The sequence below is a fragment of the Anabrus simplex genome, chromosome X (genome assembly GCF_040414725.1).
Source record: "Anabrus simplex isolate iqAnaSimp1 chromosome X, ASM4041472v1, whole genome shotgun sequence".
Classification (NCBI taxonomy): domain Eukaryota; kingdom Metazoa; phylum Arthropoda; class Insecta; order Orthoptera; family Tettigoniidae; genus Anabrus; species Anabrus simplex.
This window is the reverse complement of record NC_090279.1, coordinates 189,998,661-190,125,919: the sequence shown is the minus strand read 5'-3', so window position 1 is coordinate 190,125,919 and position 127,259 is coordinate 189,998,661. Positions and strand designations below refer to the sequence as shown.

The 127,259-nt window shown below is 40.5% G+C and overlaps 1 protein-coding gene across 1 annotated transcript; it reads right to left on the bottom strand.

Annotated features, from left to right (window-relative positions):
- Window positions 1-8,251: 8,251 nt before the first annotated feature.
- Window positions 8,252-106,732, bottom strand: LOC136886201 (phenoloxidase 2). The gene is made up of 13 exons (XM_067158934.2): window positions 106,577-106,732; window positions 60,808-60,927; window positions 57,928-58,129; window positions 57,294-57,517; window positions 47,816-48,018; window positions 42,006-42,156; window positions 39,248-39,349; window positions 34,979-35,143; window positions 31,320-31,448; window positions 26,656-26,844; window positions 18,552-18,687; window positions 15,554-15,780; window positions 8,252-9,622 (listed from the first exon to the last, which is right to left on the bottom strand). Exons 1-13 carry the CDS (start codon window positions 106,679-106,681, stop codon window positions 9,365-9,367), a joined length of 2,211 nt encoding a protein of 736 aa, XP_067015035.2. The 5' UTR covers window positions 106,682-106,732; the 3' UTR covers window positions 8,252-9,364.
- Window positions 106,733-127,259: the final 20,527 nt, after the last annotated feature.

Below are 127,259 nucleotides of genomic sequence, written 5' to 3'. Positions count from 1 at the left end.
CTACCAACTCAGCTTCAACTTGTCTTTCCATTCTTCTGTAAATAATACGTGTTAAAATTTTGCAGTCACGAGATACTAAACTAATGGTGCGGTAGTTTTCACACTTGTCAGCATCGGCTTTCTTGGGAATAGGCATAACAACATTCTGCCGAAAATCGGATGGCACTTCTCCTGTCTCAGACATCTTGCACACTAGATGGAATAACCTTGCCATGCTGGTTTCTCCTAAGGAAGTCAGTAATTCTCAGTTTATTTCACCAGTTCCAGGTACTTTGTTCCTATTTAAGTCTCTCACAGTTCTGCCAAACTCTGACCTCAAAATTGGGTCTCCCATTTCATCAGCATCAATAGCCGCTTTTTGTTCCAGAACCAAATTATCTACATCTTCACATTGATACAACTGTTGGATATGTTCTTCCCATCTTTCTGCTTTGTCTTCATTCCCTAGAAGTGGCTTTCCCTCTTAGCTCTTCATGTTCATACACCTAGATGTCCTTTCTCCAAAGGTTTCCTCGATTTTCCTGTATGCAGCATCTACCTTTCCTAGAACCATACAACCTTAAACATCCTTGCACTTCTCCATTAACCATTCTTCCTTAGATATCTTGCACCTTCTATCCACTTCATTCTTTAATCGCCTGTATTCTTTTCTGCCCTCTTCATTTCTTGCATTCTTGTATTTTCGTCGCTCATCAATCAGGTGTAGCATCTTCTGAGTTACCGTATCCCCTCATTCTTAGTTGATCCTTTCTTCCTTCCTAACATTTCTTCAGCAGCCTTACTGACCTCATTTCTTTTGACTATCCGTTCTCTCTCTTTTGTGTTTCCTTCAGCCTTTTCATTTAGTCCTTGTGCAACGTGTTCCTTGAAACAATCTCTCACACTCTTTTCTTTCAACTTGTCTAGATCCCATCTTCTCGCATTCCTTCTTTTCTTCAATTTCTTCAACTTCAGGTGGCATTTCTTCGCCAACACGTTGTGGTCAGAGTCCACGTCTACTCCTGGGAAAGTTTTGCAATCCAAAACCTGGTTTCTGAATCCCTGCCTGATCATAATGAAGTCTATTTGATACGTTCCAGCGTCTCCAGGTCTCGTCCGCGTATATAGACGTCAGTCTCGAAATTCTCTAGCGAGAGCTTTGCCCATCACTACCATTATGCAAGATAAACTACAGGTCTGGGTATTTGGGTCATCGTACGTATTCCACCGGTCACTTCCACTATGTCCAGAACGGGTCTGTGTTATCGATGAATAGTACCACTTAATGAGAAAAACCATGGGTCTAGGTTAGTGCCACTAAGTGAGAAACACCACGGGTTTGGATGGCACCTGTGATTAGTACCACTATGTGAGGAACACCATGGGTTTGTGTTGGATCTGGGTGGTGCCATAATGTGTGATAAACCGTGGGTCTAGATTGCCTATGATTAGTACCACTATGCGAGCAATACCATGAGTATACGTGGCCTGTCATTAGTTCCATCAAGTGAGGAACACCATGACAATACCGGCGCCCGTGATTAGACCTAGTGATGGGCAGTCTGAGAGGAGGTCTCGAGATTTCTCGAGACTAGCGCAGGTAGTATTTCTTGCGAGAAATTTCGAGAGATCTCGAGAGCGTTGTCCCCGCATTGTGTGACGAGCAGCGTGTCGTAGGCCTACAGGTAGTCGGAACTGAATGTTGTTTGTGCCGGGTATGCGAATAGCAAACTACGTGCCTTCTCTATTCCGTAAATACGTGTCAACAAGCGACTCGGGCGTCCATTTCTACCGAGGTCTATTTTGACGTAGAATAACATAAAGGATACGCATTCTGGCATTGTATGCACTGGTAGGTACACGAATAAATAGGCTAAGTACAGAAACTTACGGCTACTGTATGTACACGTACCTGGATACAAGAGGCGTGCATAATTCGAGACGAGGCAAGATGCGCCTTGGTGTATATGCAACCACCATTACGCATGAGTGAAATGTGTAATCTAAAATGCTTGAGTTTGCTCCAATTCTTTCGACAGGCAGGTGTACATCTTTCGTTATCAGACCCCACATTCAATATCATATGACTGCTGCTTGTGTTTACCGATATTTTGGTGACAAAGGAAATAATTCCTTACAATGTTATAGAGTATTCATGTCATAATTAGATACTTCGATATATGACGGTGCAATGTGTAATTGTGTCTAGTTGTACGCGACAACTTGAAGACAACGTAAGTCGTGAATGTCTTATTTTGAAGAGATGTCACATAGCACAGCCCGCTGTGTTGCTTATTCAAAATAAGTAAAATACATCGGCAGAAATACTTCTGGGATGATCCGGCACTTGAAAATGCATAATATCAATGAACGGAAACGTCACAGAACACCTCCGGCCCGGTCTGCATCACAAGAAACAATCCTGTCGACAACGATTGCAAGGTATCCAGGTAGATGTACATCCTATCTACAGTTATTAACAAATTATACGGGTTATTCAGCTAAGAAGTCCACGTGAAGTAACTCGTGAACAATTTAAGATACTGACATTCTGTTTTCACTTTCGTTAATGGTATTTAGGAGCTCATAGTTCAACATGCAATGCTTTTGAAAAAAGTATCGTTACACACGTTTCCATATAATAATAATAATAATAATAATAATAATAATAATAATAATAATAATAATAATAATAATAATAATTTCGTGTGGCTATTTCTAGCTGAGTGCAGCCCTTGCAAGGCAGACCTTCTGATGAGGGTGGGCGGCATCTGCCTTGCGTAGGTAACTGCGTGTTATTGTGGTGGGGGATAGTGTTATGTGTGGTGTGTGAGTTGCAGGGATGTTGGGGACAACACAAACACCCAGCCCCCGGGCCATTGGAATTAAGCAATGAAGTTTAAAATCCGCGACCAGGCCGGGAATCGAACCCGGGGCCATCTGAACCGAAGGCCAGTACGCTGACCATTCAGCCATCGAGTCGGACTCGTTTCCATATGAGAATTGCTGATGATATACTATCAAGCTTACACTCGTAGTTACTGGGACGTTGCAAAGCTCGCGGCACGAGAATCGGTCTCGAGAGCGTTGCCCATCACACGTGTCAAAAGAATTGGAGCAAACTCGGGCATTTCAGATAACACGTTCCACTCATGTGTAATGGTGGTTGCATATGTAGCAATGCACATCTTCCCCGTCTCAAGTTCGAATAATGCACGCCTCTAGTATCCAAGTAGGTGCACATCCTATCTACAGTTATTCACAAATTATGCAGGGTTATTCAGCTAAGATATCCACGCCAAATAAGTCGTGAACAGTTTTAAATACTGCTGCGACTGTAAACTTGATAGTATATCATTGGCAGTTATTGCGTGAAATAACGTTCTCATATGAAAACGTGTGAGCCATATATATTATCAAAAGCCTGGAAAAGTACTGCATGTTCAACTGTGAACCCCTTAATACCATTAACGAAAGTGAAAACAGTATCTTAAACTGTTCAGGAATTATTTGGCGTGGACATCTTAGCTGACTAACCATGCATAATTTGTGAATAGCTGTAGATAGGATGTACACCTAGTTGGATGCTAGAGGCGTGCATTATTCGAACTTGAGACGGGGAAGATGTGCATTGCTACATATGCAACCACCATTACACATGAGTGGAACGTGTTATCTGAAATGCCCGAGTCTGCTCCAATTCTTTTGACACGAGTGATGGGCAACGCTCTCGAGACCGATTCCCATGTGTTGCGAGCTGTGCGACGTCCCAATAACTAAGCTTGATATTTATCATCAGCAGTTCTCATAAGGAAACGTGTGTGACGATAAATTTTGTCAAAAGCCTACGAAAGCATTGCATGTTGAACTATGAGTTCCTTAATATCATTAACGAAAGTGAAGACAGAATGCCAGTATGTAGTAATGGGCAGTCTGAGACGAGGTCTCGGGATTTCCCGAGACTAGCGCAGGCACTATTTCTCGCGAGAAATTTCGAGAGATCTCGAGAGCGTTGTCCCCGCATTGTGCGGCCAGCAGCGTGTCGTAGGAATACAGTTAGTCGGAGCTGAGTGTCATTTGTGCCAAGTATGCGAATAGCCAACCACGGGCCTTCTCAATTTCGTAAATACGTGTCAACAAGCGACTAGGGCGTTCATTTCTACCGAGGTCTATTTTGACGTAGTATAACATAATTATAAAGGATACGCATTTTGGCATTGTATGCACTGGTAGGTACACGAATGAGTGGTTAAGTACAGAACCTGACGGCTACTGCCGGTACATGTACGTGGATACTAGAGGCGTGCATTATTCGAACTCGAGACGAGGCAAGATGCGCCTTGCTGCATATGCAACCACCATTACGCATGAGTGGAACGTGTAATCTAAAATGCTTCAGTTTGCTTCAATATTCTTTCGACAGGTAGGGTTTTTTTTTCTTTTTTTTTTTTTTTTGCTAGGGGCTTTACGTCGCTCCGACAGATAGGTCTTATGGCGACGATGGGATAGGAAAGGCCTAGGAGTTGGAAGGAAGCGGCCGTGGCCTTAATTAAGGTACAGCCCCAGCATTTGCCTAGTGTGAAAATGGGGAACCACGGAAAACCATCTTCAGGGCTGCCGATAGTGGGATTCGAACCTACTATCTCCCGGATGCAAGCTCACAGCCGCGCGCCTCAACGCGCACGGCCAACTCGCCCAGTGACAGGTAGGTGTACATCGTTATCAGACCTCGCATTCAATAACACATGACCACTGCTTGCGTTTACCGATATTTTGGTGACGAAGAAAGTAATTTTTTTACTATGTTATAGAGTATTCGCGTCATGATTAGGTACTTCGATATATGACGGTACAATGAGAAATTGTGTCTAGTTGTACGCGACAACTTGAAGACTATGTACGAAACGCAACGTAAGTCGTGAATGTCTTATTTTTTGATGTCGCATAGCTCAGCCCACTGTGTTGTTATTCAAAAGAAGTAAAATACATCGGCAGAAATACTTCTGGGATGATCCGGCACTTACAAACCGGAACGCATAATATCAATGAAAGGCATCGTCACAGAACACCTCCGGTCCGATCTAAATCACACGAAGCTACCCTGTCGACAACGATTGTCAGGCTTCCAGGTAGGTTTACATCCTAATAACAGTTATTAAATTATATTCGTTATTCAGCTAAGAAGTCCACCTGACATAACTCGTGAACAGTTTTAGATACTGGCATTCTGTTTTCTCTTTCGCTAATGGTATTAAGGAGCTCAAAGTTCAACATGCAGTGCTTTCCTAGGCTTTTGACAAAATTTATCGTCACACACGTTTCCATATGAGAACTGCTGATGATAACTATCAAGCTTACACTCTTAGTTACCGGGACGTCGCACAGCTCGCAGCACACGAGAATCGGTCTCTAGAGCGTTGCCAATCATCCCTGCTGAAAGAATTGGAGTAAAGTCGGGCATTTTAGATTACACGTTCCACTCATGTGTAATGGGGTTGCATAAGTAGCAAAGCACATCGTTCCCGTCTCAGGATCGAATAACGCACGCTCCTAGTATCCAAGTAGGTGTACATCATATCTACAGTTATTCACAAATTATGCATGGTTATTCAGCTAAGATGTCCACCCCAAAAAAATCGTGAACAGTTTAAGATACTGACATTCTGTTTTCTCTTTCGCTAATGGTATTAAGGGGTTCATAGTTGAATATGCAGTACTTTTCCTGGCTTTTGACAAAATGTATTGGCTCACACGTTATCATATGCGAACGTTATATCACGCAAAAACTGCCAATGATATACTAACAAGTTTACAGTCGTAGTTACTGGTACGTCGCACAGCTTGCACTACAGGAGGATTGGTCTCGAGATTCTCGCGAGAGTCTCGAGATCTGCGACGTCCGTCTTGAGAGTCTCGAGCGAGAGCGTTGCCCATCACTACCAGTATGTTCACGAGTTATGTCAGGTGGACTTCTTAGTTGAATAACCCGTATAATTTAATAACCGTTATGATGTAAACCTACCTGGATGCCTCACAATCGTTGTCGCCAGGGTAGCTTCTTGTGATTCAGGCCGGGCCGGAGGTGTTCTGTGACTATTCCTCTTCATTTATATTATGCGTTTGTAACTGTCCGATCATCCTAGTATTTCTGCAGACGTATTTTACTTCTTTTGAACAAACAACACAGCGGGCTGTGCTATGTGACATCTCTTCAAAATAACCGACATCCACGACTTACGTTGCATTTCGGACATCGTCTTCAAGTTGTCGCGTACAACTAGAGACAATTACACATTTCACTGTCATATACAGAAGTCCCTAATTATTATTATTATTATTATTAACAAATACATCGCAAATGGGAATTATCCTGGTGGCAGCGGTCACTTACAGTACTGTAATAATAACCAGTATACTGATGTGGGCAAGTTTTCCTTCTTAAACAGGACGATAAGGGATTGGAGTAAATTACCCGCAGCAGTCGCTGAAGGATTCTCTTCCGGTATCAAATCGTTTAGAATGATTATTAGTGCTAGTGAAAAGTAAAAGCTGTAAACAACCGACACTGAATTTGTGATTTTCTGCTTGATTTAGAATGTTAAACTAGTAGCATTTCTCTTAATATTTTCTCTCCATGGAATTGCTTGTTGCACTCTTGTAGTTGGGTAATTACGCTAACTTTACACATGACACGAATAGGCCTACTCTATAACATTGTAAGGAATTATTTCCTTAGTCACCAAAATATCGGTAAACACAAGCAGTGGTCATATGATAATGAATGTGGGGTCCGACAACGATGTACACCTACCTGTCGAAAGAAATTGAGCAAACTAAAGCATTGTAGATTACACATTCCACTCATGCGTAATGGTGGTTGCATATGCAGCGAGGAGCATCTTGCCTCGTCTCGAGTTCGAATAATGCAAGCCTCCAGTATCCAGGTGCGTGTACCTACAGTAGGCGTCGGGTTCTGTACTTAAACCACTCATTCCTGGTGCCTACAATGCCAGAATGCGTATCCTTTATAATTATGTTATACTGCGTAAAAATAGACCTCTGTAGAAATGAACGCCCTAATCGCTTGTTGACACGTATTTACGAAATGGAGAAGGCCCGTGGTTGGTTATTTGCATACTCGGCACAAACAACAATCACCTCCGACTACCTGTAGGCCTACGACACGCTGCTCTTCGCACAATGCGGGGACAACGCTGTCGAGATTTCTCAAAATGTATCGAGAAATGATGCCTGCACTAGTCTCCAGAAATCCCGAGAAATCTCTAGACCTCGTCTCAGATTGCCCATCACTACATAATGGTACTGCTCCTATGTAATGTAGGCTTATTGCTTTCCTCGCAAGGTGGTACTAGTCTGAAGTAACATCGACCCATGGGGTTCCACATGTAATGTTCATTTTAATGCTATTTGTTCGAAATTGAAATTCTAAATTCCCATGGAGGGAATTAGAATTTCCATTTGGAATTGTTAGGCGGGCATTAATTCCATTGTGGAGTTTTATCTCCCGTATGCAGTTATCAGACTGTGACTCATAAATAGGCTTCTGATAAGTTCACCTGCATACACCCCAGCATCAGTGGGTAGGATCTGACACATCCCACTCTGACGAGTCTAGTGTCAGACCTAAGACTAAATGCTGGTTAATAGAGCAAAACCTGAAAAGCCATACATCTAATATTTGTTCGAGGCGTTGACCCATGTGGATATCTTTCCCCTACTGGCACCATATTGTATGAACCTGCGTGTAATTGGAATAGCCGTAGTGTGGAATGTTTTGTGTGAGGAATGGAAGGTTAAGGAAGTCACAAACACCCAGTCCCCAGGGCAGGGATATTAATCATTACAATTAAAAACCCTCACCCAGCCGGGAATGGAACCCGGGGCCGCCAGCTGACGCATTGCACCATACACCATGGGGCCGGACACACATAATAATTATCACACGTATTCTCATGATTCTAATGTCATCATCCCCTGGTTGGCCCCTTGTGACAGGCAGAGTATATACCGTGGGTGTATTGTACATCTGTTTTACTCATATACAGGGTGGCTGTATTCCTCCACTCATTGGACGAGCAAGGTGCTAACTGGTGCGAGAGATTCTTTGTCCCATCTTCTGTCCAGTAAGGCTCAGCCGTTAGCAGAGCACTAAGCTTGTGCTAGTGAGAATCTTTCAACTTAGGTTAGTTACAGGATAGGTGATATATTCAAAGGAGAAATTAAAAATAACATTTTAATTAAAGAGCCTCTGTAAAAGAAAGGAATCCTTTAGTTTTTATTGGTTTATAATATTGCAAGATAACACTTGCATCCTCAAGAAAGTGGAATGTAACAGGTACATACGAGTCTGCTGCAAGATAACCGAGATAAATTTTAAACTATCTTAAAAATGTCAGTCAAACAATTATAATTCTTTATTACTTTAGCATACAAGATGATTTATTTGCAAGTAAAAAAATAAAATGGATTTCTATATACTTAATATTTCTTATTTTAGCAAGAGCCAAATACGTGCTCTTGTTTGATTCAAATGCTTATCTTTATTACCAGCCTCAGAATCAGAAAGATTCCTTCAATGCTTCTTTATTAAATCCAGAAGAGAACATCTAGGTAGGTTTTTGAAGAAATTGTGAAATACTCCATTATGCAGACTTTACAGAAAAAAATATAAATTCTGAATCAGAGTACTGTTAATACAGCATTAACATAAGTAATTCCAGAACACTAATGCTTCTTTAATGAGAACTTTGAAGGTCTAGAATTCAAAGTGCTCACTACCATCTTTGATGAGACTCAATTCTTTCAAAGAATGTACTTAAAGTATTGAATAGGTGGAACTGTTATCATAATGATTATATTTTAAATTCATGTTAAATTTCTAGGACATATTCCAGTCATCTTCAGCTACAATCAAGAGTGTTTAGTCTCTTAGAAAAGTGATAAGTTATGAATAAAATACACATTAAAGAGACAAATATTTTTAAAAATGAAATTAAGTGCCACTTAAGACTTAAATGTTTGTTGGCTTGAAAATATTCTAAAATAGTCTTCAGTGAAAAAAAAAAAATTCATGTAAAGACCAGTCAAAAGATGCTGGAAACTTGTCCTTTCCTTTGATGCATTCTGCCTCCTCTGAAAATATTTGAAGCTTTTTCAAGAACGCCTGTATTTTAGGTCCATGCATTTTCATACAAAAATGATTAATCATCGACTTTCACGCAGTATCATTCACTTATCAATGAACTTTTCTATTAGCTCCAAAATACATTATCTTAATATTTATTTGTTCAGGATATTCCTTAATGTTTGAGACTTAAGACAGTTGAAGAGAGCTTAAATGGAGTCACTGCTGATCTGAAGCTTTTCAGCCAACGTTGGAGCCTCGCCGGTTGGTAGTTTGAATTCTTGCCGTGCCATTGCGCACTTGAGTTCTGTCCGAGAAGCGGATCGTCATGTCTGCGACAAACATGTTCGGCGTTAAGAACTGACGAAGAGTCTCTGCACCTTGCCGAGGATTGCGGTCGAACGGAAAGCCCATCGGTTTGCGGTCGGGATACCTGCGGTTAAATAGACCGCAGTAGCTGTGACCAGCACGGCAGCCAGCTGGTTCTGGTTGATCCACCTGAAATTTTTAAAAAAATGTCACTAAGATGGTCCTGATGTCTGTCTTTGTGGTTTCTAAATACCTGCCCAAATGGCAGCACTTTACATTACCACTTGAGTGGGACATTTACGTCTTCTCTTAAATACTAGTACTCCTACAGTCTCTGCTACCATAAGCAGGCATTTTAATTTGGTGCCGTTTAGGTTGTCTGCATGTCAGTTATGTTTTTGCAACCTATGGCAGAGGTTTTAAAATAATTCTGTCTCTTAACCACTGAAGCGTCACTTTACACATCACAGCCCTTCAAAAATATGACTAACAGTCGAACAACTATGGTTCGAACCTATATTACTCGAATTTTCAGTATCTCTAAGTAACTTAATTTTTACAATTAATTTATTGAGAACCACCTATTCAATACTTTGAAGTCTATGGATATGATTCAGTCATCATATTAAGGTTTAAGCATTTATGTTAAGGTTTAAGCATATGATTGTATCCTAGTCGTAAAGACTTGGAAGAATTGAATAGGTGGTTCTCAATAAATTAATTGTAAACATTTTAATATATTGCATTTCAATACAGTAAAAATGAAAATAGTCACTTTTAACGTAAATTTCCCAGCAGTTTGCCCTATTCTTCATGTGTATTTATTTCTCTACTACTCAAAACTTGATGACAAATTTCTCAATTTCTTCAGGCAAACATTTCCTCCCCTAAGCAAAAAATATTCTTAACTCTAATTTTGTGCAACATTAACTGTGCAATATAGCATTTGTGGTTTGTGAGGAAGAGTTGTCAAGTAAAGAAAGGTTTACATGATGCCGGGAGCTAATATGATGGGAACCAAAAAACTAACTTCTAATTAACAGAAAATCGGCAAAGCCTCTCGTCTGCTCAGGTGTGAATTACTGGTCACATACGAAAGCAGCACCCGAAGTCGCGGATGAAAAGCTCCATTTACGAATCTCAGCTGTGTGGTATTGAGGAAAAGTTTCAACGTAAAGGAAGGAAAGCTTAACAGTAAAAAACAGAAGAGACTGATTTTTTCCAAAGGTGTTAACCGAGGTACCGGTATGTTTCACCACTGTATGTACTGTATCCTGGCTTCTAAAATGTTACTAAATTATGGGTTATAATTAAGGTGATGCCATAAAATAGAGTTGGTTTGTGTATTTTTAAATACTGTTAAACATAATGTATTCAGGATAAACCTGTAGACACTTATGATTCAATTATTTGTTATAAATGCTCAAAAACTATTTTCTATCTCGATATTTTGATAACTAAATAAAATTTATCTCCCAAGATGATTTGAGATATTGAGGTTCCACTGTACCTCTGCAGGGTTTATACCCACAATCTTGGGATACAGAAGCTAATTTTCTAGTTAAATGAGAGTTTTCATAAAAATGTGCAAATTACCTAAATTAAGACTACAATACAGTATGGCAATTATGTTTCTTGCAAGTACAGTACAATACGAAACTGCTTATAGTATCTTCATTTCTATTGAATAGCTTGACTCCTATTAGCTACTGTGTACTAGAAGTAAATTAACAATGGAAGTCAGCTCCCAGACAAAACTCTCTCTACATCAGTCTGTTTTCAGACCAACTTTGCTTCACGGGAGTGTAAGCTGGGTGGACTCAGGATATCTTATTTATAATTTGGAAGTAACAGACATGAAAGAGAGAATGATTGCTGGTACAGATGGGAACAATAGTAGAAGGGTACTCTGAATGAGGAGATAATGGCTAAATTAGGAATAAACTATGGATGAAGCTGTACGCATAAACCAGATTCAGTGATGGAGGTCATGTGAAGTGAATAGAGTTACCTAGGAGAATTATGGACTGTTATGGAGGGTAAGTAGAGGGAGACCAAGATGACTGGTTAGACTGTTCCTAACCATTTAAAAACAAGAGGTTTAGAAGTAAACGAGGCTGCAGAACTATTGTCGCGGCCACCAAATTAGGCGGGTCAGGAAAACTGCGCTGTCGTCAGATATGGGAACGGCAAAGCGACAGATGTAATGTAATAAACAAGAAAAATGTTCCACCGATCAATACATTTATTGTGAATGAATTATTGCACTAGTACCGGTTTTGACCTATCTTGGCCATCATCAGCTAGCACACAAATTTACAGACATAGGACAAAATTACGAAGATGTTACGTAAGAGCATCCGGATGTCTAATGAAAAATGGAGGTAAAATATATTGCAGTATGTTGCGGTAAAATATCTCTGATTAAAAGTGGTCATGGTTAGAATAAACTAAAACCTATTGATTGAGCATGGACTTGAGTACATAAACACATTAAAATATATATGCCACATCATAAGACACTAAAAAATATAGCACATTAAACGCATTAAAACATGGTATATTTTAAAAAAGTCTATTAAAATTTGAGTTCATGTTGCGTTGCATTCATTCTTCAATCCTCTTGTAGTTCTTGTGTTGATTAAGTTGAATATCGAGAATGTTCTATGGCTGATATACTTTGTATTGGTATGTTATAAGAACTCTTGTCATTAAAATTTGAAAATTGAGTACTGTGCAATTCAATGGTTGATGTAGTCAGGTAAGATTTATTACATTTTATTTATTACATTTATTACATCTATTACATTGAATCCAATCAATACGGAATATGAAACTTATAAATAATAAAATAGAAGCGACAGATGGTCGAGAGTCGCTTACTCCCGGCCACGGATTGGCAACACTGACCGTGCAGTGCTGTCAAACTGAAGCCCATCCGCTCCAGGCCACCTTACCCGTCATTCCCTGTCAAGCAGCTGTTGAGTTCAAATCGTAAGTGCAGTTAAAGATGGATAGTGAATGTGAATTGATTTGGGCTCAAGTCAAGAAAGAAGTGGCAGAGAGGAACAAGACATTCAAAATAAAGGACGTAGAAAAACTCACATCAGAAGCCATCGACCGTGTGACTGCTGCAGACTGGGGAAAGTGTTTCAATCGTGCGGAAAATGTTCAAACAGACGATCGGGCCAAGGAAATAGTAAGGAACGAAAGAATGGAGCCATTAATCATCATTGTAAAAGACGACTCGACAGATAGTGAGATGAACGATGACAGTGACTAAGACTGCCTTGAAGCCAAAAACAGATTCTTACTTCATTGTAAATTAATGTAAATCTATTCTTTAAAGTAGTTCTTTTTCTATATTACTCGGTACAATATACAGTATTCAAATATTTAAAGTTATAATGTAATAAAACTGATACGGATTAATATGTAATCCGAAAGTATTTACAGGGTCCTGCAGCCTGTGCTGGCGCGCGCGCTCCAAACTGCCTCAGCCAGCGACATTTACATGATCGCTTTCCGGGCCATTTTCCAGGAAAATTACAAGACTCACAGAAATATGTTTCAGACAAAAAATATAAGTCAGGCGATTTTTTACATTTTTCTCGCAGACAAAATTTTATTGGCTGAAGAAATAAAAACTTTGCCGCTTACTGAAATTTTCAATACATGATTCTACGGATTTAAACTTACTCGTTAAAGATTTTATTTTTCGTAATTATTTAAAGTGGTTAATATGGAAAATAGTTGTACCACTGGAATCAGCAGTCTTTTCTGAAGCTTGTAGTATAATGTGTTTCGAAACATTGTATGAAGTAACATCAGGAGCTTGAGAGAGAACAACTTGCCTCGTGCTCTGAAATGATGTGTTCAGTTAGACATTTCTTCACCAGTTGCTACATAACCTTGGCAACAGCGTAATTTCTCTGACCCGCCTAATTTCGTGGCCACGACAATGGTTAGAAATAGAGGGTTGTGGTGGCAGGAAATTCACAGAGGCTTGCAGACTGAATGCTGAAAGGCATAACAGTCTATAATGAAGATGTATGTATGTATGTATGTTATTTGGATTCTTATCCACTAAATACCGGCTTAAAGCATTTAAAGTACACTATTCTGGTTAAATCTTTTCTTTACATTAAAGGTGGGTTTTAACCCCTTAACTGGGGAATAGTTTCATAACATCAACCAGCCAGTGGTTAATTATTCAGCGCAACACGCACTTTTGGAATGGGTACTGTAGCATGCGGCAGATGTAAGTACAAAATACAAAAACAAAACCCATGCCACTACAGCCCTCGAAGGGCCTTGGCCTACCAAGCGACCGCTGCTCAGCCCGAAGGCCTGCAGATTACGAGGTGTCTTGTGGTCAGCACGACAAATCCTCTCAGCCGTTACTCTTGGCTTTTGAGACTGGGGCCGCTATCTGACCGTCAGATAGCTCCTCAATTCTAATCACGTAGGCTGAGTGGACCTTGAACCAGCCCTCAGGTCCAGGTAAAAATCCCTGACCTGGCCAGGAATCAAACCTGGGTCCTCCGGGTAAGAGGCAGGCACGCTACCCCTTTACCACGGGCCAGCGTAGATGTAAATACCAACAGAAAAATATATTTTACTTGATTTATTTAAATTATGAGTGATATAGCAGAAATTCAATAGCATTATATTATTACCGTTTTACTTGTAAACCCATAATTATATACATATATACACAGTGATTCATACAGAAGTGAATTTAAGAAGTGTTCCTTTCATTATTATGATGACATTTTTCAAGTTTTCAGATATCATCAATAGGTTCTACATACTTTCTGGTTCATAGGTCATTCAGAAATTGCGCACAGTGTGGTAAATACGGAAGCAAGGGCAAGCACAAAGAGCCACATCACATTCTTCACAGTAGTAAACAGTTTCCCGTCGCCTCTGGTTTGACAGGCACACAACACAACTTTTTCTTGAGTGATTCTTACATCCGGTCGGCGGATTCTCAGATAATTCAACGTCTTTCCTAACCATTATCATGTCACACGGAACAGCTTACCATCATATAGAGACCAATTTACAAAAAATTATCAGAACATCTGTATCGTAGTAACAACGACGACAACAACTTGCAAATTTAGTTATTTCAATTTACATACACACAAATAAATTATTTACGAAGAATTTGGCGCGAACCGTACAAGGCAACACGAGACAGCTCTTGAACTGCCGCCTACGCGCTCACTACCCGACTGGTGTAAGACCGGATAAAAATGAATAGGACAGCAATAATCACATCTAATATGAATGGAATTTGTTTTAAATTATGATAGTAGATGGCAGAAGTGATTAAGAATAGTCTGACGCCTATAGGAAGCTAACCCTACGTAAGAACACATTTAGAAGTACGAGAACGCCTAAAGACGTCAAACCCAATACTCTTGCGACAGCTGTTGACGCCTAACCCAGTTAAGGGGTTAACGTTTTCGTGCATCATGAATACCGTTTGGATTATTGGAAATTCAAGATTTGCACGGTTCAAATGAGCAGGCCTCTACTGTATTAGATATCACACACACACAGAGCTTTACATTGCATCGACAGGTATGTCTTATGGCAACAATGGGATAGGACAAAGCTAGGAATGGGAAGGAAGCGGCCATGGTCTTAAGGTACAGCACCAGCATTTGTCTGGTGTGACAACTGGGAAACCACGGAAAACCATCTTCAGGGCTGCTAACAGTGGGATTCAAACCCACAGCCGAGTACCTCTAACTGCACGTCCAACTCGCTCTGTGCACCAAAAAAATTTGCTTAGTCTTAACTTTTCTGGTTCTTACCTCAAAGAATAAAGCAAGGGTGCATTCTGCCCGAAGTCTGGTCCGAACCTCCGCAGAGGTGTGCGAGCTGGAGTTCACGTACGGTAGGGTGGCCAGTTCCTCTCTATTCCATTCTCTTACCCCTCACCAACATCGCATAGCAACCCATCCAAATCCTGACCACGCCCAATGTTTCTTAACTTCGGAGATCCCACGGGACCCAGTGTTTCAACATGGCCCAAAGAATAACCCCTTAAAAATCTTAGTATGATCAGGCAGGGGAAGAACTCTGAGAACTAAGTGTTGTACTAACCCTGTCGTCAGCATAGTTGGTCACCATGACGAAGAGCTCGACAGGAAATCCTTCAGATGATCCCTTTGGTACGAGGAGGTGCTGAGGCCATCCACAGCCACAGTAGTTGAACTGTTGGTCATCAGGGGTTTGCTTCGTGGCATCCAATCGCCGGAATGTACGCTCGTATGGGATGGTGATGGAAGATTCTGTGGATCGTCTCTCGATGGTGTTGGAACCCCGGCGCACTGAGAAACCAATACAAGAACATTAGGAACAGGATTTATTTAAAATACAATCTACTGCGATAATAAACAAGCAAATCTTCTGAACATTTACAGTTGTGATGTTTTATGTAAGTGATAACTTTGTGGTCAATATTGTGCATGGGTACATCATTATATTACAAGCCTCTATGGCTCAGGTGGCAGTGCGCCAGCCTCTCACCGCTGCGTTACGTGGTTCAAATCCCGGTCACTCCCTGTAAGATTTGTGCTGGACAAAGCTGAGGCAGGACAGGTTTTTCTCCAGGTACTCCCATTTTCCCTGTTGGATTTCATTCCAGCAACACACTCCAATATTTCATTTTATCTGTTATTCATTAATCATTACCCCAGAGGAATGCGACAGGCTTCGGCAGCTGGCACAATTCCTGTCCTCGCCACTAGAGAGGGGCTTCTTCCATTCCTGACTTTATTATTATTATTATTATTATTATTATTATTATTATTATTATTATTATTATTATTATTTTGAACCTGCTTAAAATGGCACCTTTATTCAGCAGACATCTACCTAAATGGAGATTTGTTTTCATGGAATCAATTGTGCATAAGGCATGATAAATAAGCCTCATTCAAGTGGACACTATGAACCTCTGACAATGGACATCTCCATTATCCTAGTACTCTTGACTTAAGTGGACACTTTACATGTCCACGGGCACTTTTTTACACCGGGTTATGTCATCCTTTCTTTTACAACCATTGTGCTTATATACAGGAATTCCTTTTAAATGCTTGCACTATTTCAAGTTTTCTGTTGCAACAATATTAGAGCATGCAAGTCTCCTTGTAAAGTTTAACTGAGCTACCTGACCTTGACCTTATCTGGGACAATCTGAGCTATGAATAGAACAATTCAAGATGGCTTGGAAAATCCCTTGGTAATTTGTGAATAAAGTTGCTGGCAGCATTCCTGGGCAGCTAAAATTCCACTGTTTTGTGGAGTGGTGCTGGAGGGCCTCCTGTGACATTGTTAATAATCTTAACCATGATAGGTTAATATTGTCTGGACCAGCTGAATTATAACAGCTGGCAATTTATTATTTTAACCATATTTGTTCAATCTTGTCCTTTTCCGCCTTGTCAATACTTGACATTTTATTATAATTATCTACCATACATGTTTTGAGAGCTACATAAGACATGATAAATAAGCCTCATTTAAAGCATACACTTTGAACCCCTAGACAATGGACATCATCTCTCGACTTTTCACTGGGTTATGTCATCCTGTCTTTTATAACCACTCATTTTAGGATTTCAAAATTATTTTATTTAAGTTTTTACTAAATGACATAGTAAGTGTATTACATAAAATCAGCTTCATGGTCCGTATCGCACTTCAATAGATTCACAATTAAGTATTTATTTTCCACGTAGTCGATACAATGATTGCTTAAGGCAATTTTTAATGGTCAAAAGTGGTACATGTTTGTTTTAATCTTGTCAATCTTATGTTAATTTTAAGGACACTTCCTCTAAAGCATTACTTTGTCAATTTTATACATTTTTCATCTAAACAGTGTTATGTGGCTGAAGATGTTGATAATATACGAAACATGTACCACTTTTGACCATTAAAAATTGCCTTAAGCAATCATTGTATCGACTAGGTGGAAAATAAATACTTAATTGTGAATCCATTATTATTATTATACAATCTTCCTGCAACAGCTGCAGGTTGCCCAAAGACAAAGAGTACCTTCACAACAATAATGGATGTGGATACAATAGATAATGTGTTCGTAAGTGTAAGCGAACAGTATAGACACAAGTAAATATTTTAATGATTTCAAGATTTATATATCTCTTGTTTTGTTGATGACTATTGTTCAAATGTATCAAGTCCAAGGATTGTGTGTGATGTTTTGGCACCGCTGAAGAAGAGAGCAGTAGCTCTCGAAACAGTCAATTAGAATGTTCAAACATAAAAAAAACATGATTACGTGTTTTTTCTAACTCAGCCATGATAAACACTCTTATACATTTTCACTCTTGTTTTTATGTTTGAACATTCTGATTGACTGACTGGTAACAATGATATCCTAATGATTTTAATTATTTCACTACCAGCTCTGTATTGTACTTTCTGTTCTTATCCTCTTTCTCAACTCGATTGTGTTTTTTTCTCTTGTAACATTCTATGTTTTTTCACACTAGTTTTAAGCCTATTTTCATTTTCTAAATATAAATGTTGATTCTTAGGGTGCCATATATGTTAAGGACACTAGGTTCATGGCCCTGACCTAACTTTAGGCTAAGATTTATTTTCGGCTGATTATGCTTACGACTGTTAAGCGAAACATGTCCCATCTTACAATGCATGTTGTAATGTTTATTTGCTAAATATAAACAAAGATAAGTATTAGAAAGATGGTGTTAACTATTATTCTTGTTTTAATGTTCATATCTGATGTCCAATACGGTCTACAATGAGATGTATTACTTGTAATTCCCGACCTTGCCGGGAATCTAACCCAGGACCCCTGTGGCCAAAGGCCAGCACGCTAACCATTTAGCCATGGAGCTGGACCACAAAACAGTGAACACACCACACAACATCCAGACTCAAAACCAAAGGAATTAACCACACACTTAAAATCTCTCTCCGACCAGGAATAGAACCTGGGGTCCTTCGAACCGAAGAACCCTACGCTGACCATTCAGCTAAGGAGCTGGACATTTATTCACCTTATGTGAAATTTATAAGCCCTATTTGTATAAGTTATACTTACACATGGTTTGGAATTTATCCATTTCAATGAAAAGAATTCTCTGCTGACGTAGCACGTATGGCACTCCACGTTCATCAAATTTAGGAGCCATGAAAATACGAACAGTCCCCATTCTCTGCTGACCGGTATTCTCCACCTATGGACAATAGAGGAAAATTAATCAAATGTTTCAGGGTTTGAGAACAAGTCTTGATGGAAGAAACAAAGAGGATATAAACTGTGTAACAGATAGGAAGAGTACAAGAAGAAAGTAATCTGGCTGAGTTAGTTACCTGAAATTTGTTTTATTCTATTACAAATTACTTTTTCAACAAGTAATCAGTAAAGTTACATTTTTTTTTTTAAACATAATGTGGGCAAGTCAATTTTGCTGTAATTGTCTAACTGTTAATAAACTTAACCATGATAGGTTAATATTGTGTTTGGTCCATATTGACTAGTCTGAATGTATAATGTAACTATTTAAAATAGTTTATTTGAATACGCCTTGATCAATACACTCATTAAATGAAAGAGGAACTATTTATTAAACCAAGCATGTTTCGAGAAATCTCAAGCATTCCCTTTCTCAGTGGTCAGATCAAAGAACAAAACATCACACAATCTTTTGTTTTACAATTTAAAGAAGACAACATACCAAATAGTAAAAAGAAATATTATAAAAATGATCAATACATAAAATTTTTGTTGAACTGAATGAGAGTACTATATAAATTTAGGATCTTCAAGTTTTTCTTCTTTTCTTCTTTTTGCTCCTTAAATGATCATATGCTAGTCTGTACAGTGGGTTATCTTCTGCACTTCATTTAAATTTGATTCAAAATTATTTTTTTCTGTAAGGTAAATTTCTAAATTTTCCAGAACATTCATTAATTTTCCCTTTTTGACTGAATGTAATAATTTCATGTCATTGGAAATGTCTGTAAATTTATGATTCATTTCAATCATATGTTCTCCCATTGCTGAATATCTTTTCTGTTTAACCGCATTAACATGTTCTTTGTACCTTATAGCCAAACTTCTACCGGACGGTCCTATGTATCCTTGTTTACATGTTTGGCATGTTAATTTGTAAATTCCTGATTTATTAAATATACATCTATTCTCTATCTTTTCTGAATTGAAAATTATCTTATTAGTATTATCATCCATTTTATGTGACATTGATGTTCTTTTTCCTGAAAATTTTGGCCAGTTGATAAGAATTATTATAATATTTCTTTTTACTCTTTGGTATGGTGTATTAGGACAATACTTCTTTAAACTGTAAAACAAAAGATTGTGTGATAATGTTTTGTTCTTTGATCTGACCACTGAGGAAGGGAATGGTTGAGGTTTCCTGAAACATGTTTGGTTTAATAAATAGTTTTTCTTTCATTTAATGAGTGTATTGATCAAGGCAGATTCAAATAAACTATTTTAAATAGTTACGTTATACATTAATTGTCTAAGTCGGCTTTATGGTGTTGTGTGCTCACCAGTCACTACACGGCACCGTTGTCTACGTCTGTGGTAGGTTTCAGCGTTATCAGATCAGTACAGCTAGTGCTGGCTGCACCATTCTCTGTTTGAACCAGAGAAGAACAACGCTCTGATGGCGTACCAGGAGGTGAAATTCATAGAAGACTTTCAGCACAATACGGGGACAATGTTTTGCCACAGTGGATTGAACAGTCCAAAAGAGGTAGCATGAGCATGAAGGATGAGGAAAGAACTCGGCATCCATCTGCGCAGCTGTAATCGATGCTAATATTGAACGAGTGTGTGATGTCATCCTGATTAACAGACTAGTGACTTGACTTGGCAAACCATATGCACATTAACCATGACTCTGCATAGTGAAATCATGCATAACAGGCTTAACTTTCATAAAGTCTGTTTGAGATGCGTTCCTAAACAACTCGAAGAGGAGAAGCTCTATCTTGTGAGAATCTGTCAGCACCTACTGGACCGTCATGCTGAAACATTTCGGAAACTGATCACTGGAAATAAAACACGGGTTCACCACTTCGAACCAGAGAGCAAACGTCACAGCATGGAATTTAAGCATCCGCTGTGGTAAAACATGGTCCCCGTATTGTGCCGAAAGTCTTCTATGAATTTCCGCTCCTGGTACACCCTCGGACCACAAAAAAACGGATTACGGAACACTGTTCTTCCTTGGTGCAAACAGAGTGGTGCAGCCATCCTCACATCGCAACAGCACGAGCTGTACAGATCTGACAACACAAACCTGCCGCAGACAAAGACAACGGTGTCATCTAGCAGCTGGTAAGCACAACTCCAGAGAGCCAACCTAAAGACAATTACAGCAAAATTGCAGATACTTACTGACTTGCCCCCGTACAAAGTTTGCAAGGAAAAGGTATTTCTTCATTTTGTGAAGGTGTTTTTTTTTTTTTGAACTTAGTGATGTTAAGTGGCCAACATCATTAGGCGTGACTAAACACTATACATTGGAACTTCCAAAAGATAGTTTTATAATTTTAATTTTAGATAATGACTTGGTGTTTCAAATAATTTGGCATTTACTCTGCAAATTAGTTTACTAATGTTTTCTTAAGATTGTCATCGCTAAGCCTCGGCATCTTTGGGGAAAAGCACATACTTTCTTTTACTGATAAGGTGACCTACAGGGGCACGTGAAGGAATTAGCCAACTTCGCTCCTAGGAGAGCCTATATGTTAGTCTTCCTCTTAAGTGTCTCCAGCCTAAAGTTTGCAACATTTTTGTAATCAGTACTCCTTTGTCAGAAATCAACCACAACAAATCCTGGTGCATTCCTTTGGAACTTTTCCAGTTCTTGTAGTATCAAGAATTCCTGGTGTGGTTCCCATACAGTAACTGGGGTCTTACCAAAGACTAACACCCTTCTTTACATCCATAATACAACCCCTAAATACTCTCATTGCCGGCCTCGTGGTGTAGGGGTAGCGTACCTGCCTCTTACTCGGAGGACCCGGGATAGATTCCCCACCAGGTCAGGGATTTTTACCTGAACATGAGGGCTGGTTTGAGGTCCACTCAGCCCACATGATTAGAATTGAGGAGCTATCCGACGGTGAGATAGCGGCCTCGGTCTAAAAAGCCAAGAATAATGGCTGAGAGGATTCGTCGTGCTGATCATACGACACCTTGTAATCTGCAGGCCTTCAGGCTCTGCAGCAGTCGCTTAGTAGGCCAAGGCCATTCAAGGGCTGTAGTACCATGGGGTTGGTTGGAAATACTCTCGTAACCATGTGAAGATCATTCCTTACATTAACACCTAGATACAAGGGCACATCAGAAGTAAGTTACACTAGCTCGCCACAAGAGCATGCTGTGTGTTGTGACCACAGCCAATGCGGGGCAAGTTAAGGCAACTGCTGAGTTGGCTCAATGGCGTGTCAACGGGCTGTTCACTCCAAATTGGAGATGCATGCAACGATCAGATTTCTAAGAGCTACATGGCTCAACTGCATGGACATTCATTAAGAAATCTCTGCTGTATATAGTGAGCGTGCTATTTCTCTCCCAGGTATTGTAAAGGGGTATAAGCAGTTTAATGCCAGACTCGCGGATCTTACGGACGAATATCGCGAAGGCAGGCTCGCAACGTCCAGTACCGTTGCAAATGTTGACCGTGTGGATGGGATCATTAGACAGAATCTGTGCATAATACTGCAGCAAATTTCCAGCACGCTGAACAATTTGTATGGCAGTGTGTTCTTAATTGTTCACCAGCACCTTTGATTTTCTAAACTGTGCCAAAGATGGGTCCCTCGTCTGCTCACCGCTGTTCACGAGGGACAACGTTCTGGATCGTCTCCGGCATTTTTGCAGTGGTATTCTGTGGAGGGCAACGAGTTTCTGTGACGAATCACCACATGGGATGAAATGCGAGTCCACCACTTCACCCCCAAAGCAAAGATAACGTCGATGGAATGGGTGCACAGCACGTCACCACAAAAGAAGGCCAAGGTCCAACCTTCAGCAGGAAAGGTACCCGTGATGACTGTTCGTACATGGAGGGTGTGGTGCAAATGGAATTTATGCCGAAAGTCACGACAATCAACTCTGCTTCATATGGTCAAATGTTGAACCAGTTGCATAAGGCAATTAAAGAAAAGCGTTGGGGAAAATTGAGCGCCGGTGTGATTTTGTTGCACGATAACGCAACACCTAACACGGCCCACCAAACGTCCGAATTGTTGCAGCGATTCAAGTGGGAGTTATAGCAACATCCTCCATACAATCCAGACTTAGCGCCATGCGATTATCTTGTGTTTGGCAAGCTTAAAAAGGATCTCTAGACTATTCCGAAACGATGGGGTGAAAGCAGCTGGAGATTTCTAGGCATCTGGAATTCAAAAGTTGGTTCACTGTTCCGAGAAATGTTTACTTACATTGTATGTTGTTATAGCAGTGTTGCCTATGTGTAAGTGGTTTCATTAATGGCCATAACTTGAAGGTGTAACTAACCTTTCCATTTGCCCTCATACATACAGTGTTCCCATGAGGTACTATCACCCATCAATGCAGTAATTAAGAACGAGTGGACTCCTCTTTGTGAAATTTACAACCTGAATTTTCATCCCGTTTACCTTCATACAATTGTCCTCTGTCCATCTCGTAATATTGTCTAGGCTCACTGCAGTTCCTCAGCATTCTGCAACTCGTTTACTACTCTATACAACATATCATCTGCAAATGGCCTTAACTGCGATTCCCGTTCTTTATTCATATCATTTAGGACATAAAAAATTTTCCAGTCTGTCAAACACATAAAATTTCAATAAAAATTATAACACTATAAACATACCTGTAAGAAACACACTATTATACAAAGAATAACATGTTTCATTCTACAAGAACATCCTCAGATTGTATGAAATCACTTAAATCATGCATAAATATGTACAGTATTATTTATGTTGCATAAACTTGTCAATGAGAGTTGGGTGATAATATGAACAAGTATTAACAAGCGATGATTTTGTAAGTAGTCATCCAACACCGTATTAACATAATGAAAAAAAAAAAATTCTGTACCCATCTGGATTGCCGAAGCTTAAGTCCATTGTCAGCAAACACTATTTCATGACTGTGGTCAAGGAAAAGTTAGTGGAAGATTTTGGGCAAAGCGTGTTCTGCAGAGGGGGGAAAGGGATGCAGGGGAGGGGCTACTGGAATGTTGTGAATCCTTCCTATTGAATAGGAGAGAGCAGGTCAGTACTTTGTTATAATCTAGCATACTTTGCCAAGAAGAGAGCACCCACCACTACTTCCCCAACGCCTCTCCCCAGAACAACATGCTTTGCCCAAAATTTTCACTAGCTTTGCCTTGACCAATCGTGAAATAGTGTTTGGTGACAATGGACTGAGCTTCGGCGATCCAGATAACATTTCTTCATTATGTTAAAACTGTTGGTTAAGTTCTTATTTAAAAAAATCATTATTTGTTAATACTTGTTCATATTATTACCTAATTCTCTATTATTGACGAGTTTACACAACATAAACAATACTGTACATATTGAGACAATATTAAATAATGTGAGCCTCCCTTTATAACCATTTTGAACTGGCCTTTGCGCCCTAGAATATCTGTGTCAATTGACTGCTCGACTAACAGTTTTAAGCTAATGTAGGGCACGCGCCGTTTCTCCTAGCTCTGTTTGGTTGCGCATAACTGCGCATGCGCCGGCCTATTTCCAGGCAGACTTGCCTCCTCCTCGCTTGCCGACGCGAGACTCAGTTCGCTTCAGTCAGCCATGATGTGCGCTTGTGTGTTTGAGAGCTACGCCATGGAGAGGTGGATTTCCAGAAAACCCCCGTGATACCTCCATTAACGGGGATTTTCCCCGGGTGAACTAGTTGGAGACCTCCTGCCATTTCTTCTGATCATATTTTTGGATTTATTTTTCGTCTGGATACTTCCCAACGAGGTCTGGATGCCGGTCGTGTGACTATTCTTCGTCAACAATGGTCTGGTTTAAATTCCTCTCATTTCTTCATCACCAAAGGTATGTACCAGTGTTTGAATCATTTTAAACGTCGTCCAGAAGAGGATTTTGATATTTTCGAAGATTTCAGGAATAATAATAATAATAATAATAATTATTATTATTTGGACTTCGTCGTTAAATTAATACCTATTTGCGTGTGTGGTATCGAAAATCTGAAAAACAGTTTCAGCAACTAATCACAGTAATGTGGAGGGTTCACAGTGAACTGAATTGGGATTTTTAGATTAAAAATTTAACTGAGCTCCTTTTGGCACTTTAAATTGTAACCTTCTTTGTGAACCAAGGTACAGTCTCCAAGGTAGCGAGCTTTCCTTCTTCGGCTTTCTGTTTGCTTTCCTGTGTTTTGTTTTCTAATTCGTTTGGTATGTTTTCTTCTCCCCTCCCCCTTCTGGGGTTTTGGGTGAATTAAAATATTTTTTCTCTAGCCTGTTTTCCTCCTCGTTTTTTGGAGGCGTTGTTTTTGTTTGGTGGTTACCTTGGCAACGGTTCTGTGTGGGTATTGTTGTCTGGTTTTTATGTTGTCTGGCGTATGGAGCCTGTGTGCATCTTGAAGCATATATTTCTGAGTTGAGCGTATCGTTCTCTGTTTTAAAGTTAATTTATTTATTTTTCGACCACCCTTTAAAATTGTGTTTCTATTTTCTTGCACCGGGTGGTATGGATTTTTACGTAAAATTCTGTTTGTCTTGGAAACTGTCCTTGGTGGAAACTGAACGTTTTCAAATTTGGTAATTATGAGAAGCGACCGCGTTGAAGATCCATTTTATTGAAAACTTGTTAACTGAGTTTTTATTAATTAACTATCCGTGATCGATCACAATTAATTTCAAGGTAGTATTTATGTAAGAAAGTCTATTGGTTTTCCGTTGTTTTCTGATCACATTTTATTAGGTACGGAGGTCATCCTTTTTCCTTTCTTTGTTGTTTTCATAAAGTTCTCAATTTATTATCTGTTAAAGAGTATTTATTTTCCATTAATTGTTAATTAGTAATGAATTAATTTTCTTTTAAAACATACCTGGGTATACTCTGATTTATTTTATTTATTGTTAATTACCTTTTCCACTTTTCAATTTTACGTTGACTTTCTTTACATTTTGGCTTTACGTCTTAAAATAAACATAGGTTTTATCAACTTAATGACTTGGTTTGTTACCTACTATTTGCCCTTCCATTAAATTTCTTCAACTTAATTGAAGTGTTGGTTTTCATTCGCCACGTTCGGTGGAGCACTGCCACCGATTTTCTTGTGCATTTACTTCCACGGCCTTAAGTCGTCTTCCTCCGCTGCTTCCGGTAAGTCATTTCTATGGTATCTTGTTTTTTTTATTGTGCTTGAACATTGTTGTTGCTCTTCTTGTGCCCATCATCCTCCCTCGTGTTCGCTATATCTCCCATTTTGGGGCGGACACGCTAGCAACCTTCTCACCAGGGTCTCTATCTATCTCTCTCTCTCTCTCCCTCTCTCTCTTCCTCTCTCTTCTACTCTCACCCTGGTGGGTAAGGTTATTCACCTCATCATCCCTAGGTCGTACCGGGGTCCTAGAGGGTGGTGAGCGTTGAGAATATTTACGCATGATTGAAGTGATTTGATATAATCTGAGGATGTGCTTGTAGAACAAAAGATGTCATTCTTTGTGTAATAGTGTTTTTTTTACAGGTATGCTTATAGTGTAATAATTTGTAATGAAATTTTGTTAGACAAAGTTTTTCTGTCCTATTTGACTAAGTTGACACTGGAATGTATGGCTTCCTTCATAAAACATTTGTATATATAAGAAAACTAAGGTACAATAGTACTGCCTTGCAGGACACCCCCCCAGCGGGACTTCATTAAGATAAGTTCCTTATTTTATATTTCTAGGGTTTTGGACAGAAATAAATATTTTTTTCAAATATTGCGTAACTTGATAGAATGCGATTGTGATCTTTTAAGAACAAAATATGTCATTCTTTGATTAATAGTGTATTCTTATTCCCAGTTTAAACTTGCTACTGTGCTGAACATGATTAATCTCTAACATGATACTGATCTTAAATTAACAACTTAGTAATTTTGCAGTGCTGAATATGTCTTACGTGGTAATAATACTCACCTGAATGCGGTACATAAATGGAGCATGCTGAAGATGGGTGATTCGAGCAAACAGAGGACCTCGTGGGGCGATATCTAACCCGCGGGAAAGCTCAACATCGCTTTGCTCCCAGAAAGTGTTGAACTCGTTCATGCGGCCTCCGTTCGATAGCACCTCTACTCCTCTGACATTGACACCTTCGAAACCAAGCTGAAAACCACAATATTATGCATCATTTTTGTATTGTCCCCTGTTTGAACTTTGTTGAGAAAACACACACACACACAAGAAGATACGACAGATCAGTGTGGGAAAAGGGAGCAACAGGTAAGAGAGAACTAGGACGAACATTAACACAAAACTAATGTGCCAGTAGGAAGGTGCAGCATTTTAAAACTCTTTGCATACAAAAAGTCTATCACTTAACGTGCACTTTGAAATTTTCATCATTCGTCTATCGATCAGTCGAACAATGATCAGCATTTAGGTCATCACCCAGGTGGCAGATTCTGTATCAATTTTTTACTTCTTATTTATTTATAATTGTTACCTACCTTTTTCTTAAATGCTTTCAACAAACTCTTAAGTTTAGTGTAAAAAAAAAAGAAAAAGAAAAAAAAAAGCTAAATGCTTTCACCTATTCAATACTGTTTCTTGAAACTTGAAACATCTACATATTTGTTTAAACTAGTTTCAGTCTTAGCAGAGACCATCTTCAGTCGAAATCAAAATTAAGGTAAGACATAAATATACACAAAATGAAGCAAGCATGAAATTCAATGTAAGACAAGTAAAGATTTGAAAAACACTCATCACAAACATGTCCTGTGCAAGCTCTCAGCTTTCCTCCAATTTGAAGACTGCACCTTACTGAAGACCAGGTGAGGCTGAGGGATGTAGAATGCTGGGTGATTGCTGAAAGGAAAGGAGGTGGTTTACAGTACTCTTCTTTTTATTGAAAATAAGAATTAATAGGTCAAATAAAGGGTTTGCTTCTTCAGATATTTCATTAAGGTTGAAAGTGGGATTAAAGAATTGGTCCAGGTGGCTGAAACAATTCTCAAAGAGATTAAGATTTTTAGATCATCAATATTAGTGATTTTTTTTTTTTTTTTCCCATGTTGGAAACAAATTAACATCTCAACTCTTTCCCATCAACGTCATTCTGTTCACACTTGTTTCAGCTGAGCTGAGTTCTAGAGGATTAAAGTGCTGGTATTTTAGTACTTCACCTGGTCTTCTGTGAGGTGCAGTCTTCAAATTGGAGGAAAGCTGAGAGCTTGCACAGGACATGCTTTTGTAATGAGGAATTTTTTTTATATTTTTTTTAATTGCTAGTTGCTTTACGTCGCACTGATACAGATAGGTCTTATGGCGACGATGGGATAGGAAAGAGCTAGGAATGGGAAGGAAGCGGCCATGGTTTCAATTAAGATACAGCCCCAGCATTTGCCTGGTGTGAAAATGGGAAACCACGGAATACCATTTTCAGGGCTGCCGACAGTGGGGTTCGAACCCACTATCTCCCAAATACTGGATACTGCCTGCACTTAAGCGACTGCAGCTATTGAGCTCAGTAATGAGTTTTTCAAATCTTTGCTTGTCTTACATTGAATTTCATGCTTGCTTCATTTTATCTATATGTCTTACCTTAATTTCGATTTCGACTGAAGATGGTCTCTGCTAAGACCGAAACTAGTTTCAACAAATATATGCAACATTTCTAAGGTTACAACAAACAGTATTTAACAGGTGGAAACTTTTAGCATTTGTTTTACACTATATTGCTCTTCAATACAGATTAATATGAAATTTATTACCTATGAACTTGGAAAGTTATTAAACATTTCCCTTGATAATTTAGTCCGAACCATTACTCCTCATCCTATAAATGAGTATTTGCCCCAATATGTCCTCTTGAATTTGGAGACACCAAGGTGCCAGTATTTAGTCCCGCAGGAGTTTTTACATGCCAATAAATCTACCGGCATGAGGCAGACATATTTGAGCACCTTTAAATACCACTGGAGCGAGTCAGGATCGAACGTGCCAAGATAGGGTCAGAAAGCCAGTGTCTCAACCATCTAAGCCACTGGGCCTGGGCAAAAAATATTAAATTGAACCCGACAATGGCTCTTGTAGCATATTCATTACCGCTCCCACTCTTAATAGTTCATTTACATTTGTAATGCATGAGAATTGCAACAAGTATGAAGACTGAGTTAGGACAAAAACTGGTTCGTTGCAGAAATAGGACTTTAACAAGGAAGTGTACTATCCCCTCTACTCTTCCTCACAAGAGTGAACAACAACAAAAAATGGAAAACAAAGACAAGGCTTTACTCTTTGCAGATGACATCTAATATGAGGAGAGGATGAAATGGAAGTACAAGAAAAAAGTGACTGAATGGAATCACGAGATAGAGGAATATGGAGTGAAAATAGGTATGGAAAACAGTAAGACATGATGGGAAGTAATAGAGAAGGAAGAGGGAGTACTTAAGAACATGGAAGACCATTAGAAGTTATGAAAAGCTTCAAATATTTGGGGTGTGTACTTTCAGAAGCTGGGAAAATAAATGAAGAAATTGGAAACAGAATCCAACCAATGTGCGAGAGGTATAATGTGGAACCAGGATGTCTCAAGAATGCAGGAAAATTCTGTACTCTGTGTATAATTGACATATGCAGAGGACACATGGAAAACCACCAAACATGATTAAAGCAGAATGCAAGCAGTTGAGATTAGAAATGGGATTTCCTAAACAGGAAGACAAAGAAAGACCTCTGAACAGAAACGTAGGCAACTATGACATCATAGATCTTCAATACTGGACACCTAAGGATCTTATCCTTTAACCCCACCCTATCCAAGGGTGCAGACCACATCACATTGAAACTTAAAAGTTTCAAAATACTACAAACAGAAATACAGTTAAAGAAACATCATTGAAATTGCACTCAAGGCCTAGTAAACATTGAAAAGCTATAATCTTTCATTGGTACCGGGCCAACCCAGCACCACTAAGAATTGTGGCCGACGCCAGTCAACTCCTCCGAGACATCATTCGCATCCTGTAATTGACTGTTTAATCTCTTAGTTCCACAGGACCCTCCAAAGAGGAGTAAATAGACCAGGCCCCATGAAATGCTATAGTCATGGGGTCATACCGCAGTATAACTAACGAATGAAGTGTTGATGCAATGTTTAAATAAACTGTACTATTTGCCATAATAAGTGTGGCCGTACTTTGTGATAATTATTATGCTGCTGCTGCTTGTTTAAAAGTGTCTAACATCTAGGTCATCAACCCCTAATGGTATGAGATTGAATGAAATGATATGATTAAAATTTTAAAATGTATCCACTGACGAATTCTAAACAAATGATGAAAAATTATTATGAAATTAAAATTTTTTTTTTTTTGCTAGTTGCTTTACGTCGCACCGACACAGATAGGTATTAAAATAATTAGTGGATCTAGCTTGCAATGCCTTATTTTCTGATACAATGATAGAAAATATAGACTACAATGGAATAAGGCATTGCCTTGAAGTATAGTGATATACATCATTCAACTTAGAAGTTAAAATAACACATTAAAATAAACTAAAATAGAGTCAATGGAATAAAAGCGTAAATGATAAAACAGGCCGCTAACTCTCATAAAACAGATGATTAGGTCTACTGACTGACTGTCATCTCTTAGGATAAGGGAGATTGTACTAAAGTTTTAAACAGCACAGATCGGCCAGGTCCACGCACTCCGTAAGAATGTGTACCACGGTAAGATGACCGCCGCAAGTACACACCGGGGGGGGGCTTCACACTTCAGTAAGTAAGAGTGCATTGCAATGCCATGACCAATTCGAAGATGACAATATCTCTGCTTTACTCCGAGAGGCCCAAAGGGAAGTCTTCTGTACCTTCGTAGTTCCTTTTATCGCTCTCAGCTTATTTGGGAGAGGTGTGGCCTGCCACTCCATCTCCTGATGGGACACAAGTCTCAGCCAAGAACGAACATACTTTCTGGATCAAATTCATATGATATGGTCATTAAATGAATCCATTCCTTGTTTAGCTAAGCAACAAGGAATTATATTCATCATAACATGTCCAGTGCATATATAGTAGTATATAAGCCAAGAGGGGGGGGGGGGGATTTTCGAAGTCACAAGTGTACCGCACAGTTCCGAATGCATAAAAGAGACATCTACGGGTTAAGATTTCAACTGCATGCATTTATACCAAGCATTTTATCACTGCAAGTATCCGGCTCCATGGCTGAATGGATACCGTGCTGGCCTTTGGTCACAGGGGTCCCAGGTTCAATTCCTGGCAGGGTAGGGAATTTTAACCATAATTTGTTAATTCCACTGTCACAGGGGCTGGGTAAATGCATCGTCTTCATTTCATCTTCAACGACACGCAGGTCGCCCACGGGAGTCAAATCAGAAGACCAGCATCTGGTGAGCTGAACTTGTCCTCTGACACTCCCGGCATTATAAGCCATACACCATTTTATTTTTCATCACTGCAACTTGAGCTTTTCAAATACTTCATATGCTGTACCAACTCCAAGCAAGCTCAGATCATGTGATGTCATTGGGTTAAGAAACATGAAAATAGAAAACTTATGTGCTGTAAGTTTTGAACCAGTTCAAAAAGGTGAAAGCAAACCTACCTCTTGCACAGTGTAGCGAGGTTGAGTGGCTTTGTAGTCCTGGAACATGTCGTCAATGAACTTGTGAAAGCGGTAGAAGGCTGGATCTCTCATTGCTGTGGCAAGATCGCCCATCACGCCAAAAGTTTCCTACAAAAGAAAGGAAAACATTTTTAAAAAGTCAAGTATTGCTCACTCAAAATAAGGCTGCACTTGGGTGAGGTAGCACCGAGTGTTTATTGAAATGGGTAATCAGTCGACCGAGTATAGTTTATGCACGAGTTTCACATTACTGACAGGACAAGACTAGTTTTAGAGAAGAACATGCTAGTACACGCTGTAATGTACACTCTGGATGTACACTTGTTTTATCGATCATAGAAAATCTTTCAACCATGTGAAACGTTGCATATCCTACATGATACTGGCCTGGAGGATAGACACATCTGAATTGCCAATCTATATAGGAATCAGACTGCATCAGTCAAGGTTTGTAACACTAACATCTGTGCTGTTGAAATAAAGGTGTGAGGCAAGGCTGTGTTCTATGTTCACTCTTCAATGTCTACTCTGAAAGGGTGTTTTCTTGGTGGTGTTCTGTTAGGGTTCAGGTCTCTGCACTATGAAGCAAGAGAAAAACATAAGATTGAAATAAATGGAGATTAAAATATTAAAAGCCCCTGTTAGAGAGGAATTTATTCATTTTCTTTTTCTTTTTTTTTTTTTCTTTTTTTTTTTTTGCTAGTAGCTTTACGTCGCACCGAGACAGATAGGTCTTACGGCGACGATGGGACAAGAAAGGGCTAGGAGTGCGAAGAAAGCGGCCGTGCTGATTTAGAACAATGCAATAATAATAACAATAACAACAATAACAATAACAACAATAACAATAACAACAATAACAATAATTAATGCACTGAACTCAACTTTCAAAAGAAAATGAAAATATTTTTCCAAGTGGTTTAACATTGCATGAACAAATACACAGCAGAAAAATTGAGAACTCTAAGTGGATAAATAGAACCCTAAGAAAACTTAGGTGAACACCAAAGTAGAAACAAGGTTGTCTTTGCATAAGAAGCAAGAGATCTTGAAGTTATAACAGTATAAGACAACAGTGTGTAAAAATGTGCAGTTTGTCCATTATAGTTCCCTCTGCCCATATTTTTTTCCATCATGTGCTTGTCCTTGAGCCAGTGAAGTGTGGTGAGGTTGGGGGGTTAGCATTTGATTTTAAAAAAATTAAAAGTGCATAGCATTTTACCCCTGGATATTAACTTTCCTAAATAAAATAAAATCAGACCATAAAGATAAAATAACTTTGCCAAAACTGTGGAAACTGGTAGTGTATCTGCTTTCCAAAGCCTTTATTTCAAGATTCCCCCCCCCCCCCCCCCAAGGATCTCAAAAGTTTGTTTCATGGAGAAACAACAGTTTTCTGCCATTACATTGTGAAACACATGTTTTATACAGTTACCATTACCAACATATGTAAAACATTATTAATAACACCAGATTCCACAAGCTGCCCACATTTCTGCTTGCCTGCACTAGGCATGCCTCAATGGGAGAATGGATAGAAATAGGATACCCAGGAACATGCAAGAGATGGGAGTGGATGGAGGAGACGAAGAGACAGACAGCTGAAAGGAGCAGTGAAGGAAACTTGAGGACTGGAGCTAAGTGGAGTATACTGAAGATTATGGACAGGCTTATATGTTTTATTTTAGACCTCACCAGTGGCTGGAAGCTGTGCAAGATGATTATCATCATCACCATCACCATCATCATCATCACCACCACCACCATCATCATTATTATTATTAGCATGTTCATTTTGTTTTGAAAAACAAAAATGATTATGCTTGTTTAAAGGAGCCTAACATCTAGGTCATCGGTACCTCATGGTACAAAATGTACTGACCATTTAAAAGTTCAAAATATCCACTGACCAGAATAAAAAACTAAGAATGAATGGATGGATATGAATTTAAATCAATCAATGGGGATCCGACCCAGAAACTATCAAACAATAGTATTACTGACCGAGGGGAGACTAAAACACAATCCTGAATTGAGAATGCTTGTTGTCTAAAAGGGTCCAAAATCTAGGTTAACAGCCTCACATAATGGTACTTATCGCTAGTAAAGTAGAACCTGGCATTTGTGACATTGCGGTTCTAATCAAAAGTAGCGTAGACTCGTGGTGTCCCACACTACTCACAAGTACTGCACGTTGCACAGATAATGCAGACCTATGGTATTTCTCATATAATGGCACCACTTATAGGCAATGCAAACCTATGGTGTTCCTCATCTAGGTGTACTAATTGCAAACACCAGTATTCCCGTGGTTTTCTTAACATAGTGGGTACTAATCGCAGGCAATGCCCAGACCCATGGTGTTCCCCGCATAATTGTACTAATCACAAGTAGTTTCATGATTCTAATACAATCATCCCTTGGTCACCCCTTTTAGTCGCCTTGTACGACAGGCAGGGGATACCATGGGTGTATTCTTCGTCTGCGTCCCCCACCCACAGGGGGTAAAAATTAGAAGAAAAAGGACAAACTTGTCAACAAAATGTTTATTGAACATTTGAGTTGTTATTTTGTATATGAATGATTCCAGATGACTACTTTATTATTACCATTATCATCGTGTCCTTTATCAAGAAAAGGATCTTTAGTCTCTTGAAATTCAGCACAGGACACTTCATTAAAATGTGCGTTTATATTGAGCAAGGCCTGATGTCTAGTTGCTTAGCTCCGTTTAGTTCACCTGACGACATATGGAACAGTGGCAGCACTTGTCAAGGACGCTGAGTGAGAGGAGAAGCTCAACTAGGCACGCATGTTTTTCACTTTATGTGTGTTAGTTTTAAGTGGTCAATAGTGTAAAATAAACATGCATTTTCATCCAGTGATATTTAAATTATTTAGTGAGCTACCAGAAAGGCGTTTTAGATCAAATGCAACACCTGAAATGTTTGAACTTTTGTTCTGTTTTTATCATTTAACCATAGAGCATAGAAGAAAAAAATCTTTTTCCTTTGCAGCATTTGACCCAGGAATTGCCACACTAAACCCTTTCACACAATATCAGATCAGTCCCAGTCTTATGTCAACCAATTTGCATAATGTATATATTCTATCATTTCCTTGCTACTTTGTGATAAAACCACTTTTATTTCAACATGTTGAAACTGATGCATAGATTTTACAAACTTCCCATTGTAATTTTTCATGCAACCATTGCTGCATTTACAGCTACCAGAAGAACAAACCAGATGGTGTTCAAAGTGAGAACAAATGGATGTATAACAGATAAATTTTCCATACAAATGGTACCAATCGCTGAAAATTGTGATGGTAAAAGAAAGACTACAGACCAAACAGTTCTACGTGTCCTGGAAATTCCACTTATAATATACCTACATTTGGACAACAAACAACATGCAGATTACAAACCAAAACATTGTGTTGTGTAAATACATTAGCAAAGCATTCCCAGAAACTTTCGGGACATACTGCCCAGAAACAGCAGTGTCATGAGAAAAACTGGTTGGACACCAGAACAAACTGGTGTCTAGGAACTTATTGAGGGTTTAAAAAAATCTATCAGTTTGCTTTCATACCAGATCATGGGGTATTTGACTAGTCAGGTAGAGAAGACTTACCAAATGCCTGTGGTCAGGATCGTGGACAATAGAAATGGCAAAATGACCCAGATTATGAAGATTCCCGTACAGGTTCGTATTGATGGACAGAGAGCTGGACTCTATTATGTTACCAAGAATATCAATACCGTTAGGTCCGGACAGATCCACATTTTCACCTCGAGTCTGAAAAAGAGAAGCATTAACACATTCCAAGTTAAGTGTCATTCATAGTTAGATAACAGCAGTGGTTTGAAAACAATACAATGTTTTCCACTTTGCCTGAAAATCATACTCTTCTTTTATGATCAATTCAGCATTAAAGAGAAAACCATAACAAAATGCAGATTCATAGTGTTATTCAGCCAAAATATCAGTTCATGGACCGTTAAAGATACTTGTATTTTCACTTTCAGTTGTGTTGACAAGGGGTTCATAACCAGACTTACTACTGCAGGGTGTCAATACCTGCCAAAATAACTGCCAACTTTGGTTTTTTAAACAAAATAACATTTTCTGCACAGTGTCTTAAACTTCCCAGCATTACAAAAAAGCAGTGTTTATTTTGAACATCTTGTAAGTACTTCTTGACAAAATGGAATGTATTCTAACATCCTTCATTTGCCAGCTGTGGGCCACCCTGTTCAACCAATTCAGTCAGAAATAAATATACAGTATACATCATAAATTGTATATTTATATTTCTTATAATTGCACTTCAGTATGGAACAAAAATGAAATTTATAGCTTATAATTACAATTCAGTCAGAACATTGACAGCTTGGTATTCACTCTACTGTGGCATAAACACACTAACATATTATTTAACATCTAACAACTGAGCGACATGTGGCAGGGAAAATGATGGTGGGAAGACCAAGAACTCACTGGACAGACATCACAAAGATGGGCATTGCAGATCGGGGAAGGACAATGGAGGACGTCTAACAACAGAACGTATCTGAATAAGACAGAATGGAAGAGGCTCACCAACAATACCCGGGAAACTAACTGTAAAGTGAGGATGATTATTTTGTTTAGACTGATTTTTTCACAGTCTGTAATTTAGGACATGGACTTTTGCCATGTGAAGAAAAGGCAAAATTCTTCAAGTTTCACAGAGAACTTTGCTCCACATCACTGTTCACAAGGAACGCTTCTCCAATAATGAACGTTTGAATTTACGAATGATTTACCGTTGGTCTACAGTATGTGATGCTCTCATTCATCAGCAGATGGCTCACTGTAAGTTAACATTACAAGTGGTAGCTGCAAACACTCCAATTAACTGTTACAATGTATGTGTCAGATGAATCTGGGATTAATATGGTAGAAGAAATAGAAATAAGAATAATAAAATGAAGTGCTACACAAAATTCAGGATAGAACATAGTTAAAGAAAGGAAAGAAAGAGTGTAGGACAAAAAATAGAAGATAATGAGAGAGTCAATCAGGAGGACAAAGCATAACAGGTGTATACACGTTATGAAGGTATGACAACTAACATAGTCTGGAATGAACCATATGGTGATGATACATTTATGAATTTGGAAAACACCGGAATAAAATAATAGTGAAAGGACAGAAAAAAAAACTACCTACATAAATCCTTAATGTCTGACAACTACACATTACTTGATAGCCAATGTCCCTGTTGAAACTGTTAGGAGTTTGACATATTTCCACAGCTTTCTGTAAGATCAAGGGCCTCATACACGTGCAGACTTCTGGAATACTTACCTGCACAGACTTGCCTCCGGGAGGTAAGGCAGAAGTATGTGTTTGCCCACACACACTCAGACTAAACAATTATTTACCGAGGAAGTTGAATACGACACGCTCAGCTGCTTTCTGTTTAAGATTATGCGCTTCGAATGGATGAAAAATTTATACGGATTGACAATTAGGTAGTCAGTATAGAAGAAGAGTTTTTACTTGGACATAATATTGCGCTCTGCACGAAAAACCCACGCAAATTAAGACTGGAGTTTCATATTCGTAGGTTACCACGTTTACATTTTCTGCCGCAACTCAGAGCACTTTCATCGCAAAAGTCTCCGGCTGAATTCAAGCAGCAGCAGAATATCGGAGATTTGCCTGCAGACTTTTTTTTGGTAGACTTAACGGCCATACACAAAGAGACTTGCCTGAAGAAACTGGTTTGTGCAGACTTACCTCTGACTTAGTCTGTGCGTGTATAAGGCCCTTTAGACTTTTAGGTTTAGTGTGGGTAAGAGCTCTAACATCTTTGAACACGTCATGCCCCATTGATAGGGTACACTCAGCTATTGCCGACTTATCTGGCTAGTTGTGACTGATATTTCATTGGTGTTCGTTGATACAAGTACCAATGGACCAGTATGTATACCTTGTATACCTGGCCATAATTTTAGTACCAAGAACAGTTTATCTTGTGCTTGCGGAGGATCTTGGCAATTTGGTCTGTAGTATTGTGAATGTAAGGCAGGTAGGCAGTTCCCTTCTCTCTTTTCTGTGAGCTCTGCTTAGTCATCCTTCTGTGGTGCGGGACTATGAATCTACATCGTAACTATCACTCTTCAAGATGACAGTATGTCCATCTCCTCCTGGCTATTTGATGGCTCACAAATTCATGTCACCCTCGTGGTGAGCATTATGAGAATGTCCCATTTGTGCTGGATGGAGATACTGATTTGTGTGGGTAGGATTATGAAAGGCTATGTTAAAAATCTGTCCGGTTTCCTTCTTACTAGAATATCCAGACACCACCTCCATAGTGAATTTAATTGAAGGATGCTACTGATTCAGTTTGTTTAGAAATAGATTAGTTTCTCAGGACCTTCTGCCCAGACCACAAATATACTATCAACGTATATGAAATGAAATGTTTGTATCATTCCAGCCCTATCAAAAAAAAATTACCTGGCATTATTTGAAGTAAATTGTAATGTTATGGATTACTTGAAAAAGTAATTTGTAATTTTAACAGAAAATGTCTTGCAGGTAACAATCGGCCCAATTACCTTCCTCTTGTAATTTTCTCATCACTGGCTAAGACCCATAAGCATGGTTTCTAAAAATGAAACTTCCAGCATTATTATGGCAAGTATATTTAAAGTCTTTAGCAAGTCAAATCCACTTACAAAATCCATTTACAAAAGTGTGCAGAAAGTTCAAGGACAGTCCCTTTGGCTCCTATCATTTTAACAGTCACAGTCATTGCATGGTCCTGTTCTCAAAAGACAACCGTTAAGCACACAGGCCTGCTTCTCTGCAAAAGAACTTTCCTAACAATTACCAGTTGATGAATTCAGATAGTTTTGTTGGTAATTCTTGTGTTAATGTTTTAACCCTAGAACACCAACCCTATTTCGCCACACATTATTACTAACCCTTCGTGAATTTGACTACTACAATTTATAATTGTTATATTTTCTATTAAACCGCTTATATTTGGCAAGATTTTGGTTATTTAGAGTTCCTATAGTGTCAAACTTAACATGAATCAAAATACGCGGATATTAAATAATTTTATGTGATTACTTATTAAATATAGAAAACTTGACGCACAAAAAATATTAAATGAACACAGTTTATAAGAAATGAATTTTATAACACAACATATTCAAATAAACCCTTAAAATTATGAATGTGGGTTATTTACATCGCAAAGAAACCAAAACTACCAAGAAAATAAAGTAAGTATAAATGTAAAAAAGGCATGAAGAAACATACTTACAAGTTCACACTATCACTAACAGTTCGTCGATATGACGACACCAGCCCAATTATTTACAAGAATGAGCCAAGATATCAACAATCGCATATGCCAGTCTACAACTGCTCGAAAAAAATCAGCTACACAAAATAGCGGCACGCACGCATGTGCGGAAGGCAATAAACTAAACCGTTCTACTACCTACCGTCGTAAAATTTACGAAGGGTTAGGTTCTAGGGTTAAATTACACTAATTTTTTTAAATATCTGTAGCTCCCCCTTTTCAGTTTTAACTTTAATTTACAACTTGGTTTCTCCAGTCTGCTGAAACTAATCTTGAAAAAGTACATTTATAAACTACCTGAAAAGAAAAACATATGGTTACAGAATTATACCTGAAAAAACTTGACGTGCTTTCAAGAATGAAAGAGATTCTATTTTAATTTTTTTCTTTTTCAGGTATAATTCTGTTATCTTGCATTTTCTTTTTCACACAGTTCATTTTTATTTAGTTTATTTATTCAAAATTAGTTTTGGCAGATTGAAGCAGCTAGCAGTTATAAACTACAATATTCTACAAAATATTTAACTTACATTTCGTGCACGATTCTCGTGAATAGCCTCGTAGATCCTGTCGCGCCAGCGTTCAAGGTCTTGGATAGTGAACACCAGCTCCTGTTCGGCTCGATTGACATCCTGGAAAAATTCAATACAGCACTGTGAATACTGAATACAAAAAATTATAAATTCTAGGATATTTAATCAACGAAGGTCTATCAAATATAAACAGGATTTTTGTTCCTGAACAAAAACGGTTGGTAGGACTAGCCCCGTGCTTCTGCTATGCTTAGACGAGACTGTTAGGAGAGGGCAGAGTGTGCTGTTAGATATTTCCTACCGTTTCGTCAGTAACGCTCACGATGTCTGAGTAAGAGGTGCACCCCTTCACTGCACAACGCATAATTGCAAAATTTCTTGCTCGTGAAGGAGTTACAGCGGTGGAAATTGGCCAGAGATTGAGTGGACTGTTCCGTGATCAAATGCTGTCAAGGACGCATGAGTAAGGAGTGGCAGAGGAAAGGGGAGGCAGCATCAGTGAAAGCCAAGACTTTACTGTAAGCTGGCAAGGTCCTTGCAACCGGTTTTTTTTTCCTTTTTTTTTTTTTTTCTTTTCTTCGGCGAGGCATTTTGCCAATCGATTTTCTGCATGAGTGACGCACAATCAATGCTGCTTACTACTGTGAACTGCTGAACAAGGCGAGGGTTGCATATCGCCGCAAAAGAGACCAACCGATTCGACAATCAATGCATTGCCCTATGCTGCAGCTCTGTCTCCAAGCTACAGGAAATGCACTGGACTACACTTTATCATCTCCCCTTACAGCCCGGACTTATTGCCCTGTGATTTCCATTTGTTCGGACTGCTTAAAGAAGCTCTAGGAGGGCAACGATTTGAAGCCGACTATAGAGTGAAAGACTGCACAACTGGCTGGTAACAAGACCCTGTTCTCTTTATGATGAGGGCCTCTTTCATCAGGCAGCAGTTCTTCAGTAAGGTAATGGCCGCTTAACATCTTATTTCTCGCTAGCTCAGCAGTTTAACCCGCGGGAAAGGTCCAAAACTTTAATATGTAACCTACCTTTCTGTAATGTAAATTTCTGCCAGCTTATGTAAATATCTAATTGTAAATCGGGGATAGAGAGTGCTTTACCCTCTCGAGCTCCCCTTCATTTTGGTTTGAGGTGACTACGTTTTGGTAACCGATTTTCTTCTCTTCCTTAATGTATTAAATAATTCTTATACAAGTCACCTCCATAGGTTGGGATTAGCCCCAGTTTCATCGGCCTTGTGCCTGTTAGGTTTTATGAAGCTACATAGAAGAGTGCAAGTATCCGCCTCCTTTCTTTTGTTTGGGACATTTATTTAACGGTTATTTCTTTTACTCGAAGGCCCTGTAGGTTGGGTACGAGATACCCCTGTTTCAATTTGTATGCTGGGCCATGGAAGGCCAGAAAGTGTAAGAAATTTTGATGTTGCCTTGACTAGGCTTGGAAAACAGAGCGGGTCTGCTCTTTTCTAGTATTGTAAAAGTGCCTCTAGGAGGCTTGACTTTGTAATTCACGGAGCTAGTGCTCCATGTATGAAGGGGTTTTCTGCCCTTGAAAGTATTGTGCTTGGTATATTCGAGCTAGGAGCTCAAGGGAATTGTAAAGCGAGGGGTGTAAGGCCCAGAATTGTTCTGAATCTTGGCTTTTCCTGGTCTTGTATCTGATTGTTGGTTATTTGTTGACTTCTTGTTATTTGTTAAATTTTGAAATTCTATGTGAAAATAGTTAAGTTTTGTCATTTTCGAAAATATAACCTTTAATGAAATTTTAATTCATATCTCGGCTTTGTAGTTAGACCCATTCACCCCGGCACCTTTCACCTCGGCTGATCCATCAAACCACGGTAACACAATGTATTAAAAAAAATTTGTTCTACCTAAATTTTATTGCTAAACTTTTGTTTTGTTTTATTTTTAATTAAAATGTTTGGGTTTTGGCTGCCAAATTTTTACTAATGGTCATAAATGAACCGAGTAAGGCTTTATTCGTATAGGCAATCATCTTAGTAAAAAAAATAACGAAAATTTCAAACTTCTACCTATAATAACAGCTGAACTGCGAGTGATCAAATAAAAGCTTGCAAAAAACGGAAACTGCCCTTGGTGCTCAGCAATAGGAAAACCGCAATAGCACGCGGTGCTCAAAGGGTTAAAGAACTGTTTACAAAGACATTTTGATACACAAACACATTAAAACCATCTTAACAAATGTTGCTGCTTTTACAGCCCGAACTTAATTGCGACTGCAAGTATGAAAGTGGGCCTGCCATTATAATAAAATTCCCCAACTCTTGTTACTTTAACAATCACCTTGAACAACATTATTTGAACTGCAGTAAGCAAGAGAGCCTGCCATTATAATGAAAACTCCCCAACCCGCACTTTACATGAGAAACTAACAATGGTGACATCCCTGTGGTGTTTCTCTGGTAACGCTAAGAACAATGCAATGTAATAAAATCTTACTTCCAACCTGAATACTATTATATCTAGAATTCTGTATACAATGTAGAATTTAATAGTGAAGCACAGCTACACAAGCTAGTTTTATTTATATACATGAGCAGTTAAAAGTAAATTTTACAACAAGTAAGAAAGTTAACCTGTACATTCCATCCTCTGAGGACAGAACAAACCCACTATTATGAACCACAAGACTCAAATGACAGTACCAGAGCAGATGGCATGAACAGTTTAGTACGACAATATCACTTTCTCTCACGAAAGTGTGAGTTTGAACTTACCCTCAGTTTAGTGTTTTCAAAACGTGGAGGCCACACTCTGCTGGCCACGAGACTGTCCAACTTGGGGAAATATCCCTCCTCTAGAACATCCCTGAAGTTATTGAATGGCTTCACTCGTCCCAGTCTGTTGCACAGTCTTTCAAAATCATACCTGAAACATAACATTCATATATCTATATTTCCACTTTCTTTCTGTATGTGTATTAAACCAATTGAGTTCCTTTTCTCCAATGTTTATCCTGTATTTCTCACCTTTTACCACCATTATAACAATGTTCCTTTCCATATTTCATTGTGTAACTTTTCTCCTTGATCTCCCAATCAGTCAACTATCATTCATCTGCATTTAAACCCCAATGATATTTGCATTCAACTACTTTTACAGTTTTGGGAGATGCCAAGGTGCCGGAATTTAGTCCTGCAGGAGTTCTTTTACGTGCCACTAAATCTACAGACATGAGGCTGTAATATTTGAACACCTTCAAATACCACCAGACTGGATCGAACCTGCCAAGTCAGGGTCAGAAGGCCAGTGCCTCAACCGTCAGCCATTCAGCATGGCAAATTTAATTCCCATTCACAATGCAAATGTAACTTAAACTTAAAATTACCGTTAACTTAGAAGTTCTAGCCTTGTTAAGTGATGAACCATTCACAATGCGCCGATGTAAACCGAGTCTAAAATTTAAGGGATTGAAAACTCCAAGCTCTTGCAGTTAATTTTGCATTAATTTTAAGAACTAGCCAATCAGAGCAGATGTAAACATTTTATTTTGTGATCAATTCTTCTTTTTATCAAACACTTCACATTTTCTTTCAAAACAATCCTGGTTCGTAAGTATGATGAAAGTAAAAAAGAATTACAAAGATGCTGTCTCAAAAGAGAATATGTAGAAATAAATACTATACGCTGTAGCGATGAAATCTGACAGTAAATGGCAGGAGGCAAGCTCGCAGCACTGCTGACCGGGCAAGTGACAATCCCTGCCACAGATATAACTGTGTCCCTGTATATTTCTTAACTTTGAGAGATTATTTTAACAAAAACATCTCTGAGTGTGTTAGGTAGGCACAAAGGATGTCTGCAAAGGAGACCTTACACCTTTTATTAGAAATGGGGACACTTATCTAAAGATTTCAGGTTTTATCTGCATGTGCAAAACTAACTGATGAAGGTCATTTCTTGTAGATTACCGAAATCACCCTGAGATAACCTTTATTTCAAGGGATTAACCCACTTTCTGCACCCTTGTTTACGTTGTCTTTTCAGGTACATACAATAGAACCTCTATAATTCAAAGCCTTAATTCAAAATCCTGCATAATTCGAAGAAGCTGTCATTCCCGGAGATGAGAGGTAGGGTTTGATGATGACTTGTTTAAAGGGGCCTAACTTCTAAGGTCATTGGCCCGAGGTAGGGTTTTGCATGTTATTTAAATTGTTTAATTTAAAATACGTATAATTTGTAATTCGAAGAATGTCTGTCCCATTACCGAAAATCAGACTTCATTATAGTATTTTACAGAGTAATTTAAATTCAAAATTTATCCACATCATGACGGAACGCACCTTCCGGAACGTGCTGGGGTAGCATTCTATACTTTCACTCGCTTTGCTAGGTTCAAGTAAAATCTTAATTCTTTTGTATTCAGCATTTTAAGAAACACCACAATTTCACGTAGCAGGGAGTGTGCGGAGAAGCACAATCTCTGAACATTGACGATGCAGACAGTAGGGGAAAAAATCATTGCTCATAAATTCATACGCACTGAACAATATTGTCAATCTCGATGAAGCGGCATTTTTTTTTTCTTTTCTTCTTCATGCCGAGCCTAAGAAGTGCCAGCCACAAAATCTTACAAGGGTAGGGATCAATGTACACTGAAGAGAGAGACTTCCTTCCCTCGCCATAGGAAAGTTCGATAAGCCACAATGTTTCAAGGGCGTCTGGCACTTTCCATGCGAGTACAAGGCCTCTAAAAAATGCAAACAGCATATTAATAAAGAATTTAAAAAAAGCATTTGCACAGCGGAGCCAGCATAATTTGCCCTCGTCTTTGAATCTTGTTTTTGTCTTTCATTGTGTGAGGTTATATTTGGCAGCGATTTATCCATGTGCATTATTTGAATAATGTAAACACACCTTGTTGGAAACATTTTGGAAATAGCTTTTTCCATGGTATTTGAAAGGTTTAATTAAACTGAATCTAGGTTAATTGCATGCAGTAACAGGTATTCAAATATTTTGTGATGCAACAAGGGTTGGCATTTCTGAATTAAGAGTTGGAGATTAATTCAAAACCAGATTTTTGCATTCCAACAACTTTGAATTAATGAGGTTTTACTGTAGACAGCTCCCATGAACGAAGCAAGAGATGTTTGAAGTAAGATGAATTCTGCTACCACATTTGAATCCATTGAGGTATTAAAATATAAAACTGCAAGATAGCCTAATAACATGACAGTGTTTTGATTGGCTGCTGTATACTCTTTACGCTCATGTTACGTTCATCCATTGTGGATACCACAAATTTTACATTAATTGTTTACCTCATTTTCTCTTAAATGATTTCAAATAACTTTGAAATGTATTGAACATTACCCTTAATAATGAATTCTAATCCTCATTTCCTCTTCCTATAAATAAAATATTTGCCCCGATTTGGCCACTTTTAATTCAAACTCTTTTCTACCCTACTAAGCTCCATTCAAGCTTCCATATTAAAAGGTGAAAATCTCCTAAGAAAAAGATTGACTTGCAGTCTCTCCCTCTTCTCACAGCAACCATAATGTTTCTCCAATTACGTGTACCCGCTGCAATATTCCTGGCTTTCTATATAGCGCATGACTATTTGCAAGTTTCTTTCCATAACTTACAATACTATCGTACAGTAGAATCCTAATATCTCTTGATCCAATACATTACTGAAAAGTATGTCCCAAAAATATGCAGTACTACTGTAATTCACTTGTGCAATTACTAATTTTGAAAGTCAGTAAATTAAAAATCACAGGAGTAGAACCAGCTTTTAGGTGGTTAGGCCTTGTGCGTTTGCGGAGTTTTGCCCAGACGTGCCTTTGGGGCTCATCAGTTGGATTGGCATACCCCTCCAAGACTCTCCATAGCAGTGGCAGACCAACTGCATGGTCATTGCCGTGTTAGCAAATAGGGTTTGCTAACCTGCTAAAGGAGAAGTGAATTCTTTGTTTTCAAAAATACAAACTCCCCATGGAGATAAAATTCCAACAACTGCAAAAATGGCTTTCAGAAATATCTCCATGGAGAGTACACATTTTTGAAAACAGAATTCACTTCTTTAGCAAGTTAGCAATCCCCATTTGCTGACACAGGAATGACCATGCAGTTGGTCTGCCACTGATATGGAGAGTCTTGGAGGGGCGTACCGTTCCAACTGATGAGCCCAAATGGCACGTCTGGGCAAAACTCTGCAACCCAATAACTAGTTCTATTCCCGTGATCTGCAGCCATGAAAGCCAATTGTGTAGTCTAAATTAGTCTTCTTAAAAACAGGAAACCACGGAATACCATTTTTAAGACTTTATTCATTTATTTGGCTTCCATAAACTGTACAATTATATGGAGGAAGAGAAATGAACATGTTATTTGCAGATGATATTGTGATTTGGGGAGAAGACGACAGGAAGGTTCAAGAACAGTTCAATGTGAATGGGAAGATTGAAGAATGTGGATTGAAAATAAGTGTAGAAAAGAGTAAAACTCTTGTTATGACTAGAGGTCAGAAAGAAGGTAAAGGTCAGATTAGACTTGCAGACAAGCCCCTGGAAGTAGTGGAAACATTTAAATACCTGGGGAGTGAATTAATGGAGAATGCTCGACTGGATGCTGAGATTAGTAAAAGGATTCAAGCTGGAAGTTGTTTCTATCATAGTGAAAGAAACATGTTATGGGACAAAGATGTGCCAACGGAAGAAAAAGATACTATGTACAAGATGTATTACGCATCCATAACAACTTACGGAGCAGAAACTTTGACAATGACAAAGAAGGATTAGAGTCGAATACAGGCAGCCGAAATGAAGTTCTTGAGGAGTATGATACAGAAGAGTAGAAGAGACAAAATAAGGAATGAGAAAATCCAGGAAGAAATTGGAGTGGAAAAAATGAATGATAGAATAGAGAAAAGCAAACTAAGATGGTTTGGGCACATAACAAATGAGCAATGAAAGAATGCCAAAAAAGGTGATGGCCCTCCATGGGAACTTAGAATTTCCATTTCGAACCCCACTGTCGGCAGCCCTGAAGATGGTTTTCCGTGGTTTCCCATTTTCACACCAGGCAAATGCTGGGGCTGTTCTTCAATTAAGGCCATGGCCGCTTCTTTCTCACTCCTAGCCCTTCCCTGTCCCATCGTCGCCGTAAGACCTATCTGTGTCAGTGTGATGTAAAGCAACTAGAAAAAAATAAAAACATTATTCAGTACAATTATTAGACAAAATCATTAAGGCAAAAACAGAACTCCCACACATACCTATTTTAATATGACAATCCCATCTTAATTTTTCATCTATATGGACACCTAAGAATTTTGTGGTCGACGTATTTTCAATTGCATTTGCAATTTGTGTTTTTTGCAGTTCTGTCATGGTAGTTAGATGCCTTGAATTCCATGTATTGGGTGGTTTTTTTTTTTTTAGGTTTTTGTTTTTCTTGAACCATAATGCAAAGTGTAGCTTCCACCAAAGTCCCAGTCTCATCCATGGCTGTGACAATATGGAAGCTGCTGGGGTATGGGTGGTGCTGAGTAATGACATTCAGAGCACGACTAGTGTCAGTGTTATGAAAGGTGTATCTCATAGGATCAGTCGTGCTGCAGTAGCACCTTCTGGTCCAGTGAGGAAAGCAATGGCAAACTATATCACTCCTCATCTTGCCTAGTACGCCTCATTTTGGTGCTGCCATTTGTTTTTGCGGTTTCCCTATAACTGCATAGCCTTTGGTGGTGCTGTTTGAGGATCCAACCAGCCTCTGGGCTGATGACCTAACAGACAATTCTAATCTAGACAGGACTGTATTTGCTGCAGTTTCTATATACATAGGGTCAGGATTAGTAATAATTATGTTTGTATCATCAGAATACAGAACCAATGTGGGGTTAGAACACTTTCTTCAGAGTCTAACTATGTAAAACGTTTTACTGGTGTATGTAGTGTGTTATTTCACTATAAGTATCATACTAACTTTGTAGCTCAGCAGTTCTTTTAAGTCTTTCAAGGATCAAGCCAGTGCAGAATGGTCTTAACCTTGAGGGATGTAAAACTGAATTCCTGGGACATTGCAAGAAGCAACCAAAAACAAATACTGAACAATTTATTTCAAGGAATTATTGTTGCAAGAAGCAACCAAAAACAAATACTGAACAATTTATTTCAAGGAATTATTGCCAAGGCAAGCAGCTGTGTTCTTGGAACAAGGCAACAAAGCTCTTCTCCCCTCCTGTCTAAGTGTAGGCTACATAACAGTATTGTTGCAAAGAGTGTAATTCAGAGTTTACTAACGTGCGTGATGACCGAAAGAGGGAAAGCATATTCTACGAGTGATAAACCCAAAATAATTGATTGAATGAAGCATGGGAAATCAAGGGCAAGTTTACCATGCGAGTAGTATGTTTTACTTCCCCCCCCCTGTCCTCCTACGCCATAATTTGTCACTATATAGGCTACCATCAGATAAACTGCAGTTAACAATGCTGGGGCAAAGTATGGCCCACAATAACGATGTTATATCAGGCTTCGTCTGTATTATATTGCTCTCTTAGAATTATGCTTACCTTGCAATGATCTGTTGATGCTGATAATACCAGAGCTCACCACGACGATCCTTGTTGACTATTGAAAGGGGTCCACCAAACGGGTATACCAGATGCCAAGTCCAGTGATGCAAGTTTATACCCATATCCTCCCTGAAATAGGCTACGCGGTGCTCAATCTCTACATCCGTGGCTGTGTAGTCCCGTGGAATCTCTATAGGAATCTGTAATTAGGAAGTAATCTTGTCAGAATATGGACAAATTTAGTGGCTGTGGTATAGCTCTGCAATTTGCCTAGTAAGGAAATTGGGGAAACCTTGGAAAATTATATTCAGGGGCTGCTGACAGTGGATTTTAAACTAACCTCTTCTGAATGCTAGGTTATAGCCATATGTCCAATACTGGGAACCCAGTTTCCTCAGTGGAATGCTCGGAGAGTGCATGGCCTTACAAGTCAGATTAGATTTAGAGTATGATACTTATGTAGAAGAATGGTGAGACAGTGATGGCAGTCTTATGTGTGGGAGTGGGGGCAGTGGAATAAAATCCACGGTATCACCAGCCTGTTGTAAGAGGTGACTAAAAGAGGCCCCAGGATCTGAACTTGAGAGCATGGATTGGCAACCACGGATTACTCAGCCGAGTACTGGCACCGCTTCCACTTTTGCCAGGCTCCTGATTTTCATCTATCCTATCCAACTTCCCTTGGTCAACTCTTGTCCTTTTCCGACGGCAATGGTATTAGGTTTCCGAGGCCTAAGGAGTGAATTTTCACGCCTTTTCTGGTCCTTTTATTTCTTTGGCTGATGCCTTCATTTTTTGTAGTGTGACCTCTTCCAATTCTTCTGGCTGATTAATGTTAAGAGGATGGTTTCCCAGTTGTACTTTTAAAACAATCACCACCACCACCACCACCACCAACCCCCCCCACCTCCCTCCTCCCCAATGTGTGGGAATCAAGTGGATGTCAGGTCAACATCATAATGCAGAACAAAATGCGTCAGTAGTGAAAATCGGAGCGTGAGGGGGGAGGTACTGCAATGATCTGTGGCAGTTTTCTGATTTGGCCTTTGGTCAGCAGTTATCAACCGACTGATTAACTTTGGGATGTACCAAGCATTTTAGACGGTAATGATCTTCCCTCACCAAACAAAGAGTTACATTCGCCATGCTCTTGCGAGAGCAGAAAAGTAATTCTGCCACCATTTTACTGGTGATGCCTTTTCACAAAGCCTTCTCTGTAGGTTACTGATAGTGTGAGAGGCTCAGGATCCAAAGAGTGCAGGTCCAAACCTGACAAAGACAGATTTGTGAAGGGCAAAAAACTTCCAGTTGACATGGAATTCTTGTTTCTCTGCCATCCAAGTAGAATAAAAATGGAAAGTTGAAACAGACATCCAGGCATCCTAAAGGACATCAAATCAAAATATCTGCAACACTGAGGCCATACAATTATTCTTTTCATCTAGGTGGTGGTGATTGTTTTGAGAGGAAGTACAACTTTGTAGCCGTCCTCTATATAACACTTAGAGAGGAAAAAATGGAAGGGATCTGACACTTCAAAAATGAAAGTTTCAGTCAAGGAAAGGCAAGGGCCATGAAGGACATGAAAATAAACTCCCTAAGACTTGAGTGCTCTAATACAGTTAGGGTCAGAAAAGAACAAGAATTGACCAAGAGCGGCCAGATAGGATAGATAAAAGTGAGAATCCTGGCACAAGTAAGTGGAGAGCCCCTGGGGACGACAGGCAGGGGGTACCATGGGTGTTATTCTACCTCCCCCACCTACAGGGAGATTTCACCTAAGAAGATTGAAGATAATGTGAATGACAAGTATGAACAACAAATGGTAAATAAGTTAATACGGGAAGGATAGTTTAATTAGAAAGTGATTGAACGTACTAGAGCAAAAAATATTCTAGACATGGTGCTAAGGAACATACCTAGACGAGCTGTAAAAATAAAGAAACTGAAGGGATAGATTTTGTAAGGGATTGCAAAGCTGTTTGCATCATAGTTCAAAATAAATGTGACAGAAAGATTGTAAAACACTTAGGTAGTACACTATAGGTGATAAGACATGTACGGGGGAGTTAAAAAAAAAATAACCATGATCAATTTAAAATTATAAGGACTATGGTTTGGGTTTAAAGCAATTTTTCAGGAGTGCAAAAACAATTATGTATCCCGGTACTGTTACACATGTTAAGGAATGGTTGTGGAAGCAAGGAGAGATTGAAGAAAATTACCCGAAATTTGAGTTTAATGAGGTAGTATAGTAAGGATAACATTTTTAAATTTTTTTTTTTATTTTTACAATTTGCTTTACGTCGCACTGATACAGTTCTTATGGCGACAATGGGATAGGAAAGGCCTAGGAGTGGGAAGGAAGCGGCCGTGGCCTTAAGGTACAATTAAGGCCTGGTGTAAAAATGGGAAACCATTTGAAAACCATCAAGCCTGCCGACAGTGAGGTTCAAACCCACTATCTCCCAGATGCAAGCTCACGGTTGCATGCCTCTAACCACACGGAAAACTCGCACGGTAATCCTCAATTGTAGTGAAAAAATGGAAGGGTATGTATAGGTACTTTCAGGCAGAAACACGTTCCAGAAGGGCATTCCTGACATCATTAGAGAACAAGAGTGTATATGAGAGAATTTACAGAAGGTAGAACTTTAGTCAGTAACAATCCTCTTCATATTCAGCCATCACATTACAAACAACTATACAAACTTGCAATACATTTCTCAACACAGAGTTGAATCAGGAGGGGCATCCAGCTGTAAAATACAGCCAAAATCCACAACTGTGTAACAGCACACACCCACGACCCCCACAGATAGGGGAAAAGCGGAAGAAGTGCAAGTATTTAATCAGCAGTATGTGAAGATAGTTTGATATAAGGATAATGTCCAGAAAGTGATTAATACTAGTCAAGTACTGAAATTTGTTTGTTCATCCAACTCTTATCCAGTTTTCCTATGGGGTCAGGTATGAGGCGAGATGAATCTGTCATGCCGGGTTTTTATGACCGGATGCCTTTCTTGACGTCAACCTCATTAGAGGAGTTAATGAGATGAAATGAATGACGTGATATATGATAGGACGGGAGATGGCAAAACCCACTGCCGGCACATACCTTACTCCTGTCTTACAGCACCAAGAGATCTGCAAGGCTTAATGTCCTCATCTGACAGACAAATCACCCATCAACGTCGTATGCACTCACTCCATATGAGCACTACAGAGAGGTTTGGAATTTAATCCAGGCTTTTGGCACGCAATCTAGTGATTAGAAATTGTATGGCACCACCTCTTCTATCTTACCGGTGACTTTTTTCGATGAACAGGGCTCAAACCAGCTAACCACGGTGTCAGACCGTTTACACTTAAACTTCTTAATGATCATGACCACCAAGCAGGCTTAGTCAAGTACTGAAATTTGCCTAAGGTAAAAACATTTACTGAAACATACAAAATTGTTATTATCATTGTACAACCCTAGTTTCCACTTCTTACTGTCCATATACAATTTGTCATTGAGAACATCATCCACTGTCCATCCTCTGGTAACTAGATCAACCTTGATCATGTCCAACCATCGGGTTTTAGGTCTTTTCTGCAGGTCTTTTCCCCTCCACCTGTCTTTCCAAATTTATTCTGGCTGTTCTTGTAGGCTCCATCCTCATCACATGCCCGTACCACCATAGTCTGGATGTGCCGATTCAGTCTAATAGGGATGTCTTTTCCGGCTTGTTTCCTCACCTCGTTTCTTAACTTGTCCATCTTGGTCTTCTGGATGGTGGATCTAAGAAATTTCATCTCTGATGCTTGCAGACTTGATGAATCTTTTTGTGAGGGTGCATGCTCCAATCCCATAGGTCAATATTTGTATGAAATAGATGTTAAACTTCAGTTTGGCTGGTTTTGGAATCATGTCATGCCATAAAAGTGTTTTACTTGTTGGCAACACTTCCAAGGTAAGGAAAACTGGTGGTCTCCTAGTTTTACACTTGCTGGACACTCTTCTGTCGACTGCCACCACTACTGTCTTGGTCTTGCCGATTTTGTATTCCTGGCACTGGGATTTTCATATGCTGAGTCTGGTCTGTACTTTTTAGAAAATTGTGAAAACTAAAGCAGCAGGAATTTATAAAATTTCTGGGAATGTACTATGGGATTATACTAAAGGCAATGGGCTGGGATATAATACCAAATCTGAAATATTTGATCACTGTTTGCATGAAGGAGCTATACCAAATTTAAAGAGAGTTGCCGTGGTAGCCCCATTGTACAAAGATAAGAGCGACAAACCTAAAGCGAGGAATTACAGCCCTGTCGGCTCGACATGCAACCGGCTATCAATTAAGTAATACCTGGTTGCCAGCCATTAAGAATTTACGTAGGTAGTTCCCTTCCCTGTGTGGCGTTATTCGCCTAATCAAGGTAAATTTTGTGTTTTCTGCATGATAAATTTTTCCAGCACTGTTGTTAGAAAAGAAAAAAAAAAAAACAATTTTCAAAGCGTCTGCAACACTGTACCAAGAAGTCGATCGCATCAACCAAAGAGAACAAGCAGAGTGACCAGAAGCAGTACTGGGGGGATAGTGGGAGAGGTTTTTCTGTGGTAGGTACAAAACAACAAAAAAGATATCACCTTTCGATAGTTTTAGATGAACAAGTGTATTAAAACAGTAACTTGAGCAGGATACAGAATACACATGGGCTAATATACGAGCAGAAATAGATCCTAAACAAACCCTAGATACATAAAACACCAAAGAAATATTTAAATTTTCCTTAAGAATTAAATTAAGCATTTCACAAATAATAGAGATGAAAAGGAACTGCTATGCAGGACTTAATTTACAGTTTTCAAATATTTTCATAAGTGATCATCTCAGATGATAATTCTTGGTAGAGGAATAGTTATAAATCTTTTGAGTGAACAACCCTTTTTTTTTTTTTTTTAAATTGATAACAATAATAGGAATAGTATGTTTTGGCACACTACACATAGATTAATAGAAGGACAATAGGTCCGAGAGAAATCCCGGACATTAAAGCAATGCCCAAGCTCGCCTTAAGAGGAGGAAAGTAAAAGGGAACTACCCCACAGGATTGTTGACAGTTTTCAGGTACATTTCATGGATCACGATCTCAGATAATAATACTCACTGTAAATCTCAGCAATATAAGGGAACTAGAACACAGGATTAGTTTACAATTTTCAAAAAAGAAGAAGTGACATACATAATCATCTCAGATGATTTTCTTCGTAGGCAAACAGACATAAACAAAAATCTTTAGAAAAAACAACTATCCTTTTCTACGAAGATCGTAATATTTGGCCACACTTAGAAAACCAAACACCTCCAGGGCGCTTTATTAAAAAAACCAAATAAACCAAGTAAAAGAGAAAAGGGGAGGGAAAAGAGGAGAATCAGAACAACAAGGACAAGTAAGGGAGAAAAAAAAAAAAAAAAAAAAAGAAAAAGGGACTCCGACTGCGCAATACTGGAGAAAGCTCCTCCGGCAATTAATGTCCAAATCATGAAAGCTTGAGAAAATGCTGTTGTGATGTTTACCCTCAGTCCACATCAACAGTAGAACGTTAAAAAGAATAATTTTTAATAAGTGAAAAGTGGTAAGAAGTTAGGCACGAACCAAGGCCTTGAAAATAAAAAAATATGTCATCACTCAACACGCCAAAGTGGCAGAGTTAAAATTTTCCAACAATTTTGTATGTGAAGTGTTTTAGCTCACCAAGGTCCGACGACGTTATCTTCTCCAGCTGGACGGGAATGGAATGCGCAGCGCACGGCAAGCCGAGCGAGGTCAGCGGCCCCTCCACACACACACTTTACACAGGTTGATACCAGTCTGTGTAGGACGGGCGAAGCAGTCCAATATACATACGCCCGGAAGCGAAGACCAGTCAATTCGAGAAGGTTCAAGTGACGTGGCAGATGACGTAGTTTGAGTAAAGCAGACAGGAGGACGACAGTATGTCGAGAGATGCCGGAGCGCAAAGGCGGGTGAGCACAAAGCAAGGTTAACCTAATAATACATAGAGGTATAGATAATAGTAGAGAGCATATAGTCCAGTAGAAACGTAGATATTGAAGAGTATATGGAGACGTAGATGCGACGATATTTCCAGAAGCTTGTAGAAACGTAGATCGAGGGATTATGGCAGGAGCACATTACACCTGTCCCTTCACGATTGTTATTTTGTCTGTTTTCCAAATTTGTACGTTCCTCATCGCCAGATGTTTCATTCCAGGCTTGTGTCTATGTCATACACCTGTCAATGTCATGTTACGTACACGTGTTATGTGAACCTCCTAGACCGATTCTGATGGTTCAGTCAGCATCCGCTTCGAATGCTAGCACTGTGCCACGTCCTGGGAGCCATCTGGTGGTGAATGAACTTACCATTTCCACTTCTATTATAATGTCTAAATTCAAAGAGTCATTGTTTAAGAAGCCTTTCTTGTGGACAGAGGTTTCTTCTGATGATGCAGAGCACAGTTCTCTGCGAAATTTAAAGAATTTCACCTTATTTTCTTGACACGGCATAAGCCCAAAAGCCTATACAGTATCATGTTTATAATGGGGAAAAGGTTTACGGAATATTACACCAGCCAAGACTTGGTGATAGGTGGCACAGCGTTCCCGCATAGGCGGTGTCAAGGTCACGTGTATATCCCCTGATCAAGTCACGGAAAACCAAATTGACCACATTGCGGTAAGCAGTAGGTTCAGAAGAAATTTGGAAGATGGTAGGAACAAGAGAGGAGCAGACAGTAGCAGTGACCATCTTGTTGTCGCCAACTTCCGTATAAAGATTGTGGCAGATCACCAAAAGTTCAACACTTGGCACAAGAAGCTTGATGGTAAGCTAAAGAATCAGCAGATGTTGGAACAATTTCAACTGGAACTTAGCAACAGATTCCAGGTGTTGGATTCTGAGATAGAGAAGGATGTGGAGACTGTATGGAGTGAGGTAAAGAACATCCTCATGGAAACAATCAAGAATCAGCTTGGGTGTAGAAAAATTACCTGTGGAAAGAATGGATACCTGATCAGACCTGGGACAATATCAATTACAGGAAGGAGATAAAGCCCAAGCTAAATATCTGCAAGACTAGACAGCAGAAGGCTCAAACACAAGCTGATAGGGAAGTAAAGAGGAGTGTGCAAAAGGATCACAGGAAGTGGATTGATGAGCAGGCAGAGAAAGCAGAACAAGCAGCAAAAAGGGGGCATACAAAGGAGCTTTATGGCATCACAAAGATGCTTTCAAAGATAGGTTTTAAGAAAGCTAGGCCTGTGAATAGCAAGACAGGCGAGATCCTCACTAAGTGTGAACAGCTGAGTAGATGAAGGGAACACTTTATGGAGGTTTTTAATAGAGATGTGGGACTGGAACAAGAGCAGCAAGGAGAAGATGAAGAAGCAGAAGAAGCAGAAAATGATCCAGGCATCAGCCTTGACTCTCCAACCCGGGGTGAGGAAGGGACAGCATAGAAGCAGATGAAAAATGGGAAGGCACCAGGTCCAGACAACATTCCAGCAGAAGTATTGAAAGCAGACCTTGATACTACAATCCGATTGCTGCATCTACTGCTGGAGAAGATATGGAAAGAGGAAAAAATACCGACCGACTGGAAGAAGGGGCTGATAATCAAGTTACTGAAAAAAAGGGGATACAACAAACTGCAACAACTGGAGGGGTACCACCTTGCTCTCCATTCCAAGCAAAGTGCTGTCGCAAGTCATCCTGAATCGCATAAAGGATTCAGTAGAAAGAAGGCTTCGAAAGGAACATGCAGGATTTCGGCAACATCACAGCTGTGTGGATCTCATCAATACACTCCGAATCATCGTAGAACAGAGTGTGGAATGACAGAGTACCCTTTACCTCACATTCGTGGACTTCGAGAAAGCCTTTGATTCTGTAAAACAAAGAATCGTGTGGGAGATCCTCAAGGAATACAGAATTCCATCAAAGATTATCAAGATCATGAAAGATTTACAAGGGGTATGAGTGTCAGGTTGTTCATGAAGGGAAACTAACAGAAAAGATAAACATCAAGTCTGGAGTGAGACAGGGGTGTGTTCTTTCTCCCACTCTGTTCCTGCTGGTTCTAGATAGTGTGATGAAGGTAATGGGAGGACTGAAGAGGGGTGTTCAATAGGGTATGAGAGACAGGCTTGAAGATCTTAACTTCGCAGATGACATTTGCATTATAGCACAGCGGTACCAGGACATAGAAGACAAACTGAGTAGGGCCTCAGGGGCTCTGAACTTTGGAGGGTAGGTTGGCGACCACGGGGCCCTCAGCTAAGACCTGGCATTGCTTCCACTTGTGCCAGACTCCTCACTTTCATCTATCCTATCCGACCTCTCTTGCTCAACTCTTATACTTTCCTGTCCCCGACGCTATTCGGTTTGCGAGGGCTAGCGAATGTTTCATTTTCACGCCCTTCGTGGCCCTTGTCTTCTTTTGGCCGATATCTTCATTTTCTAAGTGTCGGATCCCCTCCATTTTCTCCCACTGATTAGTGGTATATAGAGGATGGTTGTCTAGTTGTACTTCCTCTTAAAACAACAATAATCACCAGCTCCACAGACGCTGAAATGAAACTGATGGTGCAGAAGTGGAACGTGCAGGTCTCATGATCAACACAAACAAGACCAAAGAGATGAGGATTAATTCGGATGTCATGACCAGCTTGACAGTAAATGGAAAGGAAACTGAGCAAGTCCAGTTCTTCCTCTACCTTGGAAGTATAGTTATAATGGATGGGGGAGGAGAGGAAGATGTTCAAAGCCGTATCCGAAGGGCAAATGGTGCGTCCGTCCAGCTCTACCCTGTGTGGAAGAATAGAAACATCTCCAGGAAGACCAAGCTTCACCTCTTCAACGGCTGTGAAACACGGAAGGTTACAAAACAGATCAATAACCAGCTGCAGGTGTTCATTAATAGATGTCTGCATTGCATAAGAAATGTGAAGTGGCCAGACATAATCTCAACTGGAGATTTTTGGACCATGACCAATCAGCAGCCAATTGACATCCAGATCAAGGAGAGGAAATGGCACTAGAGTGGAACCTTCAAGGCACCAGAAAGAGAGGTCGGCCCAAGACGACCTGGAAGAGGATGATTGAAAAGGAATCACAGAGGTTGACTAAGACCTGAAGTGAAGTTAAGAAAATGGCCAGGAACTGTAATGTGTTGAGAAATTTTGCCACCACCCTATGCTCCAGAGGGAGCAATAGGACATTAAGTCAAAGTTACAAATGGACAATTGTGAATGAGATTTGTTAATTCACAGAGATTTTCAGTTTGAATATTTTGGAAGGCTAAATGAATATATGTTTCAAAGCATAATTTTAGCTCATGTTTCCACTAATATTCTTATTAAGAAGCAAACATCCAGATCAGTTTTCTATATTATAAAAATCAATTGAGCTTCTGAGACTTACCCTCTCTCCACCCTCTAGGATGTTTATATCCTGGCGCGCTCTTGTAAAAACTGCTCGGTCGAAGAACTTCTCGGGCAGTAATGCACTGACTGGAGGCAGATCCACATTCTGAGTATCGTTACGGTGCAACATAGCGATGGACATGGCAAACGTCCATAGGCCAGGGTTGATGGAGTCTCGAGTCAGAGCTGCTGCAGTGATGAAGTCCGAGAGAGACCTCATTCCTATTTAACAGCATGAGAGATTAGGTTAAGAAGGCAATTAATAAATTCATCTTAAGAGATTGACAGTTTACAGAAACTGTCAATTATATGTTTGTACACATAATATGTGTACAAACTTAACAATAGCAGACAAGCTTGATTGTCATAAGCTAACACTTCGATAGGAAATGTGATAATATTCCGCATAATATGCAATTCATTGTTTCTTTTGAGAAAAAAGTGCCGGGACTGCATACCGTTGAGTACTGCCACAAAAAGCACTGCTAATATTACTACATTTTTGTGCGTTTATTGCCCGTTTGGTTAGTTACTTTATAATTTTAGGATGAGCCATTTCTGGTTGTTGACCCCTTCAATGAGAAAAAAAATACAATATTTAGTTTGAATTAAGATACTGCAATCTGCCATACCTAGAAAAACTTCAACAAGTCGTTCTGCCATCTTACGATGCAGAGGGACGAAGGTAGAAAACAACTCGTCCCGTCTTAGTCTCTTGGGAAGACTCAGGTCTGGCAGACTCATTGAAGGGATATTGACAGCCGTTGCACCTGGCTCACTCTGGGCACCAAAACGATTCTCCAGGTCACTAGCGAAAGGCCGATACTGATCCGACTGCAAAAAAGTAAATGTACATTTGTTTAACTTCTTATAGTAAGTCTTATACAGAAATATATTAAGATGAGAAACTTAATAGGATAAATATTTCTTTAATATATATGTTCCCCACCAAAATATGAAATCTAAACAAGTCAAGCATCAGTACTTTAAGTAACTACAGAGTTGTCTGTTTGGTCACCACACTCCTACTTTTATCTGGGAAAACCTAAATAATTTCAGATTTTCTGGAGCAAGAATGACCCATCCTGTGTATCTGGATTAAGCAGAAAAATTAATGATGGTTGAAGGGGCCTAACAGCCAGGTCATCAGCCCATAATGGTAAGAGGTGCAACGAAATGAAAGTATAATTAAAACTTCAAAATGTATCCAATGACAAATACGAAATGAGTGATGAAAAAAATGACCATAAATCCAAAACAATCAGTGAATCCAATTCACAAAGTCTTTTCTGAGATGATGCTCATAAAAAAGGGTCCAAAATACAGATCACTGGCCCCTCAATAGTACTAATCACACACAACGGCATCACTTGCAGGGAACAGACCCATGGTTCTCACATAAGGCCACCATAAGATCCATGGCGTTCTTCATATAGTGTTACCACTAATAGGTAATGCAGACCCATTCTGAATACAGGGGAACTGACACATTCCAGCACAGAGTACGGCACATTTTCTCGCATGGACTAGTCCGTGTAGCAAAGTGTCAACCTCCCCTCCACTTCAGTAGGATACACACGATGATACTAACCACAGGCAAACCCCAGATCCGTGGTGTTCCTCACATAATGGTACTAATCACAAGTAGTCCCATGGTTATAATTCCATCATTTCATGGCTCCCCTTTTTAGTCGATCTTATAGGCAGGGGATACTGTGGGTCTATTCTTCATGTGTCCAACCCACAGAGGGTAAGCAGAAAAAATTGAAGATAAGTATTAGTTTATAAAAACTACTATACTGTTCTAAATGGCAAAACTTCACCTGTTTGCTGATTGCCAATGTTCAACATGTTTTACACATATAGCCTTCAAGACAAGTGGAAGGCTAATAACACCCAGGCTGCAAGTAATTGCAGTGTATATGTGTACCGGGCAGTTGGCCATGTGGTTAGGGGCCTGCAGCAGCAAGTTTACATCCGGGAGATAGTGGGTTCAAACCCCACTGTTAGCAGTCCTGAAAATGGTTTTCTGTGGTTTCCCATTTTCACACCAGACAAATGCACAGCCACTTCCTTCCCACTCCTATAGCAAATTGTAAAAAAAAAATTGTAGTGTATTAGAACTCTCTGTAATATATTCAAGAATTTAAAAGATTTATTCGTGCAAGACAATCCCAGCTACTGCAATAGAAACTCCATTAATTAACAAAATATTTTGTAAAAATTATCAGGCCATATAGGGTCTAAGAAAATAAAGCTGGTGAAGTGATTTTTTCCCTCCGTTTGGGGTTCTACAGTATGGGAGGCTAATGCATAATTCTTGACCTTGCAAGCAGCCCGCACTTGTTCGACCTGGCAAGCATCATCAATCACCACTCTATCTCAGCTGTTAACATGGAGAGAGAGAGAGTTGTCATTGCAAGACCATATTTTCGTATGTAAAAGTTCCGGTTTCATCTCAATGGTTTTGTAATGGAATTCCAAAGCCATTTCTTCCACTGGGGTTCCTTTACCTTCCTAAAAGGCTCCTTTGCCCAAAACTGTTTGCCTTTCTTGGGAGTGAGGTTATTTTTCACCACTTTAAATGTGCATTGAGTTGCTGACTACAGTCCAGTCCATAGCAGATCAAATCTGGCCACAAGCGTATTTTTATTTAATGTATAAACTGTTAGATTACATGTTACATTTGGTGCTTTCACAGCTCGTAATTTTAGATATAGGCTCTTTTGGGCTTATACCATGTCGAGAAAATAAGCTGAAATTCTTTACATTATGCAGATAACTTTGCTCTGAGTCTTCAGAAGAAAATCTCTACTATTCATGAGGAAGAGAAAAGTTGCTTGCAAAACTTTTCTAATTTCACCTTATTTCCTCAACACGCATAAGCCCAAAAAGTCTATCAGACTACATGTTTATGTCTTACCTTCTCAGTTCCAGTTTTACCAGTCCTCAAATGCACATTTCCAAGTGTGGGTTAAGTAAAGTCCTCCATTGATACAGGATTCCTGAATTGTTGGACATACCAAACCCCAAGACACAACCACCCTGAAGGGGCTTGGCCTTCCAAGCAACTGCTGCTCAGCCTTAAGGCCTGCAGATTATGATGCGTCTTGATCAGCATGACAAGCCTGGCATTCTAGATCGGAGCCACTCACCATCTGATAGCTCCTCAACTGGAATACAATAGGCCGAGTGGACCTCGGACCACCCCTCAAAATCAGGTAAAAATCCTCGACCTGGCTGGGAATCCAATGCGGGGCCTCCAGATTAAGAGGCAGATATGCTACCTCTCCACTGCAGGGCCTACCAAATTTTTTGGACATGATCCTAGATATTTTCTTGAATTGTGACTTATTTTCATATTATCTGGAATTTTATTTGAAGTTTTAACTTGCCTGGTACTCAACATTAACCTACTTTTATTTGATGACAATACTTTTATCAGTAGTTTAAGTTTTTATGGAGTATTTTGCAAGCAATTTCAGATTAATTCTAGAAACATTAGTACTTACCAAATATTCTGAAGGAACTTGGAAGAGCACTTCTTTATTTGCTCCCTTTGCATAGAACAGTGGTTCTAGGGGCCGGTCCATCAGGTACAGAAGAGTGTTCTTGTCGTTCAAGGCATTTTGCTGTAAGGAAAGAAAGAAATATATCATGGCAAGAAAATAAAAACACTGCTCAGCACTGAAACATAAGTCCAGTGCTGGGGAACAAGGATTTGGATAGAAAGGAGAACACACAAGTAGTGATTGGCAGATATGCTAGAAAATCATATTCACAAAAATACTTGATGTAAGTAGGATGGTACCTTCAGATAATCTATTCTCCATTCTCTTAGATCACAAAGCTAGTTAACACAAATGTATAGGGGTAATTTTGTAAGTCATGGTAACTGCTGTATGTTCCAAACATGTGATAACATCATCAAAACAAGTATTAGACCAAGTTGGCTGTTACAATCTCAATCCATCTCCTAGCCATGGAGAGGCTTCTTCAGAGCTGTTATCTTAAGATCTGCTTTGAGATTCTTTCCCCTGCCATTCTGTCCTGTCCAGCATTTCTGAAGAGTTGAATAGACTACCCATAAATGGCTGCTTGAAAACCAAAATAAACCAGCAGCCTACAACCCCCACCCCAACCTTCCACTCCTTGAGCTTTGTTTAGTTACAAAAATTCTATGTCAACATGAAAATTAAGTATATCCTTTTAGTTTATTTCAAGGCAAACTCTTCTAATAGTCTGGGGTCATTGATGTATTTTTTTTTGTAACACTTCAATAAAAAGGCACAGAGGAAGAAGCAGGGCTAGAAACATATCCGATATGTTTTCACCGTCTACTTGTTTTAACATTCCCTTGGAAGCTCATACGGCAGCATTGTTTATTTCTTCTCAGTCCTGAGTGAATCGATAAAAGCAATTTATCACTTTATGTGTCTGGTTTTAGTTTTAATTATGTTCTACTGGCTAAAAATTCTCTCCAATTGCACAATGGACCACTGGAATACTAAGCACCGCAGTTCAAGTGTTACCAGCTCCTGAAATGGATTGGTGCTATTAGCCCCGTAGTACTGCATTTTACACCAGAAATTGTTTCCATGGTTTGAGAGTTGTAGGAAGGGTACATTTTTCTAACTGATATTAATCTTTGTGCCGACATCCAAGTATCGTAATTCAAGAAGGGGAATCAACAACTCCTAACAACTGTACGTGCATCCGACTCTTGAAGAAGCGACACTTTACTATGAAAAACTAAAAGATTAACTGAAGGATTCATAGCTTCCTCATTTTTAAGGGAATCCCCTGCATGTCAGCTCCCACTACAGTTTAGGTCTTTCTGGGCTCACCTTTTGATGGCCTCATGATTATCAACACCAACAACTCTCATATAACTATTACATTATTATATTCTGTCATATTGCATGAAACTTAAATTGGAAGACTGAAATATCCACTGCAATAAGCATGAAAAATACATTTTCCACTGCCCACCGAGTGTTCAAGTTTGTCCACTGACAAAGAGTAAAAAAGAAAACTAGTGCGGAAAACCTCCGTTTGCAACACTGGTCCTACTAGTCCTGGTATCATCTTAGTCATTTTAACACTGGTTCTGCCTTCGGTTCTGTCCACCTGCACAGAATAATAGTGCTATTAGCTGCCATCCTCGGAGGCCCAGACTCCATTCCCGGTACTTCCAGAAATTTAAGACTGGCAGGAGAGTTGGTACGTGGTTATAAAGGTACATGCAGCTTGCCTCCTTTTGGTGTGCACATGGAAAGACCTGCATCACCACGGGATGAGGACATGAAATACATTCATACCTTCAGTTCCTTCACTTCCTTGTTGGACATCCAAAGACAGTGCCTAATGGAAGAGTGCAGAGAGAGAGGTTTTCTTAGCCTTTACAACAGAGTTACACAAGTTGCAAGAATAAGCCTTATCAATGTATATAGATCAGAAAGAAGAGGTTTTTATTATGGTGGTTTATGGGACTGTACAGAAACAAGGGATGGACGACAAGTGCAGACAAGTTACGGTGTTTATTATGTCAGAATGCACTTGGGAAACGAATGCTAGTTGCTTTATGTCGCACTGACACAGATAGGTCTTATGGCGACGATGGGACAGGGAAGGGCTAGGAGTGAGAAGGAAGCGGCCATGGCCATAATTAAGGTACAGCCCCAGCATTTGCCTAGCGTGAAAATGGGAAACCACAGAAAACTACCTCCAGGGCTGCGGACAGTGGGGTTCGAACCCATTATCTCTCTAATGCAAGCTCACAGCAACCCTCTCCAAGAGTAGGTTCTCTTGCAACACACAGTATTAAGTGTAAAGATCTCTCTGAACAGATTCATAGATTGAATAAAATAACAATAATAATAATGCCTATGTTACCGTGTACAGACATTCTTATTTGACGTAATTTAGGCAGTGTGAGTGTCCAATTGGACACCCCGTTTTACTATATCAAATGGCAGTGGTATAGTTGGTATATGTAATATCAGTGACTTCACAAGACTGCACACAAATTTCTATGCTGAGGCAGTCGAGCAACGATGCCTAATGAATTGACTCATTTAAGTTCAAAACTGACATTTGAGACTCATCAAACTGTAAAAAGTAAAATTATCCAATTGTTCTACGCAGCAACGTATCAAAACTCACTGAGAACTGAATATTCTTGACCACTGTTAGAAACCAGTGTAATGATTATCCTTTGTGTTGTGGAAGCACCTACCCCTCAGCAGTCCTCTCGCCCGCTAGTGAAGGTGGTGTTGGTTTATTGCCGTCTACTTTATTAATTCTAAGCGTTGATGATGATGCTCGTTCTCTTTGGTGTTGCCTACTTCCTTGTACTCTGTTGTGATCTATTTGGTGTTTATGAGGTTTCCTAGTGGCTTTACGTCGCACCGACACAGAAAGGTCTTATGGCGACGATGGGATAGGAAAGGGCTAGGAGTTCGAAGGAAGCGGCTGTGGCCTTAAGGTGGTGGTGATTATTGTTTTAAGAGGAAGTACAATCTAGGCAACAATCCTCTATATAACACTAATCAGAGGGAAACACGGAAGGGATCCGACACTTCGAAAAATGAAGATATCGGCCAAAGGAAGACAAGGGCCGCAAAGGGCGTGAAAATGAAAGACTTTCTAGGCCTCCATACGTAATACCGTCGGGGTCGGAAAAGAACAAGAGTTGACCAAGGGAGGTCGGATAGGATAGATGAAAGTGAGGAGCCTGGCACAAGTAAGTGGAAGCAATGCCAGGACTCGACTAAGGGCCCCGTGGTCGCCAATCCACTCTCCAAAGTTGTGAGCACCTGGGGCCCCTTTTAGTCGCCTCTTACGACAAGCAGGGGATACCGTGGTTGTTATTCTACTGCCCCCACCCACAGGAGGTTGGCCCTAAGGTACAGCCCCAGCATTTGCCTGGTGAGAAAATGGGAAACCATGGAAAACCATCCTCAGGGCTGCCGACAGTGTAATTCAAACCCACTATCTCTCTGATGCAAGCTCACAGCCGCGCGCCCCTGACCGCACGGCCAACCCGCCCGGTACATGAGGTTTGTATGAATATATCCGTCATAATTGGAAATGTTTTGCTCTTTGGCAGTGTTATGGAAGAAAATGTGATTGTAGTTTGTGAAACGAGATTAATGTAAACGGGAATGTCTGGATAATTAAACCTAGTAGGCTACAGAAACATATCCTGTGTTGTGAACTGTGTTTGCACATCCAGTTGATACCCTGCTACTATTCGTGAAAGGATCTACGACACGGGAAGTGCATGAGTGCAAATACAGTAGAGATAATACGCGACACTGAGCGAGATAGAGGGACAGCTACTGGAGCTCGCTCTAGCGGATAGACCTGAACAGTACTGATTCTCTCATAAGAGCACGTGTATTTTTGTGTGAAGTTTTTGGTGTTATTTATGCGTTTTCAGTGAGTTGACATAAATAAATAGTAGTGTGTGTCATTTCTTATTATCTCCTCAACATGAGGGGAAAGGTATGTGCTATGTTTGGCTGCAGTAATTAGGAAGTAGAGAAAAATGCGCAGTCGTTCTTCAGGTTCCCTCGTGACAAGAACATGTAATATTGTGTTTGCATATACAGTATATTCTTCCAGTGACAGATTTTTATAGTACTTCATAATCTTCTGACCTGCTCGACCCATATTTTAACTGGCTTAAAATTCTTAGCCTATATAAGAATTATAAGATCTGTTCAGATCATTTCCAGGCCAGCGACTTTAGAAATCCTCGACAATACAGCCAAGGGTATGTTACATTTTTGCTCTAATTGTACGTAAATATTCCTTAAAGCATCACCATCGACAACATTTTCATACTTTTCTTTTTTTATCCCTCTTCTCAGAAAATGTTTCGCCGGGCTGAGTGGCTCAGACGGTTAAGGCGCTGGTTCTGACCCCAACTTGGCAGGTTCGATCCTGGCTCAGTCCGGTGGTATTTGAAGGTGCTCAAATACGTCAGCCTCGTGTCGGTAGATTTATTGGCACGTAAAAGAACTCCTGCGGTACTGAATTCCGGCACCTCGGCGTCTCCGAAAACCGTAAAAGTGTAGTTAGTGGGACGTAAAACAAAAAACTATTATTATTATTATTATTATTATTATTAAATGTTAATTCATTGCATCATATGTGTAAGGAATATCTTTGTTAGTAGGCTTCATGTTAAGAGGAAAATTGTCCAGCTATTAAATGTTAATTCATTACATCATATGTGTAAGGAATGTGCCGGTATTTTTATTGACAAGTGTCTTAATGTGATGATACAATGTTTTTAAATGAGAAAAAAGAAATCCAACCGTAAGAGTTCAGGCAGGAATGCTAAAGCTAAAAAAGTAATGCATAAATGATAGATCATGCCATTTCACACCAGTCCATTTCACTTCTTGTTTATGTGTCTAATTTCAGTCTTTGAAATAATTCTTCATTCATTTATCCAGAATTGCTTTAGTAACTTCGAAGTTAATATCTCAATAACACTTTCTTTCTAGACTTAATTTATTTATCCATTTCCGTATATACATTTCCATTGATATTGGAATTTAGCGCGATTTGTTCAGGTCAAGTCACTAGGAGCGCCACCGTCGAATTGTCTCCCATTTTAGCAAGGCGAAATCCGCAAGTGTCGCGTATTATCTCTACTGTATTTGATGAGTAAACCACATATCAGCGTTAAGAACTCTTAGAAATACTGCTTGTAGAAGTTAAATAGCCAGTGTTGTCTCCCAAGCCGTCTGTTTTCTCTTCTAACAGCCTCGATAAAATATTTGTGGCTGCAAACTAATTACTGGTATCGAATTCACCTCTATTAACTTGTAAAAACTTCGTTATTAATGTTTTAGTGCGCACTAGTATTCATGACTAACAAGGTTCTCACGAACGGTCGTTACAATTTCTACCCTCGGGTTACACAAGAACATTATATCGTTCGCAAAATTCGCCGCATCTTTTGCACCTACAGTCTTGACTCGGATCATAGAAGTTAACCCTTTGACACAAACGGTGGTGCAACCAAATACAGTAGAGACAATACGCGACACTTGCGGATTTCGCCTCGTTAAAATGGGAGACAATTCGACGGTGGCGCTCCTAGTGACTTGACCTGAACAAATCGCGCTAAATTCAAATATCAATGGAAATGTATATACGGAAATGGATAAATAAAGTACGTCTAGAAAGAAAGTGGTATTGAGATATTAACTTCGAAGTTGCTAAAGCAATTCTGGATAAATGAATGAAGAATTATTTAAAAGGTTATTATTCAAAGACTGAAATTAGACACATAAACAAGATATGAAATGGGCTGCTGTGAAATTGCTTGATCTTTCATTTATGCATTACTTTTTTAGCTTTAGCATTCCTGCCTGAACTTTTACAGTTGGATTTGTCTTTTTTCTCATTTAAAAAACATTGTATGATCACATTAAGACATTTGTCAATAAAAATATCGGCACATTCCTTACACACATGATGCAATGAATTAATATTTAAAAGCTGGACAATTTTCCTCTTAACATGAAGCCTACTAACAGAAATAAAATCTATAAAATTTTGGGTTTAATCTGAGAAGAGGGATTAAAGAAAGAAAAGTATGAAAATGTTGTCTATAGTGATGCTTTGAGGAATATTTAGGCTACGTACAATTAGAGTAAAAATGTAACATACCCTTGGCTGTATAGTCGAGGATTTTTAAAGTCGCTGGCCTGGAAATGATCTGAACAGATCTTATAATTCTTATATAAGCGTAACGTCCCTTCTCTCTTGTACACCTTATCCAAATCACTTCTGTGACATTTCAAAACACACAGATCACACCTACAACAACACATCGGTATTGAAGGTTAACTGCTGCACCATACAATTAAATTTGCGTATTACATTTTATGCAAGTTAAAATATGGGTCGAGCAGGTCAGAAGATTATGAAGTACTATAAAAATCTGTCACTGGAAGAATATATATGCAAACACAATATTACTTACATGTTCTTGTCACGAGGGAACCTGAAGAACGACCGCGCATTTTTCTCTTCGTAATCGCTGCAGCCAAACACAGCACATACCTTTCCCTTCATGTTGAGAGGAGATATCAAGGAATGACACGCTACCATTTAAGTATGTCAACTCACTGAAAACGCATAAATAACACCAAAAACTTCACACAAAAATACACGTGCTCTTATGAGAGAATCAGTACCGTTCAGGTCTATCCGCTAGAGTGAGCTCCAATAGCTGTCCCTCGATATCTCGCTCAGTGTCGCGTATTGTCTCTACTGTATTTGGTGCAACCCATCACGGCCGACTTGATGCGTCGCTCTAGGAGCGCAGCGAGAGATCTAGTCAACCGCGAATCCATGCATCGCGAGTCTGTAGGCCTAACTCATCCGACTCATCTCAACTCGGCCTCCTCGTGTCCAATTGCGGTTGATCACTGCATCACACAGGTAGAAGCTCTCATCTGCTGTCACTTTTGCTGGAGTTTTTGTAGAAGTTCATACACTGGAGTGGCCGGGAGCAGAAGCTTCAAACGCAACATTTCCACAAATAATTCCCTCGACATACCTAGACGTGATGGGGTGTATATATTTTAATATACACTTTCTTTAAATAGGACTCACCTCTGTACTATGTAACTACCTCTTTCCAAGATAAATCACTATATCTTCTAAGCCATGGGTTACTACTGGACTAACTTTTAGATGGAATAACTCTACGGCAGATGTGAGCGACAGGTGACTCAGAAATGTAATGTCACTAATAGATTTTGTGCTAACCTTTGGACTGTCCTTAGCATGTAAAGAGAACACATTTCCCCGAGTTCGAAATGTGACTCCTAGTTATCAAATTTATGATACGTCACTTGTTCACCGATTAGATAGGTGTGGTGGTGATTATTGTTTTAAGAGGAAGTACAACTAGGCAACCATCCTCTATATAACACTAATCAGAGGGAAAAATGGAAGGGATCCGACACTTCGAAAAATGAAGATATCGGCCAAAGGAAGACAAGGGCCACGAAGGGCGTGAAAATGAAAGACTCCCTAGCCCTCGCAAACCTAATAGCGTCGGGGTCGGAAAAGAACAAGAGTTGACCAAGAGAGGTCGGATAGGATAGGTGAAAGTGAGGAGCCTGGCACAAGGAAGTGGAAGCAATGCCATGACTCAGCTGAGGGCCCCGTGGTCGCCAATCCACGCTCCAAAGTTCAGAGCCCCTGGGCCCGTTTTAGTCGCCTCTTACGACAGGCAGGAGATAGCGTGGGTGTTATTCTACCGCCCCCACCCACAGGGGGAGATTAGATAGGTTCCTAGTTTTCCTCTTTTTCTGAAGGTGCTAGAGACAGTTCTATTGTCTGTTGATTCCTATCTTAAGAACTTCGCAACAAGGCAAGACAAGAGGACTAGCGGCAAACAGCATTACAGCGTAAAAACATTGATAAAGATTGAAGTTTACCTAATTGTGGTGGGGAGTCATGGTTTATACACACCGTAACACTACGTGGAAGCACCTGTTTTAAGCAGTACAAATACTTGCATTATAATCGTTGATGATTATTATGCTCGTTTAAAGGGGTTGAACATCTATGTCATCGACCCCTAATGATACGAAATGCAGCGACAAAAGTTCAAAATCCTCCACTGACCGGAATAAAAACGGATTGATTGATTGATTGATTGATTTTAAACAATTAGTGGATCCGACCCGCAAAGCCTCACTGACGTAGAACAATAGTATTACTGACGAAGGGACTGCTTCTATAGCACAATACTGAATCGATTATGCTTTTAGTCTAAAGAGGTCCAAAATCCAAGTCAACGGTCCCTCATAATGGTACTTATCGCTAGGAAAGTACAATCATGGTATTTGTCATGTTGCGGTACTAATCAAAAGTAGCGTAGACTCGCGGTATTCCACACATCACGGTACTACTCACAGGTAATGAAATTCGCACATGTAACAGACCTGTGGTGTTTCGCACATTGCAGCACCATTTACAGGCAACGCAAACCTATGGTGTTCATCACGTACCGGTAAGTGTACTAACCACAGCGACACGTACTATCTCCCGTGGTGTTCCTCATATAGTGGGTATTAATCTTAGGCAAGCCAGAACCATGGTGTCGCTCATATAGTGGTACTAATCACAGGTACTGGAAAGGCCGTCAGCGCACTCTGTTGCTACTAATCACAAACCTATTTTGTACCTAACAGTGGTACTACGCGCAAGTAAAAACGACTGTGTTCTCCGCATGATGGTACAAATTAAAAGTAGTCTCATGGTTCTAATTCGATCATCCCTTGGTCGCCCCTTTTAGGCGCCTCTAAGACAGGCAGGGGATACCGTGGGTGTATTCGTCTGCGTCCCCTACCCAGAGGGAATATTAATTCTAATCAGAAGGAATATTGTTTTAAGAGGAATTTCGTCCAATAAACGAAGTTACGCGAATGAGCCATGCGGGCCATGGCCTACCAAATAACCACTGCTCAACCCGAAAGCCTGCAAATTACGAGGTAACGCATGGTCAGCAAGAGGAATTCTTCGGCTTTCTAAACCGCGGCCACTACCTCATCGTCAGATAGCTCCTCAGTTGTAACCGTGTAGGCTGAGCGGACCTCTAACCCAACACTCAGATCCAAGTAAAAATCTGACCTGGCCGAAATCTAACCGGGAGCCTATGGGTAAAAACGAGGGGCAGGCACGCTGCTCCTAGACTGCAGAGCTGTTCATATTGTCGATTAATATTATACTGTCAGATCATCGCCAAAATGCAACATTAACAATAAGTATTTTAATTCGAAACACTAATGTTTGCTGGCTAAAAATGTTGCCCCCCACTCCCAGAAAATTTTTGATGGATACCAAATTTTCGTAATATTACAGACCTAGAAGGCCTTGGCTGGCAAGATGTAGTGTTTACAGTGCACTATGTCTTCTGGTATAGGCTAGAATAAAATTGTTGCTTTCATTGACCTGTCTCAGTCTTATACTTGGCTTTGACACTATGAAAGTGGCTGAGGTATGAGTGACGCTAGTAATGCCATTCCTTATGCAGCCAGTCCCTGGTATGAATGGTGTGAAAATGTCGCTCATAGGGTCGGTTGGTGCACGCATTTCAGTGGGCTTGGCAGACTGATGTGCAATAGCAACTTCTGGCTCAGTGAGGAAAGCAACGGGAAACTACATCACTCCTCATTTCCCTAGTACGCCTCTTCAGTGACACCTAGGCTATCTATGACAGCTAATGGTGAACCTGTTGAGGATCCAACCAGCCTTCGGGCTGAATACCCAACATACATACATACACAGACCTAGAAATACATATTTAGAACTATGTTTTTGGATAATCTTTAATTTAGCTCTGAACAAAATCGTCGTTGCAAAATTGTATGAGCTAACTATAGGCCTGTAATGTTGTAAAATTTCTATTGTTCAATTTTACCTTCACATTATGTAAAATAAAGTTGTTTTGCTTGATTTTTACATTTACGGGTAAAAAAAGGGCCAAGTGATAATTTATATTATTGTGAAATCAATTTCACTTTCACATTATGTATCAGGAAAGGTTTTGTTTTTACTTTTACGGATAAAAACAGACCAAGCAACAAAGACATTTGAATTAGATCTCCTTAATTCTGTGCGAATATTATTCACTTTACATACGTTTGCTTATTAATTTAAAGTGATTAATTTGGAATATTAGTAATAATTTTGTGGTTGCAAATTGCTCTTAAATGGGAGGACCCATGGATTCCGTGGGAATCTCTGCCCCCCCTCCCAAATCAAAATGCTCAAATTACGCCCATGCCTGTATTTAATGTTCCGCAAGTTATCAGGGGAGGGACGTGAAACAGTCCCGAGAACAGTTTCTAGTTGATAGTGCATAAACGGAGTCGACTGGAGTAGAGTGTGTCCGTTTTAGAGGTAGCAGTCTCTACTCTGAGATTGTTCGTGACACATCCCTAGTGTTAAGATTCTCAGCCACATGTTTAAGACAACAGAAGAAAATGTGTAATTTAAATGTGTCTGCTAATATATATAATTATCATACTTAGGAGCACCTTGAGACTTTAAATGCCACTGCCCCCTTCGAGTAGACTAACCAACTACAATGCAGATGAGAGAACGTCATCAAGACACACAACTTCCGAGGCTCGTAACGTTAAGAGTTGTTCTCATGAAACGGTGCAAGTCATCCTTGTGACTCCCTCTCTCCCACTTACTAATGAGATATAGGAATTCCCTTCCTAACCCACTCAGGTCCATCTTGTCAGTGCAGAGTCAATACTTTCAAGTTGTTCTTTCAAGGAATCTTAGTAGGTACTTCAACACTCCTCATAACATAAGCAAGAAAACAAAATACAAGAGCACCGGGGATTTCCCCAAGTGTCTTCTGACTTATTGCATCTCTTAACCTATGGATCCTTCTTCTCAACCCCAAGGTTGCTGGGCAACATGTATGTCTTCCAAGAGTTTCCTTTCTTTGGCCAACATCTTCAAGTGGCAACAGGTGTGCTTGCCTTTAATGCTGTCTAAATTGCACTCTTAGGTCTTCCTTTGCTCCTCCTTCCAGTTTCCCTTCCAACAGGGTGGTGTATCAGTCGGAATGACGAAGCAAGTGGTGGTGGTGATTATTGTTTTAAGAGGAAGTACAACTGGGCAACCATCCTCTATATAACACTAATCAGAGGGAAAAAATGGAAGGGGTCCGACACTTCGAAAAATGAAGATATCGGCCAAAGAAAGTCAAGGGCCACGAAGGGCGTGAAAATGAAAGACTCCCTAGCCCTCGCAAACCTAATAGCGTTGTGGTCAGGAAAGAACAAGAGTTGACCAAGGAAGGTCGGATAGGATAGATGAAAGTGAGGAGTCTGGCACAAGTAAGTGGAAGCAATGCCAGGACTCAGCTGAGGGCCTCGTGGTCGCTAACCCACGCTCCAATGTTCAGAGCCCCTGAGGCCCCTTTTAGTCGCCTCTTACGACAGGCAAGGAATACCGTGGGTGTTATTCTACCGCCCCCACCCACAGGGGGTTGACGAAGCAAGTGGCAAACGAAGCTCCTGTTTAAGGTTTCAACCAAGGTGCGCGTCTCATTCTCTTCTGAGAAAGTTTCCGTCTGTGACGACCAGTCACAAGGTATTCGTAGGAGTCAACGCCAGCACCACATCTCAAAGGCCTCCAGTTTCAGCACTTCACCTTTTCGCAGGGTCCATGTTTCTGACCCATACCTTACAACACTGCATTCAGAACTTTTCACGAAGTGGTTTCTTACTTCCGTGCCGACAGTCTTCAGTGTTAGTTTCGACGCAACAAGCTTGTAAAGACCTACATGTGGCTAGTTGCGATGTACTGTGGAGAAACCTGGGCACTGAACATAGGTGACAAAGATTAAAAGCCTTTGAGATGGGGTGGTGGCGAAATATACAAAAAAAAAAAAAGCTGGGCGAAGAAGACTGCCATTGTGGATGTCCTCGAGCGAGTTTAAGGGAAGAGAGAGCTAATCAAAATCAACAAAAGAAAAATAACATGACTGGGGCAGAGATTGCTGTTTAATCACTGAAATACTTGAGGGAAAAATACCTTTAAGAGTAGCGTTGCCAGGATCGACCGATTGGGCGTGGGGGGGGGGGGTTAGGTACCTATAGTTACAAATAGATTACAGAACATAAGGAAGGAGCTTGTGCGTGTATGGTAAACGCATGCACGAGTCATAAGGACACTGATACAAGTGAATTATGTTGATACAGTCGAAACCGGTTGTAACAGCTCCGAAGAGACCGCCAATTAACGGTCGTTATAGGCGATAGTCACACAAACCGGATTTTTTATTCTTGCTAAAAATATATCTAAAATCTTAGGCTGCACATTTGCATGGTTAATTAAGACAAAGTTACAACTTCAAAAAACTAAAATACAGTACAGAGTGTCCCAAAAATGATGTGCTCGCTCTTCGACTATCAGTAACCCACTTTATTGATAACAAATACAATGTCCTTTAGGATGTATGGAATGATTTCAATTAAAGAAAACAAGTTTATTACACCGTTCTTCGCAAATGTTCATACTGTAAATAAATGGTACACATGGTTATGAGGGTATTTAGGCGTTTTAGTAAGGATGTAAAGGAGAGGGCATATAAGTCTCCGGTAAGACCCCAACTAGAGTATGGTTCCAGTGTATGGGACCCCTCACCAGAACTGAAAAAAAAAAAATCCAAAGAAAAACAGCTCGATTTCTTCTGGGTGATTTCCGACAAAAGAGTAGCGTTACGAAAATGTTGCAAAGTTCGGGCTGGGAAGACTTTGGGAAAAAGAAGACGAGCTGCTCGACTAAGTGGTATGTTCCGAGCTGTCAGTGAAGAGATGGCGTGGAATGACCTCAGGAGACGAATAAGTTTGAGTGGTGATTTTAAAAGTAGGAAAGATCACAATATGAAGATAAAGTTGGAATTTAAGAGGGCAAATTGGGGAAAATGTTCCGTTATAGGAAGAGGAGTTAAGGATTGGAATAATATAACAAGAGAGATGTTCAATAAATTTCCAAAATCTTTGCAATCATTTAAGAAAAGAGTAGGTAAAAAAAACAGGATCTGCCACCTGGGCGACTGCCCTACATGCAGCTCAGTGGTAATTGAAACTGTCCACCATAATCCAGACAGAGCTGATAAGATGCAGGAATGGAATCAAACTGAAGTAATTCATTTGGAATTTGGAGACAATGTGTTTCAATTCCTGTCACAACCCACGGACTGTTGCTGGTTTTGTGACAAACCTTATCTTTGACGTACCCCCCATAAGAGGAAGTCCATGGGCGTGAAGTCGAGTGAACGCGGGAGGCTGGGGGGGGGGGGGGGGGGGTATTCGACACTGCCTCTTCGTCCAATCCATCCTTCCGGAAAATTTGCGTCGAGATAAGGCCGTATGGTGGAAGAGCGAGTACATTTTTTTTTGGAAGGGGGGACACTATTTATGAAGTGGGACAGAGGAATATGTATAGCAATAATATGTCGGCAAAATATTAAGTAATAAGTGAGGAAGTAAACCATGTATGATGATGTCGCACACGGTCTTGAAAATCGTTGTGTGTGTTACACCTAATTCCTTTGCGACACTGGAATTTGTCTCCCCAATTTTGTAATCGCCATATTATTTGTGACTTTTCCTCAATATTAAACACTTTCCCTTCTGTTTGTGACATCTTCACACCGATACTTGCCTCTTAACATACAGACTGATTTGAAACCTACAATCTACTATAAACAAGAGTTTGAAAATAAGCTTTACATCGTTGTCAGCAATCCCCAAACGCGTAATAAACAAAAATCAACATTGGTGGACGTTGTAGTCGATCCATAAAATGTGATAAGAATACGCCGTTACATACAATATGTCGTAATAAGCGATATCTTACCAAGCGATTTTTAAAATACAGTGCTTACGTAAGGTTCAGACGGGACAGTTAGATTTAGCCGTTATATCCAACAAGTCGTTAAAAGCGATGTCGCAATAAACAGTTTCGACTGTATTCAGATTGCAGTACCGATACACTATAAAATCTTACATTAAAATATAGAAGGAGAACAATATGGTCAAGGTTAACTGTTTTACAACAAATGCCATGCTCAGATTTCAGTCTAAAATCTGATTTCGAGGCTTCTTCGAAAACAGATTCAAGAGATCTGTTTAACAATTACGTCTCTAAAATGTTCAAAAGAGTCAACCTATTGAGTCGACTTCCACGTGTTAATATTTTCTTTACCGGGCGAGTTGGCCGTGCGCGTAGAGGCGCGCGGCTGTGAGCTTGCATCCGGGAGATAGTAGGTTCGAATCCCACTATCGGCAGCCCTGAAGATGGTTTTCCGTGGTTTCCAATTTTCACACCAGGCAAATGCTGGGGCTGTACCTTAATTAAGGCCACGGCCGCTTCCTTCCAACTCCTAGCCCTTCCCTGTCCCATCGTCGCCATAAGACCTATCTGTGTCGGTGCGACGTAAAGCCCCTAGCAAAAAAAAAATTCTTTCGTAAAAAAAAAAACAGTAACCCCCCTGCCAATGGTGGTGATTATTGTTTTAAGAGGAAGTACAACTAGGCAATCATCCTCTATATAATACTAATCAGAGGGAAAATATGGAAGGGGTCCGACACTTGGAAAAATGAAGATATCGGCCAAAGGAAGACAAGGGCCACGAAGGGCGTTAAAATGAAAGACTCCCTAGCCCTCGCAAAACTAATAGCGTCGGGGTCGGAAAAGAACAAGAGTTAACCAAGAGAGGTCGGATAGGATAGATGAAAGTGAGGAGCCTGGCACAAGTAAGTGGAAGCAATGCCAGGACTCAGCTAAGGCCCCGTGGTCGCCAACCCACGCTCCAAAGTTCAGAGCCCCTGGGGCAAGATAGAACCCAAGATAGAATCATTTGGATAAACAAGTCGCAAGACTGAATTTATGATGATGCCACCACCAACAATAGGAAACACAAAGTAAAAAACGTTATGCATTGATAATGCATTAATACTGTAAAAAAATACCACTATAATGCGTAAGAAAAATAAATACAACCACCACATGAAACACATTGTCACCCCTTCTAAATTTTCTTTTCAGTGACGTATGCTGGGATCAAGACGGGGCTACCACTAGACTTACGTTTTCCTTTTTCGATGTATGGTTTAGTGAACGTCAAGACTTAGGAGTTTTGAGCTGCAGCCAATAGCCAATGGAGAAGCCTGCTGTATTAAGGCTGCACTGCTATTCTCAATACTCAAAACCTGACCGGTGGAGATAGTACCCTAAGGTTTAGGGAATTCAAGTCCGGCTTTGTGGCTGAATGGATATAGTCCGATGGTCCCAGTTCAATTCTCAGAATCAATCCCCGTATTGTTAACTCCCCTCGCTTGGGGACTGTGTTTGGCTTCTTTGCCATTCATTTCATCATTAGGTCACCACCAAGCCTCTACAGATGCCATGCACCATTATTATTATTATTATTATTATTATTATTCTTGCGTTCCGGCCTTCTAAGGAACAAGTTACAATTTCAATTGTTCCTCCTCAGTTCTTTCCTTTTCTTCCAGTATTCTTTGATTGTTTCACTGTGTTTCTTTTTCCTGTCTTCAGTCCACTTTGTGCCTGTTTTCTTTTCCTTCCTCCCTTGGAATCCTTCCATTTGTAAGACTTTCTTCCTAAAAATCTTTCTTTCCAATAATTCTTCTCGTATGTTGTTCCTTTCCAGGTCTTTGACTTCTTGAATCCAGGTGGTAGTTGATTTCTTTTCCCAAAGGTACTTTAAGATTCGTTTAGTTAGTCTATTGTCATCCATTCTGTAAATGTGTCCAAGAAATAGCAATCTCCTTTTTCTTATTGTTTCTGATATGTTTTCTACGTTCTGGTAAATTTCATTGTTACTTCTTAATTTCCAAAACTCTGCAATTCTTGGAGGACCTAATATTTTCCTTATAATTCTTCTTTTTAATATTTCTAATTTATCAAGCTTATAGTTCAGTGCTAGACATTCGCTGGCATAAAGGCATTCTGGTTTCACTACTGTGTTGTAGTGCTTTATTTTAAGTTTTCTTGATAAGCACTTTTTGTTGTAAGTATTCTTAGTTATACCGTATGCTCTTTCCATCTTTTGTATCCTCTCTATAGCAGAATTTTCTAAACCATTTTCTTGAATTGTCTCACCCAAATATTTGAATTTCTTTACCTTTTCTATTTGACCAAATTAAAAATTTTGATTTTTCCAGCAGTCGTAACCATCGTCCACTGGTTTATTAGCTTCTTCGGGAGTTCAGTGGTGGTGTCCGACCCATGATCACGGGTTCGTTTCCAACCACAAACGAACACTAAACCTAAAACATTGCATTCGGTTTCACTTTAGCAGATCTACCTTTTTTTAAAAAAAAAAGAAAAGTATATTACTCCTATAACAGCAGCCGTGCAGTGCCTGTCTACAAGGATGTACAAGTAAACGGGAGTTAAATACCAGCACTCATTCATATAATTAAGTCAGAAGTATGAAGTGAGGAAGTATATCCGATGAGTAACGTATCGTTCTTTAGCAGTGGCGATCTGCAAAGCCTAGCACACCTATACCACCCGGTCCCCGCACCAATCGTACATTCAGCAGCATGCTCCGCGAATTATAGGTCTAGGGGAGAGGGACACAGGGCCTGGGCTGCGATATCAGTCTCCGATGCCTTTCTCTCTACGTGCGACGTTTTTTCTCGTTGCTTTCAAGTTTTGTAAATGGAAAAATGTGTCAGATGGTTACATTATACTGTGCTTTAGATTTCCATCGTTCTCATTAGAGGTTTGGGCTTCACCGACAGCCTTGGTACCCCTCAGTATACGCCACTGATTCATTTCTTTATTCACAAGTTCACGTATACACAGGATATTCCCTAACACATGAAGTAATCGGGGGGTGGGTAGCACACCCCAAAAACATATGTCCTTCAGTCGATCATTAAAGAGCTACGTCTGTTTTAGTTTTATATCATGGTTTTTTTTTTTTTTTTTTTTTTTTTTTACGTCGCACCGACTTAGGTATGTCTTTTCAAGAGTTTAATACTGATGTAAATATGGTATGTCCACGCCTCTGCCAAAGAAAGAGTTGTGATTCGCTGAACGTGTAGTACCGACCTCCACCCCGTCAGCGTCTCGTGTTCGGACGTACAGGGCTGCGCATCGCATACGACAACAGTGCGAACATCTGAACTTTTAAGACTAAAGCTGGATTCTGTTCACTTAGTTTATTGAACACATTCTGATCCACTGCCTATGGTCACTTCTGAGCGGTTCTTATCTTGTGCTCCACTACACGCGATGGTCCTACCTCCTGCTCCATTTCTCTCACTATGAATACTGACACTGACTGCTGCTGCAAGATGCAACACCTTATCTCCACGCTGTACAGCTTGGTACTTTCACTACGAGAAGATTTCCTTTATTACACCACGTTTTGTGCCTTCATTTCTAGTTATTTAATCACTATTTTATTAAAACAAAAACACATGCATACTGGTATATATGACAACCATATTTTGATTTGATTATTACATTCAGAGAGTTTAGAAGAGTACGTAAACTAAACTAAACTAAATTAATGCGACGTACTACTTTTCTTCGAGCTCATATTCGAGTGAGTGAGACGGTTGCTTCTCCAAGCAACTACGTCCATGTCCACGTGAATTAACTCTCGTGAAAAGCGGTATAGGTCTTATGGCGATCATTGGATAGGATAGGGCTGAGTGGGAAGGAAGTGGCTACACTTCAAGCGTACATACCATCACTCAGTTTAAACTATCATTGATCTAAAATGTAATAATAATAATAATAATAATAATAATAATAATAATAATAATAATAATAATTAGAAGTAGAAGTAGAATATATTTTACGCCCCACTAACTACTTTTACGGTTTTCGGAGACTCCGAGGTGCAGGAATTTATTCCCGCAGAAGTTCTCTTAGTCGACCCCGCGGTGTACCGACAGCTTGCCTGCCTCTTACCCGGAAGGCCCCGGGTTCGATTCCCGGCCAGGTCAGGGATTTTTCCCCTGGATCCGAGGGGTGGTTCGAGGTCTACTCAGCCTGCGTGATTACAATTGAGGAGCTATCTGACAGATGGTGGTCCCGCTCTCGAAAGCCAAGAATAACGACCGAGAGCATTCGTCGTGCTGACCACATGACACCTCAATTTGCAGCGGTCGCTTAGTAGACCATGGCCCTTCGGAGCTGTTGCGCCATGGGGTTTGGTTTAGGAGTTCTCTTACGTGTCAGTGAATCTAACGACACGAGGCTGACTTATCTGATCGCCTTCAAGTATCACCGGACTGAGCCGGGATCGAACCTGCCAAGTTGAGTCGGAAGGTCAGAGTTTCAACCGTCTGAGCCATTCAGCTCTGCTGTCTAAAATGTTTGTTATGTGAATGTATATCTAAACAATATACTGGTTTAAATTTTAAAACACGCAGGGAAGGGAAATACAGTGCTAACTGATACCAATACGCACCATATTTACATTTTTCTATAAATATTATACGGATTAACCAACCACCAAAAGCAAGACCAGCATATGTCTTATTCAACGAAATTTTTGGACCCTAGAGCCCTGCGTATTGCACTGCAATATTACGGTCAATCCAGACCCCAGGCAAAAATACCAAGACTCCAGCAACAGTGTGTGATAGGGCAAGGTGGTGTGATAGTTCAGATTGTTTTCCATCTGGAGGTTTGCCTGTTGCTAATTTCGAAATTCTGGTTCAGCTGTTGCCTAACAACGGAAGCGGCATTCCACTGTCAGTTCTAGAGGCTACTTTTGTCAGGTTACATTGGGTGTGCCACCAGAGATCTTGAACATACTGACAACAATAGCATGGTTTACGACTGCCCTTCAAAAAGCAGACAACCTCGGCAGGGATCGAAGTCACGAACGTTGAATCATGAGTCTGACACTACTACTAATCCACCGAGGCACTTATTTTGGCATCAGAAGCAACTTTATTCTTGTAATGCATTTACGTCGTTGAAATTACTTCGAAGAAGATCGTCCTGATGTTTAAATTGTCCTTTATAGAGTTGCCTGGCAGGCATGAAAGACGATGTCCACACTATAAATTCCAATTACTAACACAAGTTAAGGTCGCTGTATGTTGAATGTCTCTTTCAGGGTGAGCATGTTTTTGAATAGAGAGCTGCGTAGAATTAAAATCTCAAAGAGCTTGTGTAATTAAGATGTTGCACTCTACCTTAACTCTCAATTTAGACATTATGCAAGCCTCTTCATCTTCATCTCCATCTCGAGCAGGTAAGTGGAGGAAGAACACACTAGCAATACAAAAAAAGCACTTGTCCTTGAGGCGAGTACGAGATGGCCGCAAGCAACGTGTTTGCCTTTCGCCGACTACTGGGCTAACAAGTAGCCGATTCCCACAAGCCTGCGACCAACGAGTGGCCAAAAAGTGGACGTTCCACTCACATTGTGCCACAATCACTTTGCTTCTGGTTTTAGATTTCTCTTTTTTTGAAGCGGTTTAACGATTAATAAACACTCTGCAATGACAACATGATAGGAAAGGGCTAGAACTGGGAAGAAAGTGGCTGTGGCCCTAATTTAAGTAAAAGCCCCACCACTAGCCACGGAAGATCTTCAGGACTGCTGATGGTGAGATTCGAAATCCAGGTCACCGGACCCTCACAGTGGTACTAATCACAGGTAATGTAGACCCATGGTATGTTTTTTATTTTTTTGATAGGGGCTTTACGTCGCACCGACACAGATAGGTCTTATGGCGACGATGGGATAGGAAAGGCCTAGGAGTTGGAAGGAAGCGGCCGTGGCCTTAATTAAGGTACAGCCTCAGCATTTGCCTGGTGTGAAAATGGGAAACCACGGAAAACCATCTTCAGGGCTGCCGATACTGGGATTCGAACATACTATCTCCCGGATGCAAGCTCACAGCCGCGCGCCTCTACGCGCACGGCCAACTCGCCCGGTCCCATGGTATGTGTCACACAATGGCACCACTTACAGGTAAACCCATGGCGTTTCGCACATAAGGGTACTACCGACAAGCAACGCAACCCATGGTGTTCCACATGTAGTGGAAAGAATGACGGGTGCCGGTATTCCCGTGGTGTTCTTCACATAGTGGAACTAATCACAGGCCACGACTCATGGTGTTGCTCGCATAGTGGTACCAGTCATAGGCAATGTAGATCCGCGGTGTATCACACATTACTGCACCACCCATAGCCAACACAGGCCCAAGGTGGTGTTGATATAATGGTACCACTTCCATAGTGCGGAAATCCTCCACCGTTAATACTAATCACAGACTCAGCTGCAGGCCGTAGCGGTTCGTTCCTCAGGTAGTGATTATTGCTCAAAAAGGGAGCAAAACCAGGCACATGTAGCAGTACTAATCGCAACTAAAGTCTAACCACAAGTAGTCTCATGGTTCTAATATCCCTTGGACGCCCGTTTTAGTCGCCTCTTATGATAGGCAGGGAATCCTGTGGGTGTATTCTTCGTCTGCATTCCCCACCCACAGGGGGTAGAGAGAGGTAGTGGTGGTTATTGTTTTAAGAGGAAGTACAACTAGGCAATCATCCTCTAAATAGCACTAATCAGAGTGAAAAAAATTGAAGGGGTCCGACACTTCGAAAACTGAAGCTATCGACCAAAGAAAGACAAGGGCCACGGAGGGCGTGAAAATTAAAGACTCCCTAGGTCTCCATACGTAATACCGTCGAGGTCGGAAAAGAACAAGAGTTGACCAAGAGAGGTCAGATGGGATAGATGAAAGTGAGGAGCCTGGCACAAGTAAGTGGAAGCAATGCTAGGACTCAGCTAAGGACCCCGTGGTCGCCAGCCCACGCTCCAAAGTTCAGAGCCCCTGAGGCCCTTTTTGTCGCCTCATGACAGGCAGGGGATACCGTGGGTGTTATTCTACCGCCCCCACCCACATGGGGAGGAGTAGAGAGAGAGAGAAAGAAGGGATCCGACACGTCGAAAAATTAAGTACCGGACAAAGAAATAAGAGGGCCACGAAGGGCGTGAACAAGAAAGACTCCCTACTCCTGAAGGCTGTAATACCGACAGGGTCGGAAAAGAAAAGAGTTGACCAAGGGAGGTCTGACAGGAATGACTATGGCGAGGAGCCTGAAGTGGGAGCAATCCCAGACTCAGCTAGTGAGATGGTGGTCACCAAACTACACTTCCAAGTTAAGACCCCCCCTGGCACCACTTTTAATCGCCTCTTAGGGCAGACCGGGGATACCGTGGATTTTAGTCTACCGCCTCCACTCACAGGGGATTACGTGGTCGAGAACGGAGCAAGCAATCTCAATTCCCCTATTTGAATATATGTTTTGAATTAGTTATCCTGAACATTATGAAAACACGATTGCGACATGCAAACTTTGCTTGGGAGCGATCTTTTTGAAAATGTGTTTAGGCTCGCTTATTGATGATAGCCCTTTATGTCTCTCTTCTAAAGAACACAAACTTTAGTATAATGCATTTTTCCTTGTGAATTTTGGTATCATTCCATCCCCGTGTGAAAAAGAAAAAAGTCAAGCGATTTCCTGAAGACTACCGGGAGAGTTGGCCGTGCGGTTAGGGGCGCGCAGCTGTGAGCTTGCATCCGGGAGATAGTGGGTTCGAACCCGCCCCCCCCCCCTGTCGGCTGCGCTGAAGATGGTTGTCCGTGGTTTTCAGTTTTCACGCCAGGCAAATGCTGGGGCTGTACCTTAATTGAGGCCACGGCCGCTTCAATTCTCATTCCCAGGCCTTTCCTATCCCAACGTCGCCAGAATACCTATCTGTGTCGGTGCGACGTAAAGCAAATTCTAAAAATAATAAAATTCCTGAGGACTCATTCTGTGAAGTAATTATAGTTTTAATTTTACCGATTACTTTCTGAAAAAATAACCGAGTACGGTAACTAATGGAGCCTAATTAATTTCATTTTTTTACTTTTTTCACTATTAATAATGTTATTTGCTTTACGTCCCACTAACTACTTTCTAAGGTCTTCGGAGACGCCGAGGTGCCGGAATTGAGTCCCACAGGAGTTCTTTTACGTGCCAGTAAATCTACCGACACGGGGCTGTCGTATTTGAGCACCTTCAAATACCACCGGACTGAGCCAGGATCGAACCTGCCAAGTTGGGGTTAGAAGGCCAGCGCCTTAACCGTCTGAGCCACTCAGCCCGCTTTATCACTATTATTGAGATATATCCACGACCGGGATTTGATCTTATTAGAAATTTTTTAAATGGTTTTCATGAAAACTTGAATTTTTCTATAATGAAGCGTCATGAATAAATGAAAAAATAATATATTGCCTGATTTTGCTCACTACATTTTAGAAGAACTCACTTGTCCCAATTATCAGCGTGACGTGTGCTGCTAGTGGTTATTCCTGTTCTATAATTTGCGTACTTCAAGTAAATTCAAGATCGTTAAAAAATTAAATTTTAAGCACGAGAACTTGCGGGACGTACTGTACCGCACGTGTCAATTTTTCTGGGACTTTCACAAGACAAGCTTCGAAAGTGTCGATGAACAAGATAACAAGCGTCAAATTAAAAATTGAAATTAGATTGGCTTAAATAAAATCTAAAGGTAAATCTTGTGCTTTCATCGATTATTATTCACTTTGCTGTGCAGTTTACTGTCGCAACACACAGCGCGGACTACCTTCGGGAAGCGCGTCACAGGGTGGATTGATTCTACCTTCGGGATCATGTAAGATTGGACGTGTTGTCCGGGAGCTCTGGCTTTTCGTGAGGTAAACAAATCGTTAATTTCCTACTGTAACTTTATTCTAAGTCTGAATTTGTCGGATAACTTTTTAAAACTTGTTGCTGAACCTTTAATTTGTTCATTAAGCTTGGCCTCGGTCAGTCTGTATCAACCCTTTTAAATTTGTGTTCTCTTTAGTGAAGGTAGTTGCTTCACATTTTCTTAGCAGTTTTCTGCTGTGTTTGGAAATGTACCGTACCTTAACCATTTCAACTTGTTTCGCTACTACTTTTAAAAATAATTTCACTCTGCGTAGTGGAATAGATAGTTGCCGGTATCGCATCCTAATGCAATTTTCTGTCGTGGCTATGTTCACTTCAATATATGGTTGCCATACCAAGACTAGTAGCGGTAAGATCATCGTAAGACTAACTTTATTGTATCTTTGTTCACATTTGTCTTCATAAGCGTTATTTCCTTTATTTGTTTTTTATAGGGCCTAATGGAGGTTAACTGAATTATTCTTCAATCGAAGTTTTGCCACGAAAGTTCATGTCCCATCGCCTCATAGGGTCCATTCCGCTTTCCACATCCTTGATAATCGTTAGTTCTATTTGATTTTATTGTGTTTTATGTTAGTTTTCACTTTTTCTAAATTTAATTATTTTCCAAGTTCCAAAAGATTTCTATTAAATATTGAACATTAAAATATGAATTAATCATTTCCTTTTCCTTACCATGAAAAAAGCAGGAATTGATTGGAAGGATAGACGCCTCATACTAAATTTATACAGAATGCAGAACACTGATTTAGAAATCAGTGGGACAAAGAAAAATGCCAAAATAAGAAGAGGAGTTAGGCAAGGATGTCCACTGTCTTCTTATCTCTTCAATATGTTCATCGAAAAAGCCATCGCAGTCATGAAGGAGAAAACAACGGGGATCAAAATTAATGGCTAACAAGTACACTCTATAAGATTTACTGATGATATTGCCATACTAGCAGAAACAGGTAAAAGTATGCAGAGAATGATCAACATATTAGCAGAAACTTTAGGCAAATGGAACCTCAAAATTAATACAAGGAAAACAAAAACCATGACAATATGTAAAGACAAGAAAACACCTGTAACACACTTAAAAATTGGCCCTGATAAAATAGAACAAGTGAAACAGTTTTGCTACCTAGCAACCCTGATCACGAGTGATAATCGGAGCATATCAGAAGTCACGAAGAGGATAGCCATAGCAAAGAGAGCATTCCAAGATAAAAGGCATCTGCTGGCCAACAAACATATAGATATTCAAACTCGGAAGGCCTTTGCAAAAACCTTTGTATGGAGCGTGCTGCTGTATGGTTGCGAAAGCTGGACATTAGGAATGCAAGAAAAGAAAAAACTAGAGGCAGTTGAAATGTGGATCTGGAGAAGAATGCAGAGGATAAGTTGGACGGAAATGAAGAGCAATACCGAAGTCCTCAGAGAGATAAGAACGGAGTCTGATAACCGAAATTGAAAAACGGAAAATAAAATTTATTGCTCACATTCTGCGGCATGAGGAGTTCCTTTGTAATATCATTGAAGGAAAATTTGCTGGAAAAAGAGGAAGAAGATGAACCAGAGTGTCTTACTTCAAGAACCTGCTTCTGAAGATGAAGCGCAAGATCTACGCTGAGTTGAAAAGACTGGCTTAAGATAGACAACTGTGGCTGCAGCGACAAGGCTTAGCCTTTAGAATATGATGATGAATCATTTTCCATGTTTATTTTAAAAATAATGCACGAGAGGTTACAATCAGTATTATACATAACTATTTAAAATGAATCCAAAATGATTACTATATTTGGGCCCCATGAGAGTTGGTGTCTAGACATTTGAAGGGCGAAAGCAAAGAGATGCGCTGCGTTGCCAACGTTATCTCCGCCTGCGATGTAGAGTCTTTAATACAGGCGAAGTTTTTAGTAAAACATGACGTAGGTTTAATGGAGTTAAACTTTGACTCGTTCCTAAGCTTGTGCGGCTAATTTCAGCATTTAAGACAGAACACATCATTGCCGATAAATATGAAATCTCAATCAATAACAGAATCAAGTGCTGATAATTAACATCAACAAATGTATAACATGCAACTATTTCAGTCAGTACGTATATCTTATCGATCAGTCAAAGTTGTTATAACACATAATATATATTGATATATTTATTATTTAACGCAGATTGTCAACGGCACACTTAAAGAATAAAACTAAGAAAAGTGAACAACTAGCCGCTCATTAACAAAGAAACTAATGCTGTAACAAACAATATTCAGACAAATACGTATAACAATAAAATTAACAGTATCACTCCACATGATACGACAAAAGCGACCGTGCATTAGAAACTGACCATTTTCGAGCAGCGTCTGTATAGTTTTTCTCACCGCTAGCGCCAAACTTCAAACTGCAAGTCTCGTGGGCCCTAGTATAGACTTTTTCTTTTCTGTGTGGTTGGTGGCTGTGGCCCAACGACACGAAAGATATGTCGTTGCTGCTGCAAATACAGTAGAGACAATACGCGACACTGAGCGAGATATCGAGGGACAGCTATTTGAACTCTCTCTAGCGAGTAGACCTGAAAACTACTGATTCTGTCATAAGAGCACGTGTATTTTTGTGTGAAGTTTTTGGTGTTATTTATGCGTTTTCAGTGAGTTGACATTAAATAGTAGCGTGTGTTATACCTTGATATCTCCTCTCAACATGAGGGGAAAGGTATGTGCTGTGTGTGGCTGCAGTAACTATGAAGTAGAGAAGAATGCGCGGTCGTTCTTCAGGTTCCCTCGTGACAAGAAAATGTAAGTAATATTGCGTTTGCATATATATTCTTCCAGTGACAGATTTTTATAATACTTCATAATCTTCTGACCTGCTCGACCCATGTTTTAACGGGCTTAAAATGTAATACGCATATTTTATTCTATAGTGCAGCAGTTAACCTTCAATACCGATGTGGTGTTGTAGGTGTGATCTGTGGGTTTTGAAATGTCACAGAAGTGATTTGGATAAAGTGTACAAGAAAGAAGGGACGTTACGCTTATATAAGAATTGTAAGATCTGTTCAGATCATTTCTAGGCCAGCGACTTTAAAAATCCTCGACTATACAACGAAGGGTATGTAACATTTTTACTCTGATTTTACGTAAATATTCCTCAAAGCATCACTATCGACAACATTTTCATACTTTTTTTTCTTTTATCCCTCTTCTCAGATTAAAGCCGGGATTTTATAGATTTTCTTTCTGTTAGTAGGCTTCATGTTAAGAGGAAAATTGTCAAAATATTAAATGTTAATTCATTGCATCATGTGTGAAAGGAATGTGCCGGTATTTTTATTGACAAGTGTCTTAATGTGATGATACAATGTTTTTAAATGAGAAAAAAGACAAATCCAACCGTAAGAGTTCAGGCAGGAATGCTAAAGCTAAAAAAGTAATGCACAAATGAAAGATCAAGCCATTTCACAGCAGTCCATTTCGCACCTTGTTTATATGTCTAATTTCAGTCTTTGAATAATAACCTTTTTAAAAATTCATTAATTTATCCAGAATTGCTTTAGCAACTTCGAAGTTAGTATCTCAATAACACTTTCTTTCTAGACGTAATTTATTTATCCATTTCCGTATATACATTTCCATTGATATTTGAATTTAGCGCGATTTGTTCAGGCCAAGTCACTAGGAGCGCCACCGTCGAATTGTCTCCCATTTCAGCAAGGCTAAATCCGTAAGTGTCGCATATTGTCTACTGTATTTGGTTGCTGTGGCCACATAGGTTTTGTTTTAGCTATATCGTTTGTCTTCTGTTATCATCCTTAATCTGTAAAATGTGATACCGAGCTCGATAGCTGGCAGTCGCTTAAGCGCGGCCAGTATCCAGTAATCGGTAGCCCTGAAGAAAGTTTCCCGTGGTTTCACCTTTTTCACGCCAGGCACAAAATGTGATAATTGTTTAAAGGGGCCTGGTATCCAGGTCATCGGCGCGTAATGGTGCGAGATTAAACTAAATCTAATGATAGTTAAAATGTTTCCACTGACTAGAATTTTTAAAAAGGATTAAAGATGAATATGAATATAGAATAATCGGTGGACCTCACTCGGAATGCCTTATTTTTTATAAACAAGATTTAAAGCAGATTAAAATGTAATAGAATGAAATAAAACATTGCCTTTGATGAGAATCATATTTCATGCAAATTTAAAAAAAATATTAAAACTACACGAAGACAAACTAAATCAGAGTCCATAGAATGAAAACGTAGTTAATAAAATGAAAATGACTAACAAACAGAACATTCACTTTTAAACATTATAAAACAGGACACTATCCCTCAAAACGGATGAGCATGTCTGTTGACTGCTAGTCATATCGTTGGATGAGGGAGATGGTACTAAGTTTTAGACTACGGCGCAGATCGATCAGATTCACGCACTCCTTAAGTATGTGTACAACGATCAGATGACTGCCGCCAAGCACACACCGAGGGGGTTGCGTTTTGTTAAGTAGGAGTGTCGCTATATCAGGACCGATCCGAAGAGCACATAAATACCACCACTTCTCTCCAAGAAATCCGAAGGGAAGTCTTCCATACCTTCGTACTTCCTTCAATCGTTCAGCTTATTTGAAAGACGGGTGGCTGTAAAATGTATTATAATAATAATAATAATAATAATAATAATAATAATAATAATAATAATAATAATAATAATAATAATAATAATAATAATAATAATAATAATAATAATTACAAGCGATTTCACAGCCTTTACATACAGCTTGGGGACGTAATCATTCAGCTGGGTGTACACATTTAGCACACTTTTCTTTAGTGAGACATTCTTGAAAAGGGAATAACGATCCGGCGTGACACACAAATTCTCAACTTTCAGGTTATTTGCGATTTCTCGCAGTTCTTTTTTTTCTTGTAACATTGGCCCACTCACTTAAGGTTCCTTTGCTCGAATGCTTTAGAACCACTCATACCGCAATGTTCACTTCTGCGAAAACTGACTCCCACTTCCTACTTTCCTAACACTCACTCAAAATATTTTATTCTTCACAATTGTGTTTCCCTCAGTTTAATTTTTCAGAGAGCTTTTCTCACTGGAAGTCCTTTGCGCTACATTGTTGTAAACATGCTCGTCCGTACTATTCATGTTACTGGGTGATTGAAGTGCTACGGTATTTCTGTCTCAACAATCAGGGCATAAAAGGACTTAACTGAACTAGCTGACCTCGACCTATCAGCGACAATCCGAGTAATAAGTAAAAATATGCATGCTGCGTTGGAAAATCTCTTCGTAACTTGTGAGTGAACAGTCACTCGCACATTCCCGAGAACTAGAATTCTCAGACTGTACTCTAATTAGAAGACAAGGCGACCCTGAACGAAAGGTTTGGGAAGAGCCCTGTACAGAACAATTAACTTCACGGCATTACAGCATTTCTATGTACGCTTCTTTCCGTTTTCCTTGGACACGAAATAGTACAGACATTCAAAAAGAATTCCCGTATGTTTGCAGAAGAGAAAGAATGACAGAGCCCTGTGTAAAGAAAGTGTCCTGGGACGTGTAAGGTGTCCGCTTGAGACAAGTCGACTGCTAGTAGGCTGATGTCCGCTGTCCAGGGTTTCGAGGTGTCCGCTTAAATGAGGCTTATTTAACACGTCTTATGTAAAATAAAACCGGTTCCATGGAAAATTGTCCGTATATAGAGGTTTCCGCTCAATAAAGATGTCCATTAGAGCAGGTTAGACTGTATTATTATTATTATTATTATTATTATTATTATTATTATTATTATTATTATTATTAAGAGTTAGCTGGAGATCTCGTCTCAATACTATAGTCGAGCGTTAAGTAGTGAACCATGAACAACTACAACGAAGATGGCTGTCGAGTGGGATATAAGTCCCACTAGGCCATGAGCATCGCGTTCCAGCACTAATACCGCTTTTTAAATCAGTCTGGAATCTAGCCCAAAAGCATCGAGACAGGAATCTTAAAACAGACCGTGAAGGCGACAATCTAGTAAATAATATGAACTACACATTGCATTAATTTAATAATGGGCCATTCATTTACAATATTGTTAATAACATGTTTAGATATACACTGATTATAGTAATTACGTTAATAGTTCATTAATAATTTGCATTTCAAATGACACGCACATGAAGTGTAATAATTGCAGCATTTGTAGCTGCTGGCATGAATCCAGTTAGGGGCAAAGCCATCTGAATCCAGTCAGCAAGCGTTATGATAATTATAAAAAGGTGGAAGACCTCTGTAGGAGGCCAAGAACACCAACGCGGAAAGAGAATACAATTCTTTTTATCATTAAGGCCAACATAGAGGCGCAATGGAGCATTCCTTCAATAGGCGGACCCCGACAAATGAAAGGCGTCATAACGAAAGCGAACTCAGGATTTAGAATGTGGGGAAAGGTAAATATAATTGGTCACGCATTGTGAGTCCGATACAGTCACGAATTTGCTTAGAGCTATTACAGTTTCAGAAAAGTTATGGTAAAAGCTACGACCTACCTAGCTAAGTAATGAACCAGTTTTAAGAATAACTTTGGTTGGTGGATAGATTTCAGGGTCCAGAATAATAGATGATAATTATATTGGGGGGGGGGGGGTTCATATAGTTTTATAAAGTCAAACTGCAGGAAAGCTTCCCGAAGACTTTGCTACCCTTCCTCAGAAGTGAATCTCGATAAACCCCGACTCTTGTAATCTATATAACGAGTTTAATAAAAGCAGCTTTGTCCAATCCTCCCGTCCGTTCTACTGGGCCGATTTGCTTCGATTTTGTTGTATTCTCTCCGGAATGATCAATGCCTGATGATATCACCGGCAAGCAGGTCCCTAATAATTGTATTTTTAATTCATTATTTTGCTTTTCGTCCCACTACTTTTTTATGGTTTTCGGAGACACCGAGGTGCCGGAAGTTTGTCCCGCAGGAGTTTTTACGTGCCAGTAAATCTACCGAGACGAGGCTGATGTATTTGAGCACCTTCAAATACCACCGGACGGAGCCAGGATCGAACCTGCCAAGTTGGTGTCAGAAGGCCAGCGCCTCAACCGTGCGAGCTACTCAGCCCGGCGCAGGGAGGTCAAGTTCAGCCATCTTTGAGTGATCCTAAAATCAAATCACTAAATTACCACTCCAGGCGACAGCTTAACTTAGCCCGCAATACATTCTGTACTTAGCGGGCAAACTTAGGGCTCTCTAAAGGCTAGGTAAGCTCGCCCGCCATTATGGTTCATTTCTGCACTACGTTGGTAAGGCAGTTGACCGCCCCACAGCCTTGTATATCCCTCTTTTTTACTGTTCTCTAAGCTAAAAAATAATGCTAAACTATCATACTGTAAAACTACTCATTCTCAGTATTATTCAAGCTGTTACTCAACAAATATTAGTATATTTCGTACATTGTGTAATTTTTACTCTAGACAAGGTCGTTGATAATTTGCCTTTTAAGAAACAAACTAAGGTATGTACTCTCACTGCAGAAATATTAGAAAAAATAGCTTACTAATAAATCGTTTTTTAATTTTTATAATATTGATAGGCCTAACTAGAATAGGTTGTTGGCAAGCTATGCGCCGCGTTACCGTCAAATGAAATGAGGAACACCGTGGACCGTGGTATTGATATAGACTAATGTCATTACTAAATCGTGGAATTTGACATGGTAATCGGTCAGTGTCAAAGATATATAAATCGTGATAGAAGATTTTGATACCATATGAGGGAGTTAGGGATTGGAATAACTTACCAAGGGAGATGTTCAATAAATTTCCAATTTCTTTGCAATCATTTAAGAAAAGGCTATGAAAACAACAGATAGGGAATCTGTCACCTGGGCGGCTGCCCTAAATGCAGATCAGTAGTGATTGATTGATTGATCGATCGATCTCAGTCGTTATTACATACTTGCGCTATTTTCATTGTTGTCGAAATAAGAAATAAGAAAAATATTCTTCGAAAAAAACAAGAACGCTGAAATGTGATCCAATAACACGAACACGCCCAAATAACCGGGATTCTTTAAGTTTATTTCTTCTAAGATTTAGTCCCTTTTCTTATTTACCAGTATTTAAAAAAAAAAAAATTATGTGCAAAATAAACTTAATTTTTGGTGAGTGTTATGAATCTCATCAGCTTAAGCAGTTGTAAGGAACAGAGGATTTTAGTTTATTCAACCGAACACTCGTGAAATTAATGTTACGTAATTATAAATTACAATCAGGAACAAAACAGGAATAGAGTAACTACTTCCATAGCTGAATCTTCTCTCCCAACCTGAAGTATTGCACTGATAATCAATTACCAGTGACTTGTAAGGAGAGTGACCCACGAGCTGTGGAGAACTTTTTGCTTTGGCAAAGTTAACAGCACTTTTTTTTTCAGAGTTTCCTCTGGTTTGAGGAGAAGTAGTATGATTTCTCATCATGACTCACCTTATTAAACGTTAAAGGGTTACAACACTGGCAGCACAGTTTTAAAAAATATATTTAAGTAACATTTTACAAATTGACTTTAGCATTCTTACGGTTGGAGGTTGGGGGAGAATGGTCTGTAAAAATAATCGAAAATAACCAATATTAGTGTCGAATCCACATTTTTCTGGGGTCGCTGATATAAATTATGACACGTTATGCCGTTTCAAGTCCAAGTTAAGCCTCCATCGGCATGGGGGTTGTACCGAGCGGTACACCCCTACGCCGCAGTTTTTAATCTTGCGCCAATAAATACTCCTCTACAGGAGAAACTCTGAACTTTAAAAACTGGATCGACTCATAAGTTTCTCAGCAGATGTCACTACCGGAAATTTTGTGATTACGAAGTTGTCAATACTGTGTGGATTTCAACTTGTTTTGTTTTCCATTGATCAAGAAGTGTGGACATTCTCTTATAGATGTCTCTAAAAAACTATGATAATGCACCCTGGTGCGAAGTGAAGGAACTGTTTTGAAGAAATTTTGTATTCGTAAGTTTTCTCTTTACTAAATTCCGTTCATTCATTTGTGGGCTGGCAATATTAATCTTTTCTTTCCGCCAGTTTTGAATTGAGCCAATCCAGAATTTCTGTAATTCATTTTTGACCAATCGTGTCTCTCTCCTTCGATTTTGAGTGTACCGTCTACACTGACCAATAAAATTGAGTGGGTGTGGCTGTTTTATTCATGAAAGGTCTCGAATTTTCCCCGATGGTATAAAACCTGCTGATTTCCTTGTCTCTTGGCCACTTCATCAATTTCTAACCTAGTGTATGGACATGTAGCAGGAGGCGGGAAGCGCCTCTTTCATCAGGCAGCAGCTCTTCAATAAGGTAATGGCCGTTTAACATCTTTATTTCTTGCTAGCTCAGCAGTTTAACCCTCGGGAAAGATACGAATCCCTTTAAAATGTAAACTATCTTTCCGACATGTAATGTTTTTGCCGTTTGATGTAAAAACTTCATTAAATCTGTAACTGCAATTCGGGGATAGAGAGTGCTTTACCCTCTCGCGCTCCCCTTCATATTGGTTTGAGGTGACTACGTTTGGTAACTGGTTTTCTTCCCTTCTGTAATACCTTAAAATTTTTCTTTTACGAGTCACCTCCATAGTTTGGGAATAGCCCCTGTTTCATCGGCCTAGTGTCTCTTAGGTTTTAAGAAGTTTCATGTAGGAGTGCAAGTACACGCCTACATTCATCTTTGTATTTTGGGCCATTTACTTAACCTGTTCTTTTCTGCTAAGGCCCAGTAGGTTGGGTACAAGATACCCCTGTTTCCTTGTAAGTTGTGCCTTGAGGGCAGTTAATAGTAAAGTCTGTTATGGCCTTTAATAGGCTCAGAAAATTGAGAGCGGGTCAGCTCTTTTATTTGTGGTAAACGTGCCTCAGAGAGGTTTGATATTAAAAGTTGGGAGTAAGTGCTCCATGCATGAAGGGGATTTCTGCCCTTTGGTAAATATGTGTTGTGTGAGCTGAGAGCTCAGGAAATGTAAAGTGAGGGCTTGAAGCCCAAGTTCTGTTTATACCGCCAATCTTGTCGTTCCTAGACTTAAACTGTTGTTACTGGTACATTGTTACTCGTTTCTTTTAAAAGAGAGAAAAATATAACCTCTGTTACAGTTTTAAATTAACTGATTGTGTAGTTAGACCCATTCACCCCAACACCTTCTTTCACCTCTGCTGTTCCACAGGTACCTCGGAACAGGGGTGAAAAAAGAAAAATTCTTAAATGATCGTGATTAGTGTTGAATCCAGTTTTCGGGTTCACTAGGTTGTTTGGTGATCGTCTAAATAACAGATGGAATCTTGTACAGTAGATCATATCTGTAGAGCGAGGTGTAAATACAGTTATGACTTATTTTTATTATTTGAAGCGATCAACTACTTTCCAGATAATTTGGGCTGCAACAAATACAAAGCCCTACGTAAAACAAAAATATAAAATAAAACTTCATTAAACACACAACAAACGACACAATCCTTCGTAAAATATTAATCACAAAATCTACAAAAATTCCGCTTTATACGTACCGGTAAGAGGCAATAAAAAAAAAAAAAAGTACTCTGGCAGTGCGTGGACCAATTTTATATCAAGACACGTTATCTGACCTATTTATAACGAATGCTGAGGAACAGCACGAGGCCTCTGCTAGGACTAAAATTAGGAAACCCTTTGAGTATTATCAGCCCGGGATGCTATAAGGTATAGTAGTAAATGAAATCGAACCAAGATGTAAACAAGGCTGATGCAGCGAGCTCTCAGTTGCGATCAACGCTATTCTGTAAGAAATCTTTAGGTCTGTCTTCAGACCAATTTTGAAGAACGAGAGAGGAATGGAAGTTCGGTAGATTCAGGATAACTTATTCATAAGTTGGAAGTGAGCGAATGGTTGCGTGTACAGACAAGTGCGTTTGGCAGGAGGCTTACTCACAACGATAAGACAAAGGTATGAACTCTATGAAGTGGTACGCAAAAATCTGCTTCTGGGGTGGGGTTATACGAGACGAATGGAGGATAGACTTCCTAGGAGAATAATAATGGACTCCTGAAAGGTAAGATAAGCAAGACCAGGACTGCAATGTTTTAATTGATAAGAGGTGTGGAATCATGTGGTGATAGAAATTCTTGTAATTTTATTAAATACCACCTATTCACTACATAGTAACCTAATCAGGACTTACATCTTTATTAAATTATTAATGATACATGTCTCGCTCCTCTTTGTGAGCATCATCAGCCAATTAACATTTACCCAAGGTTTAATAAGATCGTGAACATATTCTATTGAGCTAAAATATGCTTTGTAAACATGAGTGACAAATCTTATATTTTACAAATCATAACAATAAAAGTCTAAGTTAAAACACATTTGTCTAAACACTTTTTGTTTTAACATAAAGACAATTTTTATTGTTATATGATTTGTGAAGTATTACAAGATTTGTCAACTCATGTTTACAAAGCATATTTTAGCTCAATAGAAAATGTTCACGACCTTATTAAACCTTGGGTAAATGTTAATTGGCTGATGCTCACAAAAAGGAGCGAAACATGTACCATATTAACAATTTAATAAAGATGCAAGTCCTCATTAGCTTATGTATTGAATAGGTGATATTTAATAAAATTAAAAGAATTTGTATCACAAGTAGATCTTCAATACGGACAAAAAATGAAATTTATAACCTGCAATCGTATGTGGTATCAGGGAGTTGCGAATTCCAGGCACTTAGTTTAGAGGCTTTAGAGACTGATCGCTGAAAGACATAAGTAGTCTATAAATGAAGATGAGTATGAATAATATTAGTCTATTACACGCAATTCCAAAAGAATCTTGTCTGAAATAGCTATTGTAACGTCTGAATTCCAACGTATTAAAAACTCAGTTCTCAGTAGCTATAGCTACCTCTCCAAAGGTTCTGACTTCAAAGATTCGTCTACTAGTAAATACATTTTACAATACCATATTCTCACGAGAATGTAGGATCGGCGGAGCGCCGTGGTTCAGTTCAGGACGACTTAAGGTAGTGATGGGAATATCGAATGTTTTGAACTATCGGTAGACTACAGATTGTGAAGCGTGACTATCTAATGAAAACAGATAGTTTTCATTCGGTTTGAAATCGGTTATAAAGTAGTAATATACGTTTTGTACTGCAGTAGTACAATAAGTCATTGCTAGTAACTACCGAAATGTGGATTGTTGTATTATACTAGCGAATTTTAACGTGTTTCTTTTGTTGGTAGTGATAAGCGGAGATATTGACACTAGTAACAAACATTACACAATGTTCGAGTGAAGTGATGGGAAACTGAAATGCGTTTGTCTATTAATGAAAATCCACAGCCTGTTTCCAGTCATTCGACTGGGTCAGGAATGGAATGAATGAACCCCCATCTAGCGGCGAGGATAGGAATTGTGCCGGCTGCCGAAACCTGTCGCACTCCTCTGGGGCAATGATTCAAGAATGACAGATGAAATGAAATGATATTGGAGTGTGTTGCTGGAATGAATTATGACAGGAAAAACCGGAGTACCCGGAGAAAAACTTGTCCCGCCTCCACTTTGTCCAGCACAAGTCTCACACGGAGTGAACGGGATTTGAACCACGGAACCCAGCGGTGAGAGGCCAGCGTGCTGCCGCCTGAGCCACAGAGGCTTCGCGTTGGTCTATAAAATAAGATAAAATGTCCCGATTAAAGTAATTGTGGTCATTATCTTTCATTTTAAATAAAATGCATTTTTGTGTCCCTAACCACAAGTTCATGAATGTCTGTTAATAAGATAACAAATGTGAGGTAATTTCAGACGAAGGTTAGGTTTAAACCTTATTGTAATGACACCACATTACATGCAACTAATCTCATGATTAGACCCGTATTGAATTTGCTATAATATGCTTACAATATTGTGATTCCCCCCACCTTTCCAATACAATTGGTTTTATGTTGTTAAATCATAATGCTACAACACTGTTTTATAGGGACATGTTTCGCTTGAATTTCAAGCATCCTCAGCCTATATAATCATCTCAAGGTTAAGACCTGTCGTAATTGATTTGTTTTGACAAATTTGTGCTTAATTATAATTCTAACAATAAAGTAATAAAATATATAGAGGTTCATCGTTAGTGTAAGCCTATAGAAAGTGTTTATAAAAACTATAACACGATTATCTATTGATAAAGTGCATAACAAAAAGAGGAGGCCGCTTTCAGCGATGACTAGTGGAAACAATTGGAATTTGAGATCCGAATGAAAAACCGAATGCAAAGGGAAACAATCTGTTGTAACGGTAGTTGACGACTATCGAATAATTCGGTAGTTTTCATTCGATAGTCCCATCACTAGCCTAAGGTTTAAAACAGAATTTCCTTCCTGCTACCAAGCACTAGTCGTCTTGACAAAAAAACTACTTTTCCTGTTTTGAAAATCAAATGATCATAAATATGTCTCCCGGTCGTGGCCATCCGTAAACGGCTGCTAATTTCAGATGGCAACCAGCCATAAGACATGGCCTGCACGGTTGTTATGTAACATTGACCATCCGTACCTTACATCCAGCCATGAGATATATGTCACTATCTCACCCGAAGTCCAGTATTAATAATATCAATAATAGCGGTAACTACAGTATTAGTTTCTCAGCAGCGGGGATGCAATCTATAGACTGGACCTAGTTTTACCCAAGCAGATCTCTTGGTTGATGTCAAAGCTATGCGGACTAAATGTCCAATCATTGATCTGCATTTAGGGCTGTCACTTCGGTGGCAGATTCCCCATCAATTGTTCACTTAATATTTTCCTAAACTATTTCAAAGAAGTTTGAAATTTTCCAACACCCAATTACTCTTCCTATAAATGAAGATTTGTCCCAGTTTTGTCCTCCTGAATTCCAACTTTACCTTCATATAAGAATTTTCTTCACTGACAGCGCGGAACATACCGCTTAGTCGAGCAGCTCGTCTCCTTACTCCCCAAGTTTTCCCAGCCCGAAGTTTGCAAAATATTAATACTACTCTTTGTCAGAAGTCACGCAGAACAAATCGCGCTGCTTCCCTTTGGATCGTTTCCAGTTCTCCCATCAAGTAGTCCTGGTGAGGGTCCCATACACTGGAGCCATACTCTAATTGGGGTCCTTTGAATCTTTAATAAAACTCCGCCTTGGTCTACCGCTACTGTTCTTACCATCACCTACACTTCCCTCAAAAACCAAATGAACAAGTCCTGGGTGTCAAGATTCGTCCTAACATACTTCCTCTTCTGGTAAAATCGTGCCGCATCGTTCTTTTACAAATTCGATTAAGTATCCCTATTCGTGGTTCGATCTACCCGCCTCACCTTCAGCATTCTTTAACACCACATTTCAAAAGTTTCTATTTTCCTTTCTGTGCTTGTTTTCGTCCACGTTTCACTTCGTACAATGCTATGCTCCAGACGAACGTATTCAAAAACATCTTTAATTCCTGTGCCATTGTTCGAAGTGAGTACATTTTTCTTAAAGGCCTTCCTTGAGTGTGCTAGTCTGTATTTTATGTTCTGCCATAAGTTATTTTACTACCCACGTAACAATATTATCTACTTCCTGTAGAATTTCATTTCCTAATTTAATATTTCCTGCATCTCCTGACTTCTTTCGACTGCACTCATTACTTTTGTTTATGGATTTATTTTCATCCTGTAACAACAAAATTAACAGCAACGTGGCTTTGCAGAGTAGGCTATTTTTACTCTCGAGATTCTCCATTCTCTAGGAGGATACTGAGATACAGTTTATTTAAAGCTAGAGGTACCTACATAATGTAGTCACAAAAATTAGGTCGCCTATAGTTCTCCTGTGGGCAAAGAGTTCGGAATGAAGATCAACATTGGGAAGACTAAGGTGATCAGAATAGGAAAGAAGATTGCTGTTAATCTAACACTAGATGGAAAGGAACTGGAACAAGTAAAGTCATTGAGATATTTGGGAAGTTTGTTAAAATGGAATGGAACTTGTACAGAAGTAAGCAAAATATCTATGGGAAATTAAGCTTTCGGAAAGGTGAGAGGGCTTTCGACATCTAAGGCAATCCCTACTAATTCAAGAAAGAGGTTCGCAAAGTGTTTTGTGTGGAGTGTGGTGACATACGGAGCTGAAACATGGACATTAAGAAAGAAACAAATATTTGGAAAGTTTTGAAATATGGTTGTGGAGAAGAATGGAAAAAGTAAAGTGGACAGATAAAGTGAGAAATTATGGAGTGCTAAGAAGAGAAGGGACGCGTGATGAAAACTATACGGTAGAGGAAAATATCCTGGTTGAGTCGTGTATAGTCCGCGCACCTTTTAGTGATATTTCTTTATACGGGGTGAGGAGTAAGGAGGGAGCTCTCCCGGTTCCGGTAATACTGCCAACTGAATGGAAATGAAATCTGAATTGAATCGATAATATGATCGATCGATATGAATTTTCTAAACCTTTATTATCTTAAGCCAACAACTGTGTCATACATACTTTATATAACATTTCTCGATGCGAATGTTCCCAGCATGAATTCTATAGTTTGGCTTTGCTGTGTAAACAACAACGGTACTAGTACGTAAAGTGTACGCTAGATGTCACACAGAGACACATAAGCGATTCATAGTTTGTGTTTCAAAGGTTGCCAATACGAATCTCGAAGATACCCGAGGTCGACCTATTCAGCACTAGGGTGTCCATTTATCGCCAAAAGGTGCGCGTACGGTACTACGTAGAAAGTGTCTTCAGAAGAGGGTGATGGAGGGAAAAATAGAAGAAGGTTCGGAACGTTAACAGATGTCAAAGAAGGGAGAAGCTATGAACAACTGAAACAAGATGCTCAGGACAGAATTATGGAGGATGTCCACTTGATATTTGTCAAGACAAGATTCACAGAAAAGCGTACACACTATTCCTGCCACTACGTCAGACACATGTCGACATTATTCTAGATGTATTATTAAATTCGACAGTGCATTGGCTGAAGAAAACCGCTCACATTTGCGTAACTTGTTGATGGCGGGGCATTTAATGGATTCTTATATAAACACTGTCTTCCAGTCTAATGCGATGATTTAAAACCTGTATGAGGCGGAAGTCTACTTGGCTTGTTTATCTTCATGAAAACCACAAACTGCCTGTTTTTTTTTTTGTAACTATTAACGACCGCTACATTTCCGACAGATGCTGGGTCTTGTGAAATAGTTCATCATTGACCGGAACAAGAGGATGTTTATTATGAAGAGGTGTCTAACCACAAAGTCTTATCGTACAACTTTATTCGTTCTCTGCAAGTGTGCATAAGATTGGAAAACATTTAATTTCGAATATAGTGACCACAAAGCCGTACCCAGGGGGGAGGGATTAGGGGTTCAACGCTCCCTCATCCCATCTCAAAAAAAAAAAAAAAAAAAAAAAACTTTACACATTTAAACATATACGAGTTTTCCAAAATTCAAACCGTTAAATCAAAACTATTATGAAATCCAGATTTTGGAAAATAAGACAAATTCGAACTATAAAACTACGCGATCTTTAAAATGTTTTCTCGATGAATATACTGTAGTTAAATTTACTGAAAAAATAAATGAACATTTTAATTTTGGTGACTTTTTTAAAATCAATTTTGCACTAGTATACTATTATTTGCACACCAGCCAAAGTTCTCGTCTAAAATGTTCTGATTGGGCCTTTCAGTAGAGTCACAAATGCAGAGAACTGAAAACAAAGTACACTGTCTTAGTATTATTAGTGTCGAAATACCTCTATATATTTGAACGGTTGTAAGCCTAGAAACAAGTTCATGTGGATCATGTGTCAGATATAGGCTACTTTAAGAGACTACTTTACTAGTATTTTCCCCACAGTTATCTGGGATCGGCACTAACGTGGATTAAGCCCTGTTCTACAGATGTCACATGCCCTTCCTGAAAGGAACTATAAGGTTGAGATCTTAGTTGAATAACTCCGTGTGTGTATATGCAGGGTTAATCATCTAAGATGTCACACGAAAATAACGTCTAAACCATTAAAGAGTGGTGGTGGTGATTATTGATTTAGGAAGTACAATGAGGCAACCATCCTCTGTATAACATTAATCAGAGGGGAAAAAATGGAAGGGATCCGATACCTCGAAAAATGAGGGTATCGGTCAAAGAAAGACAAGGGCCACGAAGGGCGTGAAAATGAAAGACTCCCTGGACCTCGCAAACCTAATAGCGTCGGTGTCGTAAAAGAACAAGAGTTGACCAAGAGAGGTCAGATAGGATAGATAAAAGTGAGGAGCCTGGCACAAGTAAGTGGAAGCATTGCCCGGACTCTGTTAAGGGCCCCGTGGTCGCCAACCCATGCTCCAAAGTTCAGAGCCCCTGGGGCCCCTTTTAGTCGCCTCTTACGACAGACAGGTGATACCGTGTGTGTTACTCTACCGCCCCCATCCACAGGGGGGAACCATTAAAGATATCGGTATTCTGTTTTCATATTCGTAAATAATATCCACGGGCGTGTACAATAATGTACTACGTATTCTAATGGGGTGATTAATAACAGAGATGGTGGTAGTGATGATTGTTTTAAGAGGAAGAACAACCAGGCAACCATCCTCTATATAACACTAATCAGAGATAAAAATGGAAGGTATCAGACACTTCGAAAAATGATATCTGCCAAAGGAAGACAAGGGCGACGAAGGGCATGAAAATGAACAGACACCCTAGGCCTCCATACGTAAAACCGTCGGGGTCGGAAAAGAACAAGAGTTGACCAAGGGAGGTCGGATAGGATGGATGAAAGTGAGGAGCCTGGCACAAGTGGAAGCAATGTCAAGACTCAGCTAAGGGCCCCGTGATCGCCAAGCCACGCTCCAAAGTTCAGAGCCCTTGGGGCCCCTTTTAGTCGCCTCTTACGACAGGCAGGCGATACCGTGAGTGTTATTCTACCGCCCCCACCCACAGAGGGTAGACAGCGTGTAGTGGGGCAAGGACATATTGACGCTCAAGCGGTTTCCTGGACGTGATTCCAGCCGCAGGCATATAAGCATATCGTACATATATGATGAGTTTGCAAAGTGTGTATGTCAGGCGAACTCCTGACAGGACAGGGAGGGTTGATGTTTGTAATAATTACTTTTGACTTCAAAGGAACATAACCGAAGCTATAAATGTCACTGGTTTGAGTGTACGTACACAGCCCATGCCCGGTATCCGTTCTGTGGCTGGAATCCATGCCAGGAAACAGCTTGCGTGCCAATACTTCCTTGGCCGACCGCACGCTGTCTGATGCGGCACGCAAAAGCCCAAATGCGGTTTTTATTGATCTCAAAAAGTAACTGACCGGTTTTGAAAATACTTGCATATTTGAACTTTTAAGCAGTTTAACTTTTAGGCCAGCTGTATGTATTCGTGCCGTTCTATTTAAAAATATGGAGTTAGTATCAATCTCTCTTATCAATCACCCTATGAGATTAAGTAGCACAATTTTACAAGCCTCTGTGTATCATTTACGAATATGAAAACAGAATACCAATATCTTTAATGGTTTAGACGTTATTTCCGTGTGGCATCTTAGGTGAATAAAACTGCATACAGGTTTATTCAGCTAACTTGACCACCTCAAATGTATTCCGATCCGTTAAAGATAGACATTCTAATTTCAAATTCCTAAATTGTATTAAGCTCATAAAACACTGTCCAATTAGTCTCCATCTCCAGAGTGAGTGGCGCATGGCTTTTTGTTTAATGCCTTCACGTATGAAACTCATTATTGCCGCCAAAAATTCTCTTGTCAGATTTGCGGCTGTGAAACGCCACAAACCGTTTTATAGTCTGTAACTCGACTGTCCCCATTTTCTAAAGAAATACATATGAGTAAGTGATACACTTAAATGTGTGTGATACGCAATTTCAAGCACCTTCTAATGCTTTATTTTTTAAAAATTGTTATGGGTTCGCTAAATTTCTTCATTTTATTTACAAGTTAGAAGTATTAGTTATCTATATTCCTAATACACCGTGTGTACAATAGGGTTTATATTTGGATAATCCCCTTCATTCTATAATTCATTCATTCATTCATTCATTCATTCATTCATGAAATTCTTCTCAGTCTGTGGTTATCCCTGATAGAGGACCTAGAGTCCAGTCCATTCATTCATGCAGCCATCTATCAGTTCATTCTCTATTTAGGCAATCTGTATTTCTTTCATCCACAATTTAAAAGTCTCAACTCTATTTAATCAAATCACAATCAAGCACGCACACTCTACTGAATGCTCTCTCCGCAGTTGGCGGCTATGCGCGACTGGGAGAGAGGACTTTGAATCTCATTCATTCATGATCTCACTCATAATGAAATGCTCAATGCAGTGCATTTCATTTCATGAATAAAACCATCTATTTACCAATTTATGCAGTCATCCACTAATTCAGTTCAGTCATAAGGCATGTTGTAATGGTAGAATAACTCCATAAGACCTGCGACACAAAAGCAAGCACTAAATAAGCTAAGGAAGGGGAAGATACATGTCCTAGAGCAGGGATGGCGAACGGTATGACATGCGAACACGACTTCTTTGGCATGATGATGCTTTTTTTAAAGGGGCCAACATCTAGGTCATCGGCCCCTTATGGTACGAAATGAGACGAAATGTTATGAACGTTTTAAAAATCCAGAATCCTCCACTGACCAGATTCGAAAACGTGAGGGCGAAGAATGAATGGATATGAATTTAAAACAATCAGTTGATCCGACCCGCAATGCCCCACATTCCTAGAAACTAGAGTTAAATAATAGGATTACTGACCAAGGGACTGCTTCTAAAGCACAATACTGAATCGACGATGCTTGTAGCCGAAACGGGTCCAAAATCAAGGTCATCGCCCCCTCAAAAATGGTACTTATCGCTAGGAAAATAGAACCATGGTATTTGTCATAAAAAAAATGAAATGGCGTATGGCTTTTAGTGCCAGAGTGTCCGAGGACAAGTTCGGCTCGCCAGGTGCAGGTCTTTTGACACACATAGGCGACCTGCGCGCCGTGATGAGGATGAAATGATGATGAAGACGACGCACACCCCCAGCCCCCGTGCCAGCAAAATTAACCAATTAAGGTTAAAATTCCCGACCCTGCCGGGAATCGAACCCGGGACCCCTGCGACCAAAGGACAGCACGCTAACCATTTAGCCATGGAGGTATTTGTCATGATGTGGTACTAATAAAAAGTAGCGTAGACTAGCGGTATTCCACACAATATGGTACTACTCACAGGTAATGAAATTCGCACATGTAACACGGACCTACGGTGTCTACACTGCGGCGCTATTTACAGGCAACGCAAACCTATGGCGTTCCTCATAAGTGGACTAACCACAGGGACCCGCACTATCCCGTGGTGTTGCGCACATAGTGGGTACTAACACTGCCTTCGTGATGTCCAGGCCGTATTGTAACTAGCGCGGGAAAGCAATCAGCTGATCGTTAGGGGGGAAGTTTAGCACATGAGTTAGTAGAGTTAAACATAGTTTTTCGCGGTTTTATTGAAACTTTTAACGATGGCTGCATGTTCACTCAGATATATGTGAGAATGAGTCGTCATCGACTGCATTATTAAGTGGAAAGTCGTTAATTAGTGAAGAAAACTTAGTGTGAGCGTGTATTTATGTGAAGCTATAGGTTAAGAAGATCGTTCTTCGGTGTTTTAATTTTGTAGTTTATTTGTGTAAAGTTATATTTATAGTGTAAAATTAATTGAGTTCCTGCATTCTGTGTTTTATTATTAACCACGAATTGTATATACTTGAATTAAGATGATCAGTGAGGGAAATCACCATGCCTTAGAGTTGCTGTGTGCCTAGCTGCAAAGCCAATTATAAACAAGGAGAGTACACTCCGGCATTTGTGTTTCCTTTTGATGAAGAACTAGTTTAGTTATGGAAGAAGGCTATCCCCAGGGAGAATTTAATAGTTAATCAAAACACAGTTGTGTGTATCAAGCACTTTCCTGAAAATCACATCCTGAGAGAAATAAGAGTGTCACGTCCAGATGGTGAGGTAATTTTTTTTATTATGCCATAAACATGGGTCCCATTAGGTAGGTCCTGTAGTTTTATGTAATCAGACCTATGGCTTATCTGAATTTGTATTTGAAAATGCAAGTCTTATTTATGAGTATCACCGAGCTCGATAGCTGCAGTCGCTTAAGTGCGGCCAGTATCCAGTATTCGGGAGACAGTGAGTTCGAACCCCACTGTCGGCAGCCCTGAAGATGGTTTTCCGTGGTTCCCCATTTTCACGCCAGGAAAATGCTGGGGATGTACCTTAATTAAGGCCACGGCCACTTCCTTCCCATTCCTAGACCTTTCCTGTCCTATCGTCGCCGTAAGACCTATCTGTGTCGGCGCGACGAGAAGCAAATAGCAACAACAACAAAAAAGAGTATCAAACAGCAGTATGATTTATGTAAATTTTATCTTCTGACAGATTCAGATCTTATATATGAATTATCTCCAGAAGTAAGATATCTGAATTTCCTAAATCGAGGGGGCTTAAAGTATCCATCAGACATGTCAATAGAACTTAGAATTGAGGTGTACAAAGTATTTTGTGTGTTAGTGTCAGATACATATAAGATGGTATTTCTAAATTCAGACAATCCTAAGTGTGTCACAAAATCCTTGACTTTGGAGTCAATGCAGTTGGCAGATTCCCTAGTCATTTGTGACTGCGGGAAGAAATTGGAAGACCTGGCCGGACAGTGTATATATATTTGGGTGAATATGTTTTTAAATAATTTTTCCAAAATTCACACCGACTTGTGTATTCAACAAAGTGCTTCAAAGAGAGCAGACCTACTCCTTACTGGTGTAACTTCCTGTAAGAGGTCCAGGAAAGCTGCAGTGTTCATGAAGTGGAAACAGTGAGGTACAGAAATAATTTATATTTGTAATAAATAGTATGGTAATTGGCTGCATGTTTTCTGTCAGTGTGTATGATGTGAATGTTCCAGTTGACCAGAAAATGGATAAAATCGCAAGAATGTGTCTCAAAATGTTAGGCTGTACTCACGCAAACGAACGTATATACGCGAGAAATAGAACGTTACGGAGAAGAATATGCATTGTATGTCAGAATTAACAAATATTTGACGATAGGTTTTGGTTTTATAAGGTGTTAACAGTTCTTTAAGTAATTTAAACGAGTGTGTTATTCAAGCGGAGCGTATGCGTATCGCCTTCAAGTTCCCCCCAAAGCGTGACGTCATCAGAGGTACAATACGGCCTGGACATTACGAAGGCAGTGGTACTAAGCACAGGCAAGGCAGAACCATGGTGTCGCTAATCCCATGGTGTTGCTCATACAGGGGTACGAATCACAGGCACTGCAGAAGCCGGCTCTATTGCTACTAATCACAAACCTTTTTGGTACCTAACATTGTGGTATTACGCGCAAGTAAAAGCGATCCATGGTGTTCCCCGCGTGGTGGTAGTAATCACAAGTAGTCTCACTGTTCTAATTTGATCATCCCTTGGTCGCCCCTTGTAGCCACCTCTTACGACAGGCAGGAGATACCGTGGGTGTATTCTTCGTCTGAGTCCCCCACCCACAGGGGGTAATGCGTGAATCGAATTTAATGAATTTCAATAAAAGAGTGATATCTCTTCCGAGTTTCATGCGATTCGGCACTAGGAGACGTGAGTATTTTATTCTACACGAGTAATAATAATAATAATAATAATAATAATAATAATAATAATAATACAGATGTACGTAAGTTACTTGGTCGTACATTCATTTCAAAATAAGGAGTGTGTAAAATAGGTAAATTCGTCCAAAACAGTGTTGAATATTCCTGACCGCTTGCAATATAAGTTTCCATTTAATTTACAAGATAAGAAATTCTTCATGTTATGCTACGCCGAGTCACAAATCAATTAGTGAATATTGAATTAGAAGGTACGTACCGCTAGACATTGTCCAACCAGGAACAGCAGTCCTAGGTAGACACACATGTTGACCAGCCCCATGCTGAAGGTAGACTGGAAGGTCGCGGCTGTCTTCGACCTCATATGAACACATCTGGTATTCCCCTCCACAGCCACTCCTCAACACTTGAGTTGCAAGGAGAATAAAGATCAGGTGGGGGATAGCGGGGAAACTGGTTCAGACTGCACTCAATCCTCTGATCGGGGAAATTCGAGAAGAAGAAAAAAGGTTCGATACTATGAATCGTGATCGATGCAATGAGTTTATTCATGTTTCTGCTTCAGGTAGCTCCTAATGAGTCATCCTTTGAGCTCGACATGAAAAGTACGTTAGCAATGACCTTAAGTTATGTACTTGTGTTCAAGGTTAGGGAAACTTCTATATTCTCCTACAGCCAGACTCTTGGATAAACAAGGAAACTTACTGTTATAATAACATTGTTTTTACGCCACACTGACTACTTTGACGGTTTTCGGAGACATCGAGGTGCCGCAATTTAGACCCACAGGAGTTCTTTTACGTGCCAGTAAATTTACCAACACGAGGCTGACACATTTGAGCAGCTTCAAATACCACCTGCCAAGTTGGGGTCAGAAGGCCTGCGCCTCAACCGTCTCAGCCAATCAGCCCGGTAAACTTAACCCATTAATGCCCAGAAAATATTTTTTTTTCTAGTTTTCTTGTACTTTTTTCAACATTACATCTATAACCAATCATTGAAGCAAGAATACTTAAAACATCTGAATATTTCAATTTTAAGGACAATTTTTTTGGCGTATGATATATCATACGCTGGGCAGTAGGGTGTAACATATTACACCAAACATAGTTATGATTTACTAAGAACAAAAATAATTTATTGCAACATAAATTAGAACTAAAAACAGAATACTGATCTTATAGATGGAATTTAAATAATTCAGATCCCTCTAGGGCAAGGAATACTCGTGGGGAAAGTCCCTACTTCCCACCTATCATATGATGTGTTAGCATGATCTGAAGCGAAATTTGAAGCCTACTGTTGTTTTTGTAAAACAACAGAAACTTATTAGTAACAGTAACCACAGAAAACATTGTATTGTTTGTTTTCATGATTCTATCCATCACCATTTAGTAATCACTTCATCATATGGAACTGAACAAAGCACTGGAGTGAACTTACTGACACTCCACTCTTGAACGCATGATGGTTCTGGCACATCTCTCTCTGTAAACACCACTGACTTCTTAAGCTCCTTGTTTACCCAATTTCTTACTTTCCTTACTTTCTTTTGTAGATTCCCGAATTTATTCCATTTGGAAGATACATCAATGGATTCTGTAATTGTAGGAGCCTTCTGTAGTGGTACTTGATTCTCATCAGCTGCAGTAAATACTCTCTCTGAATTTTCAAAAATGCATACATCGAGTCACTCTTCTAAACCACACGGAGTTTTCTTTACCCTCTAACGTCGATTTCCTGTCTAAGTACACCCTTCCCTACATCCCAAGCTGTAGGCCCATCGTTTGATCACTGTCATTGCCATCAACAGCTCCCGTAAGCACCAATCATATTTCATCTGCTTCTGATAATGGGTCATTATCACAATCACCATTTCCTAAGCTGTCCAGAATGTTCAGAATGGCCTCCCCACCTGTTATTGTGTTTTGTCTGAAATTGAAAAATTTCATCTTGCGAATGCCCAGCGTATGATATTTCATACGTTAAAAGATATTTGTGTTTGAATGCCATCTCAATCAGTGAAGATAGTGACTATCATACTAGGTCAAATCCTCATACTATTCCCGTAACAAATATACTGAAATTTGATTAATTTTTCATAGCTCAATTCCACAATAATTATAAATACTCACCGGTGCGTTATTTTGGTCAGCCTGCTACGCTACCCGCACTTTCTTGCCAACTATCATCGTAACAGGAGGAAAACAACAATGCCATTAGCTAGGAAACATTATTTGCGTCCCTGATGCGCTAAATGATACCTTTAAAAATTGCAAAACAGTCACGATGACTTAGATATAACGCAATTTGGAAAACATGTTTTGCGTATGATATATCATACGGTGGGCATTAGTGGGTTAATATGAATTGCCAAACTCGGCCATTCGACCACAACACACAACAAACATAAATCATAGATTACCGGTACTATGTCTTTCATTATTCAGTCTTTCCTAGGGCATTGTGTTTTTGTTATTGTGTTTGGCATTCGGCAAGGAAAGCTGTAAAGGAAGTTCAGTTTCTTGCGCTTTCTAATATTATTAATTTATTTATTGAATGTGATATGTAATATTTAAGTATTGTATTTGTATTAAAATAGACATACTTGACCAGGTTCCTATCAAAAATGTGTAAACAAATATATATATTTCACAAAACAGCCACATTGTAATGTAAATGTAATATCTTTTTAGTAAACATACAATATTGGCGCGCGGCTGTGAGCTTGCATCCGGGAGATAGTAGGTTCGAATCCCACTATCGGCAGCCCTGAAAATGGTTTTCCGTGGTTTCCCATTTTCACACCAGGCAAATGCTGGGGCTGTACCTTAATTAAGGCCACGGCCGCTTCCTTCCAACTCCTAGGCCTTTCCTATCCCATCGTCGCCATAAGACCTATCTGTGTCGGTGCGACGTAAAGCCCCTAGCAAAAAAAAAACAATATTGGTAGGAAAAGGGGCATTAATAAGAGCCAGAGCTTTTTTTTTTTTAATATTTACTAATAACGTTCGGCCTCGGAAAATCAAGCTGTCAGTATTTACTCAGGGGGGACCGTACCTTTATATATCACTCTGCGTAATAAGGTGTCATAACTTAATACAACAGTCTGATAAATATTGAGAATAGCACATATTGTGGACTTAGGTTTGATAAGAGGATGACAATTGAGGTTGGCAGCGGGGTATTTAACTTCACTAGGAAAGAGTAGACTTACAGATGGTTCTGTTGTTGGGAGTACGTGGTTCAAGACTGCTATTTCTCCAGGGTATTCTAGGTTGTGAGGGATGTCCAGTATCTACTACTACTACTACTACTACTACTAAACGTTTTCATTCCTCCCCTGAAGGGGGAGGCGGGCCTCTTGGACGGTGACGCCGTCTCTCAGGCCGGGAGATTTGTTACGGTGAAGGAGAAGTTCGGAGAAGGTGAGGGGGTTGGCGGCCGTGGCCTATACTACGAACTGTCCCGGCATTCGCCTTAATGCAGGAGAATGGAAAACCACAGAAAACAATTCTCAGGACAGCCGACGGTTGGGGCCAGCCGTAGAAGTCCAGCTCTGTCCTGTCTCCCGAATGCAGAAGCGTAGAACCACGGTAAAACCGTGGCCACCTCTCCTCTGCTCGGTTGGCCGGTCAGAATACAGAGCTGTTGGACCACGGACCAGCCGTGGCCACTTAAGGGACGAAACCCACTCTGCATCTACCGACGTCCAGTATCTTGATCCTGTGGATAGCATGCATGACCCGAACGCATTCTTATTAAAGATGAAAAGGGTCTTCGTGTTCATTTCAAATTGTTGAACTAGACTTACATTGGGATTGTGGGCTGAATTCTAACATAGTGCGTTCCTCTTGCAAGCTGTGACGTGACACTTTCCAGTACTCAGACCAATCCTGCAGGAAATCAGAGTAGGCCTATGTTTGTAGAGGCAGTGTCCACATGTTGTGGCTTCTTTCGCTAGCTGATATATTATCTCGTTCATCGCTATATTAGCGTGGCCTTCAATATATAGGATATGTACTTCCTGAGCTGCTTTGTGGACGGTATAGATTAAATTCAAAAGGTCCAATACATACTGATGAACTGACAGGCCCCAATGTAAATATATATGAACAAAATTGGGCATGGTATTGAGAAAAGCTGATAAACTGTCATTGATGGAAACGAAACATGGTAAGAAGAATGTTGGACGTGTGAATAGAAAGAAATTGGAAATTTATTGAACATCTCCCTTGGTAAGTTATTCCAATCCCCAACTCCCCTTCCTATAAACGAATATTTGCCCCAATTTTTTTCCTCCTGAATTCCAACTTTATCTTCATATTGTGATCTTTCCTACTTTTAAAGACACCCCTCAAACTTATTCGTCTACTAATGTCCTCCCACGCCATCTCACCACTGTCCGACTCGTTCGCTGAACGGTCAGCGTACTGGCCTTCGGTTCAGAGGGTCCCGGGTTCGATTCCCGGCCGGGTCGGGGATTTTAACCTTAATTGGTTAATTCCAATGGCACGGGGGCTGGGTGTATGTGTTGTCTTCATCATCATTTCATCCTCATCATGACGCGCAGGTCGCCTAAGGGCATTAAATTGAAAGACCTGCACCTGGCGAGCCGAACCCGTCCTGGGATATCCCGGCACTAGAAGCCATACGATATACTACACGATATTTCATTCATTTCATCCCTGCACTGACAGTTTGGAACATACCACTTAGTCGAGCAGCTCGCCTACTTTCTCCCAAGTCTTCCCAGCCCAAACTTTGCAACATTTTTGTAACGCTACTCTTTTGTCGGAAATCAACCAGAACAAATCGACCTGCTTTTCTTTGAATTTTTTCCAGTTCCTGAATCAAATAATCCTGGTGAGGGTTCCATGCACTGGAACCATACTCTAGTTGGGGTCTCACCAGAGACAAATATGCTCTCTCCTTTACATCCCTACTACAACCACTATATACCCTCATAACCATGTGCAGAGATCTGTACCCTTTATTAACAATCATATTTATGTGATTACCCCAATGAAGATCTTTCCTTATATTAATACCTAGGTATTTACAATGATGCCCAAAGGGAACTTACACCCCATCAACGCAGTAATTAAAACTGAGAGGACTTTTCCTATTTGTGAAACTCACAACCTGACTTTTATCCCCGTTTATCATCATACCATTGCCTACCGTCCATCTCACAACACTATCGAGGTCACCCTGCTGCCGCACACAATCTTGTAACTTATTTATTACTCTGTAAAGAATAACATCATCTGCAAAAAGCCTTATCTCTGATTCCACTTCTTTACACATATCATTGATATATATAAGAAAAGATAAAGGTCCTGTAATACTGCCTTGAGGAATTACCCTCTTAATTTTTACAGGGACAGATAAAGCTTCACCTACTCTAATTCTCTGAGTTCTATTTTCTAGAAACAGAGCCACCCATTCAGTCACTCTTTTGCCAAGTCCAATTGCACTAATTTTTGCCAGTAGTCTCCCATGAAAGGGCCAGTTTTTCATATAAAACACTTTACTCAAGTCGATATTTACTGCAACTGAGAATGGTGTGTTTTAAGACAGGCCATTTTCACTTGGTCCTTGTCGCGCATAGGAAAATCCACTACTCTAATTCTATGAAGATGATTTAGGTAGCAGCCATGACCGAGACGTTAAGTGTCTCCTACTAAGACGTAATTTTGTCAAACCAGGGCCGTGTTGGTGTGTGCGACTCATGGGCAGTGTAGTGTCGTACTTTAATCGCCTGCGTTATGTTCCAGTATTCGACCAATCGTGAGATTTACTGCGTGGTGATGGTATGAGGTCCGTATATTGAACCGCAATAGCGTTATACTCGTACGTTCCATCTGAGATGCTCAGCTTTGCCAGTTGATCAACTATTTCGTAATGCTCTATGTCAGCGTGTACTTTCAGGAAATGTATATCTATGCCGATGATTTTTGCACTGTATGCTATTTGCAAAATATCAAAAAGGTAGTCATTTTCCCACGGCCTTTCAACTTGGAAGTAAATGTGTCAGTTGGCGAACACGGGGACCTCAGATGAATGTGTCCTTCTTGTATGAGTCTCCTTCATCTTTCCCGTCTGCCAGGTCTGTAGCTGATAACATAATTATACCTGGAAAAGGAGCTCTTCGCCCGCCTCCGTGGTGTAGTGGTTAGTGTGATCAGCTGCCACTCTCGGAGGCCCGGGCTCGATTCCCGGCTCTGCTACGAAATTTGAAAAATGGTACGAGAGCTGGAACCGGGCCCACTCAGCATTTGAAGGTCAACTGAGTATATGGTGGGTTCGATTCCCTCCCAAGCCATCCTCGAATTGGTTTTCCGTGGTTTCCCCACTTCCCCTCCAGGCAAATGCTGGACCACGGCCACTTCTTTCCCTCTTCCTTGTCTATCCCTTGGAATATATCCCCCCCCCCCCACAAAGCCCCTGTTCAACATAGCAGGTGCGACCGCCTGGGTGAGGTACTGGTTCTCCTCCCCAATTCATACCCCGACCAAAACATCTCACGATCCAGGACACTGCCCTTGAGACGGCATAGGTGGGATCCCTGGCTAAGTCTGAGGGAAAAAAGAACCCTTGACGGTTTAATTTAATTTCGTGTGGCTATTTCTAGCCGAGTGCAGCCCTTATAAGGCAGACCCTCCGATGAGGGTGGGCGGCATGTCCCATATGTAGGTAACTGCGTGTTATTGTGGTGGAGGATAGTGTTATGTGTGAGTTTCTGGGATGTTGGGGACAGCACAAACACCCAGCCCCCGGGCCATTGGAATTAACCAATGGAGGTTAAAATCCCCGACCCGGCCGGGAATCGAACCTGGGACCCTCTGAACCGAAGGCCAGTACGCTGACCATTCAGCCGAGTCGGACCCCTTGACGGTGAACGGATTAAATAAATAATAAAGAAAGAAAATGTTCAGAAATGGTTATGTATTTTCTTTTTCACGTATCTTCTTAATGCTATTTATTTACTTTCGACAGAGTGAAGGAGTCGAAAATGAAAAGAATTGACGTCAATTATCATAAACAAAAAGTCTTAAAAACAAGAGGAGAAATTGATAAATTAGAAAAGAAGGAAGAAGTATTGGTCCAAATAAAAATTAAAATGAACGGAGAAAAAAGGAACAATAAAGAACTTTCTTTGAAAAATGAGGAGCTTTCAGACAATATCAAACAGAGGACGGTCACTTTTGGTCAGCGCATGCAGAGAAGGTCTCGGCCCACAAGTGGCTGCGGCTGGTCCGTGGTCCGACAGTTCTGCACTCCGACCGACCAACCGAGCAGAGGAGGCGTGGCAACGCCTCTGTGTTCGGGAGACGGAGAGAGGGGCTGGTCCCCCACAGTCGGCTATCCTGAGAGGTGGTGGTGATGATTGTTTTAAGAGGAAGTACAACTAGGCAACCATCCTCTATATAACACTAATCGGAGGGAAAATATGGAAGGGATCCGACACTTCGAAAAATGAAGATATCGGCCAAAGGAAGACAAGGGCCACGAAGGGCGTGAAAATGAAAGACTCCCCTAGCCCTCGCAAACCTAATAGCGTCGGGGTCGAAAAAGAACAAGAGTTGACCAAGAGAGGTCGGATAGGATAGATAAAAAAGTGAGGAGCCTGGCACAAGTAAGTGGAAGCAATGCGAGAACTCAGCTGAGAGCCCAGTGGTCGCCAACCCTCTCACCTTTTCCACACTCTCTCTGGCCTGAGAGACGGCACTACCGTCTAGAAGGCCTCCCTTCCCCTTCAGGGACGGAATGAAAACTTGTGTAGAGAGATAACATTACCTTTGATGACCATTTAGTCCGGATGAATTCAGTGAGGCTAACGAAGGGAATATTTGAATATTTTGATAAAAGAACCCCAAAACACGAATCCGATGGTACATCGAAGCTAAACGGGATATGGTTGAGCTAGATATCACAAGAAACGAAACATTAGATAGCCATTTCCAGATACAGGACTGAGCAGTTTGGGTGTTTCCATGATAAAAGAATGAAGCAAAGGAAATCTGTCTAGACAGAGGAAAGAAAGATGGAGCACAGTGAAAGGATGAAGAAATTCTGGAAAGCAAGGAGAGGAAGAAAATCGTGAAGTTTCTTCCCTGGTCCACTGATGGCAAAAGTCGAAGAAAGAAAGAAAGAAAGAAAGAAAGAAAGAAAGAAAGAAAGAAAGAAAGAAAGAAACAAACAAACAAACAAACAAACAAACAAACAAACAAACAAACAAACAAACAAACAAACAAACAAACAAACAAACAAACAAACAAACAAACAAACAAACAAACAAACAAACAAACAAACAAACAAACAAACAAACAAACAAACAAACAAACAAACAAACAAACAAACAAACAAAGAAAAAATGTCATTTTAGTAGATGTTCACATTTTGGGTTAATTTACATATATACACTAGGATTTTGCGTATCGTAATTTAATGCCAATGTGTTCTATTTATTTACCCGGAGGCCCCGGTTCGATTCCCGGCCAGGTCAGGAACTTTTCCCTGGATCCGGGGGCTGGTTCGAGCTCCACTCAGCCTAAGTGATTACAATTGAGGAGGTATCTGACGGTGAGATGGCGGCCCCGGTCTAGAAAGCTAAGAGTAACGGTCGACAGGATTCGTCGTGAGGACCATACACCTCGTAATCTGCAGGCCTTCGCGCTGAGCAGATGTCGCTTGGTAGGCCATGTTCATTCTATGCCGAGAAGAAGTCCATGAAAGAGTAGCGGAAGTTACCGTCTGTGCAAGGAGCTCGCTTGATGAGTACAGCCCGGATTTTTATGCATTAATAGGTTAGAATGCCAACTTACTGAAGCAAGTAACAAGTATAGTCTACCTTCACAACGATTCCGCTATGGGGTTTGCATAAACAGTAGGAGTACTGCCCTTCAGAACCCCGATAATTTTGTGTTACTCTTGCTACATTATTGAAGAGCGGGTGGCCTACACTTCCTATTAACCAAATCATTGCATAAAATTCCGGGCTTTATTGATGAGTTTCAAACCTAAAAGAAGGCTTTCACAGAACAAAGGGAGAACACCTTCGCCACCTCCTTGTGGAATCTGAGATAAACTTGCTGAGGGACTTCGCCGTAAAACTCCTTCAAAATAGAAGAGTTATTGAGACTATCTTACACCGAGGGAGTTAACCACGCGGTAAGGGTAGCTTAGCTGTGAGCTTGCATTCCCGAGATTCGAATCCCACTGTCGGCAGGCCTGAAAATGGTTTTCCGTGGTACCTTAATAAGGCAACGGCCGCTTCCTCTCCCATTATCACCATGAAAAATGAAATGGCGTATGGCTTTTAGTGCCGCGAGTGCCCGATTGCATGCTCTGCTTGCCAGGTACAGGTAATTTGATTTGACTGCCGTAGGCGACCTGCGCGTCGTGATCAGGATGAAACGATGATGAAATTAAACAAATTAAACAATGATGGTTAAAATTCCCGACCCTGCCGGGAATCGAACCCGGGACCCCTGTGACCAAAGGCCAGCACGCTAACCATTTAGCCATGGAGCCGGACATTATTGCCATAAGACGATGTGACTTAGTGGTGGTGATTATTGTTTTAAGAGGAAGTACAACTGGGCAACCAACCTCTATATACCACTAATCAGAGAGAAAAAATGGAAGGGGTCCTACACTTCGAAAAATGCACGTATCGGCCAAAGGAAGACACGGGCCACGAAGGGCATGAAAATGAAAGATTCCCTACGCCTCCATACGTAATACCGTCGGGGTCGGAAAAGAACAAGAGTTGACCAAGGGAGGTCGGATAGGATAGATGAAAGTAAGGAGCCTGGTACAAATAAGTGGAAGCAATGCCAGGATTCAGCTGAGGGCCCCGTGGTCACCAACACACGCTCCAAAGTTCAGAGCCCTTGAGGCCCCCTTTAGTCGCCTCTTACGACAGGCAGAGGATACCGTGGGTGTTATTCTACCGCCCCCACCGACAGGCGGGATGCGACTGAGAAACTAATTGTAAAAGATTGAAACTACGAGTATCTTTCAGCATGTGTACGGGCGCCAACTAGAAGGTGCGCAGAACGTCTTCATCTGACACAGAAAGGTTCACAAATAAGGAGTCGGCTTGAGCTCTCGGAAGTCAGTAATTCTTGTGGAAAATTCCTGTTCTAAACTTCCCTGTGTTTTCGATATAATGACGTTCTAGGAATTGTTTCCTTAAATTTAAAATGACAAGGCTTCGTAAGACATTCCGTATTTCTGTTTTGTGGAATGAAGAAATATGGTACGGCACTTCCCACTCCTGTTTGAAGAGCGAAGTCTCTCCGTTTCTTCGTTTCTGTTCAAGACTCGCCATAGCTGAGCTGCTACCATCAAAGTGGTGGTGGTGATTGTTGTTTTAAGAGGAAGTACAACTAGGCAACCATCCTCTATTAACACTAATCAGAGAGAAAAAGAATGGAAGGGATCCGATACTTCGAAAATGAAGGTATCGGCCAAAGGAAGGCAAGGGCCACGAAGGGCATGAAAATAAAAGACTCCCTACGCCTCCATACGTAATACCGTCGGGGTCTGAAAAGAACAAGAATTGACCAACGGAGGTCGGATAGTATAGATGAAAGTGAGGAGTCTGGCACAAGTGGGAGCAATGACAGGACTCAGCTAAGGGCCCCGTGGTCGCCAACCCACGCGCCCAAAGTTCAGAACCCCTGAGGCCACTTTTAGTCACCTCTTACGACAGGTAGGGGATACAGTGGGTGTTAATTCTACCGCCCCCACCCACATGAGGTTCTTCATCATCATTTAATCCTCATCACGACGCGCAGATCGCCTACGGGAGTCAAATCGAAAGACATGCACCTGGCGACACTCCTGGCACTAAAAGCCATACGCCATTTCATTTCACTAATCAGAGAAAAGATATGGAAGGGATCCCACACTTCGAAAAATGAAGGTATCGATCAAAGAAAGACAAGGGCTACGAAGGGCGTGAAAATGAAAGACTTTCTAGCCCTCGCAAACCTAATAGCGACGGGTCGAAAAACAACAAGAGTTGACCAAGGGAGGTCGGATAGGATAGATGAAAGTGAGGAGCCTGGCACATGTAAGTAGAAGCAATGCCAGGACTCAGCTAAGGGCTCCGTGGTCGCCAACCCCCACTCCTTAGTTCAGAGCCCCTGGGGCCCCTTTTAGTCACCTCTTACGACAGGCAGGGGATGCCGTGGGTGTTATTCTACCGCCCCCACCCACAGAGAGATGCTACCATCAAGCAACTCAAGCATACAGTACGCCTTGCACCGTGTCACAAGCGCTGAGCAAATGTGGGGTAAGGGAGAGTCAGAGAGTAGACTAACCCCAGCAACTGCGCGCCGGGGCACTATCAAACGCGGGAGTGCAACTCGGACAACACTAGTTTACCTACTACTGTAGTGTTCGGCTTTGTGGCTGAATGGTCAGCGTTTTGGGCTTCCAGCCTCTGAGTGCCGGGTTCGTTTCCCGGTCGCGTCGTGATTTCGACTGGGTGTTTGAGATGTCTCCAACAATCCTGAAACTCACACAACACTACTCTTATTTTAATTTCATTTTTTTTTTTCAGTTACCACTGATCTACATGTAGGGCTGTCACGCAGATGGCAGATTTCCTATCAATTGTTACATACCATTACACAAACACGGAGTTTCTTGTGCCATTATTATTATTATTATTATTATTATTATTATTATTATTATTATTATTATTATTATTATTATTATTATACAGCGTTATGCCCATCTGTGGAGTGCGATAAAACTTCTTTAGCTGACGCTGATTTTTTCTTCTCCTAAAGTCTCTTCATCTGGGCACTGAACATTTTCCTCGTTCTTCAGTCAATAATTTATTGGTCCTGGTATTCATTTTCTCAGCAAAATAATGGTTGTTGACTGCTTTGTTGAACTGGAGTCAATCTTGAACAATTTCCTGTGGATGCCAATTTCCTGAAGGTCTTTTTCTATTTCACTAAGCCAGTTGTTTTTGACTTTCATTGAGAGAGCCAGGGTGAGAATCCTTTGGTGAGCGTCATTGTTCATTCTGAGAATGTCGCCATAGAACTTTAATCACCTTTTTCTCGATGGCGTCGGTGATCTTTTCAGAAGCTGATTAATTATTACAGTCGAACCTACCCTAACGGACACCCTTTTTCAGCGGACACCTCCCTATACGGACAATTTTCCTCGGAACCGACTTTATTTTACATAAGACAAGTGTTAAATTGGCCTCATTTAAGCGGACACCTCGAACTCCGGACACCGGACATCACTATTGTTCCGTCCAGTTGACTTAAGCGGACACTTTACATGTTGCAGGACAATTTATTACACCGGACCACATGTCATCCTTTCTTTTAAATCCATTCTTCAGACATAAGGAAATCCCTTTTGAATGTTGCTACTATTTCGAGTGCAAGGGGAGAGAAAGTACATCGGAATGCAGTTCTACCTAGTGGTGTATAGGCCTATTCCGAGAATTCTAATTGCCCAGAAATGCTGCCAGAGACTGTTGACTTACAAGTTACCTGGGGATTTTCCTCCCTTCTTGCATCATTCTATTCATAACTCGGATTGTCACTGATAAGGTCGAACTCAGGTAGTCAACTTGAGAAGCACTAATTAAGTGAGACAGAAATACCGTAGTTATCTGTTAAACATGAGTAACAAGGGATGATCGTGTTTAGATATCGAGGCAAGAAGAAATGTGATTATAGAAAGTGAAAAGGGGCTTTCAGTGAGAGTTTGTGTCACGCTGGACCGTGAGTACGGCGAGAACACTATGGAACCATTTAACAGACTTTATTCCGTTTTCAGGAATATTGCAGTTAAGAAAACATGTGCTAAACTTACACAGACGAAGCTTCACGATTACTTCACGAAGCTGTAATGTTTGTAAATGATGTAAAATCACTTATAATAATTCTCTATTAAATACTAACACAGAAATGACTTAGAATAATAAAAAGATATGTAACTTATATTTAAGGTGGATGTTCTTTGCTGTTAAAATGTTCGATTATTTTTACAAACTTGTTTTAGCGGACACCTCTCGTAACGGACATTTTTTCTCGGAACCGACGGTGTTCGCAGAAGGGAGGTTCGACTGTATTATTATTATTATTATTATTATTATTATTATTATTATTATTATTATTATTATTATTATTATTATTATTATTGAAAAATGAAAATCCTCAGCCTGTTTCCAGTCATTCGAACGGGTCAGGAATGGAATAAATGAAGCCCAATCTAGCGGCGAGGATAGGAACTGTGCCGGCTGCCGAAGCCTGTCGCACTCCTCGGGGGCAATGATTAATGACTGACAGATGAAATGTTAATGGAGAGTGTTGCTGGAATTAAAGATGAGGAACCAGAGTACCTGGAGAAAAATCTGTCCCACCTCCGCTTTGACCAGCACAAATCTCACATGGTGTGATTGGTGGTGGTGGTGGTGGTGGTGGTGATTACTGTTTTAAGAGGAAGTACAACTACGCAACCATCCTCTATATAACACTAATCAGAGGAAAAAATGGAAGGGATCCGACACTTCGAAAATGAAGGTATCGGCCAAAGGAAGACAAGGGCCACGAAGGGCGTGAAAATGAAAGAATCCGTAGGCCTCCATACGTAATACCGTCGGGGTCTGAAAAGAACAAGAGTTGACCAAGGAAGGTCAGATAGGATAGATGAAAGTGAGGAGCCTGGCACAAGTAAGTGGAAGCAATGCCAGGACTCAGCTGAGGGCCCCGTGGTCGCCAACCCACGCTCCAAAGTTCAGAGCCCCTGAATCCCCTTTTAGTCGCCTCTTACGACAGGCAGAGGATACCGTGGGTGTTATTCTACCGCCCCCACCCACCCACAGGGGGTGTGACCGGGATTTGAACCACGGAACCCAGCGGTGAGAGGCCGGCGCGCTGCCGCCTGAATCACGGAAGCTCGCATTATGAGTATTACATGTGATAAATCCATAGTTTCTGCTGTTTCGTTTGGCGTCGTCTTGATCTGGAAACCATACTACTGCACAAGAATAGGATATATTTTCAAGTGGCCATGGTATCTTCCACCAATACTTGTCCGAAACACGTTGTTCCGCATAACGCACAATGCCTCAGTAACATTATTTGTAGCATGTGTAGCTAAAGCATTGTTCCACTTCACCGTTCGCTTCATAGTCAGCCTGTCCTTTAACAAAGCTTGGATGCTTAGTTCTCAAATTATCACTCAATTTACATCTTTTTGGCGTGATCGTTAGCACCTGCTGTATAACTAACACCAAATCAAGACACAACAAGAGCGCGAGACTTAACAAAGAACGAAACACTCGGTGGTTTCTGGAGAGGAAACAGCACTTAACAGGTCAATTAACATTTGCAGTAGAAACGGGTCTACGGGTAAAAGTTCCAACCTTTTCCTGCCATAATCCAGGTCTGGAAAGCCAAAAGTAACGGCCTTGAGGATTTGCCGTGCCGACCACACGGCACCTCGTAATCTGCTGACCTTCTGGCTGAGCAGCTTTCGCTTGGCAGGCTAAGGCCCTTCGGGACTGTTGAGCCATGGGGTTTGTTTCTTCCCATACTAGTAATAATAATAATAATAATAAAACCAAACCGAAACCAAACCCCATGGCACTACAGCCCTAGAAGGGCCTTGGCCTACCAAGCGACCGCTGCTCAGCCCAAAGGCATGCAGATTACGAGGTGTCGTGTGGTCAGCACGACGAATCCTCTCGGCCGTTATTCTTGACTTTCTAGACAGGGGGCCGCTATCTCACCGTCAGATAGCTCCTCAATTCTAATCACGTAGGCTGAGTGGACCTCGAACCAGCCCTCAGGTCCAGGTAAAAATCCCTGACCTGGCCGGGAATCGAACCCGGGGCCTCCGGGTAAGAGGCAGGCATGCTACCCCTACACCACGGGGCCGGCGAATAATAATAAAAGCAACTACTAAATGAGTAGAAGAATGAAGAAAAGACATGGAGGAAGATGGCACCCGTCCAAAAGAAATCTTTAGTAAGAGATATGTTTAGAGCTAAAACAGATACATTCAAGGCGTTCCAGGAAAAACAAAATGAAAAGTCCAAGAACATGTGGTCAGATATTATTATTATTATTATTATTATTATTATTATTATTATTATTATTATTATTATTATTATTATTATTATTATTATTATTATTATTATTATCCATGAACCTACTACCGGTGTCGTAGCAGGCGGAGAGGTGATACTCCGATGTGGCCCATCCTAGGTGGCGGATAGGCGAGTCCTCACCGGCTTGCCGGCGGACTAGAGCGAAATAAAACAGCTCTCGCGGACCAAACACACAACATCAAGAAAATCCACTAGTTTCCGTTCTAGTATCCAGCGACTAGTGGTCTTCGTCTGTTAACCTACTTGGTGCGGCAGTGAAATATGGCTTGATCTCAACAATCAAATCTGTAATTACCGTGATCTTTATTAAAGATCACCACAACAAACTTCAACTTGAAGTAATCATTATGGAACAAAAGGAAAGAAACCTGCTACCCCAGGCCCCAGTCAACGCACTGGAATTTCCTGGTCATCGGATTCTGGGGGACCAGGAACACCATGAGGAGAAGAGTCGGAGCTTCTCAAAAATCTCTTCGCAAACACTACACTGGTACTCTCAATGCAAACACTCTCTTCAAACTTGTAAAACTAAAACAACTCAGAGACATGCTAGAAAAATTTCGCATCAAAATTCTTGCCATTCAAGAGACGCGCTTCATAGATGAAAACCATTTCGATACAGAAAATTACAGGATTTACAAAGGTAAACCTGCTGTCAGAAGAGGGACACCATTATTGTTTGTTACAGGATTTACAGTATACAAATCAGTCGTGGATAACATCATAGACTTCAATCCCATATCAGAACGTATCTCCACATTCTCCTTCAAATCAGGTAATAAAGCATACACAATTACCAATGCACATGCACCTACAAATGACCATAAGAGAAATAATCCACAAGAAATTGAAGACTTCTGGGAAGACGTGGAAGAAGTAACCAACAATGTACCAGAAAGACATATCAACATTTTAATGGGAGACTTCAATGCACAATCAGGTAAGGAGAGAAAATCAGACATATAACAGGCCCGTACTCGGCACACATTCGCACAAACAAAAATGGGGAACACGTCATAAAATATTGTCAAAATTTTAACCTCAAAATTATGTCAACGCAATTTCAAAAGTCAAGACGAACACTTACAACATGGAAAGCACCCAACACAGTGTGGGACGAATTCCAGATTGATCATGTGGCAATTTCCAAGAAAAACACGCAGGAAATTTAAATGTCAGAACGCGTAAAGGATTCTTCAAGTCTGATCATTATTTACTACAAGTTAAGATTTTTTTTTTTTTTTTTTTTTTGTTATTTTGCTTTACGCCGCACCGACAGAGAATTCCCTTTCAACGACAAAGATGTGCATGCTCATATGCTGTAGGTAGGTCCAGAACATTTCATTATGATGATGGCATAGCCACTGAATGATCAAGAACCTTGAATGTGTGCGTCTAATTGACACACCTTCCCACTCCTTTCTCACGAAGCTCACCCACGAGTTTTTGGGCGCTGGTTAGGGGATTCCTACGATAGACAATCCCACATCACTTTACATCAGACTGAAAACAAGGAGTTCTTCATCATAGGACAAGTCGAGATATCATCAGAGGGGTAGGCCCTTACCTTTCCATCCACCTTCTCTAAGGAAGAGGAGGATTTTCTTGTTCAAAAAATGTTAAAAGAGTTTTCACGAAGACATCACGCGTAGAATGCATTCTTTCTATAACACTCAGTGATTAGTGGTAATTATTGTATTAAGAACTCAGTAGAGGGCCCCATAGTCGCCAATCCACGCTCCAAAGTTAAGAGCCCTCCTGGAGCCCCTTTTAGTCGCCTCTTACGACAGGCAGAGGATACTGTAGGTGTTATCTACCGCGCCTACTCACAGGGGGGGGGGGTGGGTGGAGAAATAGCAGTCTTGAACCACATCCTACCGTCATGTAAGAAGTACTTCCAACAGCAGAACCATCTGTACCCTTATCGGTGGTGATTGGTAGTGATTATTGTTTTAAGAGGAAGTACAACTAGGCAACCATCCTCTATATAACACGAATCGAGAGAAAAAACGAAAGATGTCCGACTCTTCGGAAAACAAAGGTATCGGCCAAAGAAAGCCAAGGGCGTGAAAAGGAAAGACTCCCTAGGCCTCAATACGTAAAACCTCCGGGGGTCGAAAAAGAACAAGAGTTGTCCAAGGGAGGTCGGATATGATAGATAAGTGAAGAGCCTGGCAAAAGTAAGTGGAAGCAATGCCAGGACTCAGCTAAGGGCCCCTTAGTCGCCAACCCACGCTCCAAAGTTCAGAGCTCCTAGGGCAGAGGATACGTGGGTGTTCTTCTATTCTCTAGTGAAAAAAATACTCCACTGCCAACCTCAATTGTTATCGTTTTATGAAACCTAACTCCACAATTATGCACTGTAATGTCTCAAGATACCGAGCTCGATAGCTGCAGTCGCTTAAGTGCGGCCAGTATCCAGTATTCGGGAGATAGTAGGTTCGAACCCCACTACCGGCAGCCCTGAAGATGGTTTTCCGTGGTTTCCCATTTTCACACCAGGCAAATGCTGGGGCTGTACCTTAATTAAGGCCACGACCGCTTCCTTCCCACTCCTAGCCCTTTCCTGTCCCATCGTCGCCATAAGGCCTATCTGTGTCGGTGCGACGTAAAGCAACTAGCAAAAAAAAAAAAAAAAAAAAAAAAAAAAAAAAAAAAATCTCAAGATTTATCAGACTCTAGTGAAAAACCTACAACCTGTTTTCCAGTCATTGACCGGATTAGGAATGGAATGTTTGAAGTCCCCATCTTGCGGCGAGGATAGGAATTGTGCCGGCTCCCGTGGTGGTGGTGGTGGTGGTGGTGATTATTGTTGTAAGAGGAAGTACAACTAGGCAACCATCCTCCATATAACACTAATCAGAGAGAAGAAATGAAAGGGGTCTGGCACTTCGAAAAATGAAGATATCGGCCAAAGGAAGACAAGGGCCACGAAGGGCGTGAAAATGAAAGACTCCCTAGCCCTCACAAACCTAATAGCGTCGAGGTCGGAAAAGAACGAGAGTTGACCAAGAGAGGTCGGATAGGACAGGTGAAAGTGAGGAGCCGGGCACAAGTAAGTGGAAGCAATGCCAGGACTCAGCTGAGGGCCCCGTGGTTGCCAACCCGCCTCTGCTTTGTCCAGCACAAATCTCACATGGAGTGACAGGGTTTGAACCACGGAACCCAGCGGTGAGAGGCCGACGCGCTGCCGCCTGAGCCAGGGAGGCTACTATCAGACTGTAGTGTTAAGTAATAACCACGAAGATCTAATAATCTCTCTCGGTATAAATACTGGCGGTAAGGCCTTCCGAGGCCGAACGCCATTAGTAGTAATTTTTTTAAAAACCTGTGTATGAATAGGCTTATTTTCACACTCTGTGGGGATACCTGCTGTGTAGGTAAAAATGAAATGGCGTATGGCTTTTAGTGCCGGGAGTGTCCGAGGACATGTTCGGCTCGCCAGATGCAGGTCTTTTGATTTGACACCCGTAGGTGACCTGCGCGTCGTGATGTGGATGAAATGATGAAGACGATACATACACCCAGCCTCCGTGCCAGCGAAATTAACCAATGAGGGTTAAAATTTCCGACCCTGCCAGGAATCGAACCCGAGACTCCTGTGACCAAAGACCAGCATCTAACCACTTAGCTATGGAGCCGGACTGCTGTGTAGGTACTTAACAACAATGGCTTATGGTAACTATACACGCTGTCCTTGTGTCGCTTTTGACCAAGTAGGTTAAATTGGAGATTACGGCAGATAAAAAGAATTGGCTACCATGAATGCTCCCGCCAGACAGGGCCATGTATTGGGAGTCCACATCGTCCAGACTTGTTTCCTACTTAAAGCAATCAGCCTCAGGCAAAGTAAAGCAACAGTTTTTACCCGCTGAGAGTCATAATAGACACGCATTAACAGAAAGGAAGATCAACGAAGCAGTCTTTATTCAACCTCCCATGATTGATGTCGTCAGTTATGTTACCTAAGCCCCCTGAAGCGCTTTGGCTGGCGGCCTGCATGAAATGTGGAAATTACAAGGCCATGGACAGCTAGCTCTTAATTTTGTATTTTCTTGACCTTGCTCTTGAGCTCAATTCAGTGAACAATGACGAATGTCGTTTTAAGGTGCCTTACATCCTGTTTATGAGGAATATTTAGAAGAAAAGTGCAACCGAACTATAGCAATCAGTACTACAATTACCTGGTATTCCCCAAGGTTGTTTTCTGTGATTTGTCGCCTGTCACTTAACAAGAATTTTACCAAACTGGACTTTCTACTCTGTTTCCCTGCCTTATACAGAATGTTCCAAAAGGTGTGGGAAGTAGTCGGGGCAGTGTTGGTAGTGATTACTGTTCTAAGAGGAAGTACAACTAGGCAACCATCCTCTATATAACACTAATCAGAGGGAAATAACGGAAGGGATCCGACACTTCGAAAAATGAAGGTATCGGCCAAAGAAAGACAAGGGCTACGAAGGGCATGAAAATGAAAGACTCCTTAGCCCTCACAAACCTAATAGCGTCGGTGTCGGAAAAGAACAAGAGTTGACTAAGAGAGGTCGGATAGGATAGATGACAGTGAGGGCCTGTCACAAGTAAGTGGAAGCAATGCCAGGACTTAGCTGAGGGCCCCATGGTCGCCAACCCACGCTCCAAAGTTCCGAGACCCTGAGGCCCCTTTCAGTCGCCTCTTACGACAGACAGGGGACACCGTAGGTGTTACTCTACCGCTCCCACCCACAGGGGAATATCTCATGAAATCAAGCAGGTCCAGTCCGTATAAATTAGATTGGAGTATGTTCACAGATCCTCGAATCACAGCAATGACAATTTTATCGATGCTTTTCACAGGTAGCTGAAACTTTTTCCAGAAATTTACAAAGAAGTCTGTAATGGTACTACGTGCTCCAACCATCAATCAGATCACTCAACTAAGTGCGCCACGGACGCCAACTGACGCCCCCACCTTAAGACCCTCTGGGGCACCTTTTAGTCGCCTCTTATGACAGGCAGGGTATGGTGGTGGTGGTGATTATTGTTTTAAGAGGAAGTATGACTAGGCAACCAACCTCTATATACCACTAATCAGAGAGAAAAAATGGAAGGGGTCCGACACTTCCAAAAATGTAGGTATCAAACAAAGGAAGACAAGGGCCATGAAGGGCATGAAAATGAAAGACTCCCTAGGCCTCCATACGTAATACCGTCGGTGGTGGTGGTGATTATTGTTTTAAGAGGAAGTACAACTAGGCAACCATCCTCTATATAACATTAATCAGAGAGAAAAAAATTGAAGGGATCCGACACTTCGAAAAATGAAGGTATCGGCCAAAGGAAGACAAGGGCCACGAAGGGCGTGAAAATGAAAGACTCCCTAGCCCTCGCAAACCTAATAGCGTCGGGGTCGGAAAAGAACAAGAGTTGACCAAGGGAGGTCGGATAGGATAGATGAAAGTGAGGAGCCTGGCACAAGTAAGTGGAAGCAATGCCAGGACTCAGCTGAGGGCCTCGTGGTCGCCAACCCACGCTCCAAACTTCAGAGCCCCTGAGGCCCCTTTTAGTCGCCTCTTACGACAGGAAGGGGATACCGTAGGTGTTATTCTGTTGCGGTGGTGGTGGCGGTGATTACTGTTTTTTTTGCTAGGGGCTTTACGTCGCACCGACACAGATAGGTCTTATGGTGACGATGGGATAGGAAGGGCCTAGGAGTTGGAAGGAAGCGGCCGTGGCCTTAATTAAGGTACAGCCCCAGCATTTGCCTGGTGTGAAAATGGGAAACCACGGAAAACCATC

What these genes read in the sequence shown, in the direction of transcription:
- LOC136886201 (XM_067158934.2), bottom strand. Translation starts at nt 106,681, where the DNA reads ATGAGGTCGAAGACAGCCGCGACCTTCCAGTCTACCTTCAGCATGGGG. An exon ending in TGGTTGGACAATGTCTAGCG is followed by an intron (nt 60,928 to 106,576) that starts GTACGTACCTTC and finishes CTTTCCTTACAG; the next exon opens with CAAAATGCCTTGAACGACAA. An exon ending in ACTTGTTGAAGTTTTTCTAG is followed by an intron (nt 57,518 to 57,927) that starts GTATGGCAGATT and finishes GCTGTTAAATAG; the next exon opens with GAATGAGGTCTCTCTCGGAC.